The sequence below is a fragment of the Phoenix dactylifera genome, chromosome 9 (assembly GCF_051530095.1).
Source record: "Phoenix dactylifera cultivar Ajwa chromosome 9, Ajwa_hap1_PhDact_Kaust_v1.1, whole genome shotgun sequence".
Taxonomy (NCBI): Eukaryota; Viridiplantae; Streptophyta; class Magnoliopsida; order Arecales; family Arecaceae; genus Phoenix; species Phoenix dactylifera.
Window position 1 is genome coordinate 24,623,984 of NC_143198.1, and position 117,899 is coordinate 24,741,882.

The following is a 117,899-nucleotide window of genomic DNA, read 5'->3' on the forward strand; positions in this document are numbered from 1 at the left end:
ATCAATCTATTATTTTTTTTTTATCATCAACCTCGCGGCCCACGCTGAGGTCCTCCTCGAGCGTGGACCACGAAGAAGAGCCCCTGGACCGCGAAAAATTATTTTATGGAAAATTATTATGGAAAATTATTTTATACTAATAATTATAATATTTTGTACCTTTATTTTTTTATTATACTATAAATATAATATCATATTATATTATATCATAATACATTAATATGTTATGTTAAATAATTTAATATTATGTTATATTATGGAAAATTAATTTATACTAATAATTATAATATTTTATACCTTTATTATTGTATTATACTATAAATATTATATTATATTACATTACATTATAATACATTAATATGTTATTTTAAATAATTTAATATTATGTTATATTATGAAAAATTAATTTATAATAATAATTATAATATTTTATACCTTTATTATTGTATTATACTATAAATATTGTATTATATTACATTACATTATAATACATTAATATGTTATTTTAAATAATTTAATATTATGTTATATTATGAGAAATTAATTTATACTAATAATTATAATATTTTATACTTTTATTATTGTATTATACTATAAATATAATATATATTACATTATATCATAATACATTAATATGTTATGTTAAATAATTTAATATTATGTTATATTACCAAATATTAATTTACTCTAATAATTATATTACTATTATGCTATATTAACATAATATTATTTTATATTACAATAATATTATACTATATCGTATATTTATGTATTAATTTATGTTATGTTTTATTATGTTCTGTTGTATAATACTATGCAATGTTCGTTATGGTAATTTTGTCATACAAAAGTACTTTCTCAGTTTGTTTACCAAACACAAAATAAAGTACCACAGCACTTTACGAATGTAGTTACCAAACAGCAAACAGCTTTTTATAACAGCTCTACTTCAGACAGCTCTACTTCTAACAGCTCTACTTCCAACAGCTCTACTGCCAACAGCTCCTCCAAACAGGGCCTAAGTAAATCTTGAATGCTTGTATAAGATTAAGATATCTAAACAACTTCTAGTTACCAGGATTAAGATTTATAGCAAAATAATATATGTATCTATATATATAAAAGGAGAGATGAGAGAAAGCATGAGTTTTTGTATTTAGCTGGTGTCTCGCCAAGGATAAAGGACAGGGATTGCGAGCCAAGAGAGGAGCAGCGAGAAGAATAACAAATAATAGGAGGAGGTCAGAGAAGCAGCAACGGGAGAGGTTGCTCCAACTTGTTCCTTTCCGAGCGTTGAAAACAGAATGTGCTTTGAGCATCACGTGCTCTTAATGCATGGCCGAAGAGAGCATATGAGCCGTGAACGGTTTATCCAAATGTTTTGGTGAGATCATTAAAAAACTTACGCCTCATATAAATAATACTTGCTTTTCGTGATGATGTTAAACTTAAGCCTGGTATAAGATTATACTAATAATTAAGAACCACTACCAGAAAACACGCATATAGTGACGGAGATTCCCGTCACTATACCGTGTTTCCGGTTACTAATACAAAATTTGTGACCGGAGCTTCCGTCACTGAATTGGTTACAAAAACACGCGTCACTAAATTCTCAGTGACGGCGGCAATTTCCGTCACTAAACTCCGTGACAGAACCACCGTCACTAAGCCGTTACAAATCTAAGAATTAAATATTTAAAAAATTTTGTATTTCCCGTCACTAACCAGTCATTGAGTTAGTAACGAAGGTAACTTGGTCACTGATTTTGTCACAGAATTCGGTCACAAGTTTGGTCACTGATCTGTCACAACCTTCAGTAACAGATTTAGTCATCACAGACATGGTCACAAATTTTGTCACTAAATTTGTCATTAATCCCGTCACTGACATAGTGACAAGGTTACTGTCACTAATTTATCACGACGCACTAAGCAAAATCAATTTTTAGTAACCAAAATTCTGTCACTAAGTTTATGGCTGCTCGTCACAATACTTGGTAGACAATTCAGTAACCAAATTTGGTCACTGATTACATTTCAATAACTTGGTACATTTAGTACATTGATTGGCTCATAATAATAATATCATTAATAGCAAAAGCATTCAACATTACGCAAAAGTCATTTAACATGTCATTCAAAATAGGCATCAACATGTCCTAAATCCATCAAAATCAAAGTTCAGAAGTATGTCATAGAGAAGCATCATAATGAAGCATGATCAGCAGAACCAGAATCACCATTACTCCCCTGATCTGCATGCCTTGGTCCAAAGCCAATCTCTTCTCTCATCTTTTGAAGAACCTCCTCTTGCCATTTTTTCTTTTCGTGCTCAATAATACCTAGAAGGTCTTCACGCGTGTACAACTCTGGAGCTTGACTTATAGAGGTGGAAGAGGATGATGATTGCCCAATAATTCCAGTGAGATCCTTCAAAAAACTGAAGCCATAGACATGGCCATGAGTTGGGACACCAGTTGCCTTAAACCACAAGTCATAATTACGTGGTGGAGCATCTGAGGTGGAGGCATAACCATATTTTTTGGAGTATTCAGCCGAATACTTTATCTGCCAGTTGATTTGAAAGAAGAGAAAAACATTATGGTGGATCAAACAAGAGATAAACATGAGCAAGCTCAATAATATTTATGAATCATAAAAAAATTATACTTACCAATGACAGCTTCACTTCTCTTATCCACATATCCTTCCATTAGTGGACCAAAATTTTGAGGTGGACCTGTGGACCCCACCACTGCAGGCTTAAGGGGCTTTTATAAAAAAAAAAAAAAACACATTATATTGAAGCAATGGCAAAAAGAACAACAAAGAAAAATCAAACAAATTCATTCAGATTAACAGGACAGTACACCATAAAATGGCAAAAGGATGTTGTAGAGTTATATATGCTACCTGTGCCCCAGAAGACTGCGGATTGCTGGCCATTCCCAACAGAGATTTAAGCGGCAGCAAACACTAAAATAGCGGTAAGACTAACATCAATAGTAGATACGAATAATTGGATTGGATTAAAATGAAAAGGCACTAAAGGATCCAAATCTCTGAGGACCCTGACAAACTTTCAAAATCTATAAAAAATACAAATAAATGCATCTGGGGCAGCATCTGTCAGTGAAATAAGCTCAGTTTTATGTTCATTCCGAAGCAATATAATCATTCAGTTGACTTTGGTTTCTTCTGAAGTTTTCTAAATTTCTTACCAATGAACAATGAGAAAATGCATACAGTATTACTTTGTGTCCCACCTGTCAATTTTCTAGCACACAAGCAACATTTGGGTTATTAAAATTTTATCAGGGATATTATGAATGTCGACAGGACTAAATTTATATGGCCTGATAAACCTCCCTAGTCTCATCAAGGACATTATGAATGTTAGCAAGACCTAATTGTAAATGGCCTGATAAACCCTCCCTACTCAACCTTCTTACATGCCACCCAGATAATCTCTGTCAAAAAGAAATACTTAACCAGTATATATTATCTCATCACATAAAACCTCAATTCTGGGAAAAATGCTGTTTAAAAGGATCCCAAAAATATTCACTATAATGTAATTGTTCATGTGATATTTACCCAAGCACGTCTAAATGATAACAAACTAATGACATTGTCATTCAACATCATTACACCATTCAACAAAATAATTATGTGTATTGCTATTGCAGAAGAAGCAATGCAGATACCATTATAGTAAAGGACAGCAGGAGATCTATGTCCCTATATCTGATAAGATAAGTAGGTAACAGGGATGAATATTAAAAATATATAGGATACAAAAATCCCTCTTAGGGAACAAACACGATTTAAGAGGCTTGTCTCCTACAGTCCTTAGAAAATAGAGACAAGGATCTTTCAGGAAGACTATAAATGCATTCGTGATTCATGATGCAGCTAAAAAATTTACCCAACTAAAGACGACTTAATATGCCAAAAAATTTAGAATAGCCTTGCACATTATGTTCATTATAAATAGCACACTTGTTTATATGTGTAGATAGATGCACCTGCAATGTAAAGATAATTCTCTGTTCTTCAATAAATTTCTAGCCTTGCAAAGCAAACAAGGCAGCAGCTGACTTAAAATAACCCTGATGGTCTTGTTGATGAATACTGCATTAGCCCACAAAGCCTGATGCTCTGATAATCCAAAAGACAATTTTAAAGGAATAACCAGTTGGGGTTATTATATCAGATTTTGTTGCCAAAACTAAAATAAAAAATGTTCATTCCATCATAATACTTTTTTAAGTCATGGCCGGATGGTTAAGGTTGGCTAGATAACTAGTTTAATATCAGCACTGATATGTATGACTATAAGAACGAAATAAGACATGGATCGTACAATTTTTTCATATAGAGAGACAGAAGTTCAAGTTAAAAATCAGAATCCAATACTCCCAAGTCCATGCAAATAAACAAGAGGTTGAGGGAAAGAGCTTACCCTTCACCTAGAGAAAGGCACTGCCATTCATGGATTCCGTAGACAGAAATGCGCTGAGGGAAATGTTGGTTTTGCCCTGATACAGCAGGAGACAAAAGCAAAGTTCCAACTTCGATGCAAGATCAATAAAAGCCCTAAACCCTAAACAAAGGTGAAAATTTAAAATAGGGAAGGGGGAAAACCAAAACCCTATCTGACCCTCTCTACTCAACCCCTAAACCCTAAACAAAGGTGGAAATTTAAAATAGGAGAGGGGGAAAGCCTAAACCCTATCTGACCCTCCCTACTCACGAATCACATATGCTATTAGGGATCTTGCAAGCAAAAGGCTCCAATCTTGATGCCTGAGGGCATTAGAAAACAAGCCTTTTGATATAATTTGAAGCCTACAACGAATTATACGAGGTTTTGAAAAACCCTAGCAAACCGACAATCGAATGCTTGGATACAATAATCACCGGATTATAAAGAAAAATTAACAAAATTGGCCCACAGCGCTTTGAACACGCCTCATCCCTCTAAAACTGAAGAGAAAGAAGCCCTAGGGCTCTTCCTGATGTCGAGTACCGACATCGAGAAAGAGGGGCGGGGGCAGAGAGGGGAGACGGGGGAAATACCTGAACTCGCTCGGAATCGGTGCGAGACGACGCTGCGGCGTTGCCCGAAAGGAGAGAAAAACGGCCACTTTTCCCGTTCTCGCCCGCTCCTTCTCTTCTCTTCGATGTCTCTTCCTCGGTCGCTCCGCTCGCTCTCTCCCCTCGTGAACAGATCAGGGAGGGTTTGGTCTGCCGCTGGAGTGCAGCAAACAATGCGAAGGAGGCTGCGCCCGCGTTGCCGCCTTTTATACCGAAGAGGCGTGCATTGTGTTCTATTTTTTGCCACGATGGGTCATGGACTCGTTGGTAGGATTACTAATGGACTGTTCTAAATCCTAAAAGACCCTCTTTGATTAATTATTTAATTAGATATTCGAATTCGAATCCAAAAAAATAGATCTATTCGTATCCATATCCGAAATATTTTTAAACAACCATCCAGATCCGCATTCGGATCCGATCGGATGAAGAAAACAGTATCCGAATCCAACCCAAATCAAATACGGAAACGAATATGGTCGGATAAAATCCGACCCATTTTCAATCTTAAGTGGAACATTCCAAACAATTTACTGCCATTAATCACTAGGGGTGCAAATGGGTTATCGTTTGTAGCTGGCGCCATGGGGCGGGCACACTTAGTTTCATTTTGGATTTCCCTCTTTTTATTTTTTAAAATTTATAATTACTCAAAAATAATATTTTTAATATTTTTGAAATTAAAAATTAAATTTGGTGATGGGAATTTTTGTCAATAACCCGTCACTGCCAAAAATAATTTTTTAAAAATTTACAAACACTTGGGTTACGATATTTGTGACGGCTGAATTTGTCACTGTCTGGTTGCAATTTTGGTTACCAGTTTTGTGACAGATACCCCGTCACTACGGTGGTCACTAAGTTTTGGCGCCCATCCTATCCGCGTATTCTGTGACCGGTCTGTCACTAATCTGTCACTAAGTTCACCCCACGGTGACCAAATTTCTGTTTGTCACTAATCCGTCACAGATAGTGACTGATAACGGTCTGTCACTAGTTTCCCGTCACTATACGCGTGTTTTCTGGTAGTGAACTACCCTTCAGACATATTTGTCCAGAGTGACAAGAGGAGATTGGAGTAATAATTTATGAAAATTTATTGTAATCAAAGCATTCATCAAGTACCATGTAAGCCAGCTAAAGCAATATAATTGAAGTGGGTAATGGGATGATGCTTCTGACCTTCTATTTTTAATAGAAAAAAGTAGTTTATATGTCTAAGTTAATCCATGCAACCATATGGATCAATTCAGTAGGGCCATATTGGCACAATCATGTGGCCTTTGTTTGACTGTTCCACAATGACACAAAATATTTTTTTTAAAAAAATGAAGAAAAACAGAAGTATCCAACTGACTTTGCTAATTCTTGCTTCACCATTTTGACCATCTAAGAATTACAAAGATCGAGTGTCAAGATTTGGGAGAAGACGAAATGTAGGAGACTAGGAGTCAATCTCACCTGTATGAACTGGACTTAACTAGATGTAACATAACATGATGGACCAACTCGAAGTCTGAACCCAACCTAGCTAATCCCAGTGTAGTACATGCTGCCAAAATTTCAATTCTATTACTTTCTTTGACACATCCTCCCTTTGGCACTGGAACTGGGAACAGGTTCCATATGACTCAAAAATAACATAATTAATACTTCAACTCAAAAATTCTAGCTATTCATGTCGAGAGAAATGTACCTTCGTAATTCATGAAATGCAAATTCTGCTATTTTCGAGGATTATATCAAAAAGCATGCACGCTAAGTAGTGGCTTCTGAGGAAGAATTTGCCCTCTGCAGCAAGATAACAGCATGGAACACACTGGATGCATTGCAGACTAGTTTGGTATGCTTAAGTCTCAATGCAGTTGATATGTTGATTAATTAGAGACCTAATTAAGACATAAGAGCGTATCTACTCCATCATGCTAGTGACCAAGAACGTTAACTACTTAGTTCTTTGCAATCTGTGATTGATCTAAAAAACATTCTAACCAAATTATATCGGTATAATGTTTTGGGAGCTCAACAATAATTGTTCCATCCTTCAACTCCCAACAACCCTGGATTTTTAGCCTCTCACCACACACAAAGCAAGCGATCGAGAGGGAAACACATGAAGAAGGATGTTGATATAGACTGGAGATGCAGTATTTTTTTTTTATTGCCAAAATAATAGGATTAGGTGGGCTATCTTATCCCCTCAGAGTCTGAAGAAGCATTGCATATTCATTAAGAAAAGATTCACTCTAGTGCAATGTGGATAAGAAGTTCCTGAATAACACCTGGCTACGTGTAAAGGTATAAGATTAGAAAGTTTAATAGGGTAATGCATTCTTTACATAATCGCATAGAGAGTCAAAAAAAAAATCCATTGGTCAAGGCTTAGAAGCTGTAAGTAGTCCATGGATTCGAACCAATGACCGATCCCGCAGGTCACGGTTTTTGTCAGCAAGCATCTCTTTAAGGATAGTCCTTACTTTGATGTTAATGGGTGCGGTTAGCTTAACATAAACGGCAAACTCCTTCTTGTCTTGTTTCTGGGGAAAGACTAATTAATGTTCTTATCATATCATAGTTATGATCAATTCAGATCGCTGAGTCAGCACGTGATTTAGCTATGGTGGTTTTCACAACATATAGATTCCATTTCACAGTTATAGTCCCTTCAGTTACCAAGTAATTCACATCTCATGTACACAAGAACTTGGAAAAATGTAAAATCCAACCATACAACCTGCAAATAACTGCACTTGAAAGATGATGACAAGCCGCATCCACACGGCCACACCAATCGGGTGCAAGCCGCCATTGTACCAAAAAAAAAAAAAAAAATGATGACAAGAAGAAACTGATGGAGATCACCCGAGTACGAACACAAGTTAAACATAGCTCAGGTCATGTTCTGTTACTTTTGATTTGTTGCTTTTTTTTTTTGGTACAACGGTTGCCCACACTGCTCTAGAGTGAGTGCAACCAATAGAGTCGAAAAAAAGGAGATGGCATATGGATGAAAGGGCGGCTACAAAGCATGTCCAAAAAATCTCTCTGGAGTGGTAAGTAGCAAAGAAGACGACCCAATCTGCAGCCCTGTTCGCTTCCCGATACATATGAGTAACCTGAAATGAGTCACAATCTCTCGCTATTCTGTGGATATTCTTGAGCAGTGGGTGGCTATCACCCTTGCACTCTTTATCCCGAATCTGCTCGACCACCATCGCCAAGTCCCCTTCCTGAGCAGTGGGTGGTTTGTTGCTTTACATAATTGTCGCTATATGTTCAAAGTCTTTTCCTCATAATCAGCACCAAACCCCTAAGTTTACCAACCATTTATTATACTCCAAACAGATTGATTACATCTGGGGCGTTAGTTTAAGCACTCTATGAGGGATTTTTTTTAATAAAGATTCCAACTGTCTACAGCAGGGTATGGGCAAGAGAGGCAAACTTCACCATTGCAATAGAGCCTTGAAGCTCTGGAACAAAATCTAAAGACAGACGAGTACCTTCCACAAAGTCCCACATCCCAGTCTTCTGTTTCCTTTTAAACTCTCCTTTCTTTCTTTCCTCTGACATCAACAACAATTCTTCGCAACACAGATAACAATCCTTCATGTAATCTTGTTTCAACCGTGCGTAAAAATTTTACTTTAGCCAGAATAGGACACCAAGTATGAAAGTAAACATACCGCACAGCCAGAACGAGTTTGAACTTTGAAATGAGAGAGCATATTTTTATCCCTCGAAACTTGATCAAACTTTTCAAGTCCCAGTATGGAAGTGATTTCATTTTCATCTACTGGCATGTAATTGAGAGCTGTCTTCTTTACAATTTGAGCCTGGTTTGAGATTAGGCTTCCGAATTGAGCCTGAGCCTTTCTAGTAGTTTTTTTGATGATAAGCCTCTATCATAGTTGCGACTGATTTTTTTAAAAAATGGGTGTCTGCTCATTTTTCTCAGCTTAAACTGAAGTAATAGTTTTCATCATCTAAATGAAAGTAATTCAGTGTTCATACATCAGTTTCTTTTCCCCTTGCATCCTTAACCTGTCATTTAGCCATGTATTTAGAATGATTAAACCATTATAATTTAGTTTTCAATCAAATTGAGATCCTATGATTTTGAATGACATTCTCATGCGAACAGTGAAAAATGAAGTCAGAACGAAAGAGAAAGAGTCATCAATCATTAACACCAAGGCAACAGTCTCAAACAGCCTTTGGTGATTAGTCGATGCCACCTGGCAGCTCAAAACCAATGGTCACACTGGCTTTGCAAGGAGAAGCACAGAAAATGCTATCATCTATGGCCCTAAGAAGGCACACTCTGTTTCAGGTTTCCTCGTAACCCTCTCTCTGGCTCTCCTTCAAGCTTCGCCCCTTCGAGAGCTCATCTTCAACTGGAGCAGAGAGAGAGAGAGAGAGAGAGAGAGAGAGAGACGAGGATGATAAGTCTATTATTCAGCATCTGCAATTAAACAGAGAGAGTACATGAATGGCTATAATTTCCGAGGCATGCAAATCCTATCCAACTAGAAAGGCTTCATGCCTAAGAGAAGCACCGATGAATGATAAAAAAAGTCATTAACAAAGACACCAGGTTAAGGCTTTGAAAGATGAATAGATGATAGAAGTAGATAATATAATCTGGAAAATGCTTCCTCTCCCCGAAAACTTTCTCAAAACTTATTTGTCCAGGACAAACTTGACATTTTCACCCCTAATGAACCACCGACCCTGCCATGTCGGGCACCAAAAAACAGGATTTACTAGTTTCGGGGAGATTACTAGGTAAAACATAGCAGTGACCAAACACATTGGTTACCTATACTATGATTTGACTCTCCAACATTTGCCATTGATGTTGGCTCCTTATCAACAAAGACTTGCATCCTGAGAGTGACGACTTGGCTCGCCCAGTTTAGCAGGGCTTCCACTGATCCTTATTCTCAAAATAAAAAAAGAACACAAAAAAAAATACTTCCTACAAGTTCAAAATTTAAGTCTGAATAACAGAGCATCTAGTCTCCACACAAACATTAAGAAAGCTGCATTCATATAACCGATATTCATTAGCACTATTGCAGCAAATGAGAGAGAAACATGTATCACAAACTATGATTAACATAGATCTCTTAGCAATGACGGTAAACACCACGGAAAATGCATGTCTAGTCAGTAAACATAACATAATAAGGTTAACTTGGTTATCTTAACAATGAGAAACTCACACTAAACACACAGATATCCAGATGGAAATCAAGTTATCAAAACATCTGAGAGCAGGAAATTAGATCTTGCACCGGCATCATCATCCAACATAGAAAGATTCCACATCTTCAACTGGTTCAACGCAGCGAATGGAGATAAGGCATTAGAGCATCAGTGTATTGGAAGACCCCCACCAGAAAACTCGACCTCCTATGATACATGGTATACAACCCCAAGCATCAGCTCACGTAGTACTTTAAATGTTCCCAGAAATGTAAACATGTTGAATGCATTCTCAAGCACAATGTCGATCCAATTTTCATCGTTACACTACATGCAGGTTGATTTTGTACTTTGACACAATGAAATTCACATTTCGATGCATTTCATATGAGGCAACAGAAATATTGATTCCAAACATTTAGCATACAATGCCTGAGAAACAAGGGCAGAAAGAGCTTTCCTGGGAAGGGTATATCCACTGAGTGCATTAACAACTAATCCTTTCATCCAAGCTAGCATGCTCCCCAGATTAAATGGTTAAGTTAAATAGAAATAAGACTCCACGCATAGATTATTAAAAAATAAAGGTGAGTACAATCTACAAAATTGTGTAGATGAAAACAACAATACTAATATTGCAACCATAGTTTTAAATCTCAACCAAAGCTCTGAAACCACAGAACCAGTACTTTTCAATTCTGTTTAGCGTTAACCAACCTATAGGGCCACATGTGAGCACACGCGCATAAGGAAAACTCATTTTTTTTTCATTACAAATATGTTTGGCAAGTTTTGAGAAAGTTGGAGGCTTTTGAGTTTATCATTTATTTCATGTTCAAGAGATTTTGGGGCCGATGTTCAGGAGAATGAGGCAAAATTTTTAAGTAGATTGGGTTTAAATAATAAATTTGCAAATTTTGAATCTGAAGTAGTGAAATCTGAACTCAAGTTCCTGCATACAGCATCCAGCTTCAAAACCCAAGAAGTTATGTAAATTCCTGAATCACTATTCTAAAGTTTATACAGAACTATTATCCAGTATTGCATGGACACAGATGCAAGAATTGGATTTAAACACGTTTCCAAATGTCTGACTAACAAGAGGAAGAAAAGGGGTTATCGAATATGTAGAAAAAAATAATTGCAATTAATGCATTAGTCGAAAACATAATATTAAAAGATATTTTGTTAAGATCTTCCAACATGCACATTCCTCAGCTTAACTTTCCCATTACCTTAAAGATTTTAGAAAAATGGCATTTTGCAAAGTTGTTTGCTTATTTCAATACTACATCATTGACCAATCTCTAAAAAGGACAAAAGCTCACTTTTAAGTTTTAACATTAGTATAGTGGGTTGAGAACATCTTCGTAGTCCAACTCCACCAATTTTTAGAAGGTACAGTTAAAAAAACCGATAAGTATCCAATATAACTGTACTCTAAAATGATGCCTCATATATAACCTTTTTTTTCTTTTTTTATAGGATTTTAGGATTTTTCTTTTCCGTCTGCATGGTGGTTTGAAAACTCTGAAACCTGAATCAAAACTGCCCAAACTTCTGGAATTACCAGAAAACAAGGTCAATTGAACTGGCGGAAGATAAAACTGAAATCGAGTTTCTGAACTTTGTGCAAAACATGCAACCCTCATATTATGGTTTCCATTCAATACGTCATCTATCTTGCCGCCTGGTGTGGACTTGACACAGAAGTTGAGAAAATGGAGTAGATGCTCTTCATCTGCATGGCTGTGTAACCTAGTCAATCATTTACAGGGTTTTTCACTTTCTTTGTTTTAAGACAAAAAAATTGTGGATACATGGATTTTATGAGAGCAGATTTGTGGCACTGAAAATAGGTCATTAAAATGAAGACAGGTAAATTTACCCTTATAAATCCAGAATGAAAAAACTGATTGGTGTTAATATTTGCAATATTTCTAAACTTAAGATTGATCTTATAAACAAGTCATCCCTCCTCATGATCACATCAAACTAAATCAGTCCTGATGAGAGTTTGAGAAAAAAAATTTAGGGGAACAATGGACAACGTAGTTTGAACTATCATCTTCAAACCGAATTTCGGCTGAATTAGCAATATATAAAAACATATGATATATAATTTAGAATTATCTCCAAACAAGAAAAAGGGTTCCGAGAAATTTTTATTAATAGCAAATAACTCTGTGTGATTAATTCTACTTTGATACAAGAGGTATGCACCATATTAGTTTGGCACTGAACTAGCAGATGGCATATGAAATCATGACTCTTAAAAATATTCTACTCCATAACTGTGATTGCAAGGTAACATTCAATTCTCGCTGTGTGAGAAATTTGCAGAGTAAGCAGGTAACATTCAAGTTGGGTCAATGTATTTATATTTAAGAATTTGAAAAGTTAAATAAGCTGAAAATTGATGCTGCAAACATTCTTACCATGCGCACCAGTTTTTCACTAGCCTTCAAAAAAGACAATGAAAGAACAAATAAAAGGGAATAGTAGAGAAGGGCATGGTAGTCTACCAGCATAACAGATGTATCTGAGTAAGAGGATATACCTGAGCAGGGGCTAGAGATGAAACCCAGTCGGATGCATGAGTTGGAAGAAGGCCTAATGTATTCAGCTTTCACATATGAAAGACAACCATAAGATCAAGAATGAAATACAAAGATTGAAGATAAATTAATAGGAGAAGTACGTCAACATTATAATTAGCTCAACTTACCTTCCATACACCCAAGGCCAGACCAGCCAGGTTAAGGGCAATAAATAGCAACTTGGGTGCAAGAATATCTACCCTTGAATCTTTGTAGGGTTCAAAAACTGTGATAAGAAATTGCAAAGGCAAGCAAGACTTCAGACATTATACATCTTCGCTCGCAAAAGAAAGGGAAAAAGATGCATCTTAACCAATTATGCCAAACAGGATAATACTACTTAACAAAGGAGAGAATAAACTGCACTGTAAGGTGCCTAATTTTTCAATTAAAATGAAGGCATGGACAGGAAAGAATATCATAGTCTTTACAAGAGCATTTAATGCCAGGAAAATTCTCATTTCATATAAAAACAATATAAATCTGCACTTAAGCTAGGATGTTGCATTCCTATTTTGGGATGTGATGTGTGAGCATGAATAGCCAGGCATTGAAACAGTGCAGTTTGCATAATTCACCATATAAACATGAAAGGAAACCAATGCTGAGTTCTTTTGCAAATACAAAGAAAAGGAAAAAAATGGCATGTAATTTTAGAGGAAGTAGACAAATAAAAAAAGAAAAAGTGGAATGACATGCTGGCATAATTTATGTAAAGACAGGTTCTTGTCATGATGGTTTAAAGCTCTCACAGTGGTGAACAATTGACATCACACATCATACCTGATATGCAGCCATATCAAGAGGTAGTTAAGAAGAAGAGATAATGAAGATGGAAAAAAGTGAAAAATGGAAAAGAAAAAATCATTTAGACTCCATGAAGATTTCGTTGCCTACAATCCTGCAGCCATATCTCTTGAACTAACAGTATAGCACCTGGCTCAAATACTACGATAGAAAGAACAGGTGAAGAAAGTCAACTTGATGGAACATCTAAACAAACGGATTCCTACAAGAAGAAAAAAATCTCACAAAAATATCTATTTAAAAGAGAAACAAGATGAAACAGAGCCCTCGTTCTAGATGGTGGATTCCTTATTCCTGTTCTCCTTCAAATTCAAGTAAAGACATCTAACTCCCAACAGAGGCTACTTTTGACACCAAATGAAACAAGCCTCAATTTAATGTTTTTAGGACAGTTAATTCCAAAACAAATCCAAGTCTGGCCTGCTTGAACTCTCATGTAGAAACTGCACTAGTATACAACATATCATTTTGTTATATGGTCATTTTCTGCATTGTTTAGAGCCGTATTCAATTGTGGATCATTTTTAATTAATGTGCTTCCCATTGTATAATTATAAATATTATGTTGAGAACTTGATTCAAGATTTTGGTGAAATGTACTGCATTCTTCTTAGTCACAAGGTGCTTTTATTTGTATATTCGTAAAAAGTTGACTGCTTATATTTTTTTAATGTAAGTGTTATCTTCTCACAATTGTTTTACTTGTATTTTGATTCCACGGTATCTACCTTTACTATTCTAAATACTGAGTCCTGATTAAGAAAACATAATTAAATACGTCTGCCTCCTTGGTGTCATGTACAAAAAAGTTGTTTCTGTCCCTGTAGCACTTTAGCATGTGCAAAACCACACAGCTGATCTTATAGTACCCTTTGTGGAAATTATTAGTTCAAGTAATTCTTTGGATTATCCTAACCTTATCAATTTTTCACCTCATATTCTTAATGGATATTTCAATAAGAACATGGATTGTACTTTTGAAAATCTAAGTAAATTATGATTTCAACTGATTTATCAATATATGTCATGGATTATCCACATTTTAATCAAGAATTTTGGACGCTAACTTACAAGTCAGGTTCCTTGTAATTTCCATGTATAAATGGTTTAATTTGAAACCTTTTCGTATCTTAAAAATCAACTTCATTTTCCTTCAGCTTACAGCAAATATGCACATAAGAATACCATTGTTCTTCGTGTAAGAACTGAATATTAGTATGATGATTAGTTCATATTTCCACAAAAAGTCAATATCCATGTTGAGAACAAGTCTAACAGACCTCCAATAATCAAAGCCTCTTATCAATGGGATTGACATTGGGGGTTATGTAGAGCATGACTATTTAGCTCATCATTTGTGTCTCAACCATGAATTCCTCTTTCAAGCATCAGCTTTCCCCTCTTTGTTTGAACTTTTCCATGATTATAGGTCTCCAAGGGTTGTCCTTTCATTGCAGAAGTTTTGTAACCAATAAAGTATGTCTCAGTACTCACCAAATCATCTGTCAGGTAACATGACAGTCCCCTCTTTGACTGAAGGTTACTTTGACCAAAAATTTCATACTGATTTGCTAAGGGTTAACAGATTCTACCAATCCTATGATATAAATTTTGCAATTAAAGTCAAAGACTACAAGGCAAAGGTGTTATAAATAGCACCAGTATTCATGAATCAACAGTCTACATACAACAATTTAACATTGATTTCACAGTCAAAACACATTTGAAGAAAAAAATCTTGAAAATCTAATCAATGTGGCGAAGCAAAAGATATAGACATATGAGGTCAACTCAGTACTGAAATTGAAAATTTGCCTCCAATGCTTGCATAACCAAAGAAAAGGAAAGCTTAACTAGTGTAACATACCCTTTCCGACACCTTGAAGGGCGCTTATTGGCTGCCAAAGAGCTGAGAATGTTATGCCGATACTGAACAAATGGACTGTGCTTCCAGCCATCCACATCATGAAACCCATCATTAACAAGTTCTTCAACGGGGCTTGTGCCACTTCCCAAGCTTTCTTCTCACAACAAAATGATGGAGAAATAGATTAATATGATGAATATAGATATTAAATATTAGTGGAGCGCAAGGATGTAATGGCATTAGTGCAATAATAATGCAGATTAGAACATGAAAAGCAATCTGATTGCACAATGACAATATAAAAAAATCAAAATTTGAGCATATGCTGTGTTGTTCCATGTTGATAATTGCATATTGTGCCGAAAAATAAAATAGAAATTTCGTCTTGATAGTGCGTGGTATAGAGCTGTATCAATGTTGGATTCAATCAGAGCTAGCATGCTACTACCCAGTATCGACCCACCATTGGGTGCTGGTGCTTGCTCAGGCCAAATAAATACAAACTGATACCAGAAACTATTTTTTTCCTTTGCATTTTAAGTTTTGCACATTCTTTTCATACGTTCCTAGTTTTGTTTTATTTCATTATATTCTATTTTTACCTTCCATATGTTTCAGTTTTTTTATTTACATATTTCTATTGAATTTTTTATATATTCTAATTTATGTTTGATGTATTTTGTTCGCTTTTTTATTTTTGTCTTACTATCTACTTCACATTTTATATTTTTCCTTCTTCTTTCTTTTTCTTTTTGGTTTGTGTGTGTGTGTGTGTGTGTGTGTTGGGTTGGGGGATAGTTGCATAACTAGCACCCACACCAAACATCAATCTAACAGCTGACTAAACTTGAATAAAAATATTTATTTATTTATTCTAACAGTTTATTTATTTATGTTTGGAGGAAGGGGTTTTGCATAACTGTCACCTAGACTAAACATCATTTAATGACTGCAATTTATGACCCCGCTTGGAAATTAGATAGCATTCAAATACAAAAAATATCATAAAACGAAAATAATTAAGGGTAATTTTATCCCAAACACATGAAAATTTAATCCAAACATAAGGCACCCATCAGCTGAATTGACTGGTGTTGCAATCAATTCTTTATCCAACATCAAAAAATGGCTACGATACACAATATAAAGCATCATAATGGTAAATTTAGAACCAATTCCCAAAAGGAAAAGAATAAAAGTTCAGATAACAAATTGCATAGGAGGAAAAAAAACGAAGAAAAAACCTAACCAAAATCCTAATTCTGCCATCAAGAAAGGGAAACCTATCGATCACGAAATTACATTCGTGCAATAAAATCCTAATCACGCACCTGCGACTTCCACGCCGCCTCCGCGTCCTTCTTCTGCCTTCCGCCATTAGCGTCGTCCTGCACGTAGAAGAGGAAAGCTCCAGATCTTCATAAAAATCGCCAAACAAAAAAGAAGAACCACGGAGGGGTGAGGGGGTGAATTGTACGAGATCTTGAGAAGATCGATTGAAACCGAGAGGATCTGGAACGCCTGAGTAAGAAGAAGAAGAAGAAGTATTCTCAGCGAATTCCACCGCCCATTTACGAGCCAAGCCCTTGCCCTTCTCCATGCCTTCTTGCGAGAGCCGAGAAACAGGGAAGAGAGACAGCAGCTATCCCCTAGACCTCGGTATTTGGAGTCAAAGGCGGACACTTACCTCTCTGTGCAGCCCAGGACGGGGTTGGCCCAATTAACACAATACCATCGATCAATGTTTAGATGCAACCCAATCCATCTACAAATTGGATCAGTTCGACTTTGGGCTCGAATCTTTAAGATTCAGGAAGGAGGATGGATCGACTACATCCACGTTCCCATGTTTCTTGAGGTGAAGGTTCTCCTAAGTAATGACAAAAATTAGTTAAAACTTGATAAACTTATTGTTGTGGTTGAAATATGGCCTGAGGGTGCTTCGGAAGAAGCCGAGAAGACGCCTGCCTCGGGACAGAGAAAGAGGGCTACCTCCTGGCTCCTACGCTCCAGGGTACCTGCACAAAGCCTTGGCCAAGGATTCCGACGAAGGCCCTCTGATGGCTAAATTAGTCGGACTTTTAGAGAGATTTCTGAGTGGCTTAGATAGCCTCTTGTAGCTTAAAATAGCTTATAATGGCTTACCAAAGGCCTTTCCCTATCTTTTTTTATAGGATGAGGGTATCGGCCATTATCTGAAATTTCGAGTCGATTCGTGATCAGTTGGCCATCAATTGGAGGCGGCGTACAGCACGGAGATCAATCCTGCAGGCGGAGAATTCGGGAGATATCTTTCCGAATCTGTTCTGAGGGTCCGCCACGTCATTCCAAATGGAAGTAGTCGAGGAAGTTCTTAAATGCGTCATGCGCGCACTCACTCCGAAATGTTACCCGGTGATATGCGAGGGGTCAGTCATCAATGCCCTGCTTCCCGAGAGGCCAGTCTTTAACACCACGATTCTGGAAGATCTGCTTCTAGGCCTGCCACGTAGCATGATCTGGCCGCTCGGTAGCCTGGGCATAGGATCCGTAGGATCTTCGATAGGATCAAGGTTGATAGGGCCGAGGTTAGCTCGGCTTTCAGCAGGGTCCGAGGTCAGCCTGGCTCTGGCCGAGGTCGGCTCGGCCTTTGGTGGGCTGAGGTCGGCCTGGCTTTTGGCGGGACCGAGGTCTGCTCGGCTCTTGGCGAGGCGTCATTGCCTGCAATCGAGGGAGCCTTTTCGGCCCGCTCGGCTCTTGGCGAGGCGTCGTTGCCTGCGGTCGAGGGAGCCTTTTCGGCCCACTCAGCTCTGAGGTTTGCTCGGCCGAAATTGGGTGACTCCATGCCGGAGTAGAACGATCCATTTTGCCTCCCATCACTTATCATGTTAGTATAAAAAAAAGAAATAAAACCAGTATTACTAGTTGGTTTATAAAAATATAATAGACTAGTTAGCTTTGTGGCTATCTTTGCTCGGCATGATTCATTAATATAGGTTTAATATGCGTATTTGTATATACGAGTTGGGCATGGTATTACTGGTCCATAGCAGCTTAAATGGAAAAAGCAGTCCCCACCGAGATAACAAACAACAAGGAAAGAGATGACGAGCGTTCGGAGGGCCTGCAATAATGCATGCAACCATGTCTTGCCCCGGCAGTAAGGTTTGCAGGTGTAGAACAGCTCGCTGCTCGGTGTAGATCAAATGTGTCGACTCAAAATCCAAAACAAATATCAATTAAATCAAACAATATTAGTGGAAGAAAAAATTTGGGAAAGAAAAAAAAATTATTCAAAAAAAAATATAAGATGAAGTAATTTCTGGAAAAAGGTCTGAAAATTTTTTTCTACCATAAAGATGTCTCACCAAAATTATTCCTACTTTGTTAGAAACTTATCAACTTTGGACATGAGATTTCATTGGAAACCTCTCACATTTAAATATGAGATTTCAAATTTGGTAGGATTGGCTCAATCCCATAATTATAGAAGTATAAAATATACAACTCAAAAAAATCAAAAAAATAAGGAAAGATCTTGCGTAGTTGCAAGGTCATTAGGTTGTTGGATAAGAGAAGACTTTGCGCCCAAGCTCGATAAACTTCCAATGCATGGCTGGAAAGGCATTGATGGAGAGAAGATATCATGCCCTAGTATGGTAGGTTTCTAATAAAATCTCATGTCCAAGTTTGATAGGTTTCCAATATATCTCAATTCTTAACTAAAGACCCAAGAGACACCTCCTCTCTCACAAAGATGTATCAAAAAGTTAACCCCCCCCCCCCCCCCCCCTCAATAAAACTACATTCTCTTTCCTATTATAAAATAAAGTGCAGCTATCTCTCACTAAAAAAATGAAAATATTACTGTTACGGGGGAACTTAGCCACCATGCCCCACGTGACCGGCACGCGCGCCCAGGAAGACTACGGCTGCCCCTTGATCCAGCAATCCGACCTCGAGTCGGATATCTTCAGCTCCGCAGCCCGACCCCGAGTCGGCTGCCCCTTGATCCAGCAATCCGACCTCGGGTCGGATATCTTCGGCTCCGCAGCCCGACCCCGAGTCGGCTGCCCCCTGATCCAGCAATCCGACCTCGGGTCGGATATCTTCGGCTCCGCAGCCCGACCCCGAGTCGGCTGCCCCTTGATCCAGCAATCCGACCCCGAGTCGGCAATCTCTCGACAACAACAGACTGTTCCTCTGAGGCACGCCGCGGCCCCCTGCTCCACTACTCCCTGCAACGGCCGTATCCGGCGCTGCCCCACGATCCCCTGTAACAGCCGTACAAAGCGGAGCTCCACTATGCCCTGCCATGGCTGTACCCAGCGCTGCCCCACGACGCCCTGTAACGGCCATGTCAGTGGCAGCCCCATTGTGCCACACGATGACGAATCCCCGGAAAAACCCCCCAGCCTGATATATATGAGGCTGGGGGGGAAGGGGGAGGGTAAGATATATCTTCCAGAGTATCATCTCACCTGCTACCTTCTCCTTCTCCTTCTCCTTCGATCTCCTCTGACTTGATCGTCGGAGGGCCCCCACTACCCCGGTGGTGGTGCGAGGCTTGCTTGCAGGTTTCACGGCGGAGGGCGGAGCGCAACCAAAGCAACTCAAAGGGAACCCCGTTCACACCGCTGTGCCAATCGTTCTCGGTCTGGACCACCAGCAACAGTTGGCGCTAGAGGAAGGGCACGGATCTCAGAGCGATCGTAATGGCACGGCGAGGTGGTCGTGGAGCTTCCAATGCTTCCGGTCGCGGGGCCTCTCGCGCCACTGGCCGGGAGGCCGCTGCATCTCCAACACGCTCTCAGCAACACTCCACCGCCCCACCGCCCATTCAGATGGTCGAAGCCGCCCAGTTCGACCAGCTAACCCAGCAGGTTCGCACCCTCGCGGAGGCGGTGCAGAATCTGCAGGGCGCGATGTCCCGGGCGCCACAGCGGGCTCAGGAGCCACTGCTCCCTGAGCGCTCGCCTGTCCTCCTCAACCCGCGCTCCTTCCTCTCCCATGGGGAGGAGCGCCGGCGCGAGGAGGATTCTCGAGCACGGTCTATTCTGCCGGGACCTTTCCATCGGAGCTGCGCGGGGTACGAGAGGCGGGCCCGGGCGCGTTCCCAGACTCCCCGGTCCTCGAGGAACCCGCGCTCCAGTCGGTCCCCCACTCGCCGCTCCTTGTCTCCCACCCACCGGTCGCGCTCCTTGGACCGGCGGGTGGACGATCTCCACCGACAACTCCAGGTCCTGAAGGGCCATTCCAAAGATCCCTTCGCCGACTTAGAGATCTCCTCCCAGCCGGCACTTGCCTCGAGGATCCTGCGAACCCCGAATCCCCCGGGGTTCAAAATGCCGGCGATCGAGCCCTATGACGGGGCGGCAGACCCGCGGGATCACGTCGAGAGTTTCAGGACCCTTATGCTCCTCCACGGAGCATCAGATCTCCTTCTCTGCAAGGCCTTCCCGGCAACCCTCCGTGGCCCGGCGAGGGCGTGGTTCGCCGGGCTGGAGGCTGACTCAATCCGGTCTTTCGACCAGTTCACTCGCCTCTTCATCACTCATTTCGCCGTCAGTAGCCGGCGGCGACTGGTCTCCGACTCCCTCTTTGACGTCCGGCAAAACGAGGGAGAAAGCCTGCGGGATTATCTTACCCGCTTCAACAGGGCTACGCTGGAGGTCCGGAACCTGAGTCAGGAGGTAGCTCTTTCAGCCCTGAAGCGTGGCTTCCGGAAGGGCAGGCTCACCTTCTCTCTGGACAAACGCCTGCCGCGGAGCTTCCCAGAGCTGTTGTCCCAGGCGAACCAGTATGCGGACGCCGAGGAGGCGGCCGCCCACCAGAGCAAGGAGGCTGCCGAGATCCCTCCAAAGCTTGGGAAGAAAAGGCGGAAAGAGGCACGCCAGAGGAGGAGCCCGACGCCCCAGCGTCGGCGCAGAAGCCCGTCGCCGGCGAAGAACCACGGCGCCCCACGCCCTCGTTCTCCGCCCCGACGTTTCAACCGGTACACCCCTCTCCTGACTCCCCGGGCCCAGATCCTTATGGAGATTAAGGAGCGGGAGGACCTCCCGGCCCCGAGACAGATACGAAGGATCCCTGGAAAGAGGCCCTCCCGGGCGTACTGTGAGTACCACCGAGACCACGGCCACGACACAGAGGACTGCTTCCAGCTTCGGGACGAGATCGAGGCCCTTATCCGTCGGGGGCGTCTCGGTCGATATGTGAGCGACCGACGTCCCCCCGCAGACCCGCGTCCGGCCGACCCGGCTCCTCCGGAGCCTCGGGAGCAGAATCGACCCGTTGCGAGCGTGATCCACACTATCACTGGGGGCTACTCTCGGCCCGTGAGGAACGCAGGGGGCTCGACGGAAGCGTCAGGGACGGCCGTCGTAAAGAGGCAGAGGGTCGGCAATGTAATCACCTTTTCTGATGAGGATGTAAAGGGGGTTCAGACTCCCCACGATGACGCCATGGTGATCTCCCTCACTATGGCAAACTATGATGTAAGGCGTGTTCTTGTGGATAGTGGAAGCTCAGCTGATATTTTGTTTTACGAGGCCTTCCAAAAGATGAGCTTGTCCAGACAGTTGTTGCACAAAATGTCCACCCCCCTCGTAGGATTCACCGGTGACGCTGTCCCGACGGAAGGTGTCGTTGAGCTGCTTGTGACTGCGGGCGTCGCACCCGCAGAAGCCACGGTGCGACTCGGGTTCTTGGTCGTCCGTGTTCCCTCGGCCTACAACGCTATCCTCGGGCGACCCGGGCTGAACGCCCTTCGCGCGGTGGTCTCCACGTACCACTTGCTCATGCGGTTCCCCACGGCGGTCGGGATCGGAGAGGTCCGAGGTGACCAACCGACCGCACGGCAATGTTTTCTAGCAACCCTCAAAGGGAAGAAGCCCGTGGAAGCCCTAAGCGTCGAGTCCCTTGATGCCAGAGACGAGGTGGCCTTGCGGCAGGGGGAGCCGGCCGAGGGTGTGGTCGAAGTCCCCCTCGAGGAAGGCCGCCCCGACCGGGCGGTCCGGGTCGGCGCCAATCTCGATCCGGGAGCTCGGGCCCGGTTGGTGGAATTCCTCCGAGCCAATACCGATGTATTTGCCTGGTCGGCGGCCGATGTACTTGGGATCGACCCGGAGGTCATTTCTCACGCCCTCAACGTCGACCCGACCCACCGACCAATAAAGCAGAAGAAGAGACACTGTGCCCCGGATCGGATCCGGGTGGTCGACCAGGAGGTAGACAAGCTCTTGGAGGCAGGATTCATAAGGGAGGTAAGCTACCCCGAGTGGCTGGCAAATGTTGTACTTGTCCGGAAGGCGAGCGGGAAGTGGAGGATGTGCGTCGACTATACCGACCTGAACAAGGCGTGCCCTAAGGATAGCTTTCCGCTTCCGCGAATAGACCAACTGGTCGACGCGACTTCCGGATATCAGCTGCTGTCTTTCATGGACGCCTTCTCCGGTTACAACCAGATAATGATGGCCCCACAGGACGAGGAGAAAACTGCCTTTATAACAGACCGGGGGCTGTACTGCTACAAGGTAATGCCCTTCGGACTGAAGAATGCTGGCGCCACTTACCAGCGCCTCGTCAACAAAATCTTCAAAGAGCAAATCGGCCGGAACATGGAGGTGTACGTGGACGACATGCCGGTGAAGAGCCGCCATGCAGACCAGCACATCGCGGATTTGGAGGAGACTTTCACCACCTTGCGGAAGTTTCGCATGAAGCTGAACCCAGCGAAGTGCGCCTTCGGCGCTTCGGCCGGGAGGTTCCTCGGTTTCATTGTCAACCAGCGGGGTATCGAAGCCAACCCGGACAAAATCAAGGCCATCCAAGGTATGCCCCCTCCGACCAAAGTAAAGGAGGTTCAGGAGCTCGCTGGAAGGGTCGCCGCGCTTGGACGATTTGTGGCAAAATCGGCCGAACGCTGCCAACCATTCTTCAAGGTGTTAAAACGCCCGAAAGACTTCCTCTGGACGGCCGAATGTCAAGCAGCATTCGACCAGCTCCAGGAATACCTGGCGTCTCCTCCCCTACTGTCCAAGCCGCAAGAAGGGGAGATGCTCTACCTCTATCTGGCGGTCTCCCCAACCGCGGTCAGTGCGGTGCTGGTTCGGGAAGAGGCAAAGCTCCAGAAGCCCGTGTACTACATCAGCCGGGTCCTACGGGATGCCGAGATGCGGTATACGAAGGCTGAGAAGATCGCCTTCGCGCTGCTGACCGCGACCAGGAGACTTCGCCCCTATTTCCAGGCCCATTCTGTCACCCTCTTAACTGATCAACCACTACGACAGATCCTCAGCAACCCCGAAAATGCGGGACGGCTGGTGAAGTGGGCAATAGAACTCGGTGAGTTCGACATCCGCTACCAGCCTCGACCCGCCATCAAGGCCCAGGTGCTCGCGGATTTTCTCGCTGAGTGCACGGTGCAGGAGGCGGAACCTAGACCGCCGGAAACGCCCAGCCTCGACCTCCCGACCTGGACGCTTCACATCGATGGGTCGTCGAACCCCGAGGGTGGAGGAGCCGGGCTGGTCCTTACCAGTCCTGATGGAGTGATAGCCGAGTATGCCTTGAGATTTGGATTTCCAGTGACCAACAACGAGGCAGAGTACGAGGCCCTAGTCACGGGACTCAAACTCACCAGGGAGCTCGGCATCCGGCGTTTGAAGGTCTTCACCGACTCCCAGCTGGTGGTCGGGCAGGTCCGTGGGGAGTTCGAGGCCCGGAGCCCGACCATGCAGAACTACGTCCGGAAGGTGCAAGCACTCATTCCCGATCTCGGCAGTGTCGACATCCAGCAGGTCCCCAGAAGCGAAAATGCTAGGGCCGACAGGTTGTCCCGCTTGGTGAGCGCAGAGGCGCACAACTTGTCGAGGGCAATCTACCTGGAGACCCTGGAGGCCCCGAGCATCGGCGAGGCTGGAGCGGTGATGGCGATTGATCCGGAGCCGTCTTGGATGGACCCGCTCGTCGCCTACCTCGCCGAAGGGATCCTCCCTGAAGACGAAGATCAAGCTCGGCGACTTGTCAAGAAGTCCGCCCACTACGTACTCTATGAAGGGAGGCTGTATCGGACCTCGTTTACCGCCCCCCTCTTGAGGTGCCTCCGCCCCTCGGAGGCGGCCTACGTCCTCGGCGAAGTCCACGAGGGCGTTTGCGGATCGCACTTGGGGGCTAGGTCCTTGGCGCACAAGATCATGAGGCAAGGCTATTATTGGCCTACCTTGTTGGAGGACTCAAAGGATCATGTACGGAAATGCGACGCCTGCCAGCGCCACGCCAACGTCCAGAGAGTCTCTTCTGTCCCCTTGGCACCAATCACCGCACCCTGGCCCTTCGCACAGTGGGGAATGGATATCCTCGGACCATTCCCCGTCGCTTCAGCCCAGCGGAAATTCTTGATTGTTGCAATCGACTACTTCACCAAGTGGGTGGAGGCAGAGCCGCTGGCCACTATCACGGAGGCGCAAGTCCGGAAGTTCGTGAAGAAAAACATCATTGTCCGATTTGGGGTACCCCGAGTCCTCATCTCGGATAATGGTCGACAGTTCGACAACAAGCATTTCCGTGATTTCTGCGAGGAGTTCGGGATCGAGCATCGGTTCACATCTGTGTCGCATCCCCAAACCAACGGTGAGGCCGAGGTCACAAATCGGACAATCCTCCAAGGAATTAAGGCGCGAATCGGTCGGACGGGGCAAGCTTGGGTCGAAGAACTCGAGAATGTCCTTTGGGCGTATCGGACCACGCATCGGACCCCTACCGGGGAGACACCTTTCAGCCTAACCTATGGCACGGAAGCGGTTGTTCCCGTGGAGCTCGGACTCCCCTCGCCCCGGGTGGCCGCGCACCGACCCGAGGCCAATTCGGAGCAACTCCGAGGGAACCTGGACCTCTTGGAAGAAGCAAGAGAAATGGCGCAGGTTCGGATGGCGATGTATCAGCGGAGGGTGGCCCGATATTATAACTCCAAGGTCCGACCGAAACTTTTCAGAATCGGAGATCTGGTGCTAAGGCGAGCCAAAGCATCTCAACCCGCGGAAGGTGGGAAGCTGGCGCCAAATTGGGAAGGCCCGTATAGGGTTCGCTGGGTAAACCGACCTGGCTCCTACCAGTTGGAGGCCCTAGATGGTCGAGAAATTCCGAGGAGCTGGAATTCTGCTAACCTGCGGGCGTATTACCAGTAGAACGACAAAGCCAGGAAGACAATTCGAAAAATGTACAATTCTTTTCATTTCAATAATTCCTGGTTACAACGGTGTGTTCGTGTGATTACAAAGAATTTCCAGAGGGGAATTGGGGAGTAAAGAAAACAAGGAAGAGGTGGAGACTCCGTAGAGTTGAAGTTCCGGGATCCCGAACTCTCCACCCGAAGCAGCTGCAATCCCACGGGCGTGGGTGCTTCTTCCCGGAGGCGCCATCGACCCCTCACGCAAAGGACGAAGAGCCGGCGCGGACGAAGAAGAAGTGGACGAAGGAGGAGTTCACACTGCTCCTAGAGGAACGCCACCTCCAAAGGATATTCCGGCCCTCCCCAAGAGAAGGGGAGGGAAGGAATACAAGGGAGAAGAGCGCGAGGAGGCGCGATCCCGGATGAAGCGTCTGGCGCAGAGCTCAATCGGGAGGCGGGGCTGAAAGGAGGGGGGATGTGATCCCGGATGAAACGCCTAGAGCGGAGTTCCGCCGGGGAGAACCTTCTTGTTGATCCCAGATGAAACGGCTAGTTGGCGAAAGTCGCGAGGGGCGCGCCTCCCGTTCCTCTGGCAGGGGTTTCCCAGCCACACGCCGGAGAGGAGGTCCACGATCCATGGCAACCTGAATAGCTCCGGCTTGGGAGGCTCCACCGCACCTGCACTTATATTTATAGCCAAACTGTGGCCCCCCGGTCGTTCCGATGCGGGTGGCTCCGATAAAGGCGGGCGCACCGAATCCGGAGCCGTTCCAGCTCTCGAGGCGTATCCTCCCACGATCTCCTAAACGTCGTTCTCCTTAATTGCATTCTTCATGCAGGACACTCCGGGCGGTGTGTATCCCACGGCCCACGTATCTCCGCTCGCGCCCAGGCCGCATCCGCCTCGAAGAGCGCGCGTATCGCGGCCGCTTAACTGACACTCCTTGCAAGCAGCAACTGGCGATCCGATTTTCCAGGTAACGCCTCAATTAGCATTTAATACCCTTCTGGTGTTCCCCAGGCGACGCTTGGAGAATAGGAGAAACACGATCGTAGCTGGCCACGGAGAAATCCCGTCGAGCGCCAAGCGACAGGCGCGTGACCAACGAGCGGAATTCCCCGAGGCTCGGCCCTCGGATGTCAGGCTAACCCGATGATCATCCCGGGAGCAGACTAGCCTGAAGCCCCGACCGGTCGCCTCGGCTTGCGCCAGCCTTGGCCGACCAACGAGCGGAATTTTCCGAGGCTCGGCCCTCGGATGCCAGGCTAACCCGATGATCATCCCGGGAGCAGACTAGCCTGAAGCCCCGACCGGTCGCCTCGGCTTGCGCCAGCCTTGGCCGACCAACGAGCGGAATTTTCCGAGGCTCGGCCCTCGGATGCCAGGCTAACCCGATGATCATCCCGGGAGCAGACTAGCCTGAAGCCCCGACCGGTCGCCTCGGCTTGCGCCAGCCTTGGCCGACCAACGAGCGGAATTTCCCGAGGCTCGGCCCTCGGATGCCAGGCTAACCCGATGATCATCCCGGGAGCAGACTAGCCTGAAGCCCCGACCGGTCGCCTCGGCTTGCGCCAGCCTTGGCCGACCAACGAGCGGAATTTCCTGAGGCTCGGCCCTCGGATGCCAGGCTAACCCGATGATCATCCCGGGAGCAGACTAGCCTGAAGCCCCGATCGGTCGCCTCGGCTTGCGCCAGCCTTGGCCGACCAACGAGCGGAATTCCCCGAGGCTCGGCCCTCGGATGCCAGGCTAACCCGATGATCATCCCGGGAGCAGACTAGCCTGAAGCCCCGACCGGTCGCCTCGGCTTGCGCCAGCCTTGGCCGACCAACGAGCGGAATTCCCCGAGGCTCGGCCCTCGGATGCCAGGCTAACCCGATGATCATCCCGGGAGCAGACTAGCCTGAAGCCCCGACCGGTCGCCTCGGCTTGCGCCAGCCTTGGCCGACCAACGAGCGGAATTCTCCGAGGCTCGGCCCTCGGATGCCAGGCTAACCTGATGATCATCCCGGGAGCAGACTAGCCTGAAGCCCCGACCGGTCGCCTCGGCTTGCGCCAGCCTTGGCCGACCAACGAGCGGAATTTCCCGAGACTCGGCCCTCGGATGCCAGGCTAACCCGATGATCATCCCGGGAGCAGACTAGCCTGAAGCCCCGACCGGTCGCCTCGGCTTGCGCCAGCCTTGGCCGACCAATGAGCAGAATTTCCTGAGGCCTAACCCTCGGATGCCTGGCCTAGCGCCGGAAGAATTTCCTGAGGCCTAACCCTCGGATGCCTGGCCTAGCGCCGGAAGAATTTCCTGAGGCCTAACCCTCGGATGCCTGGCCTAGCGCCGGAAGAATTTCCTGAGGCCTAACCCTCGGATGCCTGGCCTAGCGCCGGAAGAATTTCCTGAGGCCTAACCCTCGGATGCCTGGCCTAGCGCCGGAAGGATTTCCTGAGGCCTAACCCTCGGATGCCTGGCCTAGCGCCGGAAGAATTTCCTGAGGCCTAACCCTCGGATGCCTGGCCTAGCGCCGGAAGAATTTCCTGAGGCCTAACCCTCGGATGCCTGGCCTAGTGCCGGAGGAACTTCAAGAGTCAGGAGTCGGCGAGACGCTACCAAGAGTTAAAAAGAGGAAGGACGAAAGTGAAATGAGGAAACACTTTGTTTGCATTAACTTTCATTGCATCAGGGCCGAGACCCATACAACATGGCAAAACGCCAACATACAAAAAAAAGAACAAAGAAAAAGTACAGAGGGTCAGCTTGGAGGAACCCCTGGATCGGGAACGGCGAGCACGTCCGCGAAGGGTAGGGAGACGGTTGGAGAACCGGCAGGCAATGGCATCGAAGGGGAGTCGAGGAGGGAGACCCCACTCAGGTCAATTCCGGGGTATTTAGTGGACACCCTTGCCAGGCCTTCATCGAAGCCTAAGGCAAAGGAGTCGGACCCCGCATCCGACATGTCACGGATGAACTCGGCGGACTGACGATAGGCCTGCACCGCCTGACGCCCGATTTCCGCGCTCTTCTCGGCCAGCACCGCCTCCGCTCGCTCCGTAATCTGAGCTTTCGCCTCCATGACCTTCGCCACAATCCGGTCGTCCGCCTCGGAGGAGACCCTCAGCAGATCGGCCCGAGCCTCCATGTGCTTCGCCTCGGCAGCAACGCGAGCAGCCTCAGCCTCCTCCAGGCGCGAATGAAGCTCCTGGTTGCTCGCGCGGGACTCCTCCAAGGCCGATTCCAATTCGGCCAGCTTGGCTTCAAGAGATCGGGCTCGGTTGCGGGCGTTGTCGGCTGACTGCTGGGCCTTCTCCCACCTCTCCCGGAAGTCGGCAGCCTTCCGGGACTGCTCTTCGGCCCGCTCCTCCGCCTTCCTGATCTCGCCTTCGAGACCCGAGGCAACCTTGAGTTGCTCCTGAGTCTCCAACAGTTGCCTCTCGAGGGCGGCGAAGCCGAGTACCCGCTCTTCGGCCACCTGGAGCCTCGTCTCGAGGTCCCTGGTCGTCCTCCCCGCCGCAGCCTGGCCTCCCTCCTCTACAGCTTTCAGTCGGCTCTCGGCCCTCGCCAGAAGCCTCGCCTGTTCCTCGTGGCTCTCCTCCAGACGGATCATGTACTGGGCGAGCTAAGAGATAGGAAAAATGAGGGCGTCAGGCGGGGATCAATAGAGCCTATAAATGACGAAAGCGGCCAGAAGAACACTCACCGACATGAGACAGACGCAGCTGGCAGCCCCGACGTCAGGGATCCCCATCTGCCGGACCCGCCTACGGTCACTCTCCAGCAGCACCGTCTCGATGAGGTTTCGGGCGCCGGCGAAAGTGAAGGCTGACCCCGACTTCGCCCCGGAGCCGGACGGTGGTTCTGCGGCCTTACCCTTACCCATTGCTTGGGGGAGAGTCGTGCTGACCGTGCTCGGGGCGGGGGCCGCTCCAGAAATCGACAGGGTCCCGCTCGGCCGGGGCCTCGGCGCGCTCCTTCTCGTATCATCCGAAGCCGACCGAGTCGAAGGCCGGGCTGGGGACCGATCGCGTCCGACCCGGCCGTCTCGGGCGCGCCCGGGTGACGCCTCCGGAAAAGCGGTAGTCTCATCACCGGAGGGCTGATACGGCGTCAACTGTCGGTCTGAGCCCGTGGCGTCCCCCTGACCGGTGGGTCCGGACCCGTCTGTCGGCGTCGGAGTCGCCTGCTGGCGGGACTTCTTCGCCGGTGGGACCCCGCTCGGAGGAGTCCGTTTCTTCCTCCGGACCGCTTCCAGTAGGGACGCCCTACTGACAGCCATCGCCTTGTCCGACCGCATGACGTCGTCGATTTCTGCAAAAAGGACGAGATGGTCGGAGACTGAGAAACTGATGGAAAGAAGAAACGAAAGAGGAGAAAAGAGCTAAAAAAAGAAGTGGTGGCAGGCTCACGGTCGGCGGGGACCGAGCTCAGACCGACGTTCACCAAGGCATCCTCGAAAATAAGGCGGGCCACCGGGGGAAGCCGGCCCTCGGCAACCAGCCCCCTCAAGACGGCAACGCCATCGGACTCCTCCCTCGACAACCTCGATAAGCCGATCGGGGACTTCATCGGCGTCTCCCAGGTTGCCCCGATTCCCCAAGAGGGATCTACGTCAATGAAAAAGAAACGCTCCTTCCAGCCGTGAATGGAGGAAGGAGCATCCTTGACGAGGCCGCACCCTCGCCGCGCCGCAAAGCACCACCACCCTCTGTCCCGGGGGTGGCCGCTCAGGCCGTAGCATTCCCAAAAGACGTTCAGGGTGGCGGGAACCTCGTGCATGCGGCAGAGAACCTGAAAGGCCGTCAGGGTACGCCATGAGTTCGGCACCAGTTGCGTCGGCGCCACTCTTAAACCCCGAACACCTGCACGACTAAGTCCGAGGGGGGAAAGCGGAACCCAGCCCGAAGGATGTCCTCATTGATGGCGACCTTCCCTGGAGGAGGATGGGACATCCTCTCCTCAGGCCCCGGGAGCGTAATGTTGCAGGCTTCGGGAAGGTGGTACCGGGCCACGAACCTATCTAGGTCTTCAGGGACCAGCTCCGACCGAATGCGGTCCGCCCTTACTTCGTCCATCCCTAATGGCCAGTGAACCTACGGTCAGGACGGGGTCAAGAGGGGGGAAGGCACCGGAACGACTGGAGTACACTAACACGAAAGGAGAAAGTACGGAGAGCCCTAAATTGAAGAGTGGGGCAACTCACCGGAAAGGGAGGAAGAACGGCTCCGAGAGCGTCAAAGGAGGAGCGAACGAACAGTTCGGCGGCAACGGCAGCGGCACAAGGGAGAAACTTGAAGATGCCTGTGAAGAGAAAGGCGGACGGGGGAGGGCCCCCGGTTAAATAGGCGGAAAGGCGGGTGACGCCTCGGTGACGCCAGAGAACGCCTGGCTGCCGAAAGTTTGTTCGCGCCCCAAAGGCGAATCGACGCCATTAAGGAAGGATGTCCGCCGAAATCCGCAGACCGCCAGATCAGCGACAACTGCCATACGCCATAAAGAAGGCGGGAAGCTCGGAGCGCGCGCGCCTTTCCGAGGGATGGCGGCAATCTCGAAGCATCACTCCCTTCACCCGTTCCCCTCCTGGTTCCAGGCTCGGGAGTGGGGGGCTACTGTTACGGGGGAACTTAGCCACCATGCCCCACGTGACCGGCACGCGCGCCCAGGAAGACTACGGCTGTCCCTTGATCCAGCAATCCGACCTCGAGTCGGATATCTTCAGCTCCGCAGCCCGACCCCGAGTCGGCTGCCCCTTGATCCAGCAATCCGACCTCGGGTCGGATATCTTCAACTCCGCAGCCCGACCCCGAGTCGGCTGCCCCTTGATCCAGCAATCCGACCTCGGGTCGGATATCTTCGGCTCCGCAGCCCGACCCCGAGTCGGCTGCCCCTTGATCCAGCAATCCGACCCCGAGTCGGCAATCTCTCGACAACAACAGACTGTTCCTCTGAGGCACGCCGCGGCCCCCTGCTCCACTACTCCCTGCAACGGCCGTATCCGGCGCTGCCCCACGATCCCCTGTAACAGCCGTACAAAGCGGAGCTCCACTATGCCCTGCCATGGCTGTACCCAGCACTGCCCCACGACGCCCTGTAACGGCCATGTCAGTGACAGCCCCATCGTGCCACACGATGACGAATCCCCGGAAAAACCCCCCAGCCTGATATATATGAGGCTGGGGGGGAAGGGGGAGGGTAAGATATATCTTCCAGAGTATCATCTCACCTGCTACCTTCTCCTTCTCCTTCTCCTTCGATCTCCTCTGACTTGATCGTCGGAGGGCCCCCACTACCCCGGTGGTGGTGCGAGGCTTGCTTGCAGGTTTCACGGCGGAGGGCGGAGCGCAACCAAAGCAACTCAAAGGGAACCCCGTTCACACCGCTGTGCCAATCGTTCTCGGTCTGGACCACCAGCAACAATTACCATCCCTATTCTGCTAAAAAAACAAACCTTAAAAAATTGAGCTTAAAGCTCAGCCTAACTTAACATGGTCTAAACAATTCTTCTGTCGGCAAAAGAAAATACGAGCAAATTATAAGATTCATTATCAAACATAGGGGTTAACTGAATATGGAGTTGCCAAATCTGCAGCATGGGAGCAATAAACCTTTCATATGTATAAAAGCCGCACCAAAACACTTTTTATTAGCCTTTATAATTTCATGTAATTTATTAAGGCCGTTATTTAGATATTTTTCTATATAGGTATTTTTTGAAATCATTGCGATATCCATATGGATGTCAAAATCGACCTAATAAACCTGCTTTAAAGTGTTGCTTCAAAATTTTAAAATTATCTTGCTATATCCAAAAATTTAGGACCGCTGCTTCAACTTTTTCTTCTATACAATATCCTCAAGAGTGATAATGAAACTTTATCCAACAAAAAGAGGAAGAATAATCACAGCCAGTGCCCACACCACCACGAAACAAATATGCTCAATTGATTTAAAATTTTAATAAAATGGCTGAAATATTCTAAGAAAAAAAATTTATAATCAATTGCGATTATTTGAATAATGTAGAAAATGACAATAATTTGTACAAATAAAATATGCTCGAGGCCGAGTAAAGGCTTAAGAACTAAAATTCTGTCTTTTGTCAGTTGGACGAGGGCAAAAGTGGCAAGCATCTAACGGCGTTTCGGCACCACGAGACGACCGACCCACCCCGACCGCTTTCCGTTAAGTCCTCCACGTTGACGGCGTCAGCCTCCCACCACGCCTCTCTCAACGGCGACCGAAGGTTCCTCAGGTCCGCCACCGACACCGCCCCGACGTCATCGCTGACGTAAACCTTCCCCTCCCCGCCGCCGGCGACCCCCACCACCCTCCTCCGCCGGAAAGGTCGCCACTCGGCGGCGACCGAGGGCGCCTGCCCCCCAACCCTCGCGTCCCAGACCCTGACCGCCGCGGCCCCCACCCTCTCCGCCGCTGACAGCACCTCCGCCGGCGACGTCAGGGAGGCCGCCGGGCTCTGGCCAGCGCCGGGGAGGAACGATCTCAGCACTTCCCCCCGGTTCAGATCCAGGAGCGAGATCAAACCGCCGGATCGATCGAGACCTAACCCCAATCCCTCCCACGTCTTCACCACAGCTCCACCCAACCCCAGCTCCGGCCAGAACGGACGACTCCCCGAATTACCATCATGCCCCGAGTCATCATCTCCACAAATACCAGAGCCGAACGCCGACTCGTACTCGTCCGACGACGAGACCTCCTCCTCCTCCTCCTCGGTGTCGTCGTCGTCGTCGTCGTCGTCATCGGACGATGAGCAGGAGTCGTCATCGGAGTAGGCGGCGACGGGATGAGAAATTCCCAACCTGCCCTTGCGGCGGCGGAGGATCAGGAGCTCGGTCTGCCTGACGACGCCGACGAAGGCCGCGGAGGCGGCGAGGACGAAGACGATGGATGCGCAGAGGCTCCCAATATCGGGTAGCTGGTGGAGGAGGCGATTTATGACGCTATAGTTTTGTAATCGGTCGATCTCCGTGTCAATAAGAGAAATCTCCATGGCGAACAAAGCAATCCTTGAAACAGACGATGATGATGATGCAACAGAAGAAAGGAAACAAGGGAGAAGAAGAAGAAGGAAATAAAGAAATAAAGAAAGGCGAGGGAGCCGGCGACAGTGGTGGGGGTATTGGTTATATCGGCAGCGGCCAAGCCGAGGAGGCCACGTACGGGGTGACGTGGCGGGAGGGGTATGGATAGAGATGTCCAGACGGGAAGGCAGCGAGCTTTTTGGTAAACTGAGTCAGCACGTGATTGGTGCGTGGTCGCTGAGTCATCGGGACGTCGCCTTGCGGCTAAGGGCAAAGGAGTGGTCGGAAATCCGTGTCGTCCACGAAGAGAGAAAGGGGCGGACCAGTCGCAGGACGACGCGTGGACGCGGCGTGGTTGTTGGCGAGAAAATGAGAATGTTGGAGCCAGCCGTCGTGAAAGGCGACAAGAGACTCCGCCGCAGTCCGACACGGCACTTGCGGGAATAATCGAAGGATATTCTTGTCGCTTTTATTGGGTGTAAATGCCGTGTTACCTTGCTCGACCTCAGCGTGTGCCGAGAGGATCCAACCGTCCGTAAATTTTTATCAGCTCAAGTTTACGACAAGATCGAGCGGACCGAGGTTTCATTGATGGTGTAACTTTATTACGACAGCACACTTTTTTGGGAGGTTTGGGGAGTTCTAGTGTTGAGTTTTCTTTGCGTCTATATAAGTCTTCTAAGGACAGCTAGATTTCATTTGACAAAGCTAGATAATGTATGTTCCAGGAATGGAGACTAATAAAAATTATATGTAAGGAATTTTATAATTTAATGACGATATTATCTTATTCCGGACATGTGATGTGTGTCTGGTTTGGTTAAACCAGAGGGAACATGGAAAGAGTGAATTGCCATATTTATTCAGTAGTGCACAGTAACATGTCAGTATTAGTTTTCATACAGTTCAAGTCAGATGTGATACCTATTTCTTTTTCTAAAAAAAAAGAAAAATCCCATAAACTTATCAAAAGTTTTAGTGATCAACCTTCTTAAACATTTCTCTCATTTTGACTTAACAAAACATTTGCATCTTTGGTGAAATAGCTAATTTATTAATTATCTAAGTGAAACAAAGAAAATATGGATTCGTATATGATTTGTCTCATAATCAAGCTCAACAAAAGTATTTATGTTGTGCACCCAACATTTGTTAGCCCGGTTGATTGGCAAAACTCTTTAAGTGCATGCTTGCTTGCAAAGGAGGTCGGGGATCCAAATTCTAAATTAGGCATTCTAGTACTCTCCATCTCTCTCCCTTTCTTTTTTTTCTTATTTTTTCCTTTTCTTCTTTCTTTTCTTTTCCTTCTTTCTTCCTTTCTATTCTTATTCCTTTATCTCTTCCTTCTTTAGTTCTTTCTTTTTTCTTCTTCTTTCCTTTCTTTCTTTCTTCTTTCATTCCTTTCTATCTTTTTTCCTTCCTTCTTTCCTTCATTATTTTTCTTTTCTAGATCTTTCATTCCCTACTTTTTTTCCCTTCACATATTTGTTTTCTTTCTTTCTTCCTTTACCTCTTGCCTTCCTTTCTTTTTCCTTTACTTTTTCATTAATTTCATTTTTTTTCTCTTCTTCCCTTTTCCATATGAAGGGATTTCGAAATCTCATCTCTATCAGTCATATTTAAAAAAAAAAATAGGATGAGATGGCCAGAATGCCTCTATCCTGCTAGGACTTAAAACATTCCACCCCTCTCTTATCACCGCTCCCACATTTGCCCTACGACTCTGCGAACTTGAACACCGCTGTGTGTAATGCACGTCGGAGGGAGAATGACAAGCTATGATGGCGAACGGCCCTGATGACATCGAGTTTTTGATTAAAATGTATTAAATCACTTTAAAGCAAATACATCTATGCAAATATCATGATATCCCTAATCCAATGATTTCATTCGAGTACGGCTACAAAATCATGCTCTAAGCTACGCTTACATACTCGAATTCACTTGTCCTATTCTGAGTTTCTGTTTTTGAGTTCACTCATCATGCTTTATAAACACAACCCTTTCAAGAAGCATGTGCATTAAGCTATGCTAGACTAATAAAATTCACTTGTCATGTTTTGAATACATCATCATATGCACCAGCAAACGCACTCAGTTTCACTACCTGTCTCATGAGCCCAACTCTTCCAAGAATCATGCTCACATAGACTGTGAAACTTCATCTCGTTCTGAGTTCGCCAGTCATGTTTTCTAAATGCACTCAAACTCATCTAAGAACCAAGATCGAATTCATTCATGATGTTCTAAGTCATGTTCGGAGTACATGACCATGTGGTCCCATAAACATACTCTAGTCTACTTGCCTTATCGCGAGCCCAACTCTTCCAAGAACCAAGCTCATGTCATATTCCAAGTTACATTCATTTTTTTTTGGTACATTAAGTTCATTCATTCATCAGTGCACTATTATGTACCCCTGCAAACGCATTCGAGTTCACTTGCTATATCACCAGGTGGTACTTTACTACGTATCATCAACATTAGCTTGGGCACTTTACTGTGGATCATCACCATTAGCATTGACACTACTGTTGGATAGAGAAGCAGGGAGTCCTTATACTAGAAGTATATACAAGTCAAAACCAAGTTCATCCACAAGCTTAAACACTTTCACCTTCCTTTTACTAATCGACACAAGACAAATCTTTCCCTAATGGATTCCCAACCCTCTGTGTTGCATAAAAACATTACTTGATTGTTGGGTTTGGCAAATGCAATTTGATTCTAGCTTCAAAAATGTTTTATCTTTAAGATGGTTTCTATGTCAAATCAATCACAAAGTAACCATCCATCTTGGTGTCTTGCTTCACAATTCCAGAAAATTATTAAAAGATGATTAGTAATGCCTAAGACGTACTAGAATTACAGATGTAATTGATGAAAGGATAAGAAAAACCCAGTTGAAAACAGGCAAAACAATGTTTCCAACGAGTGCCTTGATACAAAAGTCCCTGTGATATCATCAATGCTCTAATTATTCGCATTTCACAGTTTGCCTAATGGATGTTAACCCTTCTGCTTTTCCATTACATAATGGAATTTATCTCATCAGGAAATAAGAAAAAATAACAGTGGAATATATAAGCTTCATACAAACTGTGAAATGTAGTGTCAATGTAGTGTTCATCACAGTGCCTATAGTCCCAGTTTTCTTTGCTGAGCTTGTTGAATTACAGATCCTCTTGCTTGTATCTCACGCGAGGTTCTTCTGCAAATAATTTGCAGAAGTGTCATCAAGTGCTGCTATTAATAAAATTATAAAATAGGGACTTTATCTTCCAATGGCAATGTTAACGCTTGTTAATCTAGCTTCAAGAATTTGGTTACATAACCTGATGTTAAGTATCCAAAACTATGTGCTTAAAAAAGTATAAATACTCAAAATAACAGAAAGAAATAGGAATCGGCAAAAGGAAAAATTGTCGCAGAGGTCTAAGATCCATAGCATCAAGCCATCAACACTAGACAAAAAATCTGGGAAATGCAAAGGCAGCTTATTTGAAGAACAGAATTGAAATTTATGGTTACAAGCATTACATGAGACAGAATGTCCATCAGATGCTCTGAATTAACAAAAAATTGATATTAGTTCAAAAATATTCAAGATATCATCCACAACCACCCCCAGGTAAGTCCAATGATAGCTTAATTTTTAACAGTAGTCACATGCTTCAGAAGCATATTAACAACATCAAGGGAAACGCTTGCTGCCTGTGACTTCAGGTATTCGATCTTCACGTCAGTTTCTTCTTCGAGGCGCTTAACATTTGCACCAGAGTCCCCGCTACTCTGTTTGATTTCAGAAAACAACAAAGATCAGTTGGAGGACTTACAAATCCCAGGCAATGATATAAGAAGCTGGACTGGCATTTACCTCCACAACCTTCCTCTGAAATTGAGCTTCCATGTGGGCACGATATTCAGCAACCTCCTTTTCAGCCTCTTCTTTAGCCCGCTTTAGCCGGGCCATTTTTTCTGTCCAGAAAATATTGATGCCATTACAAACTAATTCCTTTCTCAAATAAGGAAGCATGTATATCAGATGCTCTTTTTCACAATATTGTAATGCCAAAAGTTAAAATAATAAAAAAAAAGAAGTAAGTTTTGCATGTCAAATTCTGTTCTAATTGTTTGTAGGGATTCTCAAAAACAAGAAAATGAATTTACAAAATAAACTTCCACAAATGTAACAAGCACCACAATGCCTATTGTTACGGGGGAACTTAGCCACCATGCCCCACGTGACCGGCACGCGCGCCCAGGAAGACTACGGCAGCCCCTTGATCCAGCAATCCGACCCCGAGTCGGACATCTTCGGCTCCGCAGCCCGACCCCGAGTCGGCTGCCCCTTAATCCAGCAATCCGACCCCGAGTCGGACATCTTCGCCTCCGCAGCCCGACCCCGAGTCGGCAGCCCCTTGATCCAGCAATCCGACCCCGAGTCGGACATCTTCGTCTCCGCAGCCCGACCCCGAGTCAGACATCTCTCGACAACGACAGGCTATTCCCCAGAGGCACGCCACAGCCTCCTGCTCCACTACTCCCTGCAACGGTTGTATCTGGCGCTGCTCCACGATCCCCTGTAACAGCCGTACAAGGCGGAGCTCCACTACGCCCTGTCACGGCCGTACCCAGCGCTGCCCCACGACGCCCTGTAACGGCCGTGTCAGTGGCAGCTCCATCGTGCCCCACGATGACGAACCCCCCTGAAAGACCCCCCAGCCTGGTATATATGCGGCTGGGGGAAGAAGGGGAGGTAAGCAAGAACTTCCAGAGCATTCTCCTACTTGCTACTATTATCTTTCCTTCTCCTCCAATCTCCTCTGACTTGATCGTCGGAGGGCCCCCACTACCCCAGTGGTGGTGCGAGGCTTGCTTGCAGGTTTCCCGGTGGAAAGTGGAGCGCAATCAACACCAACCAAGGCAACCCAAACGGAACCCCGTTCACACCGCTGTGCCAATCGTTCTCGGTTTGGACCACCAGCAACAGTTGGCGCTAGAGGAAGGGACCGAATCTCAGAGCGATCGTAATGGCACGGCGAGGTGGTCGTGGAGCTTCCAATGCCTCCGGTCGCGGGGCCTCTCGCGCCTCCGGCCGGGAGGCCGCTGCGTCTCCAACACATTCTCAGCAACACTCCACCGTTCCACCCCCCATTCAGATGGTCGAAGCCGCTCAGTTCGACCAGTTAGCCCAGCAGGTTCGCACCCTCGCGGAGGCAGTGCAGAACCTGCAGGGTGTGATGTCTCGGGCGCCGCAGCGGGCCCAGGAGCCGCTGCTCCCTGAGCGCTCACCTGTCCTCCTCAACCCGCGCTCCTTCCTCTCCCATGGGGAGGAGCGCCGGCGCGAGGAAGATTCTCGAGCACGGTCCATTCTGCCGGGACCTTCCCATCGGAGCTGCGCGGGGTACGAGAGGCGGGCCCGGGCGCGTTCCCAGACCCCCCAGTCCTCAAGGAACCCGCGCTCCAGTCGGTCCCCCTCTCGGTGCACCTTGTCCCCCACCCATCGGTCGCGCTCCCTGGACCGGCGGGTGGACGATCTCCACCGACAACTCCAGGTCCTGAAGGGCCACTCCAAAGATCCCTTCGCCGACTTGGAGATCTCCTCCCAGCCGGCGCTTGCCTCGAGGATCCTGCGGACCCCGAATCCGCCGGGGTTTAAAATGCCGGCGATCGAGCCCTATGACGGGGCGGCGGACCCGCGGGATCACGTCGAGAGTTTCAGGACCCTTATGCTCCTCCACGGAGCATCAGATCCTCTCCTCTGCAAGGCCTTCCCGGCGACCCTCCGTGGCCCGGCAAGGGCGTGGTTCGCCGGCTTGGAGGCTAACTCAATCCAGTCCTTCGACCAGTTTACTCGCCTCTTCATCACCCATTTCGCCGTCAGTAGCCGGCGGCGACTGGTCTCCGACTCCCTCTTTGATGTCCGGCAAAACGAGGGAGAAAGCTTGCGGGATTATCTTACCCGCTTCAACAAGGCTACGCTGGAAGTCCGGAACCTGAGCCAGGAAGTGGCTCTTTCAGCCCTGAAGCGTGGCTTCCGAAAGGGCAGACTCACCTTCTCCCTGGACAAACGCCTGCCGCGGAGCTTCCCGGAGCTGTTGTCCCGGGCGAACCAGTATGCGGACGCCGAGGAGGCGGCCGCCCACCGGAGCAAGGAGGCCGCCGAGATCCCTCCAAAGCTCGGGAAGAAAAGGCGAAAAGAGGCACGCCAGAGGAGGAGCCCGACGCCTCAACGTCGGCGCAGAAGCCTGTCGCCGGCGAGGAACCACGGCGCCCTACGCCCTCGTTCTCCGCTCCGACGTTTCAACCGGTACACTCCTCTCCTGACTCCCCGGGCCCAGATCCTCATGGAAATCAAGGGGCGGGAGGACCTCCCGGTCCCGAGACAGATGAAGAAGATTCCTGGGAGGAGGCCCTCTCGGGCGTACTGTGAGTACCACCGGGACCACGGCCACGACACCGAAGACTGCTTCCAGCTTCGGGACGAGATCGAGGCTCTCATCCGCCGAGGGCGTCTCGGTCGATATGTGAACGACCGACGTCCCCCCACAGACCCGCGTCCGGCCGATCCGGCCCCTCAGGAGCCTCGGGAGCAGAATCGACCCGTCGCGGGCGTGATCCACACTATCACTGGGGGCTGCCCCCGGCCCGAGAGGAACGCAGGGGGCTCGACTGAAGCGTCAGGGGCAGCCGTCGCAAAGAGGCAGAGGGTCGGTAATGTAATCACTTTTTGTGATGAAGATGTAAAGGGGGTTCAGACCCCCCACGATGACGCCATGGTGATCTCCCTCACTATGGCAAACTATGATGTAAGGCGTGTTCTTGTGGATAGTGGAAGCTCAGCTGATATTTTGTTTTACGAGGCCTTCCAAAAGATGAGCTTGTCCAGACAATTGTTGCACAAAACATCCACCCCCCTCATAGGATTCACTGGTGACGCTATCTCGGCCGAAGGTGTCGTTGAGCTGCCTGTGACTGCGGGCGTTGCACCCGCAGAAGCCATGGTGCGGCTCGGGTTCTTGGTCGTCCGTGTTCCCTCGGCCTACAACGCTATCCTCGGACGACCCGGACTGAACGCCCTTCGCGCGGTGGTCTCTACGTACCACTTGCTCATGCGGTTCCCCACGGCGGCCGGGATTGGAGAGGTCCGAGGTGACCAACCGACCGCAAGGCAATGTTTCCTAGCAACTCTCAAAGGGAAGAAGCCCGTAGAAGCCTTAAGCGTCGAGTCCCTCGACGCCAGAGACGAGGTGGCCTTGCGGCACGGGGAGCCGGCCGAGGGTGTGATCGAAGTTCCCCTCGAGGAAGGTCGCGCGGACAGGACGATCCGGGTCGGCGCCAATCTCGACCTGGGAGCTCGGGCCCGGTTGGTGGAATTCCTCCGAGCCAATGTCGATGTGTTTGCCTGGTCGGCGGCCGATGTACCTGGGATCGACCCGGAGGTCATTTCTCACGCCCTCAACGTCGACCCGACCCACCGACCGGTAAAACAGAAGAAGAGACACTGTGCCCCGGATCGGATCCGAGTGGTCGACCAGGAGGTTGACAAACTCTTGGAGGCAGGATTCATAAGGGAGGTCAGCTACCCCGAATGGCTGGCAAATGTCGTACTTGTCCGGAAGGCGAGCGGAAAGTGGAGGATGTGCGTCGACTACACCGACCTGAACAAGGCATGCCCCAAGGATAGCTTTCCGCTTCCGCGGATAGACCAACTGGTCGACGCGACTTCCGGATATCAGCTGCTGTCTTTCATGGACGCCTTCTCCGGCTACAACCAGATAATGATGGCTCCACAGGACGAGGAGAAAACTGCCTTTATAACAGACCGGGGGCTGTACTGTTACAAGGTAATGCCCTTCGGTCTGAAGAATGCTGGCGCCACTTACCAGCGCCTCGTCAACAAAATTTTCAAAGAGCAAATCGGCCGGAACATGGAGGTGTACGTGGACGATATGCTGGTGAAGAGCCGCCATGCAGACCAGCACATCGCGGATCTGGAGGAGACTTTCGCCACCTTGCGGAAGTTTCACATGAAGCTGAACCCAGCGAAGTGCGCCTTTGGCGCTTCGGCCGGGAGGTTCCTCGGTTTCATTGTCAACCAGCGGGGGATCGAAGCCAACCCGGACAAAATCAAGGCCATCCAAGATATGTCCCCTCCGACCAAAGTGAAGGAGGTTCAGGAGCTCGCTGGGAGGGTCGCCGCGCTCGGACGATTTGTGGCAAAATCGGCCGAACGCTGCCAACCTTTCTTCAAGGTGTTGAAACGCCCGAAAGACTTCCTCTGGACGGCCGAATGTCAAGCAGCATTCGACCAGCTCAAGGAATACTTGGCGTCTCCTCCTCTGCTGTCCAAGCCGCAAGAAGGGGAGATGCTCTACCTCTATCTGGCGGTCTCCCCAACCGCAGTCAGTGCGGTACTGGTTCGGGAAGAGGCAAAGCTCCAGAAGCCTGTGTACTACATCAGCCGGGTCCTACGGGATGCCGAGACGCGGTATACGAAGGCTGAAAAGATCGCCTTCGCGCTGCTAACCGCGACCAGGAGGCTTCGCCCCTATTTCCAGGCCCATTCTGTCACCCTCTTGACCGATCAACCGCTGCGGCAGATCCTCAGCAATCCTGAGAATGCGGAACGGCTGGTGAAGTGGGCAGTAGAACTTGGTGAGTTCGACATCCGCTACCAGCCCCGACCCGCCATCAAGGCCCAGGCGCTCGCGGATTTCCTCGCTGAGTGCACGGTCCAGGAGGCGGAACCTAGGTCGCCGGAAACACCCAGCCTCGACCTCCCGATTTGGACGCTTCACATCGATGGGTCGTCGAACCCCGAAGGTGGAGGGGCCGGGCTGGTCCTTACCAGTCCAGATGGAGTGATAGCCGAGTATGCCTTGAGGTTCGGATTTCCAGTGACCAACAACGAGGCGGAGTACGAGGCCCTAGCCACGGGACTCAAACTCACCAAGGAGCTCGGCATCCGGCGCCTGAAGGTCTTCACCGACTCCCAGCTGGTGGTCGGGCAGGTCCGTGGGGAGTTCGAAGCCCGGAACCCGACCATGCAGAATTACGTCCGGAAGGTGCAAGCACTCATTCCCGACCTCGGCAGTGTCGACATCCAGCAGGTCCCAAGAAGTGAAAATGCCAGGGCCGACAGGTTGTCCCGCTTAGTGAGCGCAGACGCGCACAACTTGTCGAGGGCGATCTACCTGGAGACCCTGGATGCCCCGAGCATCGGCGAGGCTGGAGCGGTGATGGCGATTGATCCGGAGCCGTCTTGGATGGACCCGCTTGTCGCCTACCTCGCCGAAGGGATCCTCCCTGAAGACGAAGATCAAGCTCGGCGACTTGTTATGAAGTCCGCCCACTACGTACTCTATGAAGGGAGGCTGTATCGGACCTCGTTCACCGCCCCCCTCTTAAAGTGCCTCCGCCCCTCGGAAGCGGCCTACGTCCTCGGCGAAGTCCACGAAGGCGTTTGCGGATCACACTTGGGGGCTAGGTCCTTGGCGCACAAGATCATGAGGCAAGGCTATTATTGGCCTACCTTGTTGGAGGACTCAAAGGATCATGTACGGAAATGCGACGCCTGCCAGCGCCACGCCAACGTCCAGAGAGTCCCTTCTGTCCCCTTGGCACCAATCACTGCACCCTGGCCCTTCGCCCAGTGGGGAATGGATATCCTCGGACCATTCCCCGTCGCTTCAGCTCAGCGGAAATTTTTGATTGTTGCAATCGACTACTTCACCAAGTGGGTGGAGGCAGAGCCGCTGGCCACTATCACGGAGGCGCAAGTCCGGAAGTTCGTGAAGAAGAACATCATTGTCCGATTTGGGGTACCTCGGGTCCTCATCTCGGATAATGGCCGACAGTTCGACAACAAGCATTTCCGTGACTTCTGCGAGGAGTTCGGGATCGAGCATCGGTTCACATCTGTGTCGCATCCCCAAACCAACGGCGAGGCCGAGGTCACAAATCGGACAATCCTCCAAGGAATCAAAGCGCGAATCGGTCGGACGGGGCAAGCTTGGGTCGAAGAACTCGAGAATGTCCTTTGGGCGTATCGGACCACGCATCGGACCCCTACCGGGGAGACGCCTTTCAGCCTAACCTATGGCACGGAAGTCGTTGTCCCCGTGGAGCTCGGACTCCCCTCACCTCGGGTGGCCGCGCACCGACCCGAGGCCAATTCGGAGCAACTCCGAGGGAACCTGGATCTCTTGGAAGAAGCGAGGGAAATGGCGCAGGTTCGGATGGCGATGTATCAGCGGAGGGTAGCCCGATATTACAACTCCAAGGTCCGACCGAAGCTTTTCAGAATCGGAGATCTGGTGCTAAGGCGAGCTAAAGCATCTCAACCTGCGGAAGGTGGGAAGCTAGCGCCAAATTGGGAAGGCCCGTATAGGGTTCGTTGGGTAAACCGACCTGGCTCCTACCAGTTGGAGGCCCTAGATGGTCGAGAAATTCCAAGGAGCTGGAATTCCGCTAACCTGCGGATGTATTACCAGTAGAACGACAATGCCAGAAAGACAGTTCAAAAATGTATAACACTTTTCATTTCAATAATTTCTGGTTACAATGGCGTGCTCGTGTGATTACAAGGAATTCCCAGAGGGGAATTAGGGTGTAAAGAAAGTAAAGAAGAGGTGGAGACTCCGAGGAGCTGAAAATCTGGGATCCCGAAACCTCCATCCGAAGCGGCTGCAATCCCGCCGGAAGTGGGTGCTTCCAACCGGAGGCGCCATCGGCGTCTCACGAAGAAGACGAAGAGCCGGCGCGGATGAAGAAGAAGTGGACGAAGGAGAAGTCCACACTGCTCCTACCCAGAGGCGCCATCCACGCCTCACGAAAAAGACGAGGAGCCGCCGCAGACGAAGCTCCCGCTGCCTCCAGGGGAACGCCACCTCCAAGGGATATTCCGGTCCTCCCCAGTGTTAGGGGAGAGAAGGAATACAAGGGAGAAAAGCATATGGAGGCGCGGTCCCGGATCAAGCGCCTGGTGCGGAGCTCAATCGGGAGGCCGAACTTCAAGGAGGGGAGACGTGATCCCGGATGAAACGCCTAGAGCGGAGTTCCGCCGGGGAGAACCTCCTTGTTGATCCCAGATGAAACGGCTAGTTGGCGGAAGTCGCGAAGGGCGCGCCTCCCGTTCCTTCGATAGGGGTCTCTCAACCATGCGCCGGAGAGGAGGCCCACGATCCATGGCAACCTGAACAGCTCCGGCTTGGCAGGCTCCATCGCACCTGCACCTATATTTATAGCCAAACTGCGGCCCCCCGGTCGTTCCGCTGCGGGTGGCTCCAATAAATGCGGGCGCATTGAATCCGGAGCCGATCCGGCTCTCGAGGCGTATCTCCCCGCGATTTCCTAAGCGTTATTCTCCTTAATCGCATTCTTTGTGCAGGACACTCCGGGTGGCCTGTACCCCTAGGTCCACATATCTCCGCTCGCGCCCAGGCCGCATCCGCCTCGAAGAACGCGCGTATCGCGGCCGCTTAACTGACACTCCTCGCAAGCAGCAACTGGCGATCCGATTTCCCAGGTAACCCCTCAATTAGCATTTAATGCCCATCTGGTGTTCCCCAGGCGACGCTTGGAGAGGAGGAGAAACACGATCGCAGCTGGCCACGGAGAAATCCCGTCGGGCGGCAAGCGACAGGCGCACGACCAGCGAGCGGAATTTTCCGAGGCTCGGCCCTCGGATGCCAGGCTAACCCGATGATCATCCCGGGAGCAGACTAGCCTGAAGCCCCGACTGGTCGCCTCGGCTTGCGCCAGCCTTGGCCGACCAACGAGCGGAATTTCCCGAGGCTCGGCCCTCGGATGCCAGGCTAACCCGATGATCATCCCGGGAGCAGACTAGCCTGAAGCCCCGACCGGTCGCCTCGGCTTGCGCCAGCCTTGGCCGACCAACGAGCGGAATTTCCCGAGGCTCGGCCCTCGGATGCCAGGCTAACCCGATGATCATCCCGGGAGCAGACTAGCCTGAAGCCCCGACCGGTCGCCTCGGCTTGCGCCAGCCTTGGCCGACCAACGAGCGGAATTTTCCGAGGCTCGGCCCTCGGATGCCAGGCTAACCCGATGATCATCCCGGGAGCAGACTAGCCTGAAGCCCCGACCGGTCGCCTCGGCTTGCGCCAGCCTTGGCCGACCAACGAGCGGAATTTCCCGAGGCTCGGCCCTCGGATGCCAGGCTAACCCGATGATCATCCCGGGAGCAGACTAGCCTGAAGCCCCGACCGGTCGCCTCGGCTTGCGCCAGCCTTGGCCGACCAACGAGCGGAATTTCCCGAGGCTCGACCCTCGGATGCCAGGCTAACCCGATGATCATCCCGGGAGCAGACTAGCCTGAAGCCCCGACCGGTCGCCTCGGCTTGCGCCAGCCTTGGCCGACCAACGAGCGGAATTTCCCGAGGCTCGGCCCTCGGATGCCAGGCTAACCCGATGATCATCCCGGGAGCAGACTAGCCTGAAGCCCCGACCGGTCGCCTCGGCTTGCGCCAGCCTTGGCCGACCAACGAGCGGAATTTTCCGAGGCTCGGCCCTCGGATGCCAGGCTAACCCGATGATCATCCCGGGAGCAGACTAGCCTGAAGCCCCGACCGGTCGCCTCGGCTTGCGCCAGCCTTGGCCGACCAACGAGCGGAATTTCCTGAGGCCTGACAACCCTCAGATGCCAGGCTAACCCGATGATCATCCCGGGAGCAGACTAGCCTGAAGCCCCGACCGGTCGCCTCGACTTGCGCCAGCCTTGGCCGACCAACGAGCGGAATTTCCCGAGGCACGGCCCTCGGATGCCAGGCTAACCCGATGATCATCCCGGGAGCAGACTAGCCTGAAGCCCCGACCGGTCGCCTCGGCTTGCGCCAGCCTTGGCCGACCAACGAGCGGAATTTCCTGAGGCCTAACCCCCGGATGCCTGGCTTAGCGCCGGAAGAAGTTCCTGAGGCCTAACCCTCGGATGCCTGGCTTAGCGCCGGAAGAAGTTCCTGAGGCCTAACCCTCGGATGCCTGGCTTAGCGCCGGAAGAAGCTCCTGAGGCCTAACCCTCGGATGACTGGCTTAGAGCCGGAAGAAGTTCCTGAGGCCTAACCCTCGGATGCCTGGCTTAGCGCCAGAAGAAGTTCCTGAGGCCTAACCCTCGGATGCCTGGCTTAGCGCCGGAAGAAGTTCCTGAGGCCTAACCCTCGGATGCCTGGCTTAGCGCCGGAAGAAGTTCCTGAGGCCTAACCCTCGGATGATTGGCTTAGAGCCGGAAGAAGTTCCTGAGGCCTAACCCTCGGATGACTGGCTTAGAGCCGGAAGAAGTTCCTGAGGCCTAACCCTCGGATGCCTGGCTTAGCGCCGGAAGAAGTTCCTGAGGCCTAACCCTCGGATGCCTGGCTTAGCGCCGGAAGAAGTTCCTGAGGCCAAACCCTCGGATGCCTGGCTTAGCGCCGGAAGAAGTTCCTGAGGCCTAACCCTCGGATGCCTGGCTTAGCGCCGGAAGAATTCCCTGAGGCCTAACCCTCAGATATCTGGCCTAGCGCCAGAAGAATTTCAAGAGTCGGGAGTCAGCGAGACGCTACCAAGAGTTAAAAAGAAGAAGGACGAAAGTGAAATGAAGAAACTCTATTTGCATTAACTTTCATTGTTTCAGGGCCGAGACCCATACAACTTGGCAAAACGCCAACACACAAAGAAAAGAACGAAAATACAGAAGGTCAGCTTGGAGGAACCCCCGGATCGGGAACGCTGGCCACGTCCGCAGGGGGTAGGGAGACGGTTGGAAAAGCAGCAGGCGATGGCGCCGGAGGGGAGTCGAGAAGGGAGACCCCACTCAGGTCAATTTCGGGGTACTTAGCCGACACCCTTGCCAGGCCTTCCTCGAAGCCTAAGACAAAGGAGTCGGACCCCGCGTCCGACATGTCACGGACGAACTCGTCAGACTGACGATAGGCCTGTACCGCCTCCGACATATCACGGGTGAACTCGGCGGACTGACGATAAGCCTGTACCGCCTGACGCCCGATCTCCGCACTCTTCTCGGCCAGCGCCGCCTCTGCCCGCTCCATAATCTGAGCCTTCGCCTCCAAGACCTTCGCCACAATCCGGTCGTCCGCCTCGGAGGAGACCCTCAGCAGATCAGCCTGAGCCTCCTTGTGCTTCGCCTCGGCAGCAATGCGAGCAGCCTCAGCCTCCTCCAGGCACGAATGAAGCTCCTGGTCGCTCGCGCGGGACTTCTCCAAGGCCGACTCCAATTCGCCCAGCTTGGCTTCAAGAGACCGGGTTCGGTTGCGGGCGTTGTCGGCTGACCGCTGGGCCTTCTCCCACCTCTCCCGGTAGTCGGCAGCCTTCCGGGACTGCTTCTCGGCCCGCTCCTCCGCCTTCTTGATCTCGCCCTCGAGACCCGAGACAACCTTGAGTTGCTCCTGAGCCTCCAACAGTTGCTTCTCGAGGGTGACGAAGCCGAGTGCCCGCTCTTCGGCCACCCGGAGCCTCATCTCGAGGTCCCTGGTCGTCCTCCCCGCCGCAGCCTGACCTCCCTCCTCTACTGCCTTCAGTTGGCTCTCGGCCCTCGCCAGAAGCCTCGCCTGTTCCTCGTAGCACTCCTCCAGGCGGATCATGTACTGGGCGAGCTAAGAGATAGGAAAAACGAGGGCGTCAGGCGGGGATCAACAGAGCCTATAAATGATGAAAGCGACCGAAAGAACACTCACCGACGTGAGACAGACGCAGCTGGCAGCCCCAACGTCAGGGACCCTCATCTCCCGGACCTGCCTGCGGTCCTTCTCCAGCAGTACCGTCTTGATGAGGTTTCGGGCGCCGGCGAAAGTGAAGGCCGACCCCGACTTCTCCCCGGAGTCGGACGGTGGTTCTGCAGCCTTACCCTTACCCATCGCTTGGGGAAGAGTCATGCTGACCATGCTCGGGGCGGGGACCGCCCCTGGAATTGACAGGGTCCCGCTCGGCCGGGGCCTCGGCGCGTCCCTCCTCGTATCATCCGGAGCCGACCGAGTCAAAGGCTGGGCTGGGGACCGATCACGTCCGACCCGTCCATCTCGGCCGCGCCCGGGTGATGCCTCCGGAGAAACGGTAGTCTCGGCATCGGAGGGCTGATACAGCGTCAACTCCCGATCCGCGCCCGCGGCGTCCCCCTGATCGGTGGGTCCGGACCCGTCTGTCGGCGTCGGAGTCGCCTGCCGGCGGGACTTCTTCGCCGGTGGGGCCCCGCTCGGAGGAGCTCGTTTCTTCCTCCGGACTGCTTCCAGTAGGGACGTCCTACCAACAGCCGTTGCCTTGTCCGACCGCATGACGTCGTCGATCTCTGCAAAAAGGACGAGGTGGTCGGAGGTTGAGAAACTGAAAGAAAGAACGAGACGAAAGAGGAGAAAAGAGCTAAAAAAGAAATGGTGGCGGGCTCACGGTCAGTGGGGACCGAGCTCAGACCAACGTTCACCAAGGTATCCTCGGAAATAAGGCAAGCCACCGAGGGGAGCCGGCCCTCGGCAACCAACCCCTTCAAGACGGCGACGCCATCGGATTCCTCCCTCGACAACCTCGATAGGCCAATCGGGGACTTCATCGGCGTCTCCCAGGTTGCCCTGATTCCCCAAGAGGGATCTACGTCAATGAAAAAGAAACGCTCCTTCCAGCCGTGAATGGAGGAAGGAGCCTCCTTGACGAGGCCGCACCCTCGCCGCGCCGCAAAGCACCACCACCCTTTGTCCTGGGGGTGGCCGCTCAGGCCGTAGCATTCCCAAAAGACATTCAGGGTGGCGGGAACCTCGTGCATGCGGCAGAGAACCTGGAAGGCCGTCAGGGCGCGCCATGAGTTCGGCACCAGTTGCGTCGGCGCCACTCTTAAACCCCGAAGCACCTGCACAACTAAGTCCGAGGGGGGAAAGGGAAACCCAGCCTGAAGAATGCCCTCATTGATGGCGACCTTCCCTGGAGGAGGATGGGACATCCTCTCCTCAGGCCCCGGGAGCGTAACATTGCAGGCCTCGGGAAGGTGGTATCGAGCCACGAACCTATCTAGGTCTTCAGCGACCAGCTCCGACTTAATGCGGTCTGCTCTCACTTCGCCCATCCCTAATGGCCAGTGAATCTACGGTCAGGACGGGGTCAAGAAGGGAGAAAGGACCGGAACGACTGGAGTACCCTAATACAAAAGGAGAAAGTATGGAGAGCCTTAAATTGAAGAATGGGGCAACTCACCGGAAGAGAAGGAAGAACGGCTCCGAGAGCGTCAAAGGAGGAGCAAGCGAACAGTCTGACGGCAATGACGGCAGCGCAAAGGAGAAACTCGAAGATGTCTGTAAAGAGAAAGGCGGACGGAGGAGAGCCCCCGGTTAAATAGGCGGAAAAGTGGGTGACGCCTCGGTGACGCCAGAGGACGCCTGGCTGCCGAAGGGTCGCTCGCGCCCCAAAGGCGAATCGACGCCATTAAGGAGGGATGTCCGCCGAAATCCTCAGACTGCCAGGTCAGCAACAACCGCCATACGCCATAAAGAAGGCGGGGAGCTCGAAGCGCGCGCGCCTCTCCGAGGGATGGCGGCGATCACGAAGCATCACTCCCTTCACCCGTTCCCCTTCTGGTTCCAGGCTCGGAAGTGGGGGGCTACTGTTACGGGGAAACTTAGCCACCATGCCCCACGTGACCGGCACGCGCGCCCAGGAAGACTACGGCAGCCCCTTGATCCAGCAATCCGACCCCGAGTCGGACATCTTCGGCTCCGCAGCCCGACCCCGAGTCGGCTGCCCCTTAATCCAGCAATCCGACCCCGAGTCGGACATCTTCGCCTCCGCAGCCCGACCCCGAGTCGGACATCTTCGTCTCCGCAGCCCGACCCCGAGTCAGACATCTCTCGACAACGACAGGCTATTCCCCAGAGGCACGCCACAGCCTCCTGCTCCACTACTCCCTGCAACGGTTGTATCTGGCGCTGCTCCACGATCCCCTGTAACAGCCGTACAAGGCGGAGCTCCACTACGCCCTGTCACGGCCGTACCCAGCGCTGCCCCACGACGCCCTGTAACGGCCGTGTCAGTGGCAGCTCCATCGTGCCCCACGATGACGAACCCCCCTGAAAGACCCCCCAGCCTGGTATATATGCGGCTGGGGGAAGAAGGGGGGTAAGCAAGAACTTCCAGAGCATTCTCCTACTTGCTACTATTATCTTTTCTTCTCCTCCAATCTCCTCTGACTTGATCGTCGGAGGGCCCCCACTACCCCAGTGGTGGTGCAAGGCTTGCTTGCAGGTTTCCCGGTGGAAAGTGGAGCGCAATCAACACCAACCAAGGCAACCCAAACGGAACCCCGTTCACACCGCTGTGCCAATCGTTCTCGGTTTGGACCACCAGCAACAGTTGGCGCTAGAGGAAGGGACCGAATCTCAGAGCGATCGTAATGGCACGGCGAGGTGGTCGTGGAGCTTCCAATGCCTCCGGTCGCGTGAGGCTCCGGCCAAAGCGTCCGTCCCCGCAACACCTATCATAAATGTGTTCCACATACTTTTTTTTCTTTTTAATTGTAGGCGCTGTTGTAGATTTACATGACTCCAGGAATCAATGATTTCTGTATTCTTTGGCCTCGATGAAATACACGATGTTCTATAAAGGCAAGAAAGAGAGAGAGAGAGAGCATGTTTTTCACTACTGGGAATTTCTAAACAGCTACCGGAACAATAGATAACCAAATTTGGAGATGAAATTACATAACAACCACCATTAGAAAATTCGAACAGCGGCACTTTGTGTCGGTACAGAAAAAACTGGATACAAATTACAAAAAGGAATTGAACAATTATGACATACAGAATTAAATAAAGCCTGGAATTAGGCGACAATTTAAATTTTCAAAAATAGAAGGAAGTCTATGTAGAGAAATTCTTAAAAATAGAACCACCAACCAAGGCAATTGCAAGAAAGAAATTACCTAAAATGAATTAGCTCAGCCATAAGGATTTCAGAAATAACCTAGTATAGCCCTAAACAACCATCTCATATGTGTCAGTTTACAAACAGAAGCATCTACTATGAAAAAGGATTCGGATGACACAACACCTAAATACCGGGAATTCCACACAGGACGATTCTTTACAGGGTAGAACAGTGGATCAACACAATTGCAGCAAATATTTACCTGAGAAGAATAAATGTAGCCAAATGCATTTCAGCGAGAACCAAATACAGCATTTACCATTCCTTTTTGAGTATAGATCTTTTGAGTTTACAAACAGAAGCATCTATGTGAAATGCTCAGACCATCATGGGGTTATTTGGCATGAGGATAGGCTCCCAATGATTTTGACACACAAATTGACAGTGGTTTCATAATATACAGTTTTGTTAAGTTACAGCACGTGTTTGTCTTTAAGCTTTCATTAGAATATATAGCCAAACTGTCAAATTAATATTGCATAAGAGAAAATAAATAAACTGCAACAGTTAAAGTACTCAGTTTACCCAAGAGATTAGGTTCGAGTCCTGACAACGGAATTTCTTTAAAAGTTAAAATATGATGTTCATGTGCACATGCAAATCTTACTAGTCATTTTAAATACCCAAAAAATCATAATTTAAAGAATGAATAGATATTTACCATGTTGACCATATTCGTTGGCTCTATTGGACATCTCATCCTGGTGAAAATCCCCATAATTTAGAATCCACATATCTACATGTCTCAGCTTACATCGTACAATGCCTAGTTTTATGCATGAGGTGACCATATTCTTTAATATGCAAGAGAGAGGATGTGACCACAGGCTTCACTGACTGATAAAATGGTATAAAACAATGAATAAGACATTATTCGTCAGATCCAAAACAAAGTGTACCTATTACAGGATGCCTTTAGGAACTACAACAAAAAGTAAAAGGGAAAAAATAAATAAGAATACTCTAGAATGGTAAAACAATCCTAGCATTAGGCTCAGAAAAACTCAATCCCCCCTTATGCAACAGGTATCCCATCCAAAAGGTATGGGAAAATGGAAAGCAATCACCACTTTTTGTGATTGTGTTTTTGTTAAAGTATATGTAGTTGTATTTGAGTCACAACAACCAGCATAGTTTACTTGAAGATCAACCTACGATAGATAACACTATAATTCCCTTAGCATGCCTCCTAAAAATCTTTGAATGTTAAAGATTACACTAGGCCACATTTTATTAAAAAAAAATGAACATGATTAAAGAAAAGAAACAGTGATGTTCAATGCACAAACTTTCAGATAAAATGACGCATTGACTTCATGTATATATAGTGCATCTAGTCACAATATCTCATCCCATACTGTTAAAGATGACAAGAATTAGCATATGTCAATCATTTGAATCCATTGGAAAGCATTGAATTGAAATGGAGAACAAACACTCCATACATTTCAATGTGTTAGACTGCCCATACTCCCTGTAATATATTAAGCCAGAAAATCAAAGCTGACAATTTACTGAACCCTTCCATCTCTATTTTTTTTCATATTCCTTAGGATGAATAATCAAGTCATTAAGTACCCAGCATCTGAAATATTTATAATTTTATGTGGTTACATGGGATGAGGAGAAGACATTATCGATAAGCAAATCCAAACTATGGCACCCCAATAATGATTTTTCAAGTTTCATATCCACATCAAGATGAAGACAGTGTTCATGAATAAAACAGAACTTCTTGAACAGCAGACAAGCATGAAAATTGTTGGTTATAACATAAAATGGGAGCAACAAGAATCAGTGATATCCCTCTAATGTGTGATGGACCTCTCATTCTCCCTCCACCACTATTTAGCTCTTAACAAAGAGAAGATATAAGAGAATCAAGATATAGTCATGTAACATGTTCTGTAACCATCCTTCTTCCTATGCTATGAAACTTAAGCCTTATCAGCAACGAACTATTGATCAGGAGTTCAGAACGCTTAACAGTGTTAAGCTATCATCGCAAACTAATGTAGGTGCAAACTGAAAAGATCAGACCACTCAACCACCAAAAAAAAGGCCCGTTGTAGCAGGAGGTAGTTTGTTTCACCTTACAGATGGGTCCATAGCTAATCTGTAAAGGCTACCTAGTGGAGTGACTTAGCTCCCACTAATTACAAGGCTATCATAATTGCAATTCTCAAAATCATGAGCTCTTTAAAAGATCATTGTTTCAATCCTGCCTGAAGAGGCCAACAGATTTTAACAGCACATTCTGAGCAATAAATGATATATAACTTTTGTGTTAAATTCTTTAACACAACAAAAATCCTAAATAACTATATATAGATTGATACAGTTCACAAGGTAAAAAGGCTTGCATATGTTCACCGGCCAAAAGATGCAAACAATGTTTATCAGCCTCTTTTGCCGTAAGAAAAGTGTAATCTATAAAAGATATGTGCAGGAAGCATGACCAAGCCAGCACAGATATACACATTTCTCTTCTTCGCAAATCAAAAGTAACACGACTATTATGACAACTGATTCAACACTTAATATTTTTTTTTTTAAAAAAAAAAAAAAGCCTGAACCTATATGGCCTATGGAGCATACACTTTCCAAAGTTTTGCAAGCCACATCTATCCATTCAAATATACACCAATCTAGTGTAGAACATATAGTATGTGCATATTTGCACATACATGTTTCACTTCACTAGTGAGTGTTCATGTATCCGCTACCTATTATATCACAAAACAACCTGATTAAGAAGTTAGAAGAATTTATACAGCTCAATTTATGTTTGGTCAAAATCCATGGACATAACATCTCCAAACATTTGCAACTATAGCTGCAAATGCTAGAACTTGGTTAAAAAGTTACATTTCCAATAGCATTCCAACAGTGTTCTTGAGAAACTTGTTTATGACTTCTCTTATATGATAGAATGAAGAGAAGAATGCAAACATATTCTTCTATATACAAGCATGTCAGCAACCTGCTTGCTCTGCAGGGCCATTTTAGTAAATATGCATGAAAAATGATTTAGAAAAGTAAGAGTGACAACATTTAGGACAACATAACAGGAGGTCAATGGACAGCTTAAAAGATCTATAACATAATTATGCTGAAATCCAAGTCTCCATTGCTTCATAGTATTCCATGCTCCAAATTGCAGAATAATATAATATTTCAGAGTAATTACCATTCCTAGCAGCATTGACAATATGTTGAGCTTCTTGCTCTGCAGCCAATAATTGCTGAATTCCACCTTGGCGCATGCTGGAGCCCATTTTTGGCAGCTAGATGAAAAGTAAAAAATACGTGATTTGTGTGCATATCATAGAAAAGAGAAAAAGAAGTGTATCAAAGCTAGCTTAGAAAATTAACAATTCTGCAAATCAAGCGGACACTCGTTGACTCTAAATATTGGATATTTAACATAAAAAATAATCATTTTGCAGAAGGGTCAGAGTCTAGCCATACAGCAGTGAGACAAGGTAAGTCCACTTGAGGATTTTGTCATCAAAGTCATTTTTTATTGCACAGAAAGCATCTGGATCACGAATCTTAGTTGATGACAGTATGCATGCTATTGAGTGGAGAAACATGATTTTAAAAGCGCATGATAACGCAAATAAGAACCTGAGTAATTGCTACCATGCAGTTGCAAAACTACTATCCTGAACAAGTCTAAAATGTTATATGATTATCATTATATGCAGATGATATTCACCTTTAAGCAAGGTGGAGTACATATCACCATTGGATACTCCAGATTCCAGATTTTACTAATATTTCAAAAGGCCAACTCCCATGTAGAACAAAGAAACAAGAAAATGAACAAAATGAAGAAAAGCAAAGATTGCCTTATCAGCATATTCAAAGATCAAGTAGTTGTTTGAATAACTAACATAACCCAAATTATAGGTGTGAAAAAGAAACCATCTTTAGCACGGGTTTACACTATTGACGCATGGTAGCTACCTTCTAAAGGGATAGGTAATCTTATATCATTTAACCCTGTGATCACTAGTCAGATATAAATTCACACCCACTAAATTAGAGGGGGAAAAAGACATCAAAATGTATAGTTGAATAAAGTACCCCATTGGTTAAATGTATAAAAAGTACATCAACTGGAATTTTAACACTGAAGTTAAGATGGAACACTAAAATCTGTACCAGTTATTAGACACCACCACCAACACTCAAACCAATTAAACCAATGATAATCCATCTAGCTCTTCAATCAATGACTTCTTATCAAAGAGCACCAATTTTTAATATCTGATCAACAGGGTAAGCACATGGAAGGCACATAAACCCTCAAAAGATAAATTACTTCCTACAGAGAAGTTCAAGCAGAATGGGAAAATAAAAGGAAGAAGACCAAGATGAAACTGAAACCAAAACCAAAACATGGGTGAGAACATTCCGAAATTCATGAAACCGAACGTGATCCAGTCAATATCATCGACCTTCCTTTTCTAACATTTCCCCTTTGGAATGGAAATAATTATCTGGAGCCTACGATCCGATAGGTACATTGCCCAACAAAAAAAAAAAACTTAGGTCTTCAGCCTCAAAGACTCTGGAAAAGCCAAGATTATATGCCAACCAAAACTCCCCGTCGAGATATACTGTCGAGCAGAACAATCAAACAGAACTACGAACCTACCACACTCTTAGACAAAGAGCAGACTGACCTAGATACCCAAAAAAAGATGTATAAGGGGAAAAAAGGGGGAAAAACAAGATCCATCCAGAAATAAACACATAATTCACCAAGGTTTCCGGTCATGGAGTTTTTAACAGAGATCCATCAAAATATTAATAATTTCTGATGAGCATGAAAAAAAAAAAAAAGATAAAACCCCCATAACAAAAGATAAAAAAAATCACAGTTTTCAAGCAAATAAACTTCAGAATCAAAAAATTGATGCATTAAAAATCTCGTCAAGGAAATAAAACATTTCCCATGGACCAAAAACCCACTAAAATTCTCCGCAAAAGAAGCCGGGAGAAAAGGTTGCCACAAAATCAATAGAACATAAACTCATTAATAATAAATTGTTTCTTAGTTTTTCGAGAAACCTCGCCTGATAAACGCCAGGTGGGCAAAAAAAAAACATTAGACAAAGAACAAGATCTATCATATCATAGATCGAATAGATCGATGGATCGGCAAGTAGAAATCGAAGCCAACGCAAACTAATCTAGTGGTCCACGCAGTAGTATTACAACTAAAAAATCTAAATTATAAATAAAATGTTCGGGAGAAAAATCAGGGAACGAAAGCTTTGGAGATGGGAGAAGGCTTGGAGACGGAGACGCACCTGTGGAATCGGGCCCTTTGCGAACGGGAGTGAATGGGTTCAATTCGAGGTCATTGGCGTGTCCTAATATATGCCAGCGTCTCAGGGCCATCGACGCAGGGATATTGCGGGAACAAAAAAATTAATAGGAAATGACTGAAATACCAAGGGTTTTTCGTAAACTTCGAGGGCATAGTGGGAATTGACTCCTGCACACTTCGTCGAGGCTGTCGGATTTTGATCCCGCGGTCATGAAGTCGCATTAATCATTGTGCTGCTGAATCAAGATTGGAGCCAGGGCTGTTCGGATTTGATTTGTGTTTGAAGATAAATATTTATGCGGTAAAATCGGCTCCAAATCCAAACTATATATATATATATGTATATATATATATATATATATATATATATATATGTATATATATATATATATGTATATATATATATATATATATATATGTATATATATATATATATATATATATATATATATATATATATGTGTGTGTATATATATATATATATATATATATATGTGTGTGTGTATATATATATATATATAAACTCTTCATATATCTTCTTCGGAAGAAGAAAATAATTTATAAAAAAAATTGTAATTCTATCCGATTCATCTAACTCTATCTATCTCATCTTGTTTCTAGAATCTGGTCTAACCCTAAGGCAAATATGGACGGATTCGATAATGACAATCCCACGTATTGTCATTCCTATGAAAGAGTTACGAGCTTTCATGATCAAACATACTCCATCAAAACTTGTAGCCCAACCAAGACTAAAGGTTTGCATTATAATTTACTAATGTCAAGCACAACACATTTGAATGCATTATTGGATAGCAATAAAAAGCATGATTAAGCATGTAACAAACATAAAAGAAGACATGATGGTTTTGATTCCTAATTTAATCACATACCTTTTGTTATTTATATAACATGATAAAAACACTCATTTCTGGATCAATTTTTTTCCAAGAAACCCTTCTAATCACATGTCGTGACTAGCTAAAAAACACGTAAAGCATAGCACAAAAAAAGGAAAGAAAAAAAACACCTTCTACAAAGTCTTCCTATTGAAAAAGCAGCTAATAATTTTGGACACATATGATGCATGTGAGGGGAAATATATAGTCGGCCGCCTGATTAAGTCGACTTGTTTGGTTTGACCTGCCTTGATGTGAATTGAGTTAGAATTGAATGCAAACAGGTCTAGGATGAACAAACAAGTCCGCTCAAACACCAAATATGGACTTCTGGAATACTGGTTCAGTCATCCTCTATTTTGCTCCACCTGTTGATTTAGAAATAAATTTGCTGTTTTGAAACCAAAATAAAAGACATCAAGGAGCATACCAATAGACGGACGAAAATATTAAAAGAGCAGATTCGGACACCACATACAGCAATTCAGATTCTTAGTGGATGACAGACCATTAGTGCTATCTCAGCTTTACGACGTCATTTACCATGCAAAAGAAATGGAGCAGCCAACCAGCTCTGCATTCACCCATTCCAGAAAACCAGGAAGCCGGTGCTCTCCATTTTATGTTTCAGGATTCCTCACTTTCTGATAAATGCACTGCCACAATTATCAATATATCCAATTTCTTTGCCTCTATTTTCCATAATGGTGAAGCCAGAGAGAGAGAGAGAGAGAGAGAGAGATAGAGAGAGAGAGGTTAAGGAAAACTAGAAAAGGATTGCAATCAGGGCCGGCCCGAGCCTTAGGCGACTGAGGCGGTCGCCTAAGGCCCCGGGCCAAAGGAAGGCCCCGGGAGGCTGACCAAAAGGAAGCAAAGGCCCCATATAAACGGGATCAGGAGCTGGCTAAGAATCTTCTCCCCTCCATCGGTGGAGAGTTTCCTGGCCTGCAGAGGGGCAATTTGGAAGTTGGGGACAGTAGTTTTGTTTTGGGTTGGGGGGGGGGGGGGGGGGGGGGAGAGAGAGAGAGAGAGAGAGAGAGAGAGGAGGGATTTGGTTGGCTTGATAGACGCCTGAAGCCACTCTTACCTTTCATCCCTTCTCTTTTTTGGTTTTGGTCTTGGTTTTCCTTCCCTCACACCACTCCTGATCCAGCTGGGCCATCCGGAAGAAAGATAGGGGGATTGGAGATGGACGTCTTGGAGGGTGGAGATTCTTTTAGTTTTCTCCTCTCGGTTTCTTCTCCCCTCTTGGGTGGTAGAGAGAGAAAAGGAGGGAGGGGGTTGAATGGCTGCTGTGCCGTGATGTTGCAGTTGCTGCTTGGGTACTCACTTGAAGGGGAGATGGTGGCTGGTGGGATGGGATTTTTATTAATTTGATGGAGTGAATTTCCCATAATGACCCTACTTTCTCTTATTGAGAGATTTCTTTATGGACAAATTCTTTTCTTACCTTGACCATGAAGTGCCATGGGATGACCTTTTCCTATCGGCTCTTGCTTGACATGGTAAACAGTATTTCCAAGTATTATCTCAGTTATTTAATCAGTTTCATGGCCCTTCATTTAGAATAATTACTTTTATGTGCTTCCATTCAAGAATTATATTAAATTGAAAAGGCTTCTTGTCTATCTTTGTTAGATTCATGGTTGAAATAGTGTACTTGATAGCTATCTATTTTCATATATTTTTTTAAGTATTTTATATTTATTAAAAAAATTATTATTAAAAAAATTATTATTAAAAACAAAAGGCCTCGTTCATTGGATGCGCCTTCATTGGATGCGCCTTAGGCCCCAGAATGTATTGAGCCGCCCCTGATTGCAATTATAATATTATAAATAATACCTTGGTCTAAATTGATATTGACGCTCTCAAGCATTATGTCTAATCTTAATTATCCCCATGCTAATCAGTTAAAAGCATCTTACCCCAAAAATTAAAATGCTAAAAGCAACACCAAGCATGGGTTCTAACAAAAGAATGAGTAGTATGTTTATTCATATGAGAGAATACATGAGAAGGCAGAGTCAGACTGGTTTGCAAGTTGGCGATTTTCTTTTGAAACTTATAACAAGTTCTGATATGCAAATAGGGTATTTAACCAAGGAAAAAGAAAGCAATTTCAGATGTAATGTTTCAGGTTGCTATGATAAAACAATGAGAGCACGCCGGGCTTCGAACTTAATACTCAAATGGAAATAGCAACAAGGCGTTTCCAGTTAGGAGCCTACCCTGAATGAAAACATTGCCAATGGCATTTGCAGCAGCAACAACAACAATAATGCAGTTTCCTAACATGTGTCAACTGTTCTAACATTGAGCAGTCTAGTGTGCTTCAGTACAAAAATGCATCTTTGCGTTGCCCTGAATAATATTCTGTCAAGTTTTAAAATTATGATTTATAAGCACACAGCCTATTGGTAGTTTGTAACAGCGATTACATTGTCTAATAGATTTGTAGAGATTGTTTAGGGATGCACAAGCAATTCATCTTAAGTATGCTTATTAGAAGAGTCTAAAAGGTTTTCTTGGCTTTTCAAACTCTATATCATTTTAATTTTGTTCTGGCTGAGATTGCAAATTGAAGTTACACATTTACTTTTTCCTGCACGATATTGTATTATTTCATATTTTATATATACATAGACGTACAAGATTCTCTATCCAAATGAACTGTGTGTGCCTGCTTGCTAGTGTTTTTTAGTATAGGATTTCGCGCATTTCATTTAAACAGAAGGCACAAATATCTTATAGGATATTGAAAAGCTAGTAAAGAAGGATAAGACAAATAGAAGAGCCTGTATGTCAACACAGAGAGTATAAAAAAGGAAAAACAAATTATATAGTAGTAATATCAGTAATATAGTCAATAAACAAATTAAATTACTAAAGAGATTTCACTCACAATTCATATATTTGTAGGACTTCAATTTATAATATGGTATAAAGTTGATCAAAATCCAATACGAGCACAAGAAAATATAAGTGAAAATACCCACGAGAATCAATCTTCAGCTCCTAGTCACTTTTTTAAGTGTAACCCAAGTGAGCCATTGGATGATTGGCCTGTCAGCAAGCATTAGTGCAATTGACTGAAAACTGAAGCCAGTACAGTTGTTAGGATGCTAAAAATTCACCTATCTAGTGTGATCATTCAGATTAACTCCATCCTCTCCTCTTGTAAACTTTTAGCAATTACCTATGCCTAAAATCAAAAATAACATCTCCAACAATAAATGAATGTTGATAACATTATTTTGTTGACATTCATTTATTACAATCCTCAATGACTTACAATATTTGGTGGCCATTATGATTGACAATTTCCGTCATTTTCTTGCAGAATTTGCTATCAAGTCACCATTCACCAATGCTTGCTGGGTGCCTGATGGTACAATGCATGTTATATGATACTAGCATGTATCTCTTCTCTTTTGCAGATCCATCAAATACAAAGCCTCTCAATGAAGGGAAAATGTCTCGAAGGAGCTTCCAGGACTCAAATATAGTTGCTATGCCTGAGAACAAGTAAAATGAATCCCTTGAACAGACAGTTTATTCTCTCAACTGTTTGGTAGCGACTAAGGTGCATTGTCCAATTGAGTGTTTGTCATACTCTAATGCTATTACTCATTACAACAATTGAGACTTTCCCACTAAAATCGCGAATTAATCTTGTATATGTTCCATGTCTTACCAGACTACCGCATAGCAACAAACAGGCTGACAAACTTCTTGGCAAGTTTTTCTCCTGTAAACTAAATAAAGTCATCAGAAAAGATCTCATGAATCAAGATGCTCTAACGCGAAAGACAGGAAAGATTATGTTATTATACTAAAAGAAGCCCCTCAGAAAATAATACAGCTGCTGGAAAATAGCAGCACTGATGGATAAGATATTACGCTAGAAACAAGAATTATAAGGTCCAGCTGTGGCAACTGAGTAGCAAACAGATGAGAATTTACAAGGGTGAACTCTTCCAAGAGAAACTCTTGGAAAGCAGAGTTAAAAGATAATCCTTAGTAGCACGGGCTGACAATTGGACAAAAATTCAAGATGCTCTGCATGAAAAGCACTTATTCCAGAAACTTTAAATTCGACAATTTCAAAAGCTGACACTATTCTGAACTTGCATATAAAGATGCATAAAAATTATAAAATACAGCCTTCTGAATTCAACTGCATCGTAAAATCAAAGTAGAAAACAAAATACAAATCTGAAAATTAGCAAACTACCATTATGCAATGCAAATGCAAGTCTTGCAAGTTCCATGAATTGCTAAAACTAATTTGGAAACAATAGGCACCAGAAGCTAACCGCAAAAAACCACTTTAATAGCCCCAAACAATACAGCATATGTATGAAAAAAATCAACAAACTACTTAAGAAATTTTCTTCTCCTAAAAATCTATATATTGCAACTTTTCATCACAAAAAGCTGAGGAATACTTGATTAAAAAAAATCAGAATTATTTAAATTTGACAAGACCTAAAATTGTAGATACATACAAAGCAAAAATATTGATGAAGGAGTCATACCATATTTTTTTTACACAGATAAAGGCAATTTATACAAAATAATTTTTAGTGAAGGTTAACAAATAAATTTGCATTAAGCGAAAGCATACAAAAGTGAAAAACACCATTGCTTCATTCTCTACTTACTAGTTTCGTTTGGAGCAATAGCATCAGCTATTCAGCTCATGAAACAAGATCAAATGATGTTCCCACAGAGCTTCACGTGCGGTAATAGTCATACATAATCAACATTTTTGCAATACTTAACAGGTTTATTTTTTCCAACAAACTTGATAATGGACAAACAAGAAACTCATATCAAAATAGTGTCTTCCTTGAATAATCATACTATGTGCAACTTTATGGAGTGAGCCAACCAGATTTTTGAATAATCTGTCCACTGCGCAACTCTCTATAGATAGGAAAGAGACAGACCATGACCATGTCCTGCTACCAGAGAATTGCTTTAGGAAGTTCTTTGCGCAATTTATTCTTGGACAAGGCATATCGACCAACGCAACAATTTAAATCTATTTTCAGATCCACTTTACCACATATAGCTTAAAGATTTAAACCCATTTTCCCTCCCATGGGGCTCACAGGTAAGCCAGAAGTTAAGCTCATTTGACACAAAAAAAATTCTAGAAATTTAAGAAAGAGAGATCAAAAGAAAACAGGTATAAACAACAATGCAAGAAAGGCAATCTTGGAGACTAGATTTAGAAACAAAAAAAGATACCAGGCTTTTTTATTCAATTTCACAATTTACATATCGATATTAAATGATATATGTTATCACATGTATGGACGTATGGTCAGCATCTGCTATCTCTGAAAAGTTTCTCTTAACAAAAACTCGCCATTAAGCAATCTCACCCTCCTAGTTCTGCGAATAAAACAAAAGGCCTTTATTCAAGTTTTCAGTTAAAATTCATATTCAAATAAAAGAAAGAAAAATCAAAGAAATAACCAAAATAAGCAGAGATTATTACCTTCAGCATCAACTTTGTATAAGTCTGGTGTTATCTCCGATAACCATAAGCCGGGGAAAATTGACTGCGGCAAAGGTCATAAAGAAGAAAATTTAAGAATCCACAAAATAGGGATCAATAATTGCCATCAAGCGAGAAAGAAGGCGAAAAAAGAGGGGAATATGACTGCGGGAAAGACCACAAAGAAGAAAATTTAAGAATTCACCACATTGGGATCAATAATGGCCGTCAAGGAACAAAAGAAGACGGAAAAAGAGTCGTTTATGAGAAATCCTCTTACATCCAATTGCTTCTGCACGACCTTGGCCCTCTTTTTGGGCCTCCGAGGGGGCTTCGTCCCCTTAAGCGCAAGGAAATCCTGTTCAACCTCCTCAGGAGTGAGCGAAACCGAGAACTTCTGCCTCTCCCCCCTCTCCAAAACCTCTGATCTCGGTTTGGCCGATTTCGCCATACCACTCTTTTCCAGCTGCAGGAGAGAAGGCGAGAAAGAAGAAGAGGAGAAATCGTTCCGACCCCGTCCGATCTCTAACGAAGCGACGCAGGCCGCCCTCCTAGACCTCAGATTCCAAGGCCTCGCTGCCGCCGCCGCTGCAGAGGATTCCTCCGCATTCTCTTCCCCTCCCTCCTCCCTTTCCTTAGGTTCCAGGATCCGAGACGCCGTCCTCCTTGATCCCTTCCTCTCGAGCGAAGAAGAAAGGGGAGAGGACCTCTTCCTCGCCGCCCGCGGCTCTTCCCGGGACCCACTGGCCGGCAATTCGGCAATCTCGCCATTGGTTCCGGCGGGAAGCTTCATGCACCGGAGGAGCCGCTGGCTCCCCCAGCTGAGAGTCGGGAAGGAGAAATTATGAAGGCGAGATTGGGGGAGACTGCGCGAAAGAGAGGGAGAAGGAGATTCCATCCTCGCCGCCTTTGGCTCGTCAAGCCTCCGACGGGCCTCCACCGACGCGTCCGCCGCAGCGATCACCATTCGTGCTGGATCAAGAGATTTCTCCGTATCCTTCCTGTCTTCGTCGCTGGGAAAGACGAAGAAGAGAAGGTGAAGGAAGGAACGAGGGAAAGAAATAGAAAAGCCAACGAGCGAATGTGTGATTAAATACGACAGTGGGTCAAGTTGCACCACGAGAGTTGAAAAAAAAAAAATACATTGGCTGTCAAGCTGATACAGGAGATCCATCCGTGTCCTGCTGCAAAGGTATCTCCTCCGTCCGATTCTTTTGCTTTTGCATAGCATCCCACGGCCGCCAGGGTATCCCTTTGAATGCCAGCCATAGTAATCGAAGTCCACTGTTGCAACGATTCCGGATTCAAATCAGGAACGCGACTGGGGAATAAACAGAGCAGCGGATAGATATTCGCCGATGATGTTAGATTCCTCGGACACTTCAAATTCTAATGCTATTAGAATTTTTATTTAGTTAGTCATAATTTTAATTATTTTAAAATTTTATTTCTAATTTTATTCTAACTAGTTATTTTTTAGAATAATTATATTTATTCTTTAGTAGTTATGTTGAGGGTTGATTTTTGAATTTGGATAGAAATCATGAACTCTATTTAAATAGCGATTTGGTCTCTCGGCGTGAGAAAAGAGAGCATAAGGGAATGAGAGTTGTCCTTAACTCCTTATTGGTATGGAGTGAGAGAGCTCAATTTTTCAATTATTTTTTTTTTTTCTCTTCCTTCTTCTTCTTCTTCCGTAATACTTATATCCAGCAAACTACGCTTGATTGGATGGTTGGTTGAATGACTCAATTAATACTGTCCGATCATGCCCAGCAATCATAACTACAAATTGAATATACTAATTAACATAGATTACATGATTAATACCAATCACATTCAAAAAGAAAAACATTTCAGGGCCAAACCGTGCTGAGCTCCATTGGCACATCATATCAAAATTTGTGCTTGATTGCTGAATCTCATCATATCCTATTAAATTATATTATATCTCTCATACCATATGTCTCAAAGCCTTTTTTAAAAAAAAAAATGCATACTCATAGAAATACACACACACACATATCCTTACAAACTTACTATTAATGTATATATTTTTATTATTTTTATACATAATACTATAAATATCTCATATATATATATATATATATATATATATATATATATATATATATATATATATATATCTTTACAAATTTAATATTAATGTATATATTTTTATTATTTTTATACATAATACTATAAATATCTCAATTCTCGTTGATATTTTCCTAAATATAATGTTTATATATGTGTGTATGTATGTATATGCTTAACTAAATAAAAATATGTCTAAAAAAATATAAAAAGCAAATGCAAACTTGTGAGGATACACACACGTGCACATGCATATATAAGGATAAAAAATAATTATAAAATATACATGTCAATAGTGAATTTGCAAGGGTATATATGTGTGTGTTGAAATCACCACTTTTTCTAAAAGCTTATTAATGGGTGAGCCCAACATGCGAATTTTTTTTATTATTAATGGGGTTAAAGTGTACGGAGACATGATTCGAACTTAGGATCTCTGCTCTGATACCATGTTGAAATCACCACTTTTTTTAAAATCTTAAGTTGATAGAATGAGATAATTTTATTTATATTTATTATATTTTTTTTATAATATATAAATATATATATATATATATATTCAGAATAAGGCATTCAGTAGTCGAATAAATCAACCCAATATCAAGTCAATGTTGCTTGCAGTGTATGATACATTCCTTGTTTTATTTATATTTGTTCTAAGACCACGTGCCTTGGCATGTTTCCTTGGGATACCATGAGTCGCTTACCGTCGCAAGGTCCACAGGGCATCGGTTCCCCTGTCGCACGAGCGGCACGTGTGGGAACGGTCCTTGCGAACGGGGGGGAGCGAAGCCGAGCCCCGAAGCGGCACACCGGCGCGTTCAATGTTTACGGATTGGCTTACGTGTTGGCCCATGAGGTACGGCATATTATTCTCCTAACTAAACCTAAACCGAATCCCTGTGGCAAACCCAAATAATCACCCATTCACGTTAAGCAGCAATGATGCGGCTAGAAATCCTGTCCCAGAAGCCTCTGGGTTGCGTTTGGAGTTCTTTTCTCAGTCTAATATTTGCTTCCGGCACTCGTGCCCTATTTTTTTACAGCTTCCCTGAAATGCCCATCCCCCTTCCCCGTCCTTAAGAGAACGGAAACGCTGGAGCTCTCCGCTAATTCTCTTCCCCTTTGTTTCCGTCTTCGCCCACCGGCGGTTTTCTCAACCCTTGTCTGCTTCTTGTCTTCGATCTCTCACAGTCTCACCTCTAGAACGCCAGAACAAAGGCCGGATCCATACACCTCCAGGCCGGCCGGTGCATGGTTTTTCCGCCGGCGGAGGGGTATTCCATGGCGACGGCGGCGGGTGCGCGCGAGAAGCCCCAGTCCTCCCACCTCCTCCACCACTTCTCCTTCCCGAACTTGAAGAGATGGGGCAACCAGCGGATGCTCCGCTGCGCCAACGTCAACCGCAAAGGCGAGATCATCGGCGGCGATCGGAGGCCTGCGCCGCCGGCTGCAGCCGGCGAACGGAGAGCTCTTCCTTCCTTTGCGCGGATCCGAGGGCCGGATGAGGACGCCGAGGGCGGCGGCGACGACGACGACGACGACGACGACGACGACGATGACGGAGGGCTCGAGGAGCTCAGGGAGAAGCTCATGGGCCATCTCCGCGAGGCAGCAGACCGGATGAAGATCGGCGTGCCGCCGCCTTTCTTGGCAGGAGAGCCGGCGAAGGATGTGCCGGCGCCGGCGCCGGCGAGGGTGCCGGAGGCAGGGGCCTTATCGTCCGCGGCGGAAGCGGCGAGACCGTGGAATCTGCGGACGAGGAGGGCGGCATGCAAGGGTCCAATCGGGACCGGTGGGCGGCACCCGAGCCCTAAACATGCTCCGGCGCCGGCGTCGCCGGAGAGAGGTGGTCGGGAGAGGACGGTCCGTCTTAGATCGAAGAGCGCGGAAACGAGTGAGCGGCCCAAGTTCTCGGTTGCGCTCACGCGGGAGGAGATCGAGGAGGACATCTACGCGCTGACGGGATCCAGACCTCGCCGGCGGCCGAAGAAGAGGCCTAGGACCATACAGAAACAGTTGGATGTAAGATTTTTTTTTTTTTTAAAAAAAATTCTTCTTAATTTGTTTAATTATTTAACCCGTTTTAATTAACACATTAATTATTATTATTATTTTAATTGGCGGTGGTTTCTTTGGGCAGTCGGTCTTTCCCGGCTTGTGGCTCTCCGAGATCACTGTTGACTCGTACAAGGTTCCTGATGATTAACCCCAAGGACGGTGGCGCGGTTAGGTTCACCTGCGGTCAGCAAATAGCAAACACCCTCCTCGCCCAGTCCTTTCTCTCACTTGTAAAAATTGTGGATTAAATCTATCCTAATGGCTTTTTTTTTTAAGAAAAAAAGTCTTTTCATGGTTCATGGAGATAGAGACAGTTGTATTTGATTGGTTTAGCATGTTGTTATGTGTTCGTGTTAGCTTAGCTTGAACCCTAGCTATCTTGTGGGGCCTTTTCTTTTCTACTGTATTTGGATTAAACAGCTTTATATTATCAATGGAATTGAATGAGTTTGTTTTGAGAGTTTATTTTTGATATGGTGTATATCTATGTAGGATGGCTCATGTATCTGGCCAGCCATCCTATTTATGCTCCTTGAATGATTAAAATTAGATCTAACATTAGTTAGAAAACTTTTATTAAAGATGTCCTGAAAAAACAGGGTTGATGCTTTTCCGAGATTAAAGTTGAAAGGAGGGATGCAAATATTTGTTATTTCAATCTATATAAATTGATATATCATGGGACACAAATTGATATGGTGTCACTAGGTCTGATGAGATTGTTTTTAAATTTTTTAATTGTTTTAGATAATTTTTTATTAAGGGATATTATAATTTTAATTTGTAAAAGTAATAAATAATCTTGACTTAACATATCAGAGGTTTTGGATATTTTTAAAATTTTTTGTCTTCTTTCATTTCACTTGAGATGAATTAAAATCTTAACATATTTTCTTGGTCATCCAATTGAAAGGGATGGTAAAAAAATCATATCTACTCTTTTTATAATTAGTTGAAACATAGTATAATATAATTGTTGAAACATGTTAGTTTGCTAGCTTTGGGTTGAAACATGTTGGTCTATACAACAAGCATAAATCAAGCTGTATCGCGTCCGAGAAGAACTATCAATTGCTTTGAGCAGCTCAAGCTTCACTTGTAATAAGCTCGAAACAAGAATGATTTTAATGTAATTGTGCTGGATTTGAACTCGTTAGCTCGGTATTGATTTCAAGCCAAGTTGGGAAAATATATGACTTGGTTAAGCCTGGCTTGATAAGGCTCCAAATGGTATATATTATGAGTTGATTCACATACTTAACATTTAATCTTTGGTGAAAGATTTAATGATTCCAAAATTGATGATATAATATTTGAATCAAATATCCATACTATCGGTTAGGACTGTATTTATAAAAATGTCTATAAATAAAAAAATTATATTTTTGGAAATATCTAACTTATGCATCGCATGGTCTAAAAAAGAATAGTGTTTGTTGTGCTAGCGTGTTTGAATATATGATAGACCGTTTATATCAATAATATACTATTGATTACAATCTACACATTTTGAAACATGCATGGATTGAAAATCAATATATTTGGTGCTTAGATCATCCCAATATATAGTATTAGTTTCATTAAAGCTTTTTATATGTGTACTTGCTTGACACATGGGTTAGAGATAAGCAATATATGTAATTTTTGGTTTTCAAACCTTTTAATGATTGCATTCTAATCGACATTATAGATCTCCAATTTGTAAGGTCCATCATTAATTTTTAATCATTAAATCCAGCATCTATAGTCAGTTCTTATACTAAAAAATTAATCTTAATATATAGTCTAATACGTACATACATACATATATACTTACGTACAAACATACATACATATATAACTAATTTTGAATCTAATTCAACAATTGTTCATAATCTTTGATTTAGTTAAAAAGTAATAAAAAGGAATCAATGCATTCACACGGCCATGCTTCACTTTTTATTGAAATACCCAGAGGACAAACGAAGGTTTTCTTTAGACTTCTTGGCTAACTTTATAGCAAAAAGAAAAAAAATCATACGATTTGCGGGCCTTTGCATATGCACCAAAGCATCTAAATTAATAATAATATAGTGACATTGTGTTTTGTTTTTAAGACAACCTGATTCACAAGCAAGGGACTTTGATGAGCATGCATACATACTTGCATGCCAAGATACGTATATACAAGCTTATATTTGTAAAGCATATATATATATATATATATATATATATATATATATATGTTTGTATGCATGCATGTTGTCCCCCATTAGTTGGCTTATTTGTTATTGCCATGCTTCTGTAGTTTTAGACAAAGGTCGCATAAGTTTGTTTGAAAGATTGATTTCAAAAATTTATAAGAAGCAAACTCCGGGTTCTAGATTAAGTAGAAAAGATTCGCATGAGTTTTGAATATTATTTGTCAGGTACTAACCTAAGAGCATGGTTTGGTATGGCAAAAAATGGGGGCTAGTGTATTTCTTTCTAATGGCAGAAAAATATCCTATCCTTGCAAAAAGAATAAAATGTTTGCAAAGTTGCAAATTTGAAATCAATTGTACACTTTTATTTTGCAAAATTATATGTGTATGTGCGCGCGCACGCGTATATGTATATATGTATGGGTGTACATGCATGTATAGATGCATAAATGCAACATATATATGTATAACATATATAAACAAACACACTACGTAGAGATACATGCACACATGTATATGTAGGTAGATTACAATAAGCTATGATGTGAGGCTATATCTGGTTAGATGAAATTTGAAGATGGGAGCCCCAAAATGAGAATCCAACGGCTGATTCTTGAGTATCTATAAACCATTTTTTTTTAAAAAAAAATTCCATGCATATGCATCAAGTTATCTGAAAATGAATGGTACGAATAGAACTATTGCCTTAAAATGCATATGCATGGTGATATTAGAAATACAGGTATGATCATAATGGATTGTTACAATTGGCCCCAAACAAGCTTTCATCCTTGTCTTTCTCTTAGGCTGTTTATTAGGCTCAATGAATGGAAAAAGAAAAAACAAAGCAGAATGAGTTCCAAAATTTTGCACAAGAGACACCATATAGCTCCTCATCATCTTCATCATTCTTCTGTCTGTTGAATAACTCGACGAAGCATTGAAATGGGAAGTCCTAATGAGAATGTCTTTTAGCAACTGCAGGTGCCACCGGTGGCTCCATTGCCGCCGAGGCGCCCACAACTTATTAAGATAGAGCATTAGTTGATGAAGGATTAATTTCCTGCGACTCGGAGGTTTCATTACATGTTTATAGATGGGCTTGATTACATGAAAGTTGTCTTAATGGTGTTTCTTCATAATTATTCTTGTTACCAAATATATCTCTGGTGCGGACACCAGTACAAGACCGCCTGTTACGCGGAGCCACGGTCGTCGCAGAAAAATGGTCCAACCACTTTCGTTGTGGCTGAATTGATTTTATGTTATTTTATTTTATGTTAATTGGGCTTGTTTGCATAATGTCATTTTAGGACTTTTATGGGATTATTTTTTTTGTAGGGGTTTTTTTGTTATTTTGTGACCCTATATATATATGGGTCTATGCACTTGATTAGGGTTAATGAATGATTGAATGAAATAACCTCCTTTTCTTTTCTTCTTTTTCTTCTCTTTTTCTTCCTCCTTTTCTTTTCTCGCTGCAGTCGTCTTGCATCAATCTCTTTCATTAGCATTTCGCTATAATTTGACAATAATCAAATAGAATTGAGCAAAAGAAGAAAAAAAAAGAAATATATATATGGATTATATGCTTTTTTTTTTTTTTTTTTTTTTGGTACATCGGCAGCTCATACTAGTTTTGCATGTGATGCCTCCGTTTCTTCGGGCAAGCTTATGCATGGCATCCACTTTGCACATGGCTATTTGTTCGACTTTCAATCACCATAGCTATGAGCCACCTTTTGTGTAGCTGGGAGTTGCTACATAAAGGAATCACGAGTTCAAACTAAAGAAACCCAATTCCCTATAGTCAAACACCAGGTGAAATTAAACCTTCATCAAATAAAATTCAATCGATTGCTGAACTTGGTTTAAGTAAACTTATGTCCTGTTAGCGTTGGTTTGGATGATCAATCGCATTCAACTAAAATGTCTCGGATTGATTGAGATCAAGGTACATCTTCCAACCAGTTGCATTAGACTCAGGTCCAAAATGAACACTGGGTGGTTCAAATGGATAGATGCAACCAAGCTAAAATGGGCATGTCTAAAAGAACATGATTTGCAGCTGATCGAATCAGCATCGAACCTAATTAAGAATCAAACCTAATTGGATTGGAATGGGACCAAACATGTCAAATAGGGTTGGATCCAATCTGTTTGATGGTCTCGATCCAACCAAATCCACTTAAAACAAGTAAATTAATGAAAAAAAGAGCCAACCCCCATAAGATAATTTTAAAATCATATGAATTGAACAAGTTGGACCTAAATAAAACTACCTTGAGCTTAGTTTAAGGAGAGCAAAACCGTATCCAACAGAATGGATACAAATTATGTGAAGTTAAGGATGAGCCAGACTTGGGCTAAAGAGGTTTGGGGTCGAATAAAAAGTAGTTTATACTACTATTGAAAATGAAAGTCTCGAGATCAAGAAATATTCTCTTTTGGTTATTGCTGTTATTTTTATATTGAGAATAACCCCCCATTTGTGCTCTCTCTCCCTAGATTAAGCACAACACGCCTGTGTTCTCACCTCTTTTTATCTTTTTCTAATTGGATTGAATTGTATTCTCTCTAATTCCTATCAATCTGATTAGACTCTCTCTAATTGCACTCACAAATAGACCGGACTCTATCTCTGTCTAATAAATTAAAAATACATCCGGTCCTCGTAATCTTATCCTGTCTTTGTCTCCACCAATGACATCCTCCCTCTCTTTCTCCACTTCCCCTAACTTACCCTCTCTCTCTCCCTCTTTCTCTACGATCACTTTCAAGTTCTTCCTCACATGCCTTCTTAATCTTGTCCTTCTTACTTAGAAATTATTCAAATAAACTTGTTTCACTACGTTGCACATGCCTTGTTGCTAGTTCAATTTAGAAGAAAAGATATTTTAAATCAAGATCCCAGGACAAAATGAACATAGCTTGCCTTGACCCAAGTTAAAAGACCTTAGATGTAAAGAAACTTGAATGGGTTTTCAAAAAAAAAAAAAAAAAAAACAGAAATATGTATGTTTAAGCTGAGCTAACAAGTCCAAACTAACTAAAAGAGGTTTAACCATAGAAGCATCTCTAGAGATTTAAACCTAAAAGTATGCCGAAGGATTCAACCCAAAAATCAACTTTTCATATCGCTAAATTGAGCATGTTCATGTCAAGGTGTTAGTGAAGCTGTACAACTGGATTTCATATTGCTCACGCCATTTACATATCATATTTCACATAGGCGCGGCCTGCAGCCCAATTAAAAATTAATAGATTTTAGGCCCGAGGCCCGGCCCATGACCAACTATGGTACAAAGTAAATGCTCACTTGGTAAGCTATATAGTACGAAGGAATAAATTTATAAATATAAATTTTATACCAAATTTACATTTAAATTAGAAATTTCTTTCCACTCATACAATCTTATCATCATCATCCTACGCTCATCCATAAACAAAACTCGAATGGGGAGGGCAGTAGAGAAAAAAATATAGGACGAGTTTCTTATTTTGCCACATTTTCAATAATATCCATCTTAACAAAAAAACCCAACAGTCATAGACTCATTGTACTAACAGAGTCGTGAGTTCCGTAATTGAAAAAACTCCAAAAAAATAGTGATTCATACTATATGGCCAAGTAATACACATTAAGCAAATTATTTATTTAACAAGCCAATGTATACATCTAGATAAATTGATACACAGTTTCTAGAACATGGCATTTATCAGTACACAGTACACGGTCAGATATACATACTAAGCAAATTAGTTATCTAGTAACCTAATACACACCTCCAAACAAATTAATACATAAGTTTCAGCACATCATATTACCAGAACACACTACATAGCTAGTGATACACACTCGTCAACTTTCTGATACATACTACAAATTTATTTGATACACATCCAGCAGTGATCCAATACACACATTCAGATAAAACAATACATAATTTTTATAACATATTTTTTTACCACCACACACTAAAATCATCTCGCAAACCAATACATACCTTTATGTAAATCGATACATACTTTCCAGAGCATAATGTTCATCAATACCGATATATAGTTTTCTAGTTTTTAGATTTTATAAATTTTTAAGTATAAATTTTTTTAAAAAAAATTGAAAGACCTTAGAATAGGCGGAGAGGCTAAATAAAAAAAAGGAAAAAAAAGGACATCCTTTTTTTGTTTTTATGCATACAATTTGGGTTGGACTTTTGGATTTTTTCCGCAAGATGAATACCGGAGGAGGGCATATGGTAAAATAGGATTTTTGTTCCTCATCCGCTGGCCCAACCCTCCTCGCCAAGCGAGGAAGAAGGGTAGGCGAGAAGAGATATAGAGCTGAGAAAGAGAAAGAAACGAGAGGCGCCGCTATTTATGGAGCTATAATAAAAATAGAAATTAAATTTTATTAGCTTGCTCTACACAAGAAGAAGAAACCTCTTCGTTTTCGCTCCACCCAGTTCAATTCCGCCAGCCAGAGATATCCCATTCGAGGTACGCCTTTCGATCTGTCCTGCTTCGGTTTCGATTCTTCGCCGCTGGGCCCGGTTCACGATAGGGCGGTCGCTGTAGATTTCCGGGAGGATTCGGAACTCCGGCGGTTGTAGGGCTGGTGGAGGGAAGGGAAAGGAGATTTGAGATTTGAGGAGAATCGGGAGGGGGATAAGGTACGTAGAGAGAGATCCTCGGGGATGGCGTCGGAAGGTCCTTCGGCGCCTGCCGTCCGTCGGGATCCCTACGAGGTGCTGTGCGTTTCGAGGGATTCGTCGGATCAGGAGATCAAGTCCGCCTACAGGAAGCTTGCTCTCAAGTAATAATTTATCTTTGTCCCTTTTCTTCTAATGATTATTTAGCATATGTGGAATTTTGGCTTTGAATATTTGATGTTTTGTAGGCGATTGTTGTCTGTCACGCATCTCATTTTTTATCTTCCATGCAGGGTTGTTTTAGCAAGAATGATTAAAAATGTAATTTGTGATAAGTTCTGATGATTTTGCAAAACGAATCCTTGTTGAAAGGTTGAATAGAAAAACGAAAGAGAATGCTGAGAGAAGTATCATACAAATCATACACAAATTGAAGAGTTAGACAAATTATTATAGAAAGTTACTTGCTGCAAAATTTGTTGAATCTGAAATACAGAGAGAGGATTTTCTGACAATTATTTATTTCTGGAAGTAATTACTAGTTTTTTCCCTCAACTTATGAATGATTACGTTGGCATTCATGGGATGTGCTGAAGGGAGATTTTGAATCCTTACTATGAGCTATTTTTGTTAGGTTTTTCTTGTCACTGAAATCATTACTTACATTAGAATGCAAAAGAACCATAGTTCTCTCTCACATGTTAATATTGGTGCCTCCAGTAGTTGAGTTACAAGGTTATGGATTCAAAAGCTTGGTAGAAGAAACAGAGGAAGAAAAAGAAGAAAGGTGGAGGGGAATAGGATAGTTGGAATTTCTATAAGAAAGGAAACAATTGGAGCCAAATCTTATATGAGCCTTTTTTACCACTCCTAAGAGTTATAAATTAATCTGGGCCCATGACAATAGTGAAATCCTAAGCTCCTGACATAAAGCATCCTAATGCTATCCTAAATCACCACCTGCCACCACCACCACCATGACCTAACCCTTTATCCATCAAATATGAGGTCAGCAATGCTATCCTCATAAACGCACACACATATTAAAGGCTTGGAAATTGAAAGACTATATTGAATAACCTAGTTTAGACCTTTTAACATGAAGAATTTACTCACGTAGGGAGTTGGTTAGGTCTAATGCTTGTTGGACCATTTGATCATTGAATGTTGTTTCAGTTGCACATCATGCCCTTGGGATATACAAGATGAGCAGCATGCTGGCATGGACTTTGCTCTACTACATATCTCACACACCTCATGCTGCAACCTTTGATTAATGAGATGAATGATAAGGTGGTTTGACAAATATCAGAAATAGCTCAGTTCTAATTGCTACTCATTATAGAACTGTGAAAATCACTGCGCAGGTTGAGCAGTTTGTAGTACAACTTATGCTTGGCTATAACAAATAATAACCTTAGGTAGCTCAAAATCGACAACATCATATATATGATAATTATTGGTGGGCTGCTTTCTAAGCCCTGGGAGTTATCTAGGCATTTCCTTGCATCTGCAAGTGCACCTTACCTATTAGGAAAAATAGTCCAGTGGCTTCGATGTTGAGCTTTGCAAGATCCTCTTGTAATGTAAATTCAAGTTTCTAATGGGATTGACATAACTACAGGCCTGAATTATGAATTGCTGTCAACATACCCCAATTCACCCTTGGCAGTCAGCAAGCTTTCAGGGTTATATAGAGTTTGATCCTCTTGTACATAGCCATACTGCCATACTGCCAGCCACTTGGCTATATTGTGTTACAGTATCTATGGACATTGTAAATCTATATGAAAGGCAAGGATACAATGCATCCATCCATTTTCATAAATGCAACAAGTGAAACATATGCATGTATTCTTAGGTAGCATCTCTACAGGTGGATTTTAGGGCATACAACTCCATTGGTAATCCACTTCTATTTTCTTCTCTTATCATCTTGGTTGTTGATATATATATAAAGTAAATAAACTAGATAAATATCAAAGTAGTTTATGTTGATCTGACCTTGTCTTCGTCCTTCTAGATCTCATCATGTTAGGCATTTGGCAACCATTCATGGTCAGATGATGTGCCACTAGTATGCCATTTAATGATTTAAGAGTGAAGCCAGTCTTCATATGAGATTGTAAAAGATCAAAACATTAACCAAGCAAGTATGAGCTATATGGATTTCAATCTTGTGGATTTATTTGCCAAAATGTTTAGTGTAGTTTACACTGTAAACTCTTTGTTTAAATGAGTTAAGTTGCAAGTTATTTGGTAGGTGGGGGGAAGGATGGTGAAGTATATGGTAAACCAAGGGGAGAAGTGCTTTTGGAATTTGTCCAATCGCTGCATGAGCAAACTTTTGGAATTAGTAATATAATTGGAAGTGTCTTAGTTCGTTTAATTAGGAATCAATGAAGGATGGAAGGTGAAGCTTTCAAAGAAATTCTGGTATAAATGCACTTGAAAGGCTCAACCAAATAGTGCTAACATTGTACAAAATGGAAATTCACGAACTTTTTTCTCCCTTTTAGAGAATTCATGATCAGGGAATCCAAAAAAACACTGCTATAGAAAGCAGTTTATGTTGTTGCATGCATATACGACTCCCAAGACATTTGCCATAGGTTCTATGCAGTCTCAATATGCTCCTGACTGCATAATGGTTGTCCATTTTGCTATGCAATCCTAAGCACCCTCCTTATGCAGATTGGTCAGTGTGCTGGTCAAGTGGAGAAATGTGAGACCTGAAGGGATCCTCTGTCCAAATTCATACCCAGTATATAATGTTCCATTAATAAGAAATTTTGGGGCCCTTTTTTTTATTAACCTGTAGCCCTACCTGGTGTTGCTTTAACTCTTTAAGTAGCACTAGCAAATAAAGAGATAAAAGGAGTTAGTAGGAGAACCCAAATGTGAGTCTGTTGCTAAGTAAAGAGACAAATAGATATATTATGGGACGTTCACCAGCCGTTTTATTTTTGGATGAAGTGATGAGATCACTTGAATTAATGGTATGCCACACATGTCCATACCGATGCATACTGGGCATACAGTACTATACCAAACCGAACCAATATGGTGAATGTATCGACTATCGGTACGTTGAACTGACACTGTACCAAGATGATATTGGTGCATGGTCCGGGACCGAGATTGTGAACCTTTCTTGAGTCAATAGTCTTGTATGCTGACAAGACTGGACTTGGCCCATGAATTTATAGAGTAATTATGGAAGTTGGAAAATGTAAAATTTCTGTGCAAAAGTTGTGAGAAACAGTTTTAATGATTTCTCTTTCATTATGTAGTTTGCCTTTTTAAGGAGTGAATGACAATGAAGGTTCTATATTCCCAAGTAGATAGGACTTGTTGATTATGGTTATGACTTGTTGTTACTTTTCTCTTGCAGGTCATCATTTACATGGTTGTGAATGAATTTATTGTTTACATTTTACTTGTACATTGGGTGTTCATATGTTGATTATGTAAAAGTTCTACCCTTATATGATCACACTGCATCTTACACCTTATCTTCATCTCAGCAGTTTACTGTGTCAGTTATGATATAAAATTGCCAATTTTCTTGGACATATGTGCAATTCAAGCAGTTAGCTATAGAAAAATAGGTTATGCATCTCAGAGGAAAATAACTGAAATCCTGATATAAACAGATATCATCCAGACAAGAATGCGAGCAACCCTGAAGCTTCAGAACTTTTCAAAGAAGTTGCATATTCCTATAGCATCTTATCGGATCCAGAGAAAAGAAGGCAATATGATACTGCTGGCTTTGAGGTGAATGCCCTCTTACGGCATCAATTCCATGTGATTAACTGCATTTGTTATTCCCATTAATTCAAAATCAGCCGTGAAAATATTCTGTTTCCTTTATCTTCTTTAGAAAAAAAATGAGGTTAAGGTAATCTTTTACTGAAATAATTATTATGCAATGATAAAGCATTCATATTTTTGCAATCGGTATGCATGGCTATGTAGTTTATGCTAGGACAATTGATTTTGTAAAACTAAACTGAGTATGGGAAAAAGGAATTTGGAACATTGAAGTGCTGATGGATTAGCATGACTTGTTTCATGTAGAAGTATGTAATTCTTAATAAACTTTTCCTAGGCAAAATGCAGATTAAACTGTATTTATTGCTAATAATTCATCTTTTTGATATGCATGTATAAGTGCGGTTTGGATAGATTTGGTTACTCAACTATTTGACTTGGAGCTGAACCACTTGAACCAAGTTTTTAAAACAAGAACTGCAACTGAACTGATCTGTCATAAAACCTGAAGCAAGTTGACCCAATGAGATTGCTTCAATTTGGTTCTTGGATTGACTTGGAACCATGTGCACTCTAGGCCCTAAAGATTCAATTCCTAATAAACCAAGATTAATCTAAACCATTGGTCTGATTAGTTTTATTCTAACCCATAACTAAACGTAAGAGTAAAAAGCACGAAAATTTATACCCTGAATTCCACATTGCACCTTTAGATCAAGATTAGTTATCAAAATAAATTCATTCTCTCATTGAGGCAGATTTGTAATTTAGTTAAAACAACATTTGTAATCTCATCGTACGATCTTAGAAAGCTATGATCAAAACTCTGCCAGAAAATAGAGAAAAAAATCTAAAACTAAATTTGAGGTTAGAGACTCATCTAATCCTAAATCATTGAACTATGCTACATCAGAATATTAAAGTGCTTGGCAGTAAGTATTAAGAAATTATAAGCGGGGTCATATGATGGGAAGAACTCCGGAGTCCAATATTTGAGTGGATTGTTGGAGACAGGACAAGAAAGTCAATGAATCATGTCCAAATAATGTTATGGCAGTACTATGGAGTAGTTGACTGAGTTGTTCAGCAATCTATGCCATTTATTCCAATGAAAGGTAGGCGGAGCTGAAGCTGGCATACAATAGGCAGTAGTTATGGTCGCTTACAAAACTAACATCTAGCTGTGGGGTACCTCCACTCCTTAAGAGTGTGGCTAATGCATCTACAAAAATTGCATAATTTGGAAGCATCAATGGAAGAATTGATTGGATGGTTGATGCTAGGAGATTGTGTACCATGGCAGCCAATATGGTAGGCTGACTACTCTAGGTTCATAACGTGTGAACTTAAGCCTCTCCAGTCATCATCATAAGTATGGGCAGCATGTACACTTGGTAAGGGGGCCGTGAATAGTTTCTTATAATACCCAAGGACATGTTTGATGAGCTGCCCAAGGGAGCCAATCTTGTAGACAATGGAGAGTAGATTTGTAATGTTACGGACAGATGAACTACCGCACTGACATATGCTTGGGATGGTGCAGGGCACACGATGCTTTGTCCCAGTGCAATGGTGACAAGGCACAAGATTGCGAGGGCATTATTTGAGGGAAACTTGGGTGTACAAAAGTATGAGCATGTCAAACTCAGTGAGTTTATGTGAAGGATTTTGATTCTCCTAGCCTACTTTTTTGAAGTTTCTTTTGCTTCATGCATGATATGAGAACTATTTCTTTCAGCAAACCTGTAATCATGTTATGTACTTTTGTTGTTTAATTTATTTTTTATTCTTCCCCAGTTTGCTCACTGCACTTTTTCATTTGATTTTGGAGCCACTAATTAGTGTTGAACAACAATTTGTTCCTACTCTGGTTGATGCTTGAAAGATTGCTATGGTGTGACTCATGCAATATATTTTGACCCAGGCTTTAGAAAGTGATGGCATGGATATGGAGATTGATTTGTCCAACCTTGGGACTGTCAATACAATGTTTGCAGCACTTTTCAGGTGATTGTTAAATTATGAGATCTGGTTGAGTTTTCATGCAGGCCTGTATCTGATTCTTTTACATTATTAGCAAGCTGGGAGTTCCTATCAAGACTACTGTTTCTGCTACTGTTCTTGAAGAGGCTCTAAATGGAACTGTGACGGTCAGACCACTTCCTATTGGAACCTCTGTCAATGGAAAGGTGCTTTATCTGCTGATCTTTCTCTTGAGATGAATGTTTCTTTTCTTTTCTTTTTTAAATTGGAATTTTCTTAAAAAACTTTTCATGCCAATGCAGGTTGATAAACAATGTGCTCATTTTTTTGGTGTGACAATTAATGATGAACAATCCCAGGCAGGAATAGTTATTAGAGTTACATCAGCTGCACAAAGTAAATTCAAGGTACATAAAGTTTTTACCATAAACAATTTGTGTCTTCAGTATGATGTTAAAGAATTAATGGAATCCAATCATTTTCTTTCTTTTCTTTTCCTTTTTTGCTGTGATATTTTTAATACACTAATTTCGACTCTTTTGTGGAACTTACATTTTTTTTTTTTTACCTGACATTGCTTTTGTTGTTGCAACAGCTTCTTTACTTTGAACAAGAAGCAAATGGAGGTTATGGGTTAGCTTTACAGGTGATTATAATTCTTATAGCTATTGAATCTTGTTCCTAAAGTTATTTATGATCATAAAATATGACTATATGATTCTTTGGTAAGATTTGCATCTTGTATTTTATGCTTTTTTTTTTTTTTGGGGGGGGGGGACTCCCCCAAGGTTGCAATAAAATTTAACCTCTATTGTCAATCACGTTATCTTATTTGCTGATGCTATTGTTTTGGAAATTTCATGAAAACTGTTTACCTTTATAAGTACGTCGATAGGGCTGGGGATGGCCCTTGATCAGGCTTTAGTTGGATGTTGGTTGGACGGCTGGACCCAGATTTTCCATCCTGAGATTGATTTGGTTCAGACAGAAGCTGCCTGTTGCCAATTATTAAGTGCTCATGTATTGTGTCTCCGGTAGATACCAAGTTGACTGGTTATGATGGCAAAGAAAATTGTTGTGTTGGGGAAGAAAAATAAGGACTAACTAGCTTATGATAACATGCCCACTGGTAATCTTTTCATGGACCTGTTTATCTTTTCGTGCTGGTGCATGCTAAATATTGGGGCAATACGGCATAATACACATATAATGATAGCCCCTGGTTGATATGGGCATATGTCACATTAATAATCATCCTTAGCTCAAGCCAATCCTGGGGAAAGCTCAAAACTTGCAAAATATGATGTGATATGACTGATATAAGTTAATGTTGTCTAACATAATATAGTATAATATAATAGATGAAATATGATAAAACATATATAATATACTATAATATATTATTATATTATAATATATTAGTTTAATATAACAAATATGATATAAAGTAAGGTATTATACTGTGACATGGCGAAACACAATACTGTTGATTCTCAATCTAGACAAGAAAAGATCTCCTTGTAAGATATCTAATCACAAGATTTTACCAAATTGTGGAATCACAACTATTTGTCAAAAGACTCCTTGAATCATGACTGGACATGCCAAAAATTAGTATCTAGCTAAAGCACCCCACTACTTTCCTCTTGTCCTCGCAACTCTCTCTCTCACTCTCTCTCTCTCTCTCTCTCTCTCTCTCGCCCCACCTCCCCCTTCCCTTTTCCTTTGCATCTCGTTTCCTCCTCTCTTCCTGTAACCCTCTCCCATCTTTCTATTCCTTGTTGGATGATCTAGCTTGCTTGTCCATCTACCTACACTTTTCCCCTAGCCAATTGCAAGTTACTTGTCAATCAAAACCCCTAGCTCCCATGGCTTCCACTAGCAACAATGATACATGGAACTGGTACTTGCATTTGGTATGGGTCCATTCAATATTTAAGAATTTCTTCTTATGGACCTGTTTCAAGTGTCATTACCAATGTCTGTTTTTAAATGTTGGTTATAGGTACCGTAAATTGAAGGTTCTTAGTAAGATAGTCTACCAATACCTCCCCTCTTCTTTAGCTCCTTGTTCTCTTTTCTCACTCTCTTTCTCTCTCCTCATGACATGGAATTTAGGCTAGAATTCCAGATGGTCAGGGTGAGTTAAGTTTCTACTTTCGAGCTTAAGCTAGATCTGCACTTCTTTTGAATACTTAGGTAGGGTTTTATAAATTTAGATGGATAGGCATGATCAATCTCCACAAGATTGTGATTTGATGTTCATTTCAGATCCAAATTCATATTTATATCTGAAACTAAAATATATTTGGTGCATCAAACTAAGTTTAAATTAATGATCCCTGGGGATCATATATGTATTATGGAGGTGAAATCTCAAGTCTTGATCAGAAATGCATCCAAAAGAAGAATAGAGGAAAGGGTGAATATAGAAGAATAACATAGTAATTTTTTTAATTCATCTTTGCTATGAAGATGGCCTTTGTCCTAATTTATAGGTTGGTCATGATTGCTTGGTAAAAATTAGCCTGTTTGGTGCATCAAACACATCCTAAAAATGCATTTCATTGAGGTTGTCACGATCAAAGACCCTGATCTTGTGATATGAGTATCATAATCGATAAAGAATATCAATAGTATTTAACCTCACAAGAAATCATAAGATCAAATAGAGCATATTTAAAATGTATTATTAACCCATAATTCTTAAATAAAATCCAGTTATGAAATTCAACATTTCTTATTATACAAAATACTACACCTTCAACAAATAAAGGCACAAACTAGTGTAGTGCTGATGTTGTGCCAGTAAACACTAGATCCAAAAGCTACTTCAAAACATTGACTCCTCTTTTTTTCAAGAGGCACTATATCCTTTGTCAATCACTTTGAAAGGATTGTATTATAAATGAATTCTTAGCAAGCAAACTTTTAGCATGGTCAAAATAATTTAAGTTTTCATTTGAAAACTAATGAAGTTTAAAATGTAACATTCAAGTCAGTTACCACTAGCAAGTTCAAATAAATGTTTATTGATAATGTTTGATAACAAAAATGCCATTGGTCATTGTTCTAATAATAAATGAGATACTGCAAATGACCAAAACACATTTTGAAATTCAGAAAACTCTAATCTTTCATGTGATTTTACATTTTCTTACAAATGTCTGCTTATGCACTCAATGCTAAATGAATCCTCGTTGCTAATAAAGATGAGACCACATATATGCTCATCAATAAACTGGATGTTGCTGCATAAATCTTCGAGATCATATTAGACTTAGACAACATTTACCACCTAGCTAGAGATCCACATAAATCCCCAACGCTAATTCAAACGATGCCAAATATACTACTTGGCTAGAGTTTCATATGTAACCTTCAAGTTCTATACTATTTTTCAGAGCTGAAAGAATTTCACGAATGCTACATGGAACTTACATTAGAATGCTCCTGTGAAGATAATGGATTTAGAATAGGTTCTAATACAAATATAATCTCGAGTCAAAAACATTTTGAAGTTCAAAAATACCAATTTAAAAAACTGATGATTTCATAATTTTCAATGGAGATCAAAAAAATAAATTTCAAACCAACATAGAAACCAAATCCTTAAAGAAGAATGTCTTGATCTTTGCAATTAATTATGGATTTCAAAGTCTGAAAGAGATTTAAAAACTGAAGCAATCTTAACAGTCCAGAAATTCAAATGAAACCCTGAGTTTTGGAAATAATCTTGTGGTTTAAACATTTAAACAATATAAGCCTAGAATTGTAATAAAATTCAAAAGACTAAAAAAACCCTGAGATTTGAAAATTGACTAGGTCTTTGTTAGATTTTCAAAACAATACCTATGTTTGAAATTGATTACAAGGTTTTTTTAAAAAAATACAAGATATAATTTAAACTCATAATGGTCAATAATTGTGCTTACAAATGATTTCAATTTTTTTTTAGAAAAAGACATGTACCTTGGAATTTGTAGAATAAAACATCAACTTGGGATGGACTATAAGATTCAGAAACACAAAATGTTAATCTGAGGAACATGGAGAAGTTACTGCATGATGCAAATGAAACCCATAACTGTTTATCCAAGTTCCCATCTCCTCATCCTCCTCTTCCTCTGTCTATGGCCTAGCTATCCTTCCTTTTCTTAACCTAACTTATCCTCACTGCTGTTTACAGGCAAAATGGGTCAACACACCTAACCATAAATGTTTTTATACCAAACATTGCTAAAATCTGAAATCTAGTATGAAAAGTCACATATCCTAGTCTTCAAAGCATTTCATTTAAAAAGTTGCTAAACAACACAAACTTTTTAGCAGAAAATTTTTATTTAGATGTTATACGAATGCATACATATATATATATTCCTTGATCATGTTGGCTTATTAAGGAGGTACTCCAAAATAATCTAATAATTCATCTTAACCAGATGATTAGACACCATGTCACAGCCTTAAAAGAAGTTACAGCTGATGGTCTGCAAGTAGGATAAAAACAAAAGTTTACCTAAGTACCCATATAAGTATATGCTAGTAACTTACCTATGCTATCACTGGCTTGAAGTGACCCAACTCAAGTTTAGCCGCATTAACAGTTCAAACCAATAGTCTTGATTGGAAATAATATTATGGTTGGCTGATTGGCCCCTTGTAACCAGCCTGCAAACTTTGTGAGTTGACACATTTTAGATTCATTGCTTTCTGAAAAGTGAGAACTAAATCAAATGACTATTAAGAATTATCATTCTAAAACAAATGTAATTGTTGAACTGACATAAACTGTCCAAATTTACATTTTACTAGCACTATATGTATGTATATGTACATATATATATGTATATATATACGTATACATACATATGTATGTATGTGTGTACATATGTATTTATATAATATAATTATTGTATAGTATATATAATTAGTGATAATATAGTCCTTACATAAGCTAATTAGTAATTCTGTGTTTTAAGCTAATTTTTTTTCAATTTCATTGCCATTCTGTTGGCCATGATAGTGAAACGACCATCTAATAGTCAATGTACCTGCCAAGGTGGCCTATTGAACGTTCAAATCACTTCATAAGTTGTGGTGAGACAATCTTCTACCAACAACAAATCTATATAATTTATTTACAACGTAGTTGTCAATTGATGTTAAAATATTAATGCATGTATGGACCCTTAAACTGCTGTGTTCTGAGAAGTATATTTGTACTATTTATATGAAAGTTAATGATACATGCTTCATACAAGAAAGCAGAAACAATAAGATTTTTCCATAGTGGAAATTATCTTCAATTAACAGGTTGTATTTGGTTTTAGTTCAATTCTGGATCTTGTTTTGTTCATGACAGATGAGTTTGTTGGTTCAATGGCAATCTATTGTTTTATTTCAGTACTGGTAATTGAGTTGTGTTTGTAAGTTTAGAATTTAGATGGTATTCTATAACAAGAAGAATTTACAATGGGGTAACTACAGATGTAAATATCTCATGTTACTTTGTTGCACTCAAAGATAGTGTGCTGCTTTTGACTCATAAATACTTTTGTAGTTAATATAACATCCAGCTCTCTTTCCCATTCAGGAGGATAGTGAGAAGACCGGCAAGGCAACATCTGCTGGAATGTACTTTTTACATTTTCAAGTTTACCGTATGGACTCAACAGTTAATGCGGTATGGAGCTTTGTCACATCAAATTAGTAGGCAATTTTTTCTCATGGTTATAAGCAAAAAATTGGGGATTAATGGTTAGTTTACTCTTCATTGGTACAGTTAGCAATGGCCAAAGATCCAGAGGCTGCTTTTTTCAAAAGATTGGAAGGTCTGCAACCTTGTGAAGTGTCTGAATTGAAACCTGGCACTCACATATTTGCAGTTTATGGTGTGAACTTCCTGACATTCTTTTTTTATATCTTTCATTTTAAAGTATATGAAACTGTTGACTTATGATATTTGATCTCTTCTATTTATTTCAGGTGATAATTTTTTTAAACCAGCCACCTATACCATTGAGGCTGTGTGTGCAGAATCATATGAAGATACAACCCAGAAGCTCAAGGAGATTGAGGCTAAAATTTTATCCAAGAGAAATGACCTCCGCCAGTTTGAAACAGAATATAGAAAAGTAGGAAGCTATGATTTTTTTTTTTTTTTAATCAAATTTAGCATGAGATAACTCTTCTAACCCATTTTTGCATTGTTGTGTAGGCTTTGGCACGTTTTCAGGAAGTGACTAACAGATATAGCGAAGAAAAGCAATCTGTAAGCATCAATAATAATAATAATGTTATTATTTTATTAGATAAATTTCTGTAAATGGTTTCTGATTTGCCTATGTCCTGGTGCTAATAAACCACCTCCTTTTTGTCTTAATATAATTCAGAAGTAGGAAGGCCCTTTTCATAGTGTTTAAGACTTTAAATGCTTATGGGATTTTGTTAGATAACAAATTAATTAAATTTAGATTGGGATCATAAAAGAAGGGTATTTTTATTTCCTTTACTCTTCTCTGACTGTATTAATCTTTACTTTCTCTGCTGCTAACTGTGCATGTTCCTCTTCTCTTCATGCTACATCCCTATTTTCATTATTTCTCCTCTATTTTACGGGTGATCAGATTGTCATGTTATTCATGTTTCTTTGTGAAAATAGAATTCAATATATCTCTCTAGTTCTTTTATCCTCCAAAGAACTCGCTATTTCTGCTCTACCTTAAAGGTAAGAAGATTGTCATCTTATTCATGTTTCTTTGGGAGAATAGAACCCAGGACCTTCTTCATGTGTTCTGTTATCCTCCAAAAAGTTGAGGTTATTCTTGGGTTGAATATTCAACACTAAAAATTGTAGAATATATTTTCAAACTCTGCAGAAAGCTATAAGGCAATGCGTATTTCTGGTTCCCCCCTGAACCTAAAACTCAGATTGGATTCAATTGTGAATGATGTTACAGTATCATTTTCAGCCTTTGGTAGGCTTTCATGCTGCTTCCATTGATGTTGTTTTTGGTTTTGCCCATTTCGTTAACCCTTAAATACATCCAAGATTTGAGGCCTTAATTTTTATTGCTCATCTTGATACCTATTTTATGAAGTTCATCAAATGGTTTAACAACCCTAGGTTCAATTGTCTTGCAATTCGTTTAAGTGCCAAGCACCAACACTTTTACCCGTATCTGCCTCACTGTTTTTGTAGATTCGAGCCTCTTGATTGCCCAATATCCATAGTCCACGGAACATCGCAGGCATATTAGTGCACAAAAATTTTCTCCTAGAGCTAAGTGAAAAAAAAATCACACTTTTTGGAAACACTTATCGATTTCATCAAAGTTACTTTAGTTTATTCAGTTTAAATTGTCATCAACAGCTTTTCTCTTGCATATAATTAAGTCCCAGTTGACATCAATGATCACTACATGTTGCCTATTGCTGTTCTATGTTTCCTATTAACCCTTTTGTCCTGATATTGATTTCGCACTAAACCCATTATCATTTCAAGAAGATGCACCAAGGCACCTGTTGATATTGGAAACAAGTTGATTAAATGATTAGTGCAAAAACTATTGACTGGGGGTTGATTCTTAATGAAGACCAGCCATTATGAATTATGCCAGTGTCTTGACATGACTACTCGTACTAACAACTGTTAAACTACTTGTATTCTTATACCCTCAGATCCTCTCTGATAATTCTTTGCTGTATCCTGCTGCATCAAATGACCTTAATCATTATCCTTGCCCTTGGTGACTTGCTTGTGGGCTGTACACAATTTCTTTGCAGGTTGATGAATTGTTGAAACAAAGGGACAGTATCCACTCCTCGTTTACAACTGTACGGACTGTTGTCAGTGTCAGTGGAAGTGCTAGTGGCAGCAGCAAACATTCCAATGAAGAGATCAGGTCTGAGAGCCCAGCAGAGGATGTAAGTGTTGATGGGAAAGATAAATCCAACAAAAAGAAATGGTTTAATCTCAATCTTAACCGCTCCGATAAGAAGGCTTGAACATTTGTGCTCCAGCATGACATGGAAGAGATTAAGGTGTTTGTACAGTAGGAAGATGATGTCACCTTTTCATTATCTGCTCATATATGTAACATTGCCCTGCCAAAGTCTCAAAGTTTTCATGTGTCAGTTCTCAATTATTTTCTCTGGCCTCTGCTAGTATCTTGAGTTTTGCTGTCATATATTGTTTGGTGGCCAGCGTATTTGTTTGTCATCATTGAATTCAGCTCCCAATTGAATTATTCGCTGAATGCATATCTAGCAAGTTAATGAGAGGGTTTGATCATTTGGTTTTGTGAAAAACTTTATAGAATACAAAATATCAGGTGTTGTAACCCATTGAGAGAGGGAGCAAGGGTGGCTATGGGGCCTAATTTACAAACCAGTCAGAGGTGGAGTTGAGCGGTTATATGCCTGTATTGGATTGTAGTCTCATGCTCTTCTCGTTGAGAGGACTGGATCTTGAAATTTCCGAATACTCTTTGCATTGTTCATTAATCTGTGATTCAGAACTGCCATCCTATACTTTATATTTTGATTGTTCCTTATGCGTCTTTCTCGAAAAGACTGAAGCTGGGTGTTCGAAGAGCCAAAAAGGGCGACATTTTGAGGCTTAAAACTGGGGCCAGACCATCGAAATCCCCTGAAAGTTTTGTTCCCATCGCAATTCTATTCTTGTTCTTGTTTTGGAAAATTTAAATTACATTTCTACACGGGAATGCTTCTTCGTATCAATCCTAATGTTCTCATCTTTCATGCTCACACTTTGAAGATAATCCTCCCGTCCTGCATATTATGATGTTAAAGCAGTTGTTAGATGAGGGCTGAGAAGTCTCATCCATGCATTATAAATTCGGCTGCGATCGAATAAACCGTGGCAAGACGACACAACCAATGGCCTAAACCTTGACTTTCCCAAACCTATTACAGAGTTTCGAGCAATTTTTCAACTCACCCATAGATGAGTCGATCCGAATCATGCAGTTGGTCTGCTGTTTTAATCAACTTCATCATCACCAGCAACATCATCAAAACTTTCACAGCGTCAAGTAGAGAAGGCCTCAAAATATAACAGGAAGTGCTAAACATTGAGTACTAATCTGACATCAAGCTTGGGAAGTTCGATATCTAATTCCCGGACATGGCAGCTTAACCAAGAGTGATGACAACATGCAGTTTACGCCATGCCATTAGCAAATCCGAAAAATAAAGAGACCCTGATACAGAAATCGGAACCAGGAATTCGTGTAATATATAGCACATACCCACTTGCTGGAACTTGTCACGTATGGACCTCACACTTACACCACTATCAGGCCTTTGGTGACTAGGAAAAGGGCCACACGATAGGGTCCATGCAAGCAACATTATCAAATTCCAACAAAAAAATTCTTTAGACAATTAGTGCGGGCTATGACCATAAAAAGGCTGGAGCATTAATTCCTCTAATCACGGTGTTTCTCTTTGATAGGTGGGAAGAAGGAGGTTCTCCATCAACCTGCCAATATCAATACTACACTTTTTTGAGTGCTTTGACGCAGCTGTTTTCAAAGAGGGAATTGACCCAACAGGTTCTCTTATAAGAAAGATAACCAATGTCGATGCACATAAGAAAGAAGCTTCTTTCCCCCAAATCCAAGTCTTCTAACTGCTTACCTGACCCTAGTATCATCCTTGGAAACCCCTGAAGGCTTTTCTTGTGTGCTAGCTCCCACTTCAAAGCTAAAAGACTAAGACGTAATATAGGCTCTCGAGTATTAACAATTTTACACTGCGACTTTCGGCTAGTGGATGACGGTAGAACGTGAAACCCGGATATATGTACGTAGGTGTGTTTTGGGGCCATAAAGCTATTGGCGGCCCCACGCTCGAAGAGAGGAAGAGAGAGACATTGAGGCCCTTAGCGTATCTACTTTTTCGAGATTTCCCTTTGGTGGCCTTCTCAGGGAAAGCGACCCACTTGAATTGAAACCCTGGCCGGATGCTTATTTAACAAGGTAAAGGACAGGCCATCCCATGCCCTTCAATTTGATATGCTGTACTTGAAAAGACCAACGTAGGAATTCTATACCGTCTTGCGTCATTTGATGTTGGTGGGGAAAAGAAACCAAGCTCGCTATTTCTCAGGTTTGGAAGGTTTAGGTCCTTTGGATGATGCAATGTGTGGAGAGTTTAGAGGCAAGTTGGAAGATATTGAATATTGTTGTTTAGTTGGCGAGTCAAGTCAAGAAACTAAAGTGCGAGGATGGTAGATCATACAGATGCTTGTCCAAATGCTTGGCCAATAGATGCTGAGGTAAGGGAAACACATCATGCGTGCTCTTTGAAAGAAAAGGGAGGCAAGATGCTTCCAAGGCAAAAGACCCGCATCTTGCGCACCGCTGTCCTGCAAGACCACTAAAACCTCCTCCGAGTGGGATAGGTGTGACCGTTGAGGCATCACTTGGTTCACAAGAGAAACAAACCATGTCTTGCCACAAATTCTATAAAAAAATTCAACAACCTATGATAATCAAAGTTCGGCTACCACCACACATACTAATAGGTCATCCTTGTTTACGTAACGATAAAGCCAATAGATATTTGGGGACATGCGGCTCGGTATTCTCTATCCTACCAAAAGTTTAAGTCTTTAATTTGGATGGTATTACTTCTTATCTTGTCACTTGAGAAAAGAGATCGGAGTTTGATTTCAGAAGACGATGACCCTCGTTCTAGACCTTCATTGTTCAGGACTCCGATTTTGTAAGCATTATCAAGCTTAGTATTTTCAAGGACCTTTGTTTCGACCCATGAGGAGAGAAGGTGAGGGTATATGCTAAGGAATGGGGTTTAAAATTTCTAAAAAAATATTGGTCGGACCAAGGCCACTAATAAATTCATCTCAGCATATATTGCTATAGCATACATAAAAGGAAGAAAGAGAAGAAAAAAGGGTTTATTGTTGCACGTGTTGTTTTCTGATTGGGCACTTGACTAGTTCACGGTAGACTTGATCTAATTAATATTTTTTCCCTCATAATAATAATAATAATAATAATAAACTTCATGCAGGCCCTTTTAGAATAGGCCTCTTATGCACAAAGGGGATTCTTCTTTTGCTAGTTTGCTTTGAGTACAACCGAGAAATAAAATTTAGAAGACTAAGTTAAATAGGTCTAGAGAGAATTTTACACGTATTATCTTGACTAATATTATAAAATATGTGCAACATAGGAGAAATTTGGCTTCTCTTTTACTTTTTTATTGTTAGTTGAACCTTACCAACCTAGTACAAAGAAGCATAACAAAAGACTAAAGCAAAGCTAGGCCGGCCACGAGGAGCTCGATTCTAAAAATGGTGAAGCAGCTAATTGGATAGAGTCTTATGTGGCTAATCACATTATTACTATGTTATGAGATTCTTCGGCAAACCTTTCTATTCTATTGTCAAATATTTTATTTACCGACTGCCATGAATATATTTATTCTTGTATGATTTAATTTATCAGATTTATGAAAAAAAACAACGAATCTTTTGTATATATATTTTTTTGTTATTTTTATCCGGACAGCTAACTTGGTGGTTATTGTGATAGAGCTGAGAAGCGCCATGGGGGAGCCTGCGGTCTGCAGGACCTGGAGGGAAACCAGCAGGAATCACGGTCTTCAATTCCCTTTTTCTCCATCACGTGCAAGGCACGTGTTGAATATTAGCAACAATGACGCTTTAGTGCGATAGTTGGTTTTAAGTGGACTTCACTCTGACCTGTAGGATGGAATATTTGAGAGCTAAGGTTTTCACATGCAAGACAAAGAAATTAGGATTATACAAATATATATATATTTATAAATTTGCAAATATCATTCATAGTAGATTTATGTTCTTTGAAAACTCATTATCCATATATATATATATATATATATATATATATATATATATATATATATATATATATATATATATATATCTAGCTCAAATCAGCATATTTTTTCAATGATGCCCTTCCCTTTAGATTTTTCGCTGATGATATTAACAAATAACTATTTTAAGTATAAATTATTGCTCTTTTGCATTTATATTCTTGAAAATTTTATGCAAAAATGTAGCTCTATAATTGAATGCTAGAATTTTGCTAGGGTATTAACGCAAAAAAAAAATAGTGTCATTATACACTTAAAATAGTAACTTATTAACAAGATTATAATCAATCTAACAAAACAGGTATTATTGGAAAAATAAATGATTTAAGGGGTGTGTGTGTGTGTGTCTATATATATATATAGTATTTTAAAGATAAATATGCAATAAGCCATATTTGTAGCATATTATGCAAAAAACCCAAGAAATATAATCTGCAAGAGCCCAATTAAAGATCTTTAGTGAGAGAGAGTGCAAGTGGTTTTGAGAGAAATGTAATTTTTGTGCGTATTGTTTGCAATATATAATAAAATAAGGAGTAGAAGGGAAATAATGAGAAGAAAGGACTAAGAAATAAGAAAACAACAGTTAGGTCAGACATACTAGTTAAAGCATTTTATTAAAAATAACTTTTTTTCTTACAGTAAATACCAATAAGCTCATGAAAATCTATGTTGAGTAGAAAAACCATGAAATTCTTATCTCCAAGAAAATATATATGTCTAACATGATGAAGATCTCTATGGATTGCATTTTGTGAGGACCCTAGGAACTAAAATTTCCGACCGGAAAGAAAAGAAAGTGATTTCAAAATAAGAAGAGGGATGGCATGATATTTTGATTTCAAGAGGGAGAATGAGAACAAAACTTATCTATACCAACAGGTTTAACTCTTTTCAATCCACTTTCTTATTCTTGAACCAAACAGTCTTAAAAAATAAGGGCTTGTGGAAACTACTTGCACATAACCATCACCATAACCATCAAACTTGAACAACAAATTAAAAGAAAGGATGACAATTAGAAAATCACCTAGGAGAGTCAGCTCCTTAAGTCTATCGCTCAAAAACCAAATCCTCGGCAAGAATTTCTACCGATAATTCAAGAGGCTGCTAGATGATTGCCTAGCATCCCTATCTTGTTCCTCTCTCATGGATGTTAGCACTGTATGATTTACATGGTATAAGCCCTATTTAAACAAAAAGTTTGAACTATGAAAACATTCACAGCTCAAATAGAAGTATAAGAATTATCTATAGGCTTTAGGGTCTCTTGTATTGATTAGCGATCATGATTACCTTAATAATTTAACCGAACTACAAAAAAATATTGTAAAAGAAAGCCTAATTAAGTCAAAATAACAAAAATTTGTCATTAAGGTGGCTGACATTCTAACGACGGAATTCCTCACCTTCATAAACATAGAATGATAGAAAGGTTGATATCAAGATTTTAAGCAATGCACAGTCACAGTAGCCCCTCATCAAAACAATTACTGACTGTTATAATGATCATAATGACAACTTCAAATTTCTAATACTAACATAATTGCTGAAATAACAGCTCATATAATGTCATTATAACGAAAATAACAGATAATACCAAAAGTAACAGCAACGATGCTACCTACGTACTTTAGGGTGATGGGCAGGGTATGTGTGTGTATATAGTTTCATTACCATAAAAAAAGGTGGCATCGTATTTCTAAATAATAAATTGTAGCCGGCTAACGCTGATCCTGTATCTTATAATTAATGTGAACCCCAAACCATTTTCATGTGTTCAGGAAAAGTGAACACATGAAACTCGGGAGGCTTGTAGGTTGAAGAGTCCATATCAAGCGAAGGTGACAGGAATCAGACTATGGGAGGCCCGGAGCAGTTGTTCTCCATGGACATTCCATCAAAAGACCTCATGCAAGCTCCAACCACATATTAAAAGACTCGTGAACTAACCCAATGTATTTTCAAATGTGACGGTCCCTCCCGGCTCCCAGTTTATATAGATTGTTGAGACAAGAGCCACTTTCTATGTCCAAGAAAGTCTAAAACCATTATTTTAAGTGATACGTATCTTAAAATGATGTAATGAAGCGGCCATTTTTGTGCTTATTTGAGTAATATATTTGATGCAATGAAGCCCATAAACCAAAAAAAATGTGAAGCAGTGCGGCCTTGATCACGAGACTGATGAGTGTCTCGCCCAGTTGTTTTCCTGAAGCTTTACACCTAAAATTCGTCACCTTGTTACAAACGCTAATTAAAATAGCTGCTGCCACCTTTTCTTTTCTATGTACTGGATATAAACAAAAAGAAGGTATGGTGAGATGTAGTGAGTGCTATCATCGTACAATACTCAGAACTGATCCCTTCAGACTGGTATTCAGGTACTTTGGATTCCACGGAGGTTGTCGGGATCCGATCTAGTACGAGTTGTGGCTGCCCTTTTCACCACACAATCCTGTACTTCCGTGACACATGTCCAACTTCTACGTCTACCTGCTTCAAATCTATGGTGGACGTTATCCCGTTCCAGCTTATGTTTCGGGTGGCGATTTTTTTTCTCCCAACCAATCGCTCTAGTGGGTCAACTCGCCAACTCGGTTGCAAGTCGTGACGTACTCATTCATGAGTCCTGACCATACAATATTTATTGACCCTTTGTTTATTTTTGATAAAAAATTGGTTTGCTAAACTTTTTTTTTTTTTTTAATTCTAGTCACGAGAAGAAGCCATTGATTGAATGGAAGAAAATTAGAATTGTAGCAATTAGAGCAAAAAATAAGGTGCAATTTACAGGATCAAATCCACCATAGAACATATTATAGATGTATCATGATACGAGCCAGCGCAGTCCACGCTATGGTCCGAGTCGAGACCGAGTCAGGAGCGAGCGGGGGCGAGGCTGAGGTGGAGGTCCAGCCCGTACGTCTCGTCCGGCGCCCCGTCCGGCGGCCCTCCTACCCCTCCCTCCGGAGTCGAACCGGAGAATCGAGCGGTCCGGGGCTCGTCGACCGGCCGGTCTCCGTCGTCGCAGCGGAGGCTGGTGGCGTACATCCCGGGCGCGGCCTGGGAGTAGAAGGCATAGGCCGGCGACGGCCTCGCGGCGGAGGGGACGAAGCAGGCCGGCGACAGTTGGAAGGGCCGGCCAGCCCGGGAGTAGTAGACCCAGCTGCTTGCCGGTGGAGGGGAGGAGGTGGGGCCCACGAGGGTGGCGGCGGTGCCGCCGGCGGAGAGGAGGTGCGGAGGGGGGACGAAGGCGGAGGCCATGGGGTTACCGTGGTACGGGCCTCCGGTCGGGGAGCGGCGTCCGGTGGCGGCGGCGGCGTGGTGGTTGTGGTGGATCTGGGCGCGCTTCAGCTGCTGACGCTCCTTCTTGTGGGCGTTCTGGTGGCCTCCCAGCGCCTGCGAGTTGGCGAACTCCCGGCAGCAGTACTGGCACTCGTACTTCCTCCCGTCGCCGGCGACCGTGGCCCCGTTGATGGTGGAGGAGGGGTCGGAGGTGGCCGCGGCCTTCGGTGGGGACTGGTGCTCCGCCTCGTCGTCCTCGGACACGTGGAAGCCGAAGATCTTCAGGCGTGGGCTTGTGGTGATGGTGGGCTTGGTATGGCACTGAATCCCTGCCATCTCCTTTATCATCTCAGTCCTCCAATATAGATATAGATAGAGAAGGAAGAACAGAGAGATAGAGTGGGGAGGAGAGGAGATTGCAGAAGGGAGGGGAGGGGTGTACTGAGTGCATGGGGGATGGGTTAAGTGTGTATTTATACCAACAGAAAGGGAGGTTTAGGATAATATGGTAGGTGGGGAAAGGGAAGGAGTCATAGCTGCTCGCAGAGAGATGGAGGAGACGAATGATTTAAATAATGGTTTCATACTATTGTATTGTATAGTTCTGGTTTCCTACATATATAGGGGAATAGGCGAAGGGATGGGTTGGTTGCGGACATCCCAAGGAGAGGGGAAGACGATATTGGGAACAAAATCCACAGACGCTCGTGGAGACTTGGATCGCGCTAGTCCCAGCCTGTGCTGTGACTGTTTATCCTTTGTTTATTTGTCTGGCGACTTCCTTGCATTCGCCCTTACCGCTGGCTTTTTTAACCAAAAGCACCCTGGTGTATCAATTGCCACTCCGTGCCCCCTTTTTTTAGGGGCAAGCGAGGTCGTTTCAGTGATAGAGAACACAAAACATGGTACTCCAAACCTTGCTTTGTTCATTTTAAGATGAATATATTTTATATAACGTTGCATGCACCTTTTTCTTGTACTCAGGTTATGCATCACCATGACTATCTCCGCAGTCGCCGTCGTGGTGGTGGTGGTGTATTACTATGATCTCTTCTAAATATTCATGTTGAGGCAAGGAAACCTCCATATTGCCAATCATAATAAAATCTCCTTAATTACACCATGTTCCTCTTTGATCATAAACTTCTTGCTCTTATTTGTAATATATTTTGCATGATCTAAATCAATTATATTACTACATCCACAGCATTAGCTTTCTCCATGTGCCTATTTTACATGCTGTAAATATGCATTATTTACAGACTCAAATTTATCATCGAAATCAAGTAAAATAGGAGAAAGCGAATACATTTTCTCATCAATATGAGATGTTATACCATGACTTATTTTACACTTTTTGATTGCAACAATCAATCAGTTCATGAATTGATCTAGCTTTCTTCTATAGCCCTTAGGCTTTTTCTTACATATGCTCTAAAAGGTCCCATCTTTCTTTTGTCAATATTGCTGAACCTGTTGATAATCTTGGTATAGTTGGTGTTGATCAAATCTCTAACAATCCAAGACCTCATCCAAAATAGCTAACCGGGAGATATTTTTTGGGTTTCTTAGTCATGTATAAGTATTCAAGATTTTCTCGGCGAATAACCAATGTGGGATTAAACACACATTCACACGAATCCTCACATACTTCCTCTATTCAAGCTTTAACGTCCTCGTTAGGTTAAGGATTCAAATCTAATCACAAGCACCATGATTGGCCCGTGTTCAGCCTCCATGAACCCATGCTGCAGTGCCCCTAGTCCACATAGGCTATGAGAAGATCCGTATGGGCGTGTGTTTAGTCCCACATCGGCTATTCGCCAAGGAGATTTTGGGTACTTATACAAGACCAAGGAATCCAAAAAAATATTTTTCGGCTAGCCATTTTGGGTGAGATCTTAGGTTGTTAGAAATAGTATCAGAGCGAACTCGGTTCGTAGCCTATGTCGACTAGGAGGCACTGCAGCACGGGTCCGAGGAGGCTAACCACGGGCTGATTGTGTTGTTGTGATTAGATTTGAACAGATTTGAACTCTTAACCTGACGAGGATGTCAGGGCTTGAACGAGGAGAGTATATGAGAAATCGTGTGGGCATGTGTTTAGTCCCACAACGATTATTCGCCGAGGAGATCTGGGTACTCATACAAGGCTAAGAAACCTAAAAAATATCTTCCGACTAGCTATTTTGAATGAGGTCCTGACTTGTTAGAATATCTACTAATTTTTAAATGTACAAAAGCAATATATATATTAAAATTCTGTTCACTGAATTTAAGTTGTTGTGGCAAGACAAATCCCGCTCTCTTCAAGCTTCTTCACAAGACAATTTGGTGGTTTTGAAACTTATACCATACTGCAACTCAGCAACCACTTCAGCATTGTCTTTAACAAATTTATCCACTCGCTCTGCCTTTCCTAGCTACATCTTGTCAATTTTGGATTTATTTCCTTTGTTACATTGTCCTAAAGTGAGAGCTTTTACCTTAATTCAATGGCATCACCAACACACCTTAATTTTACCCAACACTTGTAATATGTTTCTCTGCAACTAAATAAACTAGGTTTCAGCAAGTCTATTGTAAGGAAGGCCCTGTCACTAATCCATAACTATTCCCTTATACAATAATCAAGTTAAACAGTGGCATTTTTTTATGCTTGAGAATCTAACTAATAGTTGCCTATGGACCAGTTCAACTATCAATCATCATTATTATTTGGGACAATAGTCTAGGCTCTTCTTTATTTGCACCACAAATAGAGTATGTTGTTGTCTCTTACAAGAGACAACTTGGCATTAATGAATATTAAAATAGAATAAAATTCACTTCGTAATCATCTGTCAACCTTCTTGCATCAACTCTCCACTCTTTGTTTATAACTTGTATTTGGATTTTAAATACACTTGATGTCTTGGGCTTTGTGCTATTAATATATTGAATTCTATGCTTTTGTTTACCCCCTACCATAACAACAACAATAATAACATAAAAAACAACCAGAGCTAGGGTGATCTTAAAAATGGAGGCCATGCATGTGAGAGCATTGTGCACTTCTTTTGAAAATTTCCACTCCTATATATGTGCCCTATACCTTGCTCAATTCCACCCTCAGGACAGACAGTATGTGCAAGAAAATAATGAAGCAAGGTATAAGCGTCCTCTCAACTAATGATTGAATATTTTCTAATATCCTCATGAACCTATATTTCACTACAAATCATACTTGATATGTCGAGATAATAGATACGAATATAATTTACTACATTCTAAAACTAGATAGTTGTTGTGTTGTTACATTAGCAACTAATGCAGATAACAAAGATTATAATGGTTACATGCATTCAACAAACTCTACGAATTTATTAGCGTAACTAAAACAGGCATGCTTAGTGACTGAATTACAAAAAAAAAAAGAAAAACCTACTTAAATGGAATGGTGTTTTCCAGTTGCTTCTATTTGAACTGATCATGTAGCCTGCTAGACTGAAGTGATATTATTTCTGTCATGCTAGCATTTGCTCGCAGTTCTCCACTTGCTCCTGTTAAACTGATCATCATGTAGCCTGCTAAACTTGCAAATCAGTCTAGTAGCCCTTTAACTAATTAAATGAGATTTCTATGTTATGCAAGCATTAATTGGTTGCTTATCCAACCTCCTTATCACAAAGTAGCAATTATGTAGGCAACATTGTACATCATAAATATCTTAGCTCTTGCCTATTGGAATGTCATGACCAAAGAAGGATGCTGATGATCATGTGCTTGCCCTCCATATGATTATCATGACGACACGTGTCGAGTACCATCGGTGGACGCTTGATCAATAATAGAGTGGCCCTCGACCCCATATGTGACAGCATATGAAGCTTACTCTGCCAATAAGATTTAACTGATGCTGTCATTGGAACACACTATTGTAGCAACACTCAGTTCACGGGCTCAACAACTCCCCTATCCCTGAAGAGGACACTGAATAGTGGAAGACTGCGACGACTCATGCATAGCATGGCCAAAGCCGACCGTCGGGGCCACACGATGTATAGACTCGGCCAGACACAATATGTTGCCCACACATGTCCATGCATCGATAAAAATTGATGCTGTGGGGGAGGATCAGGGCTTTCTACGGGTCATTCTTACCAAACTAAGGGTCCAAATCATTTCAAATATAATCATAAGCAACACAATCGATCTATAGTCAATCTTAATGAGCTCATGTTGCAATATCTTTCTAGTTCATAGGTCATAAGCCGGGTCCGCTCTAATATCATTTATAACAATTTTGGATCTCACCCAAAAAGACCAGCCGAAAAGTATTATTTGGATTTTTTGGTCATATATGATTATCGAAAATCTTTTCGAGGTATAGCCAATGTGAGACTAAATATATGCCCATGTAGATTCTTACATCTTATGCTTTTTTTTTAATGCGTTCATTTAAGATATAGATTTTTCCATATGGAGGATCAAGTCAAAAAAGAGGGGAAGATCCCTCCATAGCGCTTCATATTGATGAAACTAAAGCGAGAACTCTACATACGGCAAGATACTAAATCACCTAGAATTCTACCTATTGGAATTTTCAACAACCGAAGAGTGTGGTACGTTTCAATTGGCTTACAGTGATAACATCAATCAAGATACATAACATTTGGTTAATTCTCGCTTGGCCTAAGATGACTATCTTGCTTGCTGGATCCAGCAAGCAAGCAGAATAACACTCGCCATGTCCCATTAGTTATAAGTTAGGCTGCACAGTCCAAATTCGATGATTGCCTTGCTTATCACATGCTAATCGTTTTTCTTTCACTATTATCATGGTACGCCCTAAAATCGATTAATTTGACTCTCGATATATTTCGAGTAATCTAGCAATTAATTTGGAAAAAACACAAGCGCAGTTAGCAAGAGTCTTTTGCGTGCGTCATGCATGGAAGCCATCTAGAATATCTGGATGGACTATAGTTCATTTCCTGTTCATTTAGCCTATCTACCAACCATGTTTCCCTTAGTGGGTGCGACAACGGGTATCTTCGCAGTTAGGTTCATCAAACGCAGGCTGATAGACTTGGCAAAGTGATGAACAAGTTTTCTTTGGAAAGAGAGAGGGAGAAAGATATCAGGGTTGAGCGGGCCACCACCTTAACGCATTGCTGATGGGGTAAAGACTTAGATGGATGTTGGCGTGATTGACGTTAGAGCTAGTGTTGTATGTTTCCCCACACTTTATTATTATGACCGTAGCTCTCGGCATTTCTTTTCCTCTAGGTGGAGATCTATCCGAATCTTACGAACTACGAAGAAAAGGAGCCTTTCATGAGAAGGGTGCTCGCATCCCTATCGTAATCTTTCCCAACTTACATGTGTGTGTGTCACTCCGGACTCCCTTTTGTCTTCTCCCTTCCTCCAAAGTCTTCTCCCAACTCCCAAACAAGGCCCACCATGTCCCCTCTTTTGCCACTCATTCTTTATTCCAACTCCATGGTCTATTCCCCACTAATTAATTATATTGACGCAGTATAGGGTCAGCCTAATAGAGTCAAGGTTTCACAAGCATAGACAATGAGCCTTTTTTTTTTTTTTTTCACAGACAAGGTACTTGGGTGTAGTTCCACTAATTGCGTTGAGATGAACATATCTTTCTTTCTTTTTTTTTTTTGGTTACTGAATTGATTGTCCAAAATATTTAGTGAGGTGGATGTTGTTCTTGTTTTAATGGAGGGCGGTAAGTTTGTTTGATTTGAAAAATTAACTAACATGATGCATGTTTTCCTGTTAATGTCCAACGAGAAATTCTCTTTTAATTTCATTAATGAAAGAGAGAACTTCTCCTTGCTCGTTACTTATTTTTATAGTTTTTGTGATAGTCTACCGCCGATCTAGCTCTTGATTGGCTTTTCTGGGCACAACCTTGGGATGAGGTTGTACCTTTTCCCATGAAAGAAGACTTCATCTCTCTTTATGCGATTCCACCACTATTGGATTGCTTCGAGATCTATGCAAGTGGATGAATGAAGCAGTTTGAAGTGTTTTAAGAGCTGTGCAGGCACGATTCAACAATCGATGTTGCAAAAGAAGATGATAGATCATTCTTTTGCGTGGAAAATACAACCCGAACACCAAACCAAAATAGCACTATAATTTAGATTGATTTTTTTAGCTACCCAAACTATCATATCCGCATCATCTATTGAAGCAGTTTGAATCACAAATTCTCTCTAAATTATTTTTTAAGCTGCTACATGAGCTACGTCTAAGAGTCAAAATTTTTGGCTCCCATAAAAGACTATCTGACCTTGGTGGTTGCCTCTACGATATAATGGTCACCTAAGCCTACCTCCGGCAGAAAACAACTTTGGAGTTGAAACTTGCCAAACAAATTAAGACGCTGCCTTTGATCCAAAAATTTCAAGTTCCATGTCCCATTAATTATGAGCATGGACTAATTACATCGATGATGATATGATCGCATCAGCATGGGAATTAAGATTGCCTTCTAAAATCAGTGATGATAGAAATTGTTTCGATTTTCTCAGACATCAAAGTGATTTTTCTAACTCATGAAATTTAAGTGATAAATTATTAGTCTAACAAGGTAAATTACTTTAGCAAATAATGGTCAAATATAGATTAAACAAATAGATAGTAAAATATTTGGAAATTTTCTGTCCTTGTATTCACATGTATCATCACTATATAGGGTCCAATATATATCTACTTCCTTATCCAAAAATATGGATAATTTATAACTTCCATCCTTGTTACCCATGCGGTGGTGTCCACACACAAAAAGGAGGTTTAGGGGCAAATTTGAAGGTGCCATAGATTGTTATTCTATTAAATGCAGTAGGCACTGCACACTACCAATCACTCTCATAGGATTCCACCTTCAAATAATTATCAAGATAGCTTCTAGATATGGATGTCTTTACCCACAAGAAAATTAGAACTAGGCATTGGAGTATGCCATGATAGCTTCCTTGCTCCTCCTGCCTTGAGATCAAACATCAGCTGTGTGTTTCCTTCCCTGAAATTTCTGTGCTCCACACTTGCCCTAACACTGCCATTGGAGCTAGAAAGGGGCCCGTTTGAATTTAAAAAAAAGGTCTCTTTCCCTTGACCTTGGGTTTTCTTTAGTTGGTCTTCCTCAAAGAAAGCAGTTGAAGTGACCCTTTGAGATAGCACTCATGTTACCCATCTACCACTCCATCCCTTAGATTCTCCACTGTTGGGCATACTGAAGCTACTCAAATTCCAAAGCGACGCAAAGGAGCCTAGTTGCCGCATCGGTTCGAAGTGAACTCTGGCTTCCTCGTATTCCAGGCCCCTCTTTTATCTGTCTCTTTCCATCCTGCCCTTCCTTGTTGCAGGCTTCCTTACAAAATGGGACTGTCTGTAGGACCCGTGTCCCCACTAAATTTTTTTAGCCAGCGTTTATATGATGAAACCTCCGCGCAAGGCCAGTGTATATTATTACGGGCATGGAACCAAAATGAAAGGTTGCATCCTGTCCGGTCTCCCATATGGTGTTTGATTAGAATCCCAGATGGAGTGTGGGCTCATATATGGGGTCCCCTATAACTCACCCTAGGTTTCGAAAAATTATACCCTATACCGTATGCACCATATTATCCAAGTCTCGTGACAAGGTGAGAAGGGCGACAATCGAAGACGAGCTACATGGAGCCCGTTCAAATGAAAAATTTGGTTAGTGTGGTGCATGGGTTATGCGGTGCACGTGGCATAGGAGATAAATTTATGGAAGGAAAGAATAATCGATATTATAGAAGAATATATATTCTTATATTTTATTTTCAGAATGCACTTATTGATAGGCACATGGTCAAGCTGGTTAAGAAAAGATACCATAATTTTTAAATTTAATTTACAGCTCTATGAATTTGATAATTAATTCATATTTTTTTTAAAAAAAAAATCTAGAACCATACCAATTGGTTTAATGGGAAAAATAAATTTTGCCTATTATCAGTATTAGAATTAGCTAGAAATTTAAAGAAGTTGTAACCATGCTCTCTTTAAGGAGGTTCTCCCAATATTACCCAAAAGACAGTGCTCCCAATATTATCCTCCTTCTAGCACCTATGACTTGCGGTACTTTTTGCCCAGAGTGAGCAGGAGCCTCTCCCCGTTTAGCTTTTCAAGCAGTGACTACAAACTAAAGTGATATTATTTCTAGAGATTACACCTACAAACTTAGTCTCTTTTTAACTCTTATTATTGATAGCCATTAGGTCATTATTGAGATTAATGAACAAAGAGAACTTTCTTGCTCGGGCGGCATCCACCAATCAATATCAAACGCTGCACAGTGACCTTAATCATGCTTTGTTTTTATGTAATCCGAAAGGATGCAGATCCCAACATCCATGATCAGCCGAATCGCAAGCAAGGACCACCGAGTAGTGCTTTTGAAGAAAGAAAGAAAGAAAAAAAAAAACAAAGGTCACCAATGCAAGATGATGTCACCCATTTCCAATAATATAATTCATTTGCAATCTACTTGAAAACTCTCTCTCTCTCTCTCTCTCTCTCTTTTATTGCAAAACTTGCTTTTGAGTTAATAATTGAGCCGATATCTTCTTTTAGGATACGTTCAAGGGATGCTTCCATCAATCCAAGACATGTGGGCTGGGCCTCCTAATAATGGCACTTTCTTCCAAGTGGCATTACCTGCTTCCATTAAACAATGAATGGCGAGATAGGGTGGATTTCACTTGAAGCCATGTGAAGTGATTCCATAAGAATACTTTAATGCTTGAATCTGGACATGATATGGAAACTAAACCTAGAATACGGTCTAGAATGTCTGAGGCTTAGATTATGATTCGATCAATTCCAATATGTAGACTTGGAAAAGATAAAAAGTACTGATCGAAATAATTAAGTCCCTGGTCTATCCACTTGAGACAAGAACAAGCGTGTTTGGCTACGATCGAGCCACTTATGGGACACCTACTTGTGGGTTCCAGGAAAATAGTTGATGGATGGATACGCATGGAGATACGCGACACTTAGGACAAATAAGATCTATTAGTAGACCAGATGCCTTTAAGAGGTTGTCTTTAAGTGGAGCTTAGCGAGTTTTTTGGATGACGTGAATAAATTAGCAAGGGCTTTTAGATAAACAAATCTTTTGAACTTTGGAGACGATTGTTGGGGGGGAAAAAATATCCAGCTATTAGATTCAATAAGCTACTTCCAAGCGTAAACAAACCTAGCTTTATGAAACGAAGGTCAAAACGAACCTTTGACAAAGATCGTATCTTGTAAAGGACGTTTACTTTAGGCTTGGTTGTTATAAGTGGCATTAAACCTCAAGGCTTCTCTAGCTTTTTCGAATTAGATTAAATTGGGCTTTCTACTTGGCCTAGCAGCCCCCTTCATTATTTCTTTTTGGCGCTAGTCACCTCCTTGTGAGCTTACCGATTTGGCACTTTTTTTTTTCTTTTTTTTCTTTTTGGTACAATACTGTTCACACTACTCTAGCATAGGTGCAGCTAGCAGAATCAAGAGTGAGAAAATGACAAAGTGGTGGAGGAGAGACCTCTTGGTGTGTTCAGAGGATCTCTCCGAAATGCTAGGCGGCATAGGAGGCAATCCAGTCAGTGGCCATGTTCGTCTCTCGATATACATGCATAGCTTGGAAGGCGCCACAATTCCCCACCATTCAATGAATGTCGTAGGGCAGAGAATTTCCATCCCCCCTCCTCTCCTCATCCCATATTCAGTCGATTACCATGGCCGAGTCTTCCTTAAAGAGAATACTAGGTGGCTGATTGGCGATGGACGGAGCATTGATGTGATGGAGGACCCTTGGGTGGATGCACTTCCGCTGAGGCTGTGGCCGACGATGATCAGTGATAAGGGGCCTGTGGGGCTCCAAGTGCATGACCTCCTTATGCCTGGGGAGGCAGAGTGGGATGTCGACAGGTTGGGCCAGTTCTTCGGAGAGCACTTAGCAGAGCGGATTCGAGCCCTCCCCATCCCGGGATCGGGAGGTCCAGATGTTAGGGTTTGGAGCACCACTTGTAAGGCCAGAGTCAGGGTTGGTGAGGTCGCTCGGGTTCTTCAACAGGAGTCAGACCTGGGTAGGGACTGTGGCTGGATATGGAGGTTCGGGCTACACCAGAGGGTGGCACTATTCCTCTGGAAGGTAGCATGGGATCGTCTGCCGACGAGCTTGGAGTTGAGCCGTCGGGGAGTTAGCATTCCTCCTTTGTGCCAGTATTGTGAGGCAGATGAGTCAGTGGATCATGTACTATTCCAGTGTGTCTGGGCGAGGGGAACTTGGAGGTTATCAGGGATTCCGGAGGCGGTCTGGAGACGGAGCGATAGTTTTTTGGAGGAGGTCCGGCGTTGTTCCATCTCCACCCAGATGAGGTCTGTGGCTATTAGGGCGTCCTGCACAGCTTACCAGGTATGGATGGCCAGGAACGCCCGTGTTTTTGGTAGGCCTAGCCTGTCCCCACGATTTGTGATGGAGCGGGCTCGGGCTCAGGCAGTAGAGTTTCTTTCTGTAGATCTGCATCATAGACCTTTGACAGCTAGGGACATCTGGGGCCCCCATTCTGCTTCGGCAGCCACTCACACGGTGTTTTTCACCTGGGAGTCCCCACCCCCAAGCTTCCTCAAGGTCAATTTTGACGGCTCAGTCTTGGATGGAGGCAGGAGAGGAGGAGCAGGTTTTGTTATTAGGGGCCCAGGCTCCAACATGGTGGCAGCAGGGGGTTGTCAGATCTTCGATACCTCGGTCCCAGGGGCAGAGCTGCGGGCGGCTTGGATGGGATTACGGTATGCGCGACAGGTACTTCAGGCGAGCTCTATCCTCCTGGAGGGTGACTCAGCCACCGTGATTAGTTGGATCCGGGAGGGCCCTCATAGTGATGGAGGAGTTCACCCTTTACTCCGTGATATATGGTTGATGGTGAGTGAGGGGTTTTCCCTTCAGGTTATACATGTATATCGTGAGGCGAATGGGGCGGCAGACTGGGTGGCGGCGTATGTTGCGAGCCACTCAGGAGGCACCCTTTGGGTTGGTGGGGATGACGTGCCCGGAGCATTCCGGGACCTTTTGTATGCAGATTCTGTTGGGTGTGTTCGTACCCGAGTAGTATGAATTGCCCGTTTTAGCAAAAAAAAAAAAAAAAAAGAGAATACACTCAGCTCTCACCACCCGTCTCGCATAGGTGATGTCTTTCCATACTGTCTTGAGCTCCGCGCTCTATAGCCGTCAATCCAACGGTGCCTTCTCCCTTTGGCACTTCTTTTGAAATAGATGTAGAGAAACCAAATGTATTTTTTACTCAATACTCACTGGCGAGGTGCCTCCATCCATTTGCATCTTGTCCCTTTGTAATATTTTTTATCCTTCGGAGGAGGTGAGTCATATGGATTGCAGTGCTACGATCTAGTATAGTGCAATTAGGACTCATATAATTTGCAATTAGGACTCATATAATTTGCCTGACGTCGTCATCCTCATACGTGATGACAGACCTCCACTAGTACACCATAACCATCTTACTGAGAATAAAAGGACATAACAACAAGGAATGGATAAAACTCCATACTAAAGTCCAATGAGAGAATAGGAAGAAAGTAGAAGAATATATATGTATATATACTTTGTTATCCTACTGAGAAATATGTGTTTTTCATTATCTCTAAGGTGTTGAAGGCTTATAAAATGTTGCTTGGTCATGCTCATCATTTGCCATCAGTCAATACATGAATGGGGAAAATGCTTCAAAATTTACTAGGTTCGCATGTGGATCACCTCGACTATAAAAATTTACAATCAACACCTTATCTTAGACATTTGATGTAATCTGATATGGCCATACCAGCCACTTAATAGAGTTAACATAATGCTTCAAAAGTCCAAAAATGTCACTTGATATTAATATAATTCTAGAAAAATATCATAAATCAGTGAAAGATATAAAAAGGCACGTCCTTATTAGATGGAGGAGGCCATGAATGCCCGCTAGGAATGCTTCGTCTCCAGAAATAGAAAGAGAGATGGGAGAAAGAAAGAGGAAGAACTGCATTACAATGCTTATAGATTATTGGATAGTTAAAGGCCCGTTTGGAGGAGCGGTTGGTAATATAGTTTTTAGAGGTAAAGCTTTTGAAAGTAGAGTTTTCTAAAGTAAAGCTTTTATAAAAAGTTGTTTACTGTTTGGTAGCTACATTTTTAAAATGATGTACTACTTTAATATGTGTTTGATAAATAAACTGAGAAAGTACTTTTGGTATGACAAAATAACCATAAAAAAATATTGCATAGTATTATACAACAGAGCATAATAAAATATAGTATGTATTAATACATAAATATATGATATAGTATAATATTACTGTAATGTAATATAATATTATTATAATATAGTAATATAATATTGTATACTATAGCATAATAATTTCATATAATATTAAATTATTTAACATAACATATCAATGTATTATAATATAATGTAATATAATATTATATTTATGGTATAATACAATAATAGAAATATAAAATATTATAATTATTAGCATAAATTAATTTTTCATAATATAACAATTTTTTTTTTTTTGCTAAAAGCGGGTTTTCATACAAAACGTGTACGAATACACCCAATAAAGTCAAAAAATACTAACTCACGGAAAGCCAGAGGCAGCTCCCCCTCCCCCACCCACAGGGTGTATCCTGAATGATGAGCCGCGAAGGCAGCCACCCAGTCGGCTGCCCCGTTGGCTTCTCGAAATACATGCTTGGCCTGAATGGCCACCCCAACCCCACACATCATCCCTATGTCCCGAACCAAGGGGTGGTCTGAGCCCTCACCCCTCAGCCCCTTCTGAATCCAGCTGATGACTGTGGCTGAGTCGCCTTCCAAAACAATTGAGCCAGCCTGCAAAGCCTGCCTCGCATATCGAAGCCCGGCCCAGGCAGCTCGTAACTCTGCCCCGGGGACCGATATGCCGAACAGTCGACATCCCCCTGCTGCCACGACTCTGGAGTGCGGGTCCCGTATCACAAAGCCCGCACCACCTCGCGCGCCTCCATCCAAGACCGATCCATCAAAGTTGACCTTGAGGAAACTCGTGGGTGGGGGTTCCCAGGTGAAGAACACCATCTGAGAAGCTGCCGAGGCAGAAAGAGAACCCCAGGTGTCCCGAGCTATCAGAGGTCCATCTGAAGAGGATCTGATCTCCAAAGCCTGTACGTGCGCTAGCTCCACCACGAACCTCGGTGACACCCTGCGCTCACCAAGGGTACGAGCGTTCCTTGCCAGCCAGATCTGATGTGCTGTGCAAGTCGCTCGAATAGCCTCCTGACATGTCCGAGGGCGGACCAACCACTGCTGCATCGTCTGTAAAAACTGAGGCCTCCCATGCCAGACCTCCTGCGGGAACCCTGCCCACTGCCATGCCGATCTCGCCCACGTACACTGGAAAAGCACGTGGTCGACCGACTCCTCCACACTGCATGTCCCGCACTCCGCAGGGATCTCACATCCTCGCCTACTCAGCACTGCTCTCGTCGGGAGACGATCCCACGCCACCTTCCATAGGAAGAGTGCAGTCCTCGGGTGAAGCCCTGACCTCCAGATCCAAGTGTAGTCCGGCCCTGGCTCATGCTCCTGCTGGATAACACCGGCGAGATCTCCCAATCGGACCCTGGATCGGCAGGAAGTGCCCCAAACCCTAACATCAGGCCCCCCGTAGCCTGGCACCGGAAGGGACCGGATCCTCTCAGCTAGATGTCCCCCGAACAGCTGACGTAACCTGACATCATCCCATGCTGACTCTCCTGGGGCCAGAAGATCAAAAACCCGCAGCCCCTCCGCCGCCGCAGCATCAATCATGGTCGGCCAGCACCTCAATGGGACAGTGTCCACCCATGGGTCCGCAGTCACATCAATACTCCGCCCATCGCCTACTGTCCACCCATGGTCGGCAGATACCTCCCAATCTCACGCCACATAAAGGAAACTCGCCGCCTACTCCATGCCATCTCTGAGCCGTCACGTCCATATCTGGCAGCCATCACCTAACTCCACAGCCCGTGTGGCTCTAGCAGGAACCGAGCTGCATGCCGAGCAATGAAGGCCTCGCGGCGCTCCAGCAGGGACTGCACCCCGAGACCGCCCTCGCTGGTAGGCCGGCATACGTGCTCCCAGGCTACCAAATGCACCCCACGGCCTCCACCAAGTGACCCCCACAGGAAGCACCGCAACAGTCGCTCAATCCTCAGTAAGGTCGTCTTCGGAACCACAGTGTTGGCCATGAGATAAACTGGCATGGAACCCAACACCGATCTGATCAAAGTCAGTCTCCCCATCATAGATAGGGAACCTGCTCTCCAACCCTCCAACCGGCTCTCCACCCGCTGCACCAGGCTGGAACACTCTGCCACTCGTAATCTGCGGCCTGTGATGGGAACTCCCAGGTAGGTCAATGTCTCCTCCTGCTCAGGAATCTGCAAAATCCCACGAATCTCCTGTCTGACCCTGCTCTCCGTACTCGGACTGAAGCGGACAGCTGACTTTTGAAAGTTGACTCTCTGGCCCGACGCCATACAGTAATCTGCAACCACCCTACGAAGGACCCGTGCATCGGAAACCCGCGCCCTGGCCAAAAGAAACAAATTTTGTGCAATTGTTATATTTTATTATAGATATTTTGGTAAAAAAAAAAAACAGCTTTCCGACTGAGCCTAAAAGTGTTTTTTCGAAAAGCTCCAAAATGAAGTTTCTTCCAAAAAGTTATTTTTAGCTTTGTAAGAAAGCTAAAACAATTTCTCAAAATTTTTACCAAACACCCTTATTTTATATAAAAATATTTTTGGAGGGCCAGAAAGTGCTTTTTATCCCTCCATTTTTTTTTCCAAATAGGGCCTAAGTGCGTTTTTCTTCCTCCACGATGTCCCACATGCTCCTCCCTCTGGTCTGCAAGCAAGCACCTAACAGCCTGCAAATGGCTATCACCAACCGAAATACCCCAAAAGATGAGATAATTTTCTTTCCACAAACTTTCCAAAATAAGGCATCTTATCATTCCACAAAGATAAAACGATCTATCTTCCTTAGAATTCATTTTCCCGGTCATAAAAGTTAAATGAATTCATTTTCCCTTTCAGAAAAGTTAAGAACTTCAATTAAAGATCGCTACTACTTCCAACGAGCATCCTACGCCCAGATGCATCTCTCCCTAAGTTTCTACATATCAATCAGTGTCAGGAAGCAAAAGACCGTACTCATTTGGATTTTCTTCTTTTTTTGATGCATTGCATCAAACATGGTAGAGGTGGTGACATAAGCTTGCGTACTCATTTTTGGCATTGTCTTGAACTCCATTGCTACAGCTAGTGTCCCAGCCAGCATTGAAAATTTTAAGTTCCAACCCTATCCCGCCATGATTGAATCCTTGAACATTCCACAAGAAGTGTAGTACAAGAATTAATCTGCATGGAAAAGAAGGATGTCAGATTATTGAATCCTACTACAGAGATAGTACTAGTATCCTATAGTGTAACAATCTCATGCGATTGTTTGAGACTGCACACCACCATCTTGATGCTTCTTCCTCCACATTGGTAACCCGCGCCATTAGCAGTGTCGCCCGTGCACCAACGGACTTGGCCATGCCGCAAATGGCTTCAGCGCTGCAGAAGCCGTCAAGACCGATGGAGGCAAGGAGGAATTCACCAGCGAATACGGTGGAGGCGGTGGCGTTGCCGAACAATATGGACGAAGAGTCTGGGGTGGTGGAGGCACAAGCAGGGGTCGAGAGGGTAGGATTCCATATTGGTAGGGACGAGGAGAAGGCGAGCCCGAAGCTCCACTTACCCATCTGCCTCGCGAAGGAGGGAGTCGAGGGCAGTAGGGTCAGGATGGCATTTTGTCAAACAAAAGGCGAGCAAGGCTCCACTTCTTGGTCACGTCGTTCGTACGTTTCAGATTTAAAAAAATTTTTATGACAGAGGCGGTAAAGCGACACAATTTCTTGAGATCTAGATGATGAAGTTGGATGGCAGTGTCGCATTAGATCACTCAAGAAATTTGAAGAATCCAATGATAAACGTTTTAAACTTGAGAGCATCAAAAATATATTTCTGAAGATAAACACCAAATTAACATGTCATTGTTCATGAGAAACAATCGAGCAGCATCATTAACAGAATAACACATTCATGACAACCAAGCACTTAAAATCTCATTGGACTGGCATCTGACTAAAGCATAACATTCATAATCTTAACGCATATCGGAGAAAAAAAATATAAATCATCATGAAGTGAAGCCCTAGATCATTCAGTCAAGAAATGAAAAAATTGAGAGGGAGATTGAGGGTACACATATAGGTATCAGACAACCGAGAGAAGCCTACTGGAACCAAACTTTTTTCTTCTGTGAGCTGAAAAGCTTTATAATTCCTCAAGGATTTGGAAGGTTGGAGATACAGGGAAACTTTTTACCACAAATTCTAGCAAATTTTGATGCCAATATCACATATCGATCTGCTCCTTCCAGACAAAGCAGTAAAGATTGCAAATTTGCTTGTAGCTCAGCTTTTGTGGCTGACCTATAAAGATGCTAAGCCAGCCGAGGGCCATAAAATAGAGAGAACCACATCATGCAATAAGCTTACTTAATAGCAAGATTAAAGCATCAACTTAATTTTTCATTGACCTCGACCATCCTAAGACCACAGAACTTCGAGGGGGAAACAAGAAGAGGAATTCTGCAACCAGTCACCCCCCCCCCCCCCCCCCCACACACACTAAGATGTGGGCAGATAATTACATCTGTAGCTATCACATATAATGAATGACAGCCACACGTTCGAAAGCCATTCTTTTCTTCTTTCTTTTTTCACAATGTCATGCCTTGAAGCCTGCACCTGGCTAAAGCTGAAGTTTTCAATAATGGCTGTGCTGGTGACGGGGTGCAAATCCCGCATCAAAACCTAATGCTTGCTGCTAGAGGATCAAATTCAAAGAACTGCATTTATCTATCAATTGATTAATAGAAAATTTTAAAAAAAAAGAAAAAAGAAAAAGCTCAAAAGATAAGATTAAGTTCAGCATTTCAAGTAATCAGTGGTAATGTGCTACTACTGGGTTTTAAATCTCTTAGGAAAGGAGTGACAACCATTGGAAATAATTTAATAACTGAAACAATACAAGATAATATTTCACAATTTCCAACACTAAAAAGTATGACATCATTTTCCAAGTTCCCTTAAAAGCTTTCAATGTTTCTCACCAACCTTTTTTTCTTTTGTGAAAAGCCTTCGCTGAAGATAAAAAAATTCTAAGAACAGCTGAGAAACCATCCCCCATCTCACCAGAATAGTCCCCGACACAAGCTGAGAACCTAGAGAAGGATGTACCACACAGCTTTAACAAAAATTGAAATTTTACATAATAGTGCCGCTTCTGTATTCCATAGCACATAATGTTGTCTACATTTGCTCTTCGACTTGAAACACATGAGGATGTCATCCACAAATTAGACTCACATGCTAGACCACTCATAACATCAACCTGCCATACAAACCCCTTATAGTGATTCTTATCCAACGAACTTGAATTATTCCAAAATCTAGCCAAACTAAACAATCCATAGTTTATATTTTGATGTAATATTATCCATAGTTTATAAACAAAAGCAATTCAACTGGATGCCATCGTCTAATGACAACCTTAATAGTAGTAATGATGATGGTGGTAGTGGTGGTGGCGGGTAACAAAAAAAAAAAAAACTCAAGCTTCCCCAAGAATTTTAGCCCAAAACAAAAACCAGCTTCCTATATCTGAAAACGACCATATCTGAAAACCTAATAAAACAGGTTGACAACCAACCAACACAACAAAATAGAACTCAACATGGAAAGAGTTGACAAATCTACTTCTTGTACTTCACTCTACTCTCGAGTGAGAAGCAGTACCAGGTCAATAATTTATACAGAAAATGCAAAGTACAGCTATCTTCTAGTCAAGCAAACCCTGATCACAGGTCGTTTGCTAAATTTCTTGGCATTTCTGTCTTTCCATTTGCTCTAAAGTAAATGTGAGATTTCTCTCAACATGCCACTCCAACCACCTGACTAAATGAAGTTATCAGCTATCTGACATAAAATAATACATTCAAATATACAAAAATTAAGTACTTGAAGATTTGTATAATCCTCGTAAAACTAATACTGACTTTAAGACTACAATTTCACTTGTTAGAAAATAAAAAAAAGCAACATTACATGGAGTACAAAGTCTTTATGGAACTTTTGAAGGATCAAATCAAAGGATGTCTCTTCAAAATATTGCTCATTCATGTGAACAAATTTCTAACATTACCCTGATTAGATAGGCTCTAAATCATTTACGGTTCTAAATCAGTTGTACTAGCTAGAAGACTACTCTAATGAAATGCGGACCAAGAAAGAAGCCTATAGCAACACAAGCACGATATTATTTGTACATCCAAAGTAGCAGAAATGAGCATCCTCAAAATGAAGTTTCAGAACTACATGTTTAGAAAGCTAAGTTTTTTGAAAATTACATCTCTGTATGGACATATAAGAAACTACTTCGGGCAAGAATCTTTGCAAAAGAAAGTTGATGGACAAGGTTCATGAACCAACACAAGACTCTATTTGACCAAATTATAGGCTACCAAAGAGGATCCCAGACATAAACACAGAAAAGACAAAATACTGAGCTTACAATTGTTAAACATTGAATTGGTTAGATATCACGATTTCAGAGGAAACATGGGAGTTGTACCGCTTAGAAATGAGTGGACAAGAATTGACAAAAATGTGCTCATTCAACATATAATGCAAAGTACAGCTATCTTCTAGTCAAGCAAACCCTGATCACAGGTCGTTTGCTAAATTTCTTGGCATTTCTGTCTTTCCATTTGCTCTAAAGTAAATGTGAGATTTCTCTCAACATGCCACTCCAACCACCTGACTAAATGAAGTTATCAGCTATCTGACATAAAATAATACATTCAAATATACAAAAATTAAGTACTTGAAGATTTGTATAATCCTCGTAAAACTAATACTGACTTTAAGACTACAATTTCACTTGTTAGAAAATAAAAAAAAGCAACATTACATGGAGTACAAAGTCTTTATGGAACTTTTGAAGGATCAAATCAAAGGATGTCTCTTCAAAATATTGCTCATTCATGTGAACAAATTTCTAACATTACCCTGATTAGATAGGCTCTAAATCATTTACGGTTCTAAATCAGTTGTACTAGCTAGAAGACTACTCTAATGAAATGCGGACCAAGAAAGAAGCCTATAGCAACACAAGCACGATATTATTTGTACATCCAAAGTAGCAGAAATGAGCATCCTCAAAATGAAGTTTCAGAACTACATGTTTAGAAAGCTAAGTTTTTTGAAAATTACATCTCTGTATGGACATATAAGAAACTACTTCGGGCAAGAATCTTTGCAAAAGAAAGTTGATGGACAAGGTTCATGAACCAACACAAGACTCTATTTGACCAAATTATAGGCTACCAAAGAGGATCCCAGACATAAACACAGAAAAGACAAAATACTGAGCTTACAATTGTTAAACATTGAATTGGTTAGATATCACGATTTCAGAGGAAACATGGGAGTTGTACCGCTTAGAAATGAGTGGACAAGAATTGACAAAAATGTGCTCATTCAACATATAAATCTACGGCGATCTTGTAAAGGAGCTTGACTCAAACTCTAAAAGGCCTCGTGAAGGTAAGGGCCTGGACACCATATAAGCCTGTGCACGAACCCATGTCTAAGCGATGTGGGACTAAACCTCTGCCCTTCCCACGCCCTCTCGGCTCACGGGTACTATTTTCCCCTCACGTGCCTTACGGGCTTCACAGGTACTTCTTCCCCTTAACAGGCAAGAGTGAGAGGCCGGGCGCACATGCCGACGCAGGCTTAGGCACCGCTGGCTCTGATACCATGGTTTCCCTTCCCTCCAAAAGGCCTCATGAAGGTAAAGGCTAGGACACTATATAAGCCTGTGCACGAACCCATGTACAAGCGATGTGGGACTAAACCTGCGCCCCTCCCACGCCCTCTCGGCTCACTGGTACTATTTTCCTCGGACGCCCCTCACGGGCTTCACGGGTACTTCCCCTTAATAGGCGGGAGTGAGAGGCCAAGCCCACACGCCGACACAAGCTTAGGCACCACTAGCTCTGATACCATGGTTTCCCTTCCCTCCAAAAGGCCTCGTGAAGGCAAGGGACAGGGCACCATATAAGCCTATGCACGAACCCATGTCCAAGTGATGTGGGACTAAACCTCTACCCCTCCCACGCCCTCTCGACTCACGAGAGCTATTTTCCCCGCACGCCCCTCATGGGCTTCACAAGTACTTCTTCCCCTTAATAGGTGGGAGCGAGAGGCCGGGCCCACATGCCGACGCAGGCTTAGGCACCGCTAGCTTTGATACCATATTTCCCTTCCCTCCAAAAGGCCTCGTGAAGGTAAAGGCCAGGACACCATATAAGCCTGTGCACGAACCCATGTCTAGGCGATGTGGAACTAAACCTTTGCCCCAGTTCATTTAGCGCTAAGCCCAAGGGGAGCCTACTGGTAGTTCCCTAGGCCAGTTTGTATGCAACTATACTAGTGTGGGTTCATAGGCCAAGGTGATGTAGATCCATTGGATATCCCTTGTTGAGCCAACCATACTAGTATAGGGAATTGGCATAGCCAGAATGGCTGGCTAAGCCTCTGATGATGTTGTATGCATAGAGGTATGATGTTCAGACTCTAGTCTCTTTATTCTGTGTTTTTTGTTATGATTCTTAGACTAAGGACATGAATTGGTTGATCAAAATCCATCCCATGCTAGTCTTATGTTATTCAAACCGAAGTCATTAGGATGGCTGCCTTGCTACTCTTCTCATGTTCTTCCCGTATTATTTCTAAGTGTGAGTCATTGGGAAGGCCGTGTTTGCCCGTTTGATGCCGAGATGGCAAGTTTAGGGCGTTGTTGGCCGCATCCATGAGGGACTTGATGATTAACTCATAAATGGTTTGGTATAGAACTAGATTGAGGAGTTGACAATAGCCGCTTCTGTGATGGACTTAGTGATTAAGTTTGAATTAATGTAAAATATAACAAGATTGATGGGTAGATAACCATATGCGAATGGAGGTAGTATACTGAGTCTTAGGATCATAGCAAATGGTCATAAAATGAAAAGATTAGAGTCTATAACATCATGAACCTATGCATATACATCATCATCTTAGCGTCTATGGAAATATCCGTAGAAAGCCAAGATCCCAGCAATAATAATAATAATAATCTAATTAAAAATGCAAAGTTAATTAAGTATCCAAAATATTGGGATAAATTAAAAAATTGGACAATTCCAAAAGTATCTCCAAGCCAAATATATAAAATAGGATGATATGATTTAACCTCAAAAATGGTAATAAAAACCATAGAACAAACACTCAAAATATCTGGAGCACCTCAAACCCTTAACTTACTAAGGGATAAAGACATTAAACCATACCTAGGAAAGTATAAATTTATACACATAGGTATGATCCAGGTAGCATTTAAACCCTTAACTCTATTAGGGATAAATGCTAGTCTTATGTCAATAGTTAGAGATGGAAGAAGCAATGACTTCAAATCTTCTCTAGCAGCAGTAATAGAAACTAGTATGTTTAATGGACCAGTTTACTTTAATTGTATTCCAAATTTAACTTTGTCGTTAACAGACCAAAATATATTGGAAGCCTTAAAACTTAATATAAGTACGCATGGATATGACTTCATGCCAGGATCTGAAATTATAGCAATAAGCTATAAAATTCATTATAAGGTATTAAACACCTTATCACCTAATCCTAGACAAGAACGTCAGGCAAGTCAGACAACATTAGTAGAAACTAATTTTAGAACATCTAATGCTGCAACCAATAGGTTAATAAAATGGAATGAAATTAATTTTCCAGAATCTTGGACATTGCAAGAAGCAATTCCACAAGAACCTATAATAAACAAGAACATAGACCAAATAGTTCAATTGACCGATGGATCTGTTGAAATAATGTTCAACACCTCAAGAAGAAGAATAAAACTACCTAATCAACCAGGTAGTAGCGACATGCAAACTGCTAAACATGATGCAGTGTATACATTGTGTTTAGCAATAGTACAAAATTTCATAGGACACCCAATACCTTTAGGAGAAAGAAAAATAACTCCCCCAAGTAATTTAAAATGTCCTGCATTAATCCATTTTAGATGGTATAAAGATACAATTTTGTCCAGAGTATTCCAATTAAGCAATCCTAGTGATGAAAGATGGAAACCCAAATTTGTAGAAGGATTACCCCATTTATTTGCAGAAAGGATTAAAAGAATCCTAAGAGATAGAAGTGGTGGAGTCACAATTGACTACCAAAATTATAATTATGGACAATTAATAAATATTTGTGCCCAAGAAGG

The 117,899-nt window shown here is 43.2% G+C and overlaps 7 protein-coding genes and 1 long non-coding RNA gene across 15 annotated transcripts; 2 read left to right on the forward strand and 6 right to left on the reverse strand.

The window, feature by feature from the left end:
* Nucleotides 1–1,997: 1,997 nt before the first annotated feature.
* Nucleotides 1,998–5,323, reverse strand: LOC120111296 (uncharacterized). 3 transcript variants are annotated; one of them, XR_016396498.1, is made up of 6 exons: nucleotides 5,086–5,323; nucleotides 4,469–4,544; nucleotides 4,032–4,164; nucleotides 2,917–2,979; nucleotides 2,678–2,774; nucleotides 1,998–2,571 (listed from the first exon to the last, which is right to left on the reverse strand). It is a non-coding gene; the product is annotated as an uncharacterized LOC120111296 (long non-coding RNA). The 3 variants fall into 3 exon arrangements; XR_016396497.1 differs by lacking the exon at nucleotides 4,032–4,164 and having other exon boundaries at nucleotides 4,469–4,609; nucleotides 5,086–5,319; XR_016396496.1 differs by lacking the exon at nucleotides 4,032–4,164 and having other exon boundaries at nucleotides 5,086–5,308.
* A 4,830-nt stretch (nucleotides 5,324–10,153) lies between these two features.
* On the reverse strand, nucleotides 10,154–17,278 carry LOC103717075 (uncharacterized). The gene is made up of 6 exons (XM_008805314.6): nucleotides 17,066–17,278; nucleotides 16,920–16,976; nucleotides 15,589–15,742; nucleotides 13,043–13,140; nucleotides 12,875–12,940; nucleotides 10,154–10,521 (listed from the first exon to the last, which is right to left on the reverse strand). The coding sequence occupies exons 1-6, from the start codon at nucleotides 17,186–17,188 to the stop codon at nucleotides 10,483–10,485; spliced, it is 537 nt and encodes a 178-aa protein (XP_008803536.2). The 5' UTR covers nucleotides 17,189–17,278; the 3' UTR covers nucleotides 10,154–10,482.
* A 15,366-nt stretch (nucleotides 17,279–32,644) lies between these two features.
* LOC148702534 (uncharacterized) lies at nucleotides 32,645–33,899 on the reverse strand. Its single transcript, XM_088704517.2, has one exon. The coding sequence runs from the start codon at nucleotides 33,731–33,733 to the stop codon at nucleotides 32,822–32,824; it is 912 nt and encodes a 303-aa protein (XP_088560643.2). The 5' UTR covers nucleotides 33,734–33,899; the 3' UTR covers nucleotides 32,645–32,821.
* A 3,343-nt stretch (nucleotides 33,900–37,242) lies between these two features.
* On the reverse strand, nucleotides 37,243–57,132 carry LOC103717074 (V-type proton ATPase subunit G 1-like). Of its 2 annotated transcripts, XM_088704518.2 has the most exons (5): nucleotides 57,005–57,040; nucleotides 54,871–54,967; nucleotides 52,342–52,517; nucleotides 37,642–37,742; nucleotides 37,243–37,556 (listed from the first exon to the last, which is right to left on the reverse strand). In XM_088704518.2, exons 3-5 carry the CDS (start codon nucleotides 52,469–52,471, stop codon nucleotides 37,413–37,415), a joined length of 375 nt encoding a protein of 124 aa, XP_088560644.2. In that variant the 5' UTR covers nucleotides 52,472–52,517; nucleotides 54,871–54,967; nucleotides 57,005–57,040; the 3' UTR covers nucleotides 37,243–37,412. The 2 variants fall into 2 exon arrangements, with proteins under 2 accessions (XP_088560644.2, XP_038987672.3); XM_039131744.3 differs by lacking the exon at nucleotides 52,342–52,517 and having other exon boundaries at nucleotides 57,005–57,132.
* A 1,976-nt stretch (nucleotides 57,133–59,108) lies between these two features.
* LOC103717072 (uncharacterized) lies at nucleotides 59,109–64,699 on the reverse strand. Of its 4 annotated transcripts, none has more exons than XR_016396499.1 (3): nucleotides 63,716–64,699; nucleotides 61,621–63,499; nucleotides 59,109–61,441 (listed from the first exon to the last, which is right to left on the reverse strand). XR_016396499.1 is itself a non-coding variant. In XM_089925455.1 (3 exons), exons 1-3 carry the CDS (start codon nucleotides 64,664–64,666, stop codon nucleotides 63,324–63,326), a joined length of 1,041 nt encoding a protein of 346 aa, XP_089781581.1. In that variant the 5' UTR covers nucleotides 64,667–64,699; the 3' UTR covers nucleotides 59,109–63,323. The 4 variants fall into 4 exon arrangements, 3 of the variants coding, with proteins under 3 accessions (XP_089781581.1, XP_008803535.4, XP_089781579.1); XM_089925455.1 differs by having other exon boundaries at nucleotides 59,109–63,349; nucleotides 63,436–63,499; XM_008805313.6 differs by having other exon boundaries at nucleotides 59,109–63,329; nucleotides 63,436–63,499; nucleotides 63,716–64,696.
* Nucleotides 64,700–66,563: 1,864 nt separating this feature from the next.
* Nucleotides 66,564–68,058, forward strand: LOC103717071 (uncharacterized). The gene is made up of 2 exons (XM_008805311.6): nucleotides 66,564–67,557; nucleotides 67,676–68,058. Exons 1-2 carry the CDS (start codon nucleotides 66,787–66,789, stop codon nucleotides 67,739–67,741), a joined length of 837 nt encoding a protein of 278 aa, XP_008803533.4. The 5' UTR covers nucleotides 66,564–66,786; the 3' UTR covers nucleotides 67,742–68,058.
* A 5,929-nt stretch (nucleotides 68,059–73,987) lies between these two features.
* LOC103717070 (chaperone protein dnaJ 15-like) lies at nucleotides 73,988–88,501 on the forward strand. Of its 2 annotated transcripts, XM_026808437.4 has the most exons (12): nucleotides 74,043–74,276; nucleotides 74,355–74,592; nucleotides 78,085–78,208; nucleotides 80,130–80,212; nucleotides 80,283–80,394; nucleotides 80,491–80,595; nucleotides 80,784–80,834; nucleotides 85,785–85,874; nucleotides 85,974–86,082; nucleotides 86,177–86,325; nucleotides 86,409–86,462; nucleotides 87,977–88,501. In XM_026808437.4, the coding sequence occupies exons 2-12, from the start codon at nucleotides 74,474–74,476 to the stop codon at nucleotides 88,196–88,198; spliced, it is 1,218 nt and encodes a 405-aa protein (XP_026664238.3). In that variant the 5' UTR covers nucleotides 74,043–74,276; nucleotides 74,355–74,473; the 3' UTR covers nucleotides 88,199–88,501. The 2 variants fall into 2 exon arrangements, with proteins under 2 accessions (XP_088560646.1, XP_026664238.3); XM_088704520.2 differs by having other exon boundaries at nucleotides 73,988–74,592.
* A 6,336-nt stretch (nucleotides 88,502–94,837) lies between these two features.
* On the reverse strand, nucleotides 94,838–96,273 carry LOC103717069 (uncharacterized). Its single transcript, XM_008805309.6, has one exon. It carries the CDS (start codon nucleotides 95,735–95,737, stop codon nucleotides 94,982–94,984), a length of 756 nt encoding a protein of 251 aa, XP_008803531.3. The 5' UTR covers nucleotides 95,738–96,273; the 3' UTR covers nucleotides 94,838–94,981.
* Between the last annotated feature and the right edge of the window lie 21,626 nt (nucleotides 96,274–117,899).

Coding starts and splice junctions, on each gene's coding strand:
- LOC103717075 (XM_008805314.6), bottom strand. CDS start 17,188: ATGGAGAAGGGCAAGGGCTTGGCTCGTAAATGGGCGGTGGAATTCGCT. Junction 13,141..15,588: donor CCTTCAAGGTGTCGGAAAGG/GTATGTTACACT, acceptor TTCTTATCACAG/TTTTTGAACCCTACAAAGAT. Junction 10,522..12,874: donor CATCTCTAGCCCCTGCTCAG/GTATATCCTCTT, acceptor CATGTATCATAG/GAGGTCGAGTTTTCTGGTGG.
- LOC148702534 (XM_088704517.2), bottom strand. CDS start 33,733: ATGGAGATTTCTCTTATTGACACGGAGATCGACCGATTACAAAACTAT.
- LOC103717074 (XM_088704518.2), bottom strand. CDS start 52,471: ATGGTCACCTCATGCATAAAACTAGGCATTGTACGATGTAAGCTGAGA. Junction 37,743..52,341: donor CAACGAATATGGTCAACATG/GTAAATATCTAT, acceptor TTTTCTGGACAG/AAAAAATGGCCCGGCTAAAG. Junction 37,557..37,641: donor TTCAGAGGAAGGTTGTGGAG/GTAAATGCCAGT, acceptor GAAATCAAACAG/AGTAGCGGGGACTCTGGTGC.
- LOC103717072 (XM_089925453.1), bottom strand. CDS start 64,666: ATGCTATGCAAAAGCAAAAGAATCGGACGGAGGAGATACCTTTGCAGC. Junction 63,500..63,715: donor TCGTGCAGAAGCAATTGGAT/GTAAGAGGATTT, acceptor CCTTTGCCGCAG/TCAATTTTCCCCGGCTTATG.
- LOC103717071 (XM_008805311.6), top strand. CDS start 66,787: ATGGTTTTTCCGCCGGCGGAGGGGTATTCCATGGCGACGGCGGCGGGT. Junction 67,558..67,675: donor CCATACAGAAACAGTTGGAT/GTAAGATTTTTT, acceptor TTCTTTGGGCAG/TCGGTCTTTCCCGGCTTGTG.
- LOC103717070 (XM_088704520.2), top strand. CDS start 74,474: ATGGCGTCGGAAGGTCCTTCGGCGCCTGCCGTCCGTCGGGATCCCTAC. Junction 74,593..78,084: donor TACAGGAAGCTTGCTCTCAA/GTAATAATTTAT, acceptor TGATATAAACAG/ATATCATCCAGACAAGAATG. Junction 80,395..80,490: donor GAACCTCTGTCAATGGAAAG/GTGCTTTATCTG, acceptor ATGCCAATGCAG/GTTGATAAACAATGTGCTCA.
- LOC103717069 (XM_008805309.6), bottom strand. CDS start 95,737: ATGATAAAGGAGATGGCAGGGATTCAGTGCCATACCAAGCCCACCATC.